Here is a 129,144-nt window from a genome sequence, read left to right as displayed (position 1 = left end):
TGCATACAGGTTTCTCAAGAGGCAGGTCAGGTGGTCTGGTATTCCCATCTCTTTCAGATAATTTTCCACAGTTTATTGTGATCCACACAGTCAATGGCTTTGGCTTAGTCAATAAAGCAGATAAGTGAACAAAATGGTTTAATTTATATTAAATAGAGAAGTAGAGGCTATTATTATCTTTTGCAAGATCACTTCTCTTTTTCTTTGCCCACGCCTCATGGCTTGCAGATCTTAGTTCCCTAACCAGAAATTGAAACTGGGCGATGACAGTAAAAGCACCGAGTTCTAACCACTGGACCACCAGAGAATCCCCTGGATGATCACATTTTAATCTGAGTGAAATCTATGAAAAAACATAAACAAAACCATATATGCATCAAATGTGAAATGAATTCCTTAAACACAAAAGTTCATGGCCATAATGTAAAAGAAACAACAATAAAATAGTTATCCCAAAGCAGGCATGAGCCCCATGTCTAGTTTGATTTAGGTCGTCTTGGAGACAGTTACCACTTCTAAAATGGAGATAGTAACAAATGCTTATCCTACCTATCTTATAGGGACCCACAGAACCTAAGAATAGGAACCACTTCCACAATAACTTGTTTTCTTTTTCACAGTGACACCTCAAATATTATGCATCACACTCAGTGCCTTGTACTTTTTATTTGTTCTTCCCAACTATTCTGGAACCTGAGGGACTCTCCCTTTTTCTCTCTCTCCCTCCCCCTCTTTTTTGTCTCTCTCTCCCCCTCCTCTTTCTCTGTTTTATAGAAAAAGAAATTAAAACTCAGAGACTCTAGGGAATTTGTCCAAGGTATAAGTGAATGAGTCATGAAACAGAAGACTTTGAGAAAAATAGAAATTATTCTTCATCAGGAGTTCTAGGGCATTTGACTTTGGACTGATGCTACTTTCACATGATTGTTTTACTTGACAAAATCCAGGTGGAAAAGCTGAGTGGCTTAACCTTTCACACATTAAATAACTTTTTCTTGGGAAATGTTAAAAGAGTAATTATCAAAACTAATAACAATCCTTTACATTTATTTATTTTTGTTTTTTTTTCAGTTTCTTTAAAATTTTTTTTAAATTTTTAAATCCTTTACATTTATTTAAGTGCTTTCCCAGTTTATATACTAATTTCTCAAATATAATCTCTGCTAGAAAATTTTCTGATTTTTTTTTTACTTTTAGTTACTAAAAAATATGACTCAGTTGTCTCCTTTATAACCCCAAACAAAGCAAACTAAAATATAAAGAAGAAACATACAGAAAATAACTTTTACCACACCACTTTAAACAACTGGCCAAAGTCAACATCATCAGTAAAGGGATAAAGCAACATCATGGACCTCCTGGTATGAGGTACAGAGAAGACAGCAGCACTTGAGTGATATTACTCACAAAGACAAGTAATCCATGGTTAGACAGTCAGACAAACCCATGCTGAGGGACATTCCACAAAATAATTGGCCCGCACACTTCAAAAATGTTTATGTCCTAACACACAGGAGATCTGAGGAACCGTTTCAGATTAATGGAGACATAAATGACATATTAATTGTATGCAATGCATGATCCAAGATTTTCATTTGTTATAAAAGACATTATCAGAATAACTTGCCACATCAGAATAAGATCTGTATATTAGATAACAAAATTGTATCAGTGTTAATTTCCTGGTTTTCATTATTGTGTGATTGTACAAAAGAATGTACAAAGATATTTAATGGTAATAGGTATCATGCCTCAAATTTATTTTCAAATATTTCAGAATGGATATTAAGAGAGAAATGTGAAGCAAATGCACTAAAATATTAACATTTGGGAAATTGGGATGAAGAGCATTCAGGAATTCTTTGTAATAATCTTGCAACTTCTCTGTAAGACAGAAATTCTATCAAAATGAAAAAAAAAACAAAAAAAATTTAAAGCACCTATGCAGGTTTATCTTGGGAAGTTTCCCTGTCTTCTGCCTCTTACACCTTTCTAGGCCCAGGCATGGAATTGGTTATTTTTCCAAGATGCCCTGGTTTGTTTTGGTGGAAAGATGGTATGATAAACTATAACATGTATACTAAATGTACATAGTAGTGCAGTCCATCTGGGATGCCAGTTTTAGAAAACAATTTTAGTGGATTATCCTAGAAAAGATACATTTTGCTTCTTTTTAAGGCATGTGTTTATACTGATCTTTCAAATTCAGTTCTAACACTATTGTGTTATTTCTTAAATTATTTTCTATAATTATTTCTATTTCTTTTATGCTGAAACAAAATCTTGATTTTTAACAAAATAAATATTATTGCTAATAGTTTTTACCTAACTATAAAAAGAAAGTGATTCTGAAACAATAATACCATTAATACAAACAGTAAGATGATAGGGACTTGCCTAGTTGTACAGTGGTAAAGAATCCGCCTGCCAGTGCAGGGGACACAGGTCCAGCCTATGATCCAGGAAAATTCCACATGTCCCGTACCCCACAGGGCAACTAAGCTTGTGTGCCACAACTACTGAAGCCCAAGTGCCCTAGATCCCACGCTCCGCAACAAGAGGAACAACCGTGCTGAGAAGCCCATGAACCACAGCAAAGAGTAGCCCAGCTCTTCACAACTAGAGAAAGCCTGAGTGCAGCAACAAAAACCCAGCATAGCCGAGAATAAATAATATATATATATTTAAAAGAGATGATAGGATGAAGTTCATAATTTTCTTTCACTTGTTGTTATACATCTCACTATGAATACATTGCCAGCTTGTTTTGGCCTACAATCATTCACAATCACTCATTTCTTAACATGTTATAAAACACTTACCTAATGTGTGATTATTTGTTCCTTTTCAATTTGAGGTTGTTCATATTCCTTGGGTGACATTCTCAGGTTTTAGAAGAATTTTAGCTTTATTTCAGAGAAGAACAAAAGTCCCTAAGAGATAGGAGGGGAAAAGTCAGCTACTGAATCTGTAAAGTTCTGTGTATAAATTTCATTCAAGCCACCATCACCAGTAACTAAATGAATGATATGTTTAAGATTCAAATGCATAAGTCCCAGCAGGGCAAACCAATTCCGCCTTTAATATTCTATAATTATAAAGTATTAATATGTTATTATATCTAAGTTCCTGTGGAATTAAATCTGTAAAAACAAAAATTACTTCACATGTAAAGGCCAAGTTGCTCCCAGTTATACTTACTCAAGTCTCAGAATCATTGCAACTTGTTAGACTCAAATTATTTGATAAAGCAGTTGCTCTATCCTCTATCCTATCCTAGGCTTAGCCTGAGGATGAAGCTGCTTCATGTTGGCTATTTCTAGTTTCCAACTATGAAGATCAAATCTTCCAGGTTTTGAGTTCATTATTTCCAGAGTGGTTTTTCCAAAATGTTTTGAGACTTTAGAGATAATGCCTTGAAGGCTCAAACTTATTATGAGGCAACCTGATGTACGGGATCTTGGAGTCTCAGGGGATAGTTAACTAGAGGCTCCTAAGGGTTCAGAACATGGAGGATATAGGGGATTTGGGGAGCAGAGAAGGAAAGAAGCCTAACTGACCTGATTTATGCTCTAGTCAAGTGTAGGGTAGGGTGGAGACCAGAGGATAGTCTTGGGGGCCATTTTCCAGAATTTTAAAGGTACTTGAGGTGTCCACTTAGACTTTTTCCTTGAGTTTCTCAGTGAGGTCTTGGGTTGTAAGCTTCATCTCCCCCAACTACATACACACACACCCCATCAATCCATCTAGGCAAGAAAAGCATTTTCCATGATTTTCCTTAGATGTTTCAAGATCTGTTGAAGATTTCTGAGACTTCTGTTTATCTATTCCAAATTTTAAAATATTTCACATTTGGTGACCATTATCATCCAGCATGGATAAGCACAGGTAGGACTCCCTTTTACAATCTTTATTGCAGTATAGTTGACTTATAATGCTGTGCTAGTTTCAAGTGTACAGCAAAGTGACACATATATTCATTTTCAGCTTTTTTTCCATTACAGGTTATTACAAGATATTGAGTATAGTTCCCCGTGTAATTTGTGCACTGGGTATGTCCATAGTAAGTAGTTTGGCTTCAGTGATGCAAGCCAGAAACCATTCTTTTCACAGATTTCACAGAATATACATGAGGTGGAGTAACACAGAGGTTATCTGGGTGTGGGAAAAGGGAGAAGCCATTTTTCCCCCTCCTTTAGAGGACAAAGCTTTTTGACATGAATGTGGTGCAGGATTGTTGCTGTTGTTTAATCACTCAGTCGTGTCTGACTGTTTGCAACCCCATGGACTGTAGCCCACCAAGCTCCTCTGTCCATGGAATTCTCCAGGCAAGACTATTGGAGTGAGTTGCCATTTCCTTTTCCAGGGGATCTTCCCGACCCAGGGATCAAACCCGCGTCTCCTGCATTGCAGGCAGACTCTTTACTGCTATGCCACCAGGGAAGCTCTGGTGCAGGATTAGAGCCCAGTAAAGGCAGCCCAGAGGGTGAGACGGTTGGATGGCATCACCCGCTCAACGGACATTTGAGTTTGAGCAAGCTCCAGAGGTTGGTGATGGATAGGAAAGCCTGGCATGCTGCAGTCCATGGGATTGCAAAGAGTCAGACATGACTGAGCAACTGAACTGAACTGAACTGAAGGCAGCCCTGGAGAGTGGAAAGGAAGTGAAAAACAGAAACAAGACTTTACCTTGTCACTGTTTCTCATCTGGCAATTTCTTCAGCTAGATCTTGATAGGGGTTGCTCCAAGTCTCCCAAGACTGAAACAAATTTTAAATGTGAAAATTAAACCATCAAGCCAAAATTTCAGAAGAAGGGAGTGACTTGCTAGCCTACTTGGTATCTTCAAATGGTAACTGTTATTTTAACATTTAAGCTGGTTTTAGAAAAGGCAGAGGAACCAGAGATCAAATTGCTAACATCCGCTGGATCATCACAAAAGGAAGAGAGTTCCAGAAAAACATCTATTTCTGCTTTATTGACTATGCCAAAGCCTTTGACTGCGTGGATCATAATAAACTGTGGAAAATTATCTGAAAGAGATGGAAATACCAGACCACATGACCTGCCTCTTGAGAAACCTGTATGCAGGTCAGGAAGCAACAGTTAGAACTGGACATGGAATAACAGACTGGTTCCAAATAGGAAAAGGAGTATGCCAAGGCTGGATATTGTCACCCTACTTATTTAACTTATATGAAGAGTACATCATGAGAAATGCTGGGCTGGAAGAAGCACAGGCTGCAATCAAGATTGCTGGGAGAAATATCAATAACCTCAGATATGCAGATGACACCACCCTTATGGCAGAAAGTGAAGAAGAACTAAAGAGCCTCTTGATGAAGTGAAAGAGGAGAGTGAAAAAGTTGGCTCAACATTCAGAAAACTAAGATCATGGCATCCGGTCCCATCACTTCATGGCAAATAGAAGGGGAAACAGTGGAAACAGTGGCTGACTTTATTTTTTGGGGGTCCAAAATCACTGCAGATGGTGACTGCAGCCATGAAATTAGAAGACACTTACTCGTTGGAAGGAAAGTTATGACCAACCTAGATAGCATATTGAAAAGCAGAGACATTACTTTGCCAACAAAGGTCCGTCTAGTCAAAGCTATGGTTTTTCCAGTGGTCATGTATGGATGCAAGAGTTGGACTGTGAAGAAAGCTGAGCACTGAAGAATTGATGCTTTTGAATTGTGGTTTTAGAGAAGACTCTTGAGAGTCCCTTGGACTGCCAGGAGATCCAACTAGTCCATCCTAAAGGAGATCAGTCCTGGGTGTTCATTGGAAGGACTCATGTTGAAGCTGAAACTCCAATACTTTGGCCACCTGATGCAAAGAGCTGACTCATTTGAAAAGATCCTGATGCTGGGAAAGATTGAGGGCAGGAGGAGAAGGGGACGACAGAGGATGAAATGGTTGGATGGCATCACTGACTCAAAGGACATGAGTTTGGGTAAACGGAGTTAGTGATGGACAGGGAGGCCTGAGGTGCTGCGATCCATGGGGTCACAACTGAGCGACTGAACTGAACTGAAGCCAAGTTCCTTGAGCTGCTTGTTAAGGGACTCTTTATGGGAACTAACTTTCTGTGTGATAAGGCTTCTTTTTCCTCCCTCCACCCCCAGGAGCTTTTGTTCCTTCTCAGGGCAGAGCAGGGCCAGCACTTGCCAGCACTTTCATTGTGCAAGAAATCTTTTCTCAAGACACTTCTATCTGTGGGAAAATTGTATAATAAATAAATCCAAAATGTGTGCTCTATGACTGGCACCCCCAGGTAGACAGGACCCCAGGTGTGTCCTGGGGCTATTGTCTGCCTGTGAGGTTGATATGGGGCTAGTGTTGGCCTGGTGGTGGGCAAGGCAGGGTCCTGTCATAACTAGGGGACTGACAGGGGCCTAGGGCAACTGCAGCTTGCTGGCTGCTTGCCTAGGGGTTCCCAGGACTGGGGCAGATGGGCTGGTGGGGGGGCTGCGTCCCAGCTGCTAAAAAATTTAGAGGAAGGACTCTAAAATTGTGCCAGTCAGCACCTTTGTCCTTACGGTAGAATGAACTCCGCAAAAGGCTGCTGTCAACATCTATGTCGCCAGGAGTTTTGGTTGCTTCCAGCACCTCTCCAAGATCAGTGGGTGGGTCTGGCCCAGGCTCCCTTTAAAGGACTGATTCTGCCCTGGATCTTGGAGCGTGCAAGCTCCCTTTTAGAGCAGAGTCTGTTTTCTGTAGCACTCTGGCCTTCCTGAAAGTCAGCCCTGCTGGCCTTCAAAGCCAGGATTTCTAGGGGGTTCATCTTCTCCACGCAGGATAGGGCTAAGGAACCCAGTGCGGGGCTTGGGCCCTTCAGTCCTTCACGAGAATCCTTCCAATTGTGATTATCTTCCTGTTTGTGGGTGGCTTACCTGGAGGTGTGGGTCTTAACTACACCATGCCTTTGCTGCTCCTGGCCTCTAATTGTGGATCCTCTTTTATATCTTTAGTTGTAGACCTTTTCTGTTGGTCTTCAGGTTGTTCTCATCCACAGTTGCTCTGTAAATAGTTGTAATTTTGGTGTGCCCATGGGAGGTGAGCTCAGAGTCTTCCTGCTCCACCATCTTGGCAATTTCCCTCTTCCTATCCATCCTAGTTGCAGCTCCCAAACCAGGTCCTGGTGAAGGGGATCAAAAATGCACTTGGAAAGGCAACCTCGAGCATGTGGTCTTTCAGCCACATATGGATGGGCTTTCCTAAGAGCCCATACACCTGTGCTGCGTTTATCATCTTGCATGGGAATAGAGCTCCCTGTTTCAGACCCTCCATGTGCGCCTTTGTTTTTCTTAAGTGCCTGTGTCGGTGCCCTCAGCACACGCCCAGCTTTCTGTAAGTCAGAGCCCACCTGTGTGGGGTTAGAGTCTGGGTCCTTCTACTGCAGCACAAAATAGAGGGCGTGTAACCACGCTCCCTGAGTTGGTTGCTAAGTGGATCAGCTGGCCCTGGGGCCTGCCACATTGCTAGGAGGTGGATCTTATGCATGTTTTCTCTCCTCTTGCTATGAATAAATGCTGTGTCACTTGAGCTTGGTGTGTGCGTTGTCTGTTCTCAGTGACCTCAAATCACGCACTGGTTTCTTCTCTGGGTGACATGACTGCCCTTTAGCCTTGGCGCCACTCTAACCTGCAGCACAGCCTGAGCACCCAGTGGTCACCCAGGTGCTATGATAACCTGAATAATGGCCCCTCAAAGATGTTCACACCCTAATCCTCAGAAACTGTGAGTATCTTACTTTAAATGGTAAGAGTGACTTTGCAATGGGATTAAATTAAGGATCCTGAGTTAAGGAAATGCCTGTGGATTATCCAGGTGGGCCAATGCAATCACTGGGTTTAACAAGAGAGGCAAAAAAGGGTGAGCGTTGTGAAGATGTGATGACAGACAGAGGGAGGAAAAGAGATGTGATGAGAGGCCACAAGTCAAAAAAGGCAGATAGACTCTGGCTGCTAGAAAAAGCAACACATTCCCTCCTACAGTCTCAAGGAAGAACTGGTCCTGCCACCATCCTGATTTTAGGCCAGTGAGATTGACTTTGAACTTCTGACCTCCAGAAATGCGAGATAATAAATTTGTGCTGTTTAAAGACATGAAATGTGTGGCAGCAAGAGGATGCTAATAAAGACAGCTGACAATCAGACCCAAGAACTATCTTTCCAGCAGGCAATTCACAGGCAGGAAGAAGGGCGCTAAAATGTATTGAGTGTTCTAGTACGTGCCAAGTGAAACAGTACACATAGCACATGTGTTCCGCTTAGTATGACTGTGTAACAAGCAGGGACTTGGAGCAATCAAGTAGCCTAGGACCTGAGAGGAGTCCAGCTCCAGCCTTGCTGGGTGGATTTGTGTTTCTGAATTTCATTGTACCTCATGGCAAAATGCTGGTACTAACCTTGCAGTGTTGTTTTGAGCATAAAACTATATCTCAAGCACTTATGATAGAGTATTACTAATATTACTATTATTGTTATTATCACAACAGCAAAGCATGGTGTCCACATGGCTCCTATTAGTGTCAATAAGGCCACATCTCGGTTTTAAATAGTCCCTCTTTGTTTCCTGGTTCACTGGCTACTCCTTGTTACCATGGCCTGTCCCTGTGGCCCTGGCTCCACTATAACACAGCAAGTGGTAGTTGCTTTTTACTCTCCTCTTAAAGACAGAGGCCACAAAGATAGTCCTCGCTACCCACCCCACTGGAAATATGGAATTTCACTACTTGTTGTTTAGAGGGTGCTTGGGCAAGAGCAAATTATGCGTAGATAATGGTATTTACAAGGCCTTTACAGTTTTCTGAGCTGCTTCCCCATTTTTTTTAAATGGAATATTCTTTTCTTAATTAAAAAATATTTACTTTTATTTACTTGGCTGCACCATGTCTTAGTTGTAGCCCATGGGTCCTTTAGCTGTGGCATGTGGGATCCAGTTTCCTGACCAGGATCAAAGCTGGGCCCCCTGCATTGGGAACGTGGACCTCCAGGGAAGTCCCTTCCCCCATTCTTTGTGTGATCCTTAAGGGCTCTCAGGTGTCTGCCTCTCTAGCTATTGAGCAAGACCTCTCAGTCTTCATCTGTTCAAGAAGCAGGTTAGCCAAACAGTGGTTTTTCTGCCTGCCGTATCTATTATACTAGAGAAGCCAACTTCTAATGCAGCAAAAAATATTAGAATGCACAAAAGTTATTCCAAAGAGTTTAAAATAAGTTAGATTAGTTTTGCCTGTGAGATGTTCCTCCTGAGGTTGCGTGATGAAGTGATATTTTTTGGAATAAAACAAAATACCACTGATAAGCTGGCTTGAACTGGGGGAAATTATCTAGCCTCTTAAAAAATGTTTGTGTGTCTGTGTATACAGAAGCAATATTCCATGTAGTAAAGAACCTGTTTCCTTTCTTTTGTTAGTTTATATGTGCTTATTTTAAATTTTGACTGCTTTCCTGTTTCTGTTTTGACCATTGTTTAGGTGTATCCTCAGTTTCGCTTCCCCTATTTGTGGGTACGAGTTTAGTGAGGTCTTTCCTGACTAAATGAATAAAAAGAAACAATAAGAAGGATATAGACAATTTAGGTTTGGTATAAGGTCATCATGTAGAATACTCATTCATATAGAGCAATGAAAGCTTACTTTGTATTTTTATGGTAGATGAATCCTTATACATGCTTATTATTGCAAATACATGAAAATTACATTATAACTACATAGTCTACTCGCATGAAGGCATTTTTAAGAATTCACTCGAGTATAGAAATACAAACATGTAACAGCCTTGTTCCTCTTTGGGTTACTTCTCATAGGGAAACAACAGAGAAACAAAAGCAGTACCTTAAAAGAAAATACAAACAGAAACAGCTTATGTTTGTTCCTGAAACAGAATTCAAATTAAACTTAGGAAGGAAGCTTCCTTCATCTTGGGAATCAAACTGTTACAAATAAGTCAGAAAAAAAAAAGTCAGTTATGTAATGTTGGTTAATAAGGAACTTAACTGTTGATGAGTCAGTCATATAATTAATTTTACTTTTGCTAAAATGAAACTATTTCTTCTCAAGTGGGGCAAAAATTTTCACTTACGGGTCTACATACCTCATTAATTCAAACTCTCCTGGGTTATACAAGATTGATATTTTGACTGGGTTTCATATTCACAGAAGTATTGAGAAGAGACGATTCTTGATATCAGGTGGCCCAGGTGGTGCTAGTGGTAAGGAACCCACCTGCCAGTGCAGGAGACCTAAGAGACCCAGGTTTTAGTCCCTGGGTCTGGAAGATCCCTTGGAGAAGGGCTCAGCAACTCAGTATTCTTGCCTGGAGAATCCCAGGGACAGATGAGCCTAACGGGCTATAGTCCATAGGGTTGCAAAGAGTCAGACAGGACTGAAGTGACTTAGCACAATTCTCGATAGGTGAAAGCAAAGCATCTGGCTAAATGGTCACCTTTTTAAAAAACATACTTTATTTTTTTAAGCATTTATAGACTCCATACAAAATCTAGCAAAAAATGGAGTGAGGGATTTCCCTGGTGGTCCAATGGTTAAAACTCTGCACTTCCAATGTAGCGGACACAGGTTTGAACCCTGATTGGGGAACTAAGATCCATATGCCACATGGCAAGACCAAAAAAAAAAAAAAAAAAAGAAAGTGGAAGGAGTTCCCATATACTCCCTACTCCCATACATGCACAAATTCCACCACTATCAATATCCCACACCAAAGTAGTATACTTGCTACAACTGATTAACCTACACTGACACATCCTTATCACCCAAAGTCCATAGTTTACATTAGGGTATACATAACTCTTGATGTTGGACATCGTATGGGTTTTGACAAATACGTAATGGTGTGTGTCCACCGTTACAGCACCAAAGTACTTTCACAGCCCTAAAAATTCTCTGTGCTCTTTCTCTTCACCCCTCCCTCCTCTCCAACCTCTGGCAACCACTGAATGGACTTTTTACTGTCTCCAGAGCTCTTGTTCTTCCAGAAAGTCATGATATTTGGAATCATACATTATGTAGCCTTTTCAGATTGGCTTCTTTCACTTGGTATTATGCATTTAAGTTTCCTCTATGTCTTTTCATGGTTTGATAGTTCATTCCTTTTAGAACTGAATAATATTCCATTGTCTGAATGTACCAGTTTATTTATTCATTCACCTACTGAAGGACATCTTGGTAGCTTTCAACTTTTGGCAATTATGAATAAAGTTGCTATGAACAATCATGTAAAGGATTTTTGTGGACATACATTTTCAATTCACTTGGGTAAATAAACAAGAAGTGGGACTGCTATATCACATAGTAAGAGTATGCTTAGCTTTGTAAGGAATTGCCAAGCTGACTTTCAAAGAGGCTGTAGCATTTTGCATTCCCTCTAGCAATGAATGAGAGTTCCTCTTGCTATACATCCTCCTCAATAGGTGGTGCTTTCAGTATTTTGGGTTTTGGTCGTAGTGTGTGGTGATCTCTCTTTGTTATTTAAAATTTTCAATTTGCTAATGATGTGCTGTTAAACATCTTTTCATATGCTTATTTGCTATCTGTGTATCTTTGGTGAGTTTTCTGTTCAGATCTTTTGCCCATTTCCCAAACAGGTTGTTTGTTTTCGTATGTTGGTTTTAAGAATTCTTTGCAAAATTTGGGTAACAGTCTTTTACCAGATACACCTTTTGCAAATATTTTCTCCATGTTTTTTTTTTTTTTTAATAAAATTATAGTATACAACCTGGTACTAAGCCTTGATTTTGAGGCGAGGTGGCTTGATGGGACATCAGGATGTTAGGGTATGTTGACTACGACCTGGAAACTTAAGTAAAATCATATGAGTGAGAAGCTTCTACCAAGTGTGGCCTGTCTAAAAGGCAGAGAAGGAGGAAATACAGCTTATCTAAGAAACGTTTTCCTATGACTATAAATCCAATATGGTTGAATGACAGACTTGAGCTTTGCAGATTTAAAAAGCTGGATTCTTTGTATTAAACTAAAGTCAGAGGAAGCAAAGAAAGGGGAAAGGGGTTGGATATAAGTTTGAGACCTGGAGGAGCCTGATTCCTCAGCCACTAACACAACTTTTGGTGCTCTTTTTATTGACAGAGATGACAATTACCCCCACTGTAGAAACCATTCCATGATGCAGAACATGGTGTAAGGGGAAGAGATGAACCAGTCTTCCCCAAACCAGGCTATAGTTTTCCACTGCCAAGTTTAATGCTGAAAACTTACAGAATGGATGGAGCTCTAGAACCTGTTGCTATATGACAGAACCCCTCAGATTTAGCTTTTGACTCCAAAACCATAAGTCATCAAGATCTGTGGAACTGAACAGATGAAAATCAACAAAGGCTACCAGAAGAGAAACTGCAAGTTTATTTCCCAAGTAACCAAAGGCCTCTTTAGGTCATTTGAGGTAAGAGAAAGTAAAAGTGAAAAGCTAAACAATTCTAGGAAATCAGCTCAAAAACTGGAAAAATAAGTACACATTCAAACAGATCCCTACAGTCACTCCTCCACCCAAACACCCAGACACACGCAAGGAAAAGCCATCTCATGAAAGCACCTTATTTTATTTAAACTCAAAAGAAGTGTGAGTGAATTCATGAGATAGTGCTACAGGCATTTATTTACTTCTGGGATATGGATCTATAGTACACTGATCCTTCTCAGACTAAACTGAGAATATTTAAGGCAAATTTTGCCAGCTAACCTGGGTACACGTAGGTTCATCTCTTTCCTTATTTGTTTACTCTGGTAAAAATACATTTGTAAAGTCTCGCAGTGTGGTAAATACACACCTAATTTTTTTCCTTCTTTTCTTTTCCTGATTCTATCTTCAAAAACCAAAGAAAATTAGAGAGACTAGAGATCAGAAAAGGAGAGCAGAAAAAGGAAGAAGAGAGAAAAGAGAAAATACAGGAAAAGGATTTAGGTCTGAGCATAAGAGATATATCTCTTTAATGTGTTTACTATAAGATGAAAACATAAAGAATCAGTAGGGCCATTTTCTAAAGAAAACATTCCTCATCTTTACAAATTAAATATATAAGCATGGATATTTATTTTCTCCAATGCATTTTTTTCTTTGAAATAATGATAATTCTTTGGAAAGACCCTGGGGGTTTAAGAACATCAGCTTCTATGCAGAGTCAATTCCTTATTATTATGACTTTTTTTTCTTTCATGAAGCAGGATACAGTAAATCTCTTTTAAGTCTTTTCCTCTTTTCTTTCTTTTTTAAAACAATTTTATTTCTTTATGGACTGTGCTGAGTCTTTGACGGTGCTTGGGCTTTCCCTTAGTTGCAGTGAGCAGGGGCTATGCTCTAGCTGTGGTGTGCAGGCGTCTCATCATGGTGGCTTCTCTTGTTGCAGAGCACGGGCTCTAGGCATGTGGGCTGCAGTAGCTGCAGCACCCAGGCTCAGTAGTTGTGACACACAGGCTTAGATGCTCTGCAGCATGTGGGAGCGTCCCTGACCCGGGAACAAACCCATGTCCCCTGCATTGGCAGGCAGATTCTTAACCACTAGACCACCATGGAAGCCCCAGGATGAGCTAAATCTTGACAGGCAAAGCATTCAGTTAAAAGGATTTGGTTTTGTTTGTTTCTTTTGTTTTGCACTTGCTAGGGTAGAATGAGGGAAGAATTAGTCAATCAATTCCTTTCCTAGGTCCAGCTGCCTCTCTCTCATTCACCTTTGGTAAGGCTTCTCAGTCTCACTCATGAACTTCTTGCCACACAATAGTATGAAAGGAAAGTAAGCTTCAGTCCAAAATATCCCAGTGGATTTTTCTTTAGCACTGGAATCTCTACCGAATAACTTTTCTTAAAACTTTTGCCTTTCCTAGGTAAAGATGCCTGGTAGAAAGATGGGCAGGGGTCCAGAGGCCAGAGATAGGTTGTTTGGTTCCCTTTTCTGCCCAGCAAATCTAGGTACCATGGGAACACAGTTCTGAGCTATAAAATGTGCATATGCTGATGTGCACCGAAGCAGAGTTTCAGTCCCGAGAAAACTTTCTCCCCACGTCCCTGAGGACGTGATTGTCACGCTGATTTTGTTATAAACACAGCAGAGACCAAGAAATAATTCATTGTTTCTCCTTAAAATTCTGAAAATTCTAGAATTCAACCCAGACAAATCCACACTAAGTCACCTAAGGCAATCAACTTATGAGTCTGTGTGTTGGAAGTTTCCCCTCAAGTGTCAGTCTAACAGGCAGGTGTTCCTGTCTGTTCAAACTCAGCCAAATTCCCTGAGTGACCTTTAAGAAATCTCAGTTTTGATTTCTCCTCCCTTCTTCCCTCCCTTTGTCCTGCCTTCCCTCCCTCCCAGAGACAGTGCTGCTAAGTCACTTCAGTCGTGTCCGATTCTGTGTGACCCCACGGAAGGCAGCCCACCAGGCTCCCCCGTCCCTGGGATTCTCCAGGCAAGAACACTGGAGTGGGTTGCCACTTCCTTCTCCAATGCATGAAAATGAGAAGTGAAAGTGAAGTCGCTCAGTCGTGTCCGACTCTAGCGACCCCATAGACTGCAGCCTACCAGGCTCCCTCGTCCATGGGATTTTCCAGGCAAGAGTAGTGGAGTGGGGTGCCATTGCCTTCTCCACCAAAGACAATGCAGACAGGAAAATAAGAGCAGTAATTATACTTTGAGTTCTCCAGAGGTAAATAAATATTATTACTTTAGCAATTAGTTATCAAGATATAGATGGATATTGCATAGGGTATATATTCATGTATATAGTAAATGAATATATATATATATATATATATATATATATATATATAGTTTACATGTATGTATCCTGAAAGCTGTAGAAATAGGTTGTCTATCTTATGGTTTTTTTAGATGAGAACAGTATTTTCCCTTTACACTTTATTCCTCAGGTAAAGAGAACATGTGGGCCATAAATTCAGCTAAGCTGGTACAGTCATCTAGAAACTGCTCCCTTGGTGGCTAACACACTACTTGCCTGATTAACCACTTCCTGGTGACTCAGATGGTAATCCACCTGCAGAGCAGGAGACCCTGGTTTGATCCATGGGTTGGGAAGATCCCCTGGAAAGAGAAATGGCTACCCACACTCCAGTGTTCTTGCCTGGAGGAGTCCATGGACAGAGGAGCTTGGTGGGCTACTGATGGAAAGTTAATCTGGACTTTGCCAAGGACAGGGTGGAGTTCTTAGAGAAGTTTTGAACTGAGTCCAAGATTTTATGAGACTGCACATTTCTTTTCAACTTAAAAAAAAAATCTTTCCTTGGATGGAGAGAAAATCCTTATAAACATGACAGAGAAGAGAAAAGGAATAATAACTTTTTAAAACTAGTTTTAGAAGTAGGTGAGCTCAGAATGTGTATTTAGAATTTTCTGGTAGTTTGCTTTTACTTCAAGTTGCTGCTTCCTCTCACAGGCTGAAGTGTAAAACTGTTGGTTTGTGATTTTGCCCCGCCCTGCAATTTGGGGGCACCAAATTTGACCCTGATGCTTTTTTGTGTCACTACGAGATATAGTCAGAGGGGGGAGGAAGTGTGCACTGATCAGGCTTATTAGAATAAATCTTACAGATCTGTAGAGCCTAGAGTTCTATGAGAAATAAGGGATAAACAGGGTTTATAAATCCTGGTGTATGCTTTCCCTTGACAAGAATGGAAACTGAGAACTTAGATTAAGAAATAGAAAGTAAAACTGACAAAGCTATTTGAAATAAAACAACTCCGGGGTTGACTTTCACAGCATCTATGCCCTCTGTCGGCTTCCCAGGATAGTACACTGGGTGGGACAGGAACTTTGAGATGTCCTTTTGCTGGTTTTCTTTCTGATACAGAATTCAAATGGTAGAACCTTCTGAGCCTCGGGGTGGGGCAGGGGGAGTGGAAATGTGACCTTGATACCTCCCTCTTGCAGAGATAGTGTGCACCCTTCTAGGAGGGAGACTTCAAAAAAAATGTCACAATAGGCCATGTATTCAGTGAAGGTGTTACTTAGAGGTTCAGTTCAGTTCAGTCACTCAGTTGTGTCCGACTCTTTGCGACCCCATGAATCGCAGCACGCCAGGCCTCCCTGTCCACCACCAACTCCCGGAGTTCACTCAGACTCATGTCCATCGAGTCTGTGATGCCATCCAGCCATCTCATCCTCTGTCGTCCCCTTCTCCTCCTGCCCCCAATCCCTCCCAGCATCAGAGTCTTTTCCAATGAGTCAACTCTTTGCATGAGGTGGCCAAAGTACTGGAGCTTCAGCTTTAGCATTATTCCTTCCAAAGAAATCGCAGGGCTGATCTCCTTCAGAATGGACTGGTTGGATCTCCTTGCAGTCCAAGGGACTCTCAAGAGTCTTCTCCAACACCACACTTCAAAAGCATCAATTTTTCAGCACTCAGACTTGTTCACAGTCCAACTCTCACATCCATACATGACCACTGGCAAAACCATAGCCTTGACCAGATGGGACCTTAGTTGGCAAAGTAATGTGTCTGCTTTTGAATATACTTTCTAGGTTGGTCATAACTTTTCTTCCAAGGAGTAAGCGTCTTTTAATTTCATGGCTGCAGTCACCATCTGCAGTGATTTTGGAGCCCAGAAAAATAAAATCAGCCACTGTTTCCACTGTTTCCCCATCTATTTCCCATGAAGTGATGGGACCAGATGCCATGATCTTCGTTTTCTGAATGTTGAGCCAACTTTTTCGCTCTCCTCTTTCACTTTCATCAAGAGGCTTTTTAGCTCCTCTTCACTTTCTGCCATAAGGGTGGTGTCATCTGCATATCTGAGGTTCTTGATATTTCTCCAGCCAATCTTGATTCCAGCTTGTGTTTCTTCCAGCCCAGCGTTTCTCATGATGTACTCTGCATAGAAGTTAAATAAGCAGGGTGACAATATACAGCCTTGACGTACTCCTTTTCCTATTTGGAACCAGTCTGTTGTTCCATGTCCAGTTCTAACTGTTGCTCTTGACCTGCATACAGATTTCTCAAGAGGCAGGTTAGGTGGTCTCTTTCCCGTCTCTTTCAGAATTTTCCACAGTTTCTTGTGATCCACACAGTCAAAAGCTTTGGCATAGTCAATAAAGCAGAAATAGATGTTTTTCTGGAACTCTCTTGCTTTTTCCATGATCCAGCGGATGTTGGCAATTTGATCTCTGATTCCCCTGCCTTTTCTAAATCCAGCTTGAACATCAGGGAGTTCACAGTTCATGTATTGCTGAAGCCTGGCTTGGAGAATTTTGAGCATTACTTTACTAGCATGTGAGATGAGTGCAATTGTGCAGTAGTTTGAGCACTTTTTTGCATTGCCTTTCTTTGGAATTGGAACGAAAATTGACCTTTAACAGTCCTGTGGCCACTGCTGAGTTTTCCAAATTTGCTGGCATATTGAGTGCAGCACTTTCACAGCATCATCTTTCAGGATTTGAAACAGCTCAACTGGAATGCCATCACCTCCACTAGCTTTGTTCATAGTGATGCTTTCTAAGGCCCACTTGACTTCACTTTCCAAGATGTCTGGCTCTAGATTAGTGATCACATCATCATGATTATCTGGGTCATGAAGATCTTTTTTGTATAGTTCTTCTGTGTATTCTTGCCACCTCTTCTTAATATCTTCTGCTTCTGTTAGGTGCATACCATTTCTGTCCTTTATTGAGCCCATCTTTGCATGAAAGGTTAGACATGGTCAATAAACTTGTAACTTCCTCCACCTCTTTTCATCCTTGGAGACAGCTGTAAAGAGAAAAGGATACTGCACTTTCCTAAGTCTAAAGTTGTTCATTCCAGTTACAGCACTGTAAAGAAATTATATCTCCTCTAAACTTCTTCACAGAGACCAGAGTTACAAGAAACACTCCTCATCTAAAGATAAAAGGTAGCAGCAAAAGATCAAGCTGAGTTAATCCTCTTATAATAAGGAGCAAATTTCAAAGTATATAATAAAAATAATTACCTTAAAGTCAACAGAGTATATGAGTATTTGCAACAATGTGCTAATTGTTAGTCCAAAGAATGTTAGGGGGCTGATGTGGCTTAGAGAGAGAGGACACATTTTCTTGGACAAAACTGTAGAATGGCACAGTGCAAAATCCTTTAGTTCATGTTACCCTGTGCAACACTATCAAAGGGGATCATTATTCCAAAATAATTTAAAAATCAAGATTTTTTTTTAAACCAATGGTTTTAATCAATCTTCCAAAGAGAGTTTTAAAACTCTTTGGTATTTAAGACAGTACCTTTTGGAATCATTTATTGTGTCATCATCCTTACCCATTTTCTCTTATTTTATTCTTCAGTTTTTACCTATCAGTACACACAGCCAAAGTCGTGTTTGACTCTTTATGACCCCCTGGACTATAGCCTGCCAGGCTCTTCTGTCCCTGGGATTCTCCAGGCAAGAATACTGGAGTGGGTTGCCATTCCCTTCTTCAGAGGATCTGCCCAATCCAGGGACTGAACCCAGGTCTCCTGCATTTCAAGGCAGATTCTTTACCATCTGAGCCACTGGGAAAGCCCCATTTTTACCTAGCCTTTTAAAAATACATACTTATTTATTTTTGGCATGTTAGGTCTTTGTTGCTGCAAGGGCTTTTCTCTAGCTGCGTTGAGCAGGGGCTACTCTTTAGCTGTGGTGTGGGCTTCCCATTGAGGCGGCTTCTCTTGTTGCGGAGCATGGGTTCTAGGGTGTGGGCTTCATTAATTGCAGCTCAAAAGCTCAGTAGCTGGGGCTTCTGGGCTCTAGAGCACAGGCTCAATAGTTGTGGCTCACAGGCTTAGTTGTTCAGTGGCATGTGGAATCTTCCTGGACCAGGGGTCAAACCCATGTCTCCTGCGTTGGCAGGTGGATTCTTTACCACTGAGTCACCAGAGAAGCCCTATCTAGTCTTTTGATACATAAATATACATGAGACTGAAACAGTTCTCTAACATCACTTTTATCAAGTCATAGAATTCTGCACATTTTGCAAGAATTGCAATTTCATTTTGTCACCTACATTCTTGCACTGTGGGATATATATATATATATATAATATCCCACAATTGATAAGAGACAAACTATAAAAATTTTGATTGGTTGATCAAGTCATTTAAGCCAAGCTTGGAAGGTTGTTTGAGAGATGAGAACAATAGTTACCCTGGGTTGGGGGGCAGTATTGACAGGGAGATGACACAGTGAGCCTCCTGGAATGTTTTATATTTTGACATGGTGGTGGTTACATGGGTATATGTAACAATTAACTGAGTTGAACTCTCAAGATGTGTACACTTTGTATGTAAGTTAGACATACATCAGCAACCCACTCCAGTATTCTTTCCTGGAGAATCCCATGGACAGAGGAACCTGGCAGGTTACAGTCCATAGTATCGCAAAGAGTAGGACACAACTGAAGCGATTTAGCATGCATGTAATATATATGTTATTATACATGTTATATTTTGCATATACATATAATTATATATATTAAAGGAAAAAGCTAGCAGTGAGTGAAAATTGTGTTGCTGAGAAACCTATGCCTTCAGATGCAAACATTTTCAATTAACAAAAGAGCTATATTTCACTAGGGACAGAAAATCTAAAAATATTATCCTTAAATTAAAAAAACTGAAATGACATTTAACAAAATGTTAGGGAATTAATTCCCTGGCTGCCCAATGGTTAGGATTTTCCAATGTTTTTGCTGGGGAGAGTACAAGCTCAATCCCAGGTCAGGATACTAAAATCTCGCAAGCTGTATCACACAGCCAAAAAAAATAGAATGTTAATACTGGCATTGTATGTTATTTTTATAGTCCTCTTCATGCTTTTCAATATTCTCTCAATTTTCTATGTGAGCATCTCAATTTATAATTGGAAAAATATATGCAAATAACTTAAAGTATCTGCTAAAATGTTAACTAAAGTAGTATCTCATTTAATTTCAATTCAGTGAGTTATAATATTAACATTAAAGATGGTTCCTTTTGTGTTCTTTTTTTTTAAATAAAGGAGAGAACTGACTATTAAGTCACTTTGGGCTAATACTTTTTTGGACAACAGACACTAAAGGAATATGATTTTTCTTTAAAATCATATGCAAGCTTATGTCTTTCTTGCTTTACATGAAAGCAGTGTGGCCTGCTATGGACTCATGACTGATTGGTTGAGTTTATAAACTCAACTATGCCTTTTTATAGTCCATTTCTAGTAGGCAAGTGGTTTACTCCCTTTAATTTTCAGTTTCCTCTGAATAAGGGATGATAATAGAATGGGAAAAACTAGAGATCTCTTCAAGAAAATTGGAGATACCAAGGAAACATTTCATGCAAAGATGGGCACAATAAAGGACAGAAACAGCAAGGACCTACCAGAAGCAGAAGAGATTAAGAAGAGGTGGCAAGAATACACAGAAGAACTGTACAAAAAAGGTCTTAATGACCTGGATAACTGAAATGGTGTGGTCACTCAGCTAGAGCCAGACATCCTGGAGTGCGAAGTCAAGTGGCCTTAGGAAACATTATTACAAACAAAGTAAGTAGAGGTGATGAGCTATTTCAAATTCTAAAAGATGGTTCTATTAAAGTGCTGTACTCAACATGCCAGCAAATTGGGAAAACTCATCAGTGGCCACAGGACTGGAAAAGGTGCTTTTATTCCAATGCTAAAGAAAGGCAATGCCAAAGAATGTTCAAACTACCGCCCAATTGCACTCATCTCACACACTATCAAAGTAATGCTCAAAATTCTCCAAGAGCGTTTTCAACAGTACATGAGCCAATAACTTCCATATTTTCAAGCTGGATTTAGAAAAGGCAGAGGAGCCAGAGATCAAATTGCCAACAATGCCAACACAGAAAAAGCAAGAGAGTTTCAGGAAAATATCTACTTCTGCTTCATTGACTACACTAAAGCCTTTCATTGTGTGGATCACAACAAACTATAGAAAATTCTTAAAGAGATGGGAATACCAGACCACCTGATCTGCCTTTTGAGAAACCTGTATGCAGGTCAAGAAGCAACAGTTAGAACTGGACATAGAATGACTGACTCGTTCAAAATTGGGAAAGGAATATAAGACTATATATTGTCACTCTGCTTAATTAACTTATATGCAGAGTACATCAGGTGAAATGCCAGACTGGATGAAGCACAAACTAGAATTTAGATTGCTGGGAGAAATATCAACAACCTCATATATGCAGAGGACACCACCCTAGTGGCAGAAAGTGAAGAGAAACTAAAAAGCCTCTTGATGAAGGTGAAAGAGGAGAGTGAAAAAGTTGGCTTAAACTCAACATTCAGACAACTAAGATCATGGCATCTGGTCCCATCACTTCATGGCAAATAGATGGGGAAAAAGTGGAAACAGTGACAGATTTCATTTTCTTGGGCTCCAAATTCACTGCAGACAGTGACAGAGGCCATGAAATTAAAAGATGCTTGTTCCTTGGAAGAAAAGTTATGACAAACCTAGACAGAATATTAAAAAGCAAGTACATCACTTTGCCAACAAGAGTCTGTATAGTCAAAGCTATGGTTTTTCCAGTAGCCATGAATGGATGTGAGAGTTGGACTATAAAGAAAGCTGAGCGCTAAAGGACCGATGCTTTCGAACTATGGTGCTGGAGAAGACTCTTGAGAGTCCCTTGGAGAGCAAAGAGATCAATCCAGTCAATCTTAAAGGAAATCAACCCTCAATATTCACTGGAAGGACTGATGCTGAAGCTGAAACTCCAATACTTTGGCCATTTGATGCAGAGAGCTGACTCACTGGAAAAGACCCTGATGCTGGGAAAGAAAGAGGGCAAGAAGAGAAGGGGGTGACAGAGGATGAGATGGTCGGATGGCATTACTGACTCAATGGACTGTAGCCAGCCAGGCTCCTCTGTCCACGGAATTTTCCAGGCAAGAATATTGGAGTGGGTTGCCATTTCCTTTTCCAGGGAATCTTCCCAACCCAGGGATCAAATCCACATCTCTTGTGCCTCCTGTATTTGCAGGCAGATTCTTTGCCAACTGAGGAAGGCCCAGTGGACTTGAGTTTGAGTAAACTCAGATAGTGAAGGACAGGGAAGCCTGGTGTGCTGCAGTCCACGGGGTCACAAAGAGTCAGACTGAGCGACTGAACAGCAACAACAACAAGGGATGATAATAGCATCTATATCAAGAGGGTTATAAATAAATAAATTTTATCATCATTATTATGATATATGATTAAATTGGTTTTGCTCTACATCGAGGAGTCACTGTTTAAGGAGGGATGGTTTTACATTAAAAATGAATTAGTGTTCTAAACTCTCAAAAAATGAATAGCATGGTGCTAACCAACTGATCTTCCAATCTACACAGGACATTAGTAATTGTCTGCATTGTCTAATCCTCACAAAGGCTCTGAAGTAGGCAGAGCAGTACTCCTATGTCAGACATATTGACACTGAGACCCAAATTGGTGAAACAAGCCCCCAGAAGACAAGGAGAGACCAGAGCAGAGCTAAGGTTTTCTGACTCACAGACCTGGCAATACTTGCTCCACCATGTCACACTGGCCATGGTATGCACAGGGCAATTTCCTCCTGGTTAAGTTTAATCTTTAATTTCTATATGCTTCTCTGGTTTCTCCACTGATATGAGTTGGGTCCGTCACCCTATTCCAATCACCCATGTTCTTTTCATCAATCAAACTGTGCTGGTCAGTGAACTTTTCCACTTATACACAGGTACTCATAGGGCCCTTTCCCTGCCAACTTCAACACTAAAATCATATTCTTCATCCTTTGTAAAGTATTTTCTAATTTATTTCATGTAGTATGCTGTTTAAACTTTAGGCTGCTTTGAATCCTGATAACTGTTTGTTCTCCCTCTTACTTGTACTTATAAAGCTGTTTTGCATTTCAATTATTTGGGGGCAATCGTCTTCCCCCTATGCTTCTATTATTTATCTTGAAATCTCTTATAGTACCCAGCATAATGGTTAAAAATGAAAGATGCTTAATGGGTGTGTATTGAATAAATGAATGAGTTAATGATATAACAGCTAAACAGATACACATTTTTAATATACATTTATGAAATGAGCTTGGGGGCATATATCATAACACACAGTAATACTTTCCTTGGTTGGGATATTTGAATGCAGCCCATGACTTGCAGATTCTACTTGCATTTCATTCATGAAGAATTTTTTGAGTTTTTAAAAACAGGATTCTTGCTCAGTTGTCCTTGGGTCTGATCTCATTAATATACTGGAAACTAATTTGCTCCTCTTTGGGGGCATAATTACTCCTACAGGCCACAGAGATAAGGCAGTCACAGAAAATCCCCTGTATGTCAAAATGGGTCAGAAAGCCAAGCCAGAGCTCATTGGTGGCAAGTAGGCAGACAACCTTTCCCCAGGTGGGTCACAATGCTCCTGCCCGCAGTAGCATCCTATTCAACTGCTTTGCTTCACAGACTCCTCCATATAGTTAAGGAGACTGGTGGGAAAACCCTCTTAGGTGTGGCATAGTTGATTACACTATCTAATGCAAAATGCGGTCTTAGAAATTGGGTGAATTATCCATTTTGATTTTTATGCACTTCAATTTTTTAATGTCCCCTTTTCTGACCTAAAGATGAGTTTCATATGACTTGAGATAATTTATACAATATATTTTATCTATTAAGAGTGTTGAACTAAGTATGCAAACTACAATATAAAATCACTTTCTACTTTGAACCAAAGAACTTGACCTTTTAAAAAATAAATTTTATGTTTAAAAGTTTAAAAGATAAAAGGCTTTAGTTCTTTTTGGATGATAAGTCATTTTTATCTCCTGAAATTCTCAGTAACATCAAAGGTAAGTGGGTATGAATTTTGCCATCAGGGAAGTACAGTGGAAATTTCCAGAATGTTATCAGAGATGATTGCATCAGAGGCTTGGAGGTGAACCAGGTGAAACATAAACAACAGCTGAATACCAGATGAAATAAATAACAGATTGGCTGACCTTAGAACACCTGATGAGAAGAGTTATGTATTAGTCGGAGTCCTCCCAAGAAAGAAAAGCAATAAGAAATAGGAGATATATATTCAAACATACATATACACACACAAACAAATATATGTAGTTGACCCCTGCACAAGTGAGAGAATAAGGAATGCCAACCCTCACCCTCTGATCCCCTATAGTCAAAAATCTGTGTACTGCTATCTCTTCCTCAAAAACAAAGAATTGATTAATGACTCACCCAAGGACAGGAAGCTGAAACAGTTCAAATAAAATCAGGACTAAAACCCTAGTTCTGCTGATTCTGCATATTGTGATCTTTAATGGAACACAAACTTTTCCCCATGCTTTGTTAATATAAAGATCTGTAAAATGAAAATACAGGCACTATATTTATTGAAAAAAATCCACATATTTATAAGTGGATCTGCATAATTCAAATTGTTCAAGGGTAACTGAATATTATATATATATGTATATACTCAGATATTTATAATATGTGAGGGTAATATATGTATACACATATATGTTTATGTATATAAACAAGTATTTTCAGATATTTATAATAAGGAACTGGCTCATGACAGATGCTGAGCCTCCCGTGATCTGTAGTCTACAATCTACAAACAGGAGAGTTGGTGGTATAATTCTAGTTCAATTTCAAAGGCCTGAGAACCAGGAAAGCAAATGGAGTAAGTTCCAGTCCAAGTCTGGGTTCAAAAGCAGAGAAGACCAATGTCCCAGCTCAAAGACAGTCAGGCAGAAGGAAATCTCTTTCTAGTTACAGGCAGTCAGTCAGCCTTTTTGCTCTAGTGAAGCCTTAGTTGTTCAGATGAGGCCTACCCACACTGGGGGCTTCCCTGGTAGCTCAGCTGGTAAAGAATCCACCTGTAATGTGGGAGACCTGGGTTCTATCCCTGAGTTGGGAAGATCCTCTGGAGAAGGGAAAGGCTATCTACTCCAGTATTCTGGCCTGGAGAATTCCATGGACTGTATAGTCCATGGGGTCGCAAAGAGTCAAACACAACTAAGTGACTTTCACTTTCACTTTCACCCACGTTAGGGAAGGCAATCTACTTTACTCAGTCTACCAACTCAGATGTTAATCTCATCTCCAAACACCTTACAAACACTCAGAATAATGTTGGACCAAATATCTGGACTTCCTGGTCCAGTTAACTTGACACACAAAATTAACCATCACTAGATTTTTAATAGAATATCCTTCCACTGCCCAAAACAATCAATGCAGCTTTTAGGACTTTAAAGTCAAGATCAGAAACTTACTTTCTTTGGGTTGGAGTGATGTGATAAAAGAGCACAGAGCACAGACTTTGGAGTTAAATTGACCTGGATTCAAATCCCTTATCTCAGCCACTTTCCAGCTATGTGATCTTGGATAAGCTAATCAACCTCTCAATTCCCTCATCTCCAAAGCATAACATACTGCAGACTGTTAGGGAAAAATATTGCAATATGCTTATCACATATATAAGCATTCAGTACATCATATCTATTATTATTAGTGTTTCCCTCAGGATTTATATAGCATTGTTCCAAAAAGTAATCCCTGGGTACTTGGTACTTTAGGTAAAATAGAAAATAGTTTGTACATGGAAGATAAATCAGAGTACCTTGAATGTAGTATTTTTTAAGGTATGTTCAGTGTTCTTTTAAAATCACCAAAGTGTATCCAAAACATTTGATAAAGTCTTAAAAATCAAACCAGATCATGATGTTAATACTTATTATGCTCCATGTTCCTCCATAATGTACTTTGACTTGGTAAATCCTGAATCTTCACTGGGTGTCTAATGTACCAGATTTGGCAAGGTAAGCCAAAGAGGAAATAGGACACATCTCCACTGATGGACAACAAAGTGTTTCCCCTTGTTTACAGAACTCTTTCCCTTTTAGGTCATGACAATTTGGAAACTGGAAAAAAAAAATCATGATGGGTTGGGACTACTTACCTATTATGTAGGCAAGATACTATAGACTGTTAGGGGAAAATATTGCAATATGCTTATCACATATGTAAGCATTCAATACATCATATCTATTATTATTAGTGCTTCCCTCAGGATTTATATAGTATTGTTCCAAAAAATAATTACTGGGCACTTGGTACTTTAGCTCAAAATTTTCCAAGGCAGGCTTCAGCAATACGTGAACTGTGAACTTCCAGACATTCAAGCTGGTTTTAGAAAAGGCAGAGGAACCAGAGATCAAATTGCCAACATCTGCTGGATCATGGAAAAAGGAAGAGAATTCCAGAAAAACATCTATTTCTGCTTTATTGACTATGCCAAAGCCTTTGACTGTGTGGATCACAAGAAACTGTGGAAAATTCTGAAAGAGATGGGAATACCAGACCACCTGACCTGCCTCTTGAGAAACCTGTACGCAGGTCAGGAAGCAACAGTTAGAACTGGACATGGAACAACAGACTGGTTCCAAATTGGGAAAGGAGTATGTCAAGGCTGTATATTGTCACCCTGCTTATTTAACTTATATGAAGAGTACATGATGAGAAATGCTGGTCTGGAGGAAGAACAAACTGGAATCAAGATTGCCGGGAGAAATATCAATAACCTCAGATATGCAGATGACACCACCCTTATGGCAGAAAGTGAAGAACTAAAGAGTATCTTGATGAAAGTGAAAGAGGAGAGTGAAAAAGTTGGCTTAAAGCTCAACATTCAGAAAATGAAGATCATGGCATCTGGTCCCATCACTTCATGGGAAATGGATGGGGAAACAGTGGAAACAGTGGCAAACTTTATTTTTCTGGGCTCCAAAATCACTGCAGATGGGGACTGCAGCCATGAAATTAAAAGACGCTTACTCCTTGGAAGGAAAGTTATGACCAACCTAAACAGCATATTAAAAAGCAGAGATATTACTTTGTCAACAAAGGTCCATCTAGTCAAGGCTATGGTTTTTCCAGTAGTCATGTATGGATGTGAGAGTTGGACTATAAAGAAAGCTGAGCGCAGAAGAATTGATGCTTTTGAACTGTGGTGCTGGGGAAGACTCTTGAGAGTCCCTTGGACTGCAAGGAGATCCAACCAGTCCATCCTAAAGGATATCAGTCCTGAGTGTTCATTGGAAGGACTGATGTTGAAGCTGAAACTCCAATACTTTGGCCACCTGCTGCAAAGAGCTGACTCATTGGAAAAGACCCTGATGCTGGGAAAGATTGAGGGCATGAGGAGAAGGGGATGACAGAGGATGAGATGGTTGGATGGCATTACCGACTCAACAGACATGGGTTTGGGTGAACTCCGGGAGTTGGTGATGGACAGGGAGGCCTGGCGTGCTGTGGTTCATAGGGTTGCAAAGAGTTGGACACGACTAAGTGACTGAACTGAAACTGAACTGGTACTTCAGGCAAAACAGAAAATAGTTTGTAGATGGAAGATTAATTAGAGCAGCCTGAATGCCTACATAGAACTTTAGTTTTGGCTTCTGCATTGGCAGATGAGTTCTTTACCTACTGCTGTCTAGGTTGGTCATAACTTTCCTTCCAAGGAGTAAGCATCTTTTAATTTCATGGCTGCAATCACCATCTGCAGTTATTTTGGAGCCCCCCCAAAATAAAATCTGTCACTGTTTCCGCATCTATTTCCCATGAAGTGATGGGACTGGATGCCATGATCTTAGTTTTCTGAATGTTGAGCTTTAAGCCAACTTTTTCACTCTCCTCTTTCACTTTCATCAAGAGGCTTTTTAGTTCCTCTTCACTTTCTGCCATAAGGGTAGTATCATCTGCATATCTGAGGTTATTGATATTTCTTCCAGCAATCTTGATTCCAGTTTGTGCTTCATCCAGCCCAGCGTTTCTCATGATGTACTCTGCATATAAGTTAAATAAGCAGGGTGACAATATATATCCTTGACGTACTCCTTTCCCAATTTGGAACCAGTCTGTTGTTCCATGTCCAGTTCTAACTGTTGCTTCTTGACTTGCATACAGATTTCTCAAAAGGCAGGTCAGGTGGTCTGGTATTCTCATCTCTTTAAGAATTTTCCACAGTTTCTTGTGATCCACACAGTCAAAGGCTTTGGCATAGTCAATAAAGCAAAAGTAGATATTTTTCTGGAACTCTTGTTTTTTCGATGATCCAGTGGATGTTGGCAATTTGATCTCTGGTTCCTCTGCCTTTTCTAAATCCAGCTGGAACATCTGGAAGTTCACAGTTCACATATTGTTGAAGACTGGCTTGGAAAATTTTGAGCATTTCTTTACTAGCTTGTGAGATGAGTGCAATTTTGCGGTAGTTTGAGCATTCTTTTGCATTGCCTTTCTTTGGGATTGGAATGAAAACTGACCTTTTCCAGTCCTGTGGCCACTGCTGAGTTTTCCAAATTTGCTGGCATATTGAGTGCAGCACTTTCACAGCATCGTCTTCTAGGATTTGAAAGAGCTCGACAGACGAGCCTGGTGGGCTACAAAGAGTTGAACACAACTGAGCACAGGACAGCAAGAAAATAGACTCTTCTCTTCCCCACAACGATTCAACCAACGAAAAGCTACCAGCTCTTTGTTTACTGTATGAAAGTCAAAGTTGCTCACTTGTCTCTGACTCTTTGTGACTCCATGAACCATACAGACCATGAAATTCTTCAGGCCAGAATATTGGAGTGGATAGCCTTTCCCTTCTCCAGGGTCTTTACTGCATAGTCCTCCCAATTTCATTTTCCTCTCTGTAAAAACATTCTCCTTTCCCTGCCAGGCTGGGACTTGCATGTGGATCATCTTGGCTGCAGGCTAGGAATTGCAATTCTCTGCTGATCCCAAATAAACTCATTTTTTGCTGGAGAAATATTTGGTTGCCTACTTATTTCAGGTCAACAAACTCATAAGTTTCAAAAAAAAAATATTCTTCTTTAGCTTTGAATAGTCCTTTGAGGTGGGCAGTAGGGTAAGCACTATTACTTTGACTGAGTGAACTGAGGTTTAAAATAATGTCCTCAGTTTTCATTAAAATTGACTAAATAGTTATGTATGAGTTCCTATTGTATTTGCTTTAAAATAATTAAGGATTTTTTTCATTAAGTTGCAAGGAGGGATTTTTAAAAAAAATTCAGTTAGGGAAACACCAACCCTAAGAAACTGGAATGCCTCAGAAACACTGATAGAAACACCAAATCACTAATCATGTTTTCTACTCTTTTCCTTAACTGCCAGGGGACTCAGAGCCAAACCAGAAGTTAACCACAACTGATTTTTCTAGTTGGCATATTTTTGTTCTTTTCTTTGGCTATAAGTACCTATTTCTATATCACTATTTCATTATATTTTTACATTATCAGCTGTTTCAAGTATTTTCAGGCAGCAAGAAAGTTTAGGTAAATATAAATTTTAAATGGGGAAACCAAAGCATCAATGAAGTTACCTAAATTCACTGAGAAATTTCTAGTAGAGCTAGTACTGGAATTGTGGTTTCCTTAATTCTACCACAGGCTGTTTCTTAGGGTCTATCGTGAGCTGGGTGACAAGCTTTTTCCCTTAACCATGGAACATATTGTGTGTGTGTGTGTTTGCGCGCTCAGTTGCTCCACCGTGTCCAACTCTTTGCAGCCCGATAGACTGCAGACTGCCAGGCTCCTCTGTCCATGTGCCTTTCCAGGCAAGAATACTGGAGTAGGTTGCCATTTCCTTCTCCAAGGGATCTTCCCCACTCAGGAATGAAACTCTTGTCTCCTGCATTGGCAGACTGATTTTTTTTTTTTAACCCACTGAGCCACCAGGGAGGCCCATGGAACATATCTGTTTTTTAAAGTGTAGCAATATGAAAATGTCACTGCTGAATGTTGTTTGAATTGAAAATGTGCTTTAGCTTTTAAAGGCTACCTAGCTCTGCCTTACCTATTGTTTTCAAAGGTAGTTTCTTCCCAACTAAGGATTCATCCAGCACTGGCTGCTGGGTTTGGCCAGCAAGCACAACAAAAGATGAAGGTCCTATATTTCCTGCTATACTAAGTGGTACAAAAATGAAGAACGCTGTTTTTCTGTCAGCCTTTTCCCAAATGGATGGCAAATATCTACCTTGAATAAAAACATGTTTTTTTAAAAAAGACAAAACACTTTGGTGGGCAGAGACATGCTTTAACAAAGAATCAGTGTGAGTGCTTTTTAGTTTTGCCTTGCTTTGAAAATGCAGTCATGGGGAGGGAGGTGGGAGGGGGATTCAGGATGGGGAACACGTGTACACCTCTGGCGGATTCATGTTGATGAATGGCAAAACCAATACAATATTGTAAAGTAATTAGCCTCCAATTAAAATAAATAAATTTAAAAAAAGAGAATGTAAAAAAATAAAAGTTAACACATACACACACGAAAGAAAATGCAGTCATTTGCTCTAGGTATGTGTGGGGTGCTCAGTCGTGTCCGACTCTTTGTGACCCCGTGGACTGTAGCCCGCTAGGCAGGTGGACTTTTTGCCACTTCCCACTGAGCCTGGGAAGCCCCTCTAGGTACTTTTGAGGATTTTAAAGTCTCTCTATTTTAAAAACGCTCAGTTTACCTTATTCTGTGATTAAATACAGCATGCCCTTTTATTTACCTATTATATGTGCTTAGTCGCTCAGTCATATTCGACTCTTTGCGACACTTTGGACTGTAGCCCGCCAGGTTCCTCTGCCAATGGGCTTTTTCAGGCAAGAATACTGGAGTGGGTAGCCATTTCCAGAGGAATTTTCCACACCCAGGGATCAAACCTGCATCCTCTGTGTCTCCTGCATTGTAGGCGGATTCTTTGCCCGATAAGCCATTTGGGGCAACCCCTTACCTTTCATAGTGGAGAAAGTTCTTAGTTGCTTAGTCATGTCTCTTTGCAACCCCTTGGACTGTAGTGCTCCAGGCTCCTCTGTCTATGTAATTTTCCAGGCAAGAATACTGGAGTGGGTAGTCATTACCTTTTATCAGCTGTTAGGAAATCTCTTTTTAAATTCCAGGTGAAACAAGCTGCTGTATGGATGGCTAATGCCATCTACTTTCAAGAGCGCCCTCTGCTGGCTGTTGCATTGAATTTTAAAATATATTCTGTAGGCACCAGGATTTCATTTGTTGACCGGATGTCTTGAATGAATTAGCAGAAAGAAAAACATTTGGGGGGGGGGGGGGTGGGGGGAGGTGGGGGGGGAGGCGCGGAGAACAAAAACAAATTTTTGTCTTAAGAGTAAATAAACAAATATATATAATGGCACCAGGCATAATTTTCAGTCAGTTCAGTTCAGTTCAGTTCATTTGCTCAGTCCTGTCCAGCTCTTTGCGACCCCATGTACCGCAGCACGCCAGGCCTCCCTGTCCATCACCAACTCCTGGAGTCCACCCAAACTCATGTCCATTGAGTCGGTGATGCCATCCAGCCATCTCATCCTCTGTCATCCCCTTCTCCTCATGCCCTCAATCTTTCCCAGCATCAGGGTCTCTTCAAATGAGTCAGCTCTTTGCAGCAGGTGGCCAAAGTATTGGAGTTTCAGCTTCATCATCAGTCCTTCCAATGAACACTCAGGACTGATCTCCTTTAGGATGGACTGGTTGGATCTCCTTGCAATCCAAGGGACTCCCAAGAGTCTTCTCCAACACCACAGTTCAAAAGCATCAATTCTTCGGCACTCAGCTTTCTTTATAGTCCAACTCTCACACCCATACATGACCACTGGAAAAACCATAGCCTTGACTAGATGGACCTTTGTTGACAAAGTAATGTCTCTGCTTTTGAATATGCTGTTTAGGTTGGTCATAACTTTCCTTCCAAGGAGTAAACGTCTTTTAATTTCATGGCTTCAATTACCATCTGCAGTGATTTTGAAGCCCAGAAAAATAAAGTTTGCCACTGTTTCCACTGTTTCCCCATCTATTTCCCATGAAGTGATGGGACCAGATGCCATGATTTTAGTTTTCTAAATGTTGAGCTTTAAGCCAACTTTTTCACTCTTCTCTTTCACTTTCATCAAGAGGCTCTTTAGTTCTTCACTTTCTGCCATAAGGGTGGGTCATTGAAAATAACACTGTGTTTTAATTGTGACAAAATAAAAACATTTGTTCAGCAAAGATTTATTGAGTTATTATACCATGAGAGGCACTGTGTCAGGCACTGAAGTTATAAAATTGATGCTGACATGACGCATCAAGGATCCCACAGTCTTGTGAGGAAGTCAGACCCACTAACTGGCCAACATCTGCTATGTGTTGAGTGCAATATGGGGCCAGAGGAGAGACCTCTAAAAATCCCAAGTAGGGAGGAGTTAGGACAGGCTTCCTGGAGCAGACTGGCAAAGGAAGACAAGGAAGGGCAAGGACAAGTGTAGAGAAGAGTACTAGGTAAGAGAAACATGGTGTGCATGCAGAACTGTATGTTGGTTTTGGCTGACTGCAGCCTAGCACCATATACAGGGCTTGCCCAGGAATGATGCTATATGACAGCATTTCTCAGCTCTTTTGGTCTCATAATTTTCTTATATTTATAAAAACTACTGAGGACTCCAAATAACTATTGTTCATATGAACTTGATTGATGTTTACTGTATTAGAAATTAAAACTGAGAAGTTTTAAACATACTGGATTAGCTAAAAATTATTTGGGTTTTTCCATAACATCTCAAACAAAATTTCTGGCTAACTCAATAGTTAATAATGTACTTAGTTATTACATGTTACCTTAAGCTATATCCTATGGGGGAAAAAAATTACTAAATTTTCCAAACACAAACGAGTGAGAAGTGTGGCATTGTTTTATGTGTTTACAAAACTTTTTAATGTCTGGCCTAACAAGAGCCATCTGGATTCTCATATTTGCCTCCACAGTCCATATATTAAACCACTGCATGTCAAGTAGCAACTGGAAAACTCTACTCTTATGAAAGAAAAACAGTAACAAATAGCTAGTCTGGGTAGAAAGTCTATGTGAGAAGATGGAGCTCTCAATCTGAAATATCTGGGAGGAACATTCCAAACAAGACACAAAATGTCACCAACCTCTCTCTCTAATGACAAAATGCTGGTGCTAAGTGACAAGGCTGAGCAATACATATATGCCTACTATAAATCATATTTACATTTCTAACCTCTGAAATCATGGGAATGTCGTGCTGATATCAGTATCTTCTAGATGTTTAAATAAGGGATCTGTTGGAAAATATGAGATTTTTAAAAATGGGGGGTTAAAAAAGAAAGATCACAAGAAAAAGCAGTACTAAAACACTTACAGTGCATTTTAAATGCCCCAAAGGAACCATTAGTGGATCCTGCCAGCAAAATATAGCCACCCACCAGAGGTTTTGTTGGAGAAGATGAAAATAACTCTAATTGAATAGGAAAATCTAATTTATCCACACATATGTGACCATTTAGAACCAAATCAATTTATTTTGAAAACAAATTTTTTATTAATTCCTATGATATTGAAGTAAACTGAGCATAGCAAACTCAATCATGAAATTATTAGCTTTGCTTGTAATGTCAGGGTTAGTGTGAAAAGTTGCCTTCAGTGGTATCAATATTTCTCTGGCTGAACTTGTTCAAATACAAATTCATATGCACTGTGATACACCCTTAATGTGTATTGAAAGTCCTCAGATTGTTGCAGGGTCTGCCTTGTTTTTATGACTATTCTAGCCAGTTCAAGGCAGGTTTCCAGTATGAGCAGCACATACTGTATCCAGACACAAAATGAATGCCGTAAAGGAGGCCACTGAGCCCTTCTCAGTAATTGAAAGGGAGCTGGAGGACTCCAGGCAGCGAAGATTTGCGCACAGTTTCCCACTGTGGCTAGGGACCTGGGATATGGAGAGAAAGGGAGATGGGAACCAGAAAATGAATGAGGGGAAGTGAAAGAGGCACATTCCCAGACAGAGACAGTTTATTTACAAACATGAATCAAACAGATTTATACTTTCCTACCTCCACAGTGGATTTTCGTCTTACAAAATAGATTGGCTACCAAAATCCTTCATAAAATCTGCCTTCCCCTTTGCAGTGAGAAATAAGCAAAAAGTCAAAGGTTAAAAGATCATGCACAAAATATTATATTCCCAAATATAATTATACAAGTATTTAACTTCTTCACAAATCAATGATAAAAGATTAACTAACTTATACTTCACTATATTTTATAGTACAGATTTTTTCATCATATATTTATGTTCACATTTCACAAACAACATTATAAAAAGACTGTCCACTTCTTTTCTTAAAATGGGAAAACAAAGCCATAACACTTAAAAAAATCAATTTGCAGAGCATAAACTTTTTTTATAAGAACAAAACTTAAACTCATTTCAAACCAAAGTATCTTCAACACAAACTCTGTATGTTTCCCAAAGGAATTCTTAGCACTCAGATTCTGGTTGGTTTAGCCTCTCTTGTGGGCTTCCCTGGTGGCTCAGTGGTAAAGAATCCACCTGTTACTGCAGGAGACGTGGGTTCAATCCCTGGGTCAGGAAGATCCCCTGGAGGAAACGGTTACCCACTCCAGTATTGTTGCCCAGGAAATCCCATGGACAGCGGAGCCTGGTTGGCTACAGTCCATGGGGTCACAAAAAGAATTGGACATGACTTAGCGACTAAACAACAATAAGCCTCTCTTGCATCTAGTGGTTCTTGTGTATCATGATTCCCAATTATTATTCCAAGGAAAACTTCAAGCAAGGTGGGATACACTGTAAGTCATTATCACATACATAAAGGCTTTATTTATTTTTGACCTCGCCACATGGCTTGCAGGATCTTAGTTCCCTGACCAGAGATCAAAACCAGGCCATGGCAGTGAAAGCGCCAAATTGTAACCATTGGACCACCATGGAATTCTCAATATAAGCTTTAATGAAACTTGAGATGCTTCATCAGAAACAGTGCTTGACCCCCTTTTTCTTTCACTCCTTCTTTTCATCTGAGAGAGCCCTTTGGATATCTAGAAGGGCTAGATTTATTGTCTGTAGTTACTACAAAATTTGGCTCACAACTTTGGGGAAAAATGCCATTTTAAGGAATTTTGTGCATGTATTATATTTTCTTTGCTTCCCTAGAGATGGATAACCTCAAAATAAGATCCAAACATTGGTTTCTTCAAATAATGTAAAAAAGAATAGTATTAAATGAGGAGGTTAGCTATCATAGAATAAGAACTAAAGTCCAAGTTTTTTAGGAAAAAAAAAAAAAACTGGTCTTGCATATGTCTGTGTATATGGAATAATGACCTAGAAAACAAAACACTGTTGAAGAAGAAGCCAATACAATTCGCCAGTCTGACAAAATGGTTGGAATGTATAATTGGAAGATACCTCATAAAGTTGTTCAATTCTCTGATTTTGGAGAACAAGCCAGAAAGGCCCAGAGATGGTACGTGACTTGCCCGAGTCCATTAGCAGGTTAGTCTGTATGATTATTTTCATACACACATAGGCACACACACATATACTCACTGTTGCATTTACTTCCATACATAAAATGCTCATAACTTAAATAATAAATGAACAATAAATATGCAGATTCTCATTTGTTATTTCATCCTCATAAGTAGGAAATACCTATCTTCCAAATGAGTAAAAAGGTTCTACTTTCTTTCCTCTGGTGAATTTACTGTATCAAGGCTTGGCTGTATGTCTGCTTTCTGCAGTGCCTGAAAGAAGCACAGACTGGAGCAGTAGGAAGAGTGGCAGGAAGGAGCAAAAACATAGTCAAGTCGAATCAGAATTGGAGCTTCTTTCTGTGCCAAGGATGTCCCACTGGCAGTGAAGGCTTCACATGAAATGAAACTTGGTCTACTGTAACTTCAGACCTAGCTGGAAGGTGATAATGAAGGGTATGAAGTAGCTCCTCCAACCACAGACAGCAGAAATGACCAGTGCGTATCTCATCTAAGTTACTGAACCATGAACTTAGATGACTTTACTAGGTGTAATCATAGTGTCTAATTATTTTACCTTGTTATACATATAAACATCAAAATATCTAGGCTTTTTATTCAATATATAATAATATTAATAGCTATTTTACCTCTTTCCATAAAATTATTTGTGGATATAATTCTAAAGTCCTTTTTTAAACCTTAAGGTAGTTTTTTTTAAAAAAAAAATCATTATCTTTAATATTCTTTACTGACTTTATCCTGAAAAATCTTGTCTAGCTATATATATTAACATTAAATAACTTAAAAAAATAAATGATACATTATATATACCAAAATAGTCCCATTTTAAAGCTATGCAAGTGAAAAGGTTGAGTTTTCAAGAATAAACTAGACCCTCTAAAGGCATTTTTCATAATTTTAATATTAAATGTATCTTTTTCTCTGACTATGCCAAATATATACACACTATTCTTAGTAACTTATATCAGATGTAGCCATTATGAAAACATTGGGTTGGTTCACTTGTCTATTTTTACTTGTTTTGTAAAAGAACATTTATTCTAAATCTAAATAAATTTGCTCCCAGAAGATCTCCCCCAGGGAGATGGCATAACCAAAAAACAACGGTGTGCAGATATCCAGTGCATGCAACCTCTTATTTTCTAATAATAGTGGTAGAAAGTAACTTTCAAGTGTTATCATAATCCAGCTGGACTTACTGATAGCTATCATATAAATTAACACTGTAAAGGAAGAAAGTCATTTGAGAAACTTGTCCTTGCTAGAACAGCTTTGCCAAAATTCCCATAGGAAACAAAACCAACCATCCATAAAGAACAGAGGGCATTTGGTACCCAGCACTGACCTTGAAGTACACATATTTAACATTGCTCTGAACTCAAAGTAAACTCTAGCAAGTTGAAGAAGAGCTCACATTTTCTTTACTCATTAAAGGTCATCCGCAGTGGGTAGAATTTCTTCTAAAAAGAACTTGACGGAGGCAAGACTCAAGCCTAATTCCAGCTCCTAACCCTGCTGTCTGTAGCTGTGGGCATTAGTAGTAATTTGGTTAAAACATGAACAGAGAGACTGGCCCACTTACAGGACCAGATTCAGATGTTTCTGCACTTATGTTACTCAAAAGCATTTCTTAAAATTAAATTAACATGAAGTATGCAGGGAATAGAGATTCCATAATTCATAAGTAATGAGAGGAAATTAGTCGACTAAAGAGTCAATGTCTTTCCAAAGCAGGTGCAGGTCATCAGGAGGGTCTCAAGCTTTTCAGAAATCTCCCTCCTTCACAGGTTTTGATCCAGCCACTTGATATAACTATTCCTAGTCCGAATTCCCACCGAGAAGTTAGTTGGCCAGCTGGTGAAAATCATGCATCCGTGGAAGCCATCCTCAAAGTGATCCAGGGTCACCTCCACGCCTGCACTCTCCAAACGCTTTGCATACATGATTCCGTCATCTCTTAGGACATCGTGCTCACAGGTCAGAATATAGGTCTTTGGAAGGTGCTGCAGGACCTCCTGGTCTGCGATGAGTGGGGCCGAGCGGGCATCCAGCAGCTGAGGGATCTCCTGGACAATCCTGGAGTTGCCAGTGGTCTGCATGACAGGCTTATAGTTCTTTGTGATGGAAGTGGGCAAAAGGGATGTCCAGTTTAGACGGGCCCTGAGGGCAGAAGCCTCATCCACATCCAGTGACGTGTGATTGTTGACTATCATTGCCTGGACAAAGTCATAGTTGCCGTTGAAGTAGTCCACCCAGTACTTCACCATGACATACCGGGGCAGAATGGGGGTGTTCATATTTTGCTGATAAGAGGGTGTATTAAAATCTAAAGCTTGAAGAACTGGATAAATTAAAGCTTGCACTTTGAGCTTATTTTTTAGGTTGGTATCTTGATTAAACTGGAGAAGAAAAAGCAAACACATTATTTCATTTCACTTTGAATGGCCACCACCATCACCACCACCCTTCAAGCTGCTGGATCTTTACTAAGAAAGGTGTGATGTTTGCAACTCATAGTTTTGAGTGAACACTTCGAAAGTACACGATCTCTTAGGTCTTTAAATGCCCATCAACACTCTTTGTTTCTATCCTTCGGCATAATACTCATCATGCTGGGAGTTATGGATGGATAGTTTTGTATTCCCAAGAAAGGCCCCAAAAGGCAGTGCCTTACTGGGGAGAAAAAACTAGGCTGACTCTTCCAGAGGACATGGGTATGAAAAGCTAAATGAACAGATGATGGGACTCCAAAGTCTTTTGACAGGACCTCATGGTCTCTCCTCTGAAGAGCCTCGAGTCCTCACGGTTGGTGAGAGGGAGGGAATTTCAATCATGCTGGCAGTGCACCTTCCATTGTACTTCAGGAGTGTGTGTCTGAGAGTGCAACTGAGATGGGAATGTGACTGAGCCCCTACCACTGCAGAACTCCATTCCCCCAGGTCTCCCTGAAATGCAAATATATTGCCTCATTTTGTAATTCTAGTGTCTAAAATGATATATTTTTTACATCTAAAAGGCAGCTAACTAGGTCACTGTGTTTCACAGGCTACTAAACAATCTTCAAGATAACTTCAGCCAAACAATTTTGTTTCGCAACAGACTTTAGAACCCTATCCTGAGGGAAGATGTAATTGCTCTGTAAAAGCACTTCTTAATACATGCCAAGAACTGTACATACATCATCTCACTAAGTCCTGGCAACAGCTCTTCATTCAGATGGCACGATCCTCATTTTCCTGAGACTTGCCCAAAGCCGTACAACTTCCCTAGGGGGGCCTGGATTCCACCCAGTTCTGTCTGGTTCTAAAGCCCATGATTCTCTCCCCAGTGCACCAGGACATGTGGATAGCAAACCCACCATTGCCAAGTGGAGAACTAAGTTCTTTAATTACAGCAAAAGAGAAGAAATCAGGACATTCCACAAATGAAAAGGCAGATGCTATTTGAGAATGCCAAAAGAAATTTGGAGGTAAGAAGACAGAAATGCTATTCTTAAATTATTTAACCTATATGAGAGGAAAAAAATGTACTCATCTTTGAATTTACACAGCTGCCCAAAATCTGGGATGTGATTAGAGCTAGACAAAATTTAACCAAGTAAAACTCAGTGAGTGAGTAAAGTCACTCAGTCGTGTCCAACTCTTTGTGACTCCATGGACTGTAGCCTACCAGGCTCCTCCCTCCATGGGATTTTCCAGGCAAGAATACTGGAGTGGGTTGCCAATTCCTTCTCCAGGAGATCTTCCCGACCCAGGGACTGAACTCAGGTCTCCCGCATTGTAGGTAGACGCTTTACCGTCTGAGCCACCAGAGAAGTCCCTGAAGTCAAGCTCAGATTAACATATATTTTAACATTCAAAGTGGCTGAACCATTTAACTTAAAAGTTAACATTTAACTTTTTCTTTTATATTAACAAACACTTTTAAATTTTTTAATTTGGCTCAAAGTTTAAGGAAACAATCTTAGCAACTGAAACATAGCAAAAATACTGTTTTTCAAGTCCAACATGGAAAAGGAGCAGAGAAGACTTATAATTTCCACACATATCCCCAAGGGCAAGGGTAGGATGCTAAAATGCTAGCTCTCCTCTCTCATTAATTGTAATCAGGGCCTTTCCAAGGACTCAGAGATGACACTTCTTTCAATGACCCATTTTCCTACTTCAGAAAGATCTTTGAGAAGTTTCCAAGTGCAGTCGTCTCAGTAACTTGGCCCCTGAGTAACCAGCCTACTCGGCTAGGCCTTCGCCATGCCTAGAGGACATGTGCTGTCTGCAGAACATTAACATGCACCCTCCTTTCACCAGCACCTCAGGGATCTCTGTTACCTGTTGGCCCAGGGCAGCTGCCAAATTCCCACCAGCACTGTCACCAGAAATGCCGACTCTGCCTGGGTCAACTGAATACTTGCGTAAGACTTCTGGCTGCAGGAAGTACTTCGTGGCACGTACAACATCATGAATTTGCTCAGGAAAATAAACCTTTGGAACTAGCCTGTATCTGTGAAGAAAACACAAAGTCTTTACAGGCCTTTTAAAGGTTAAAGGGAAACTGGTTCTTTTGAATCCATGAACAAACAAGTAAGGAATTATAATAAATATAAAAATAAACCATTTGCATACAATTCAAATGCTTAGTTTAAAAAATATAATAATTTTGTCATATATGTATGGCTGAGTTCCTTCACTGTTCACCTGAAACCATCACAACATTGTTAATCAGCTAAACCCCAATACAAAATAAACAGTTTACCAAAAATGCAATGATTTTGTAATAGTATTTTTTTCTATTAGTCACCAAACCAAACAAGCAAAACAAAAATCTACAGCTATCACCAAGGAAGATAACAAAACTTTGAAGTAAAATGCAGATGCGGATTATTAAAATACAGAGAGAACCACAGCAGATTCTGGAATACTACTTCTGGAAATCAGTGTTCCATTCACTACACTTCTGGGTTAGAAGGTGACTTGGAAGCACTAACCACTTCATTGGTCTCATGTTTATTAAGCCCACATGGTATTTTTCATGATTTATTTGATAAATAAAATCATACTCCAATAAAGAGGTCAGGTCTTCCTGACATTAAGCCCAAGAAATGTGTTTGCTCCTTGGAAGGTTGAAACTAAAATGTCAGCTGTCAACTAATAAAAGGGAAACCAAGTTTCCAGAAGGCCCATGGCAGGCCCTCTGGGACACTTCTGAGGCTTATTTTACCACCTTACTTTTCAAGATTAGAGTCTCTTTGGGATTCTATTCTATACACTTAGTTTAGACTGATATTCCCTAAGAGCCCCAAGAACCTTGGTTTTGTCAAATGCCCCTCTTGCAATGTCATCTTATGAATCCATTAGTAGTTTCAGCTTGGAGCATCCCAAGGTCTCCACCCTCCTTTCCTTGTTTATTATTTCTCACTCATCCTTTAAGTTTTACTTGAGAGTTTGCTTCCTCCAAGAAGCCTTCCTTGAGAATAACTCCACTTGCCTCTGGGGCTGAGCTGGCAACCATTCCTTGATAATTCTACGTGCTGGGGTATATTGCTGTTTATATTGCCTCATATTAGCATGACTTCTTTCTGTATTTCCTCTTAAGAGTGTGTTCTCTGATATCAGGGACTGTGTGTTTCCAGTGTATATTCATCAATGTGCTGAGCACACAATCATCCATCTAGTAAACCATTTTTGAGTATTAATATATCTTCATTTTGCAAATGAAACTGAGGCATAGAAAGCTATTTAACTTGTAAAATAAATCAAATGCCAATCAAATAAGGTAGGATAGAAAACAATTAATTAAAATCTAGAGTCGTGGAGCAGGTCCTCATCCCGCTGTCCGGGAGCTTTTTCGGACACGCCGGCTAGCGAACCGTCCCCGCAGCCGTCTTTCATCCTCAGCAGCTCTTTCCTCGCCGAGTTTTCTGGGAACGTAAAAGGAGAAGTCCCGGGGACGCCCCAAACCCCTTTTGCTCCTGCCCATTGCAAGTGCCACTACCGCCATGGGCCTCACCATCTCCTCCCTCTTCTCCCGGCTCTTCGGCAAGAAGCAGATGCGCATTTTGATGGTTGGATTGGATGCTGCTGGCAAGACGACCATTCTGTATAAACTGAAGTTAGGGGAGATAGTCACCACCATTCCTACCATTGGTTTTAATGTGGAAACAGTAGAATATAAGAACATTTGTTTCACAGTATGGGATGTTGGTGGTCAAGATAAAATTAGGCCTCTCTGGAGGCATTACTTTCAAAATACCCAGGGTCTTATTTTTGTGGTAGATAGCAATGATCGTGAAAGAATTCAGGAAGGAGCAGAAGAGCTGCAGAAAATGCTTCAGGAAGATGAGTTGCGAGATGCAGTGTTGCTGCTTTTTGCAAACAAACAGGACTTGCCGAATGCTATGGCCATTAGCGAAATGACAGATAAATTAGGTCTTCAGTCCCTTCGTAACAGAACATGGTATGTTCAAGCCACTTGTGCTACACAAGGAACCGGTCTGTATGAGGGACTTGACTGGCTGTCAAATGAGCTTTCAAAACGTTAAATGAAGCTGGATATCTAACCAAGGACATGTTTGATAGAATTGGTCTAGGCTTGTTACAACAAAATTAGTTTGCATCTTGGTTATTAAACAGTATCTGGGACTGGTTTGGGCAGAATATTACTGCGTTTAAACTTATTTTGTTGCCAATTATTATTTACCAAGTATAATGTTGCCATTTAGCAATATGCTTGGTTTTAAACAGAGTCTCCTTAACTTGGGAAAAAAAAAGTGTCCTCTTTTACTTTCCTTAAGCCTAAATGCCTGGACTTAGCTAATGTGACACCTTTTAAATAAATCCATTTTGAATGTTTTTTTTTTTTTTTTTTGAGCCCAAAACGAATGATGTTTTAAAGTTACCCCTTGCTACTTTAAATGATACCTTTATCATTCCTGGGACAGTCTGCTGATTTAAAAAAATGTAGCATTCCATTTGTATTTATTTTCCCCCCTTGCCAAAAAGATTTTTTAATACTGCTTGTACCAGCCAGGGAAATGCTCCAAAACACTATTCAGATCTTGCACTGAGGAACTTCTATTTCTCCCCCCATTGTTATTGACTCCTGGCTTCCATCAGCCAAGCTTACCTTGGTGTGGTTTGGATTTGATAATTAGTTCTGTGCTAGATGTAAAGAGTGCATATGGAGATGATTTTTAATCCTCAGCAGATTGTCTTCCTTTATATTATATCTTTTTTATGTTGCATGTTGCTTTTGGTATCAGCCTGACTCTTTGCCCAGTATATGATAGTTCTGCTGATGTTTTATTGTTTATTGGTGAACATATCTTCATTAAGAGTTTTTGGAAAACTCATCAAACTCAATGAATAAGTTTTCTTCATAACCCATTTGGAATTATTCCTAATAAAATGATAAAAACATTTAAAAAAATAAATAAAATCTAATAATAGTCAGTTAATACTCAAGTCCTTTGATTTCAAATTTATAATTAGCATATTTATTCTCAGAAATTAGTTTTTCTATACTACTCTACACAGGCCATTCATTTCCTCCATCTAAATTCCAGATATATAGTTGATTAAATATCTTGACATTCTGGGAATTCCCTGGTAGTCTTCTGCTTAGGATGCCATGCTTCCATTTCAGGGGGCACAGGTTCAATCCTTGGTCAGGGAACTAAAATCCCCAAAGCTACACAGTGCAGCCACCAAAAAAATCTTGACATTCTGTGCAGACACAATCAGATCAACAAATATTTGTGAAATGCTTTGATAAACAGTGAATGTATATCTTGGTCTTTCAGGAATGACTACATTTTAAACATAGAATGCAATAAGAAATTTCCTTAGTGGTTGTCCTGTAACAGATAAAATAAGTTTTCTAATTTCTTTTCTACTTTTCCATTTGTGATGACCAAGTAATCATCTGAAATTATTTTTCTCCAGTTGATTTTCACAGTGCCTTAGTGAAGCTCCCACATCATGGTTCATTTATTAGTAATGGGTGATAGGAGTAGGAGTACACCACTTTGTCCAATAGGTGGAGTCATCTCATATGAGTCTATTTACCATCAATTCTGGGATGAGGTTTCAATTTTTAAATTTCATTATTACCAAATTGAATTCTTAATTCTTTCAATGAAATAAGAATAACTGCATTTTATGACTCAAGGTGTGAAAATACAGGCTGTTTTGTCTCAGAAAGATGCCAGACAGCATGAGAGGCTGTCTTCTTGGTGGCCCAGGGGGTGAGAACATATTTTGCTATGTTATGAACATACATGTGAATCAAATGTTCAGATGTTGTTTCACAAAAGATCTTAGTGACTTTTGAACCAAGAGGAACTGATAATCTAAAAAACATTCTATTGCCTCAAATCTTATGAGTTGATTAATGGTGCTAAGTTGCTTTAGTCGCATCCAACTCTTTGTGACTCCACAGACTGTACCCTGCCAGGCTCCTCTGTACATGGGATTCTCTCGGCAGTACTTGAGGGGGTTGCCATTTCCTCCTCCAGAGTTGATTAATAACCGGCTCAAGTAACAGAGTAAACAACCTAGTCCTCCTGGTTTCCTTGAAGGTCAGTCTCCTAAACTGCTCCTCCCCTTATCTTTCTTCACTCTGGAAACATTCTCTGGTTTTAGTCACTAAGAATGGATACTATTTTCACAGACTGAAGAATGCAGTGAAACTAGATATTTCTGAGGTCACCTAGTGTAAGATGAGCCTTCAAAGTAGCTCAGAATTGACCTGAGAAGCATCACAATAGTTCTGTAATAGCATTGCAGACACAGAAAACTGAGAGTCAGGAGGAAATTTATGAGTGGTATAGTCAAAGAAAGCATGCATAGATACATGCATCTGCTGCTTTTGTTCAAGTCTGTGTCCCTGCAAAGTACTCAAAGAGGATTCCGCCTTTTCCCTCCCCAGTTGTATTGAGTTGAAGCACCTGATGAATTTGTGGCAAATACAGTCTCAATTTGCCTAACTCAGTGAAGAATAGATGACTCTGCAGTGTTTAGCTTCTGCCTACCTATTACAACACGTGCCTCCTACCAGAAGAACAAAATTTGGTGTAAACTCGAGAATGAGGCTTACTCAATTTAATGTATATGTACACTCTACAAAAATTAACTTTTTCCTGCTAGGTGAGGCACTTCACCAGGTGCTCTACAGAGGTTACACTCAAATCTCAGAGTAAATCTGTGGGTTTAAGGGTGTGAACAAGCAGCTCAAAGGGGATGCATAACCAACCTACAACAGCTAGTAAATGGCAAAGCTACAATCCAAATTTATACCCCACATGCCTCATCCTTTTAAAATATTCTCATTCTTCAAAACCCACAGACTTCAAATGTACATGTGTGTCCTTATTACCTTGTCAAAGCAGTAAATTCTCAAAACTGTAGATTTCTCACAGCCCAGAACTTCTCTCATGATTTCAATGTTTTTGCAATACTCTCAAAACAAATCAGCTGAGACAGCATCTGGCCCATGGTACATCTTTAATTATCCGTACATGATAAATCTTTAAATAAATTTAATAATTTAATAATGATATTTTTATTCATCCCAAATAAAATTTTAACTTTTATACCTTTAATATATTTAGTGTATACCTTTTACTATAAAAGGTATTTAGTGTATACCTTTTATATGTAAAATCTGTCATTATAGCAGCACTGTTATAGTAGGGAAAATATTAAGCCATATACCTTTAAAGACATTGAAAAAAGAAATTGTTCCCTAATCACCTACTCTTCAGGCACGTCTCCAAGGGCTGTCTGTAGGCCCTGCATAGCTCAGAGTTTCTCAACTCTGTATGCACCTTAGGATAATCTTGGGAGATTTATTAAAAAAAAAAAAACACTGAGGTTTGAGCTCCTCCACAAAACATTCCCATTTATTTGATCTGAAGTGGAGCCCAGCATATCTGTATTTGAAGAAAAAGTCTTCCAAGTGATGCCAGGGTTCCGAAATATCACTGAATCCAGCTGTACCATCAGTATCCTCTGAACATATCTTCCTGTTCCTGTTCCCAAAGCATTGATCCCTCTCTCCATCCCATGTGCCCTTCACCCAGCAATTCCATATCAAACGTTCCCATTCTTTAAGTCTCATCTCAAATGCAGCTTCCTCCATGAAAACTTCTAAGAGCCCAGCCAAATGCAGCTCTCCTTTTTTGGAGCCCTCAAAGTCTCTCTTACAGTAAGTCATAACAGACATGCCAGCTTCTAGGAATAGACAGAAAGTCATAATTATGTACTAAAGTGGTCCAGGTATAAGCAGTGCCATTTCCACAATCTATTAATTCATTACCTACTTTATTAGTGAGCAGAGAGATGGAGCAATGCTCAGAACGACTGACAAATTCCTCCTTAAGTCAAAGGTAGATACATGAGTCCAGAGTTCAAGGAGGATGACTCTGGAAATGGAATCCCTGAGTGACACTAGTGTTCTGAGAGTGTTATAAAGTACATTCTTCCTCAAAATAACCTGGCCTGGAAACACTAGGACAGCCTTCTGCAGTCTCGAAGGACACTGAGTTCTATTCATGTAGTGCCAGGTGGGTGAAAGGTACATGTGATATTCTGGAACGAAATTCTACTCCTACTTGATTCAAGAGGGAGACAAAATCACATTCCTTCTTTGCCCCCTGCCCCCATCTTTTTTTCCCCCTTTTTACTGTCTCCCAAGAAGAGCTCAATAGATTCATCTTGAGAACATAAAAAAATGTTAATATTTTGCTCAGTCTTAAGGAACCTGTATGTTCAGCGGGGTTATCTGAAACAAATCAACATTACACTTTTACTGTGCTGTTTGAGGGAGACAACTCCAGAGGAAGAATCTGTTTATTCTTCTAATAGGTAAAGCTTCCTTTCCTTTAGAAGAATATAATAAAATTTATAATAAAATTATGAAACACTGTGAATAGATATAATTGTTTCTCTTTTCATTTGTGCAATAATGTTTGCGCATAAAGGTTGAGGAAGGGTTTTCCTTTCTGTTTCTTCTCTCAAAATTGCCTCCAGAGATACCTTTGACTATCAGTCATTCAGCAAGGGAGAGCTGAGCTTAACAAAAACTTGGTTGATTGGACAATAAGTACATTCAAAAGAACTGACAGATGTCAGGATGTATCATCAAAATCCTAGGAGTGACTGATCCTAGAATTATGATCCATTCAAACAATGTGATTCCCTGATGCTGTTTGCAAGTTAAGGCTTCTCCATGGACACAGCTGGGAGCTCCCCAGCCTCCCTTCCCCCATTCAGATACAAACCTTGCCTTTAACTTCAAGGGGTGCTAAAGAGCCAAGCAGTCCCTCAGGGGGCCACTGGAGCCCAAGTAGGCTTGGTGCAAAGTCCCTCTGACCTACTTTCTCTGTGATTTCAGAAGCTAAACTGAGCTCTGGGCTCAGGTGTGGGTGGAACTAAGCTTCCCCAGCTCACTGCTTGTTAACAGCACAGGCTTTCTGTACAGCTTCACCCTCCTCCCCACAAATTCTAAAAGGCCTAAACCACAAGAGAGAAACCAGTGAATTTTTATTTTTTTAGTCAAAAACAGAGTCAAGAAGACTTTACCTTAATATGTCTAAAAAGGAGACATTCATTAGTTAATGATTGTTAAGGATCTAAAACAACCTACATTTTAAAAAGAAGCCACAATATTATCTTTCTGTAGCATTAAACTGTTTCTAACACTGGCCTTTAGGTTTGCTAATACAGTGGCCTGGACTGAGTAAAAAGAAAGTTTGGGACAAATCTTCCCTTTCTTGGAGGGAACCCTCAAGAAATTCAGTCTGCCCACCTCCCAGGGCTGCCTGAGTCAGGGTGATACGTGAGGATTTCTCCACTCAGGACAGGGAGGAAGAGCAGGAAAAGGAGCAGAGGGCAAGTCACAGTGAGGTGACTGTCACGTCCTGTCTTTCACAGTATCTTGTTTGAACAACTATCAACATGTTTGTCTCACTGTGCCTCCTAGAAGCTTTGTGATTTTGTCAGCTTGCACTCATCTAATCTTATGGATGAGGAAGACAGAGTCATAAAAGTCCCATTGCTTATAACTGTTAGCAGCAGACCAAGATACACACTCCAGCTTCCTTTCTGTCTACTGAGCAACGTTCTTCTTTACAGCTCTGTCAAGTTTTAAGTTCTCTGTGCATAGTGCTACCTGATATTTGGTGGATGGGAAAAGGTCTCCATCAACACAAAATAGAAGGTTTGAGTGTAGCAAAGACTTAAGCAAAACACAACTTGAAACCATTTTTCGCAACCAAAAAAGCTAGAATTTAATAATATCCAGCATAATAATACTTTGTTATTATCTTACATCTTTTTGTAATTGAAGTACAATGACCATACATGTACAACATACTGATTCGACATTTATATATATTATGACATGATGACTACAATAAGTCTAGTTACCATTTGTCACCATACACAGTTAATATAATATTGCTGATTATATTCCCCATGCTGTACATTAGCATCTTATCTTTCAAAAAAGTTTAATATTCCTTCTCCCTGATGTTCTGTGGTTTTAGTATTGTGTTTCATTATATAAACTATAGTTAAACTGCACTGAAGTTTATGAAAATAAGCTTATAAACATAAACTTCCCTCCCAGGTTATGTAAATGAGGATATATCCATGTATTTTTGATATTATAAGGTAAACTCTTTCATTTACTTCACAAATACTTATTGTGTAATTATGTGTAAAAATAGCATAGTGTTGTTGAAGCTACTGAATAGAAGTCAGGGCCTATTTGTATGCCTTGAGATCTTTATCTACCTTAGTTGTTATATCTGTCCCCAGAATCTTGAGCCAATACCAATGATGTTAACTCAGGAGTTCCAGCTCATGGTTGTGCTTCATGTGAAGTGATTTCATCCTCAACCCTTGCCTATCAGCTTCCTCAGATTATATATAACCTTCCAGAAGGCCATCCCCACACTGAAACAAAGCCATGACAACACTGCCCACTCCTGTTAGCCTCAAGGATAAGGAGCAGTTGTGTCCAGACAGCCTCCCTGCTAGAAGAAGGAATTCCAAGAGAATCAACAGTCCACCATATTTCTGAAGGCTTTCCAGGTATACACCATATTTCTTATTTTCCTTAGTTATCTCCAGAAGCATGAGTCCCTCCATTACTCACCTCTCATATTTCATTTCCTTAATGTTCTCATCCTCCTCCTTTCCTCCCAATTCCTCTCATTTCCCAACTTTGTACTTCCATGACCAACTCACTCTTTTAACTAGGTTCTCCTCATCCTTAGGAGTACAATTCAAACCTTCGAACTAGGTAACATCTTATCTATTAGATGCCTCCATTACTACTTCCCTTTCTATTTCAAACCACTTATCACATTATTAACATTACTTGTTCAAGATTTGCTTTCCCATCTAGACTGTAAACTCTTAGAGGGCAGAGTTTATGTTTGTCTCACTGTTATGCATCAGAATTTAACACAATAGCTGGCACATTACAGGAAGTCAATAGATATTTATGGAATAGAAGAAGGAAGAAAGAGGTGAACAGTGAGAAGAAATATGGTCCCACGTCAGACCTCTGAACATACTTTCCAAGAGAAACATCACAGTCTTATGGTGTTGGCCATACCTCAACTAGAACATACAGGTTATGTGGCTCTTCACGGGTGGCTGGCCTGGATGGATCCTAATCACCTTAGGTCAATATTGCTGCAAAGAAAAGTTCCTTGAGTTCCAACCATGTTGATGAATAAAGCTGGACCTTTCTGTACACGGGCTAGGGCACTGAGCCTCCAGACTTGCCTAGTGCCTTAGAGCATCCAAGGCCCTTTCATCTCAGATGTCCAAACTGATTCTTGTAACAACTCTCTGAAGTCATTAACCCAACTCAAAGTGTATTTATTCATTCAGTTCAGTCGCTCCATCAGTCTGACTTTTTGTGACACCATGAACTGCAGCAGGACAGGCCTCCTTGTCCATCCCCAACTCCCGGAGTTTACTGAAACTCATGCCCCTTGAGTCAGTGATGCCATCCAACCATCTCATCCTCTGTTGTCCCTTTCTCCTCCCGCCTTCAACCTTTCCCAGCATCAGAGTCTTTTCAAATGAGACAGCGCTTCACATCAGGTGGCCAAAGTATTGGCGGTTCAGCTTCAACATCAGTCCTTCGAATGAATATTCAAGACTAATTTCCTTTAGAATGGACTGGTTGGATCCCCTTGCAGTCCAAGGGATTCTCAAGAGTCTTCTCCAATGCTACAGTTCAAAAGCATCAATTCTTTGGCACTCAGCTTTTTTTACAGTTCAACTCTCACATCCATACATGACTACTGGAAAAACCATAGCCTTAACTAGACACACCCTTGTTGACAAAGTAATGTCTCTGCTTTTTAATATGCTGTCTAGGTTGGTCAAAGAGTCGGACACGACTGAGTGGCTGAACTGAACTGAACTGAACTGAGGTTGGTCATAACATTTCTTCCAAGGAGTAAGCGTCTTCTAATTTCATGGCTGCAGTCACCATCTGCAGTGATTTTGGAGCCCAAAAAGTAAAGTCTGACACTGTTTCCACTGTTTCCCCATCTATATCCCATGAAGTGATGGGACCAGATGCCATTATCTTCGTTTTCTGAATGTTGAGCTTTAAGCCAACTTTTTCACTCTCCTCTTTCACTTTCATCAAGAGGCTTTTTAGTTCTTCTTCACTTTCTGCCATAAGGGTGGTGTCATCTGAAGTTATTGATATTTCTTCCAGTAATCTTGATTCCAGTTTGTGCTTCATCCAGCCCAGCATTTCTCATGATGTACTCTGCATATAAGTTAAATAAGCAGGGTGACAATATATAGCCTTGACATACTCCTTTTCCTATTTGGAACCAATGTGTTCCATGTCCAGTTCTAACTGTTGCTTCCTGACCTGCATACAGATTTCTCAGGAGGCAGGTCAGGTGGTCTGGTATTCCCATCTCTTTCAGAATTTTTCACAGTTTATTGTGATCCACACAGTCAAAGGCTTTGGCATAGTCAATAAAGCAGAAATAGATGTTTTTCTGGAACTCTCTTGCTTTTTCCATGATCCAGTAGATGTTGGCAATTTGATCTTGGGTTCCTCTGCCTTTTCTAAATCCAGCTTGAACATCTGGAAGTTCACAGTTCATGTACTGTTGAAGCCTGGCTTGGAGAATTTTGAGCATTACTTTACTAGCATGTGAGATGAATGCAACTGTGCAGTAGTTTGATCATTCTTTAGCATTGCCTTTCTTTGGGATTGGAATGGAAACTGACCTTTAACAGTCCTGTGGCCACTGCTGAGTTTTCCAAATTTGCTGGCATACTGAGTGCAGCACTTTCACAGCATCATCTTTTAGGATTTGAAATAGATCAACTGGAATTCCATCACCTCCACTAGCTTTGTTCGTAGTGATGCTTCCTAAGGCCCACTTGACTTCGCATTCCAGGATGTCTAGCTCTAGGTGAGTGATCACACCATAGTGATTATCTTGGTCATGAAGATCTTTTTTGTATAGTTCTTCTGTCTATTCTTGCCACCTCTTCTTAATATCTTCTGCTTCTTTTAGGTCCATACCATTTTTGTCCTTTATTGTGCCCATATCTGCATGAAACGTCCCCTTGGTGTCTCTAATTTTCTTGAAGAGCTCTCTAGTCTTTTGAATAAGTGTCTCAGGTCTTTCACTGGCTCACAGGTGTATTGTTCTTCTGCTGTGACCTGCTGCTGCTGCTACTGCTAAGGGTTTCTATAAAAGAAACCCTGCAGAAACCCTGTTTCTGTCAGACCCAACTGAACAAGTCAGACCCATTCTGTTGCTCTATATTTAACTTCTTTTAAAAAAATCTTAAAACATCATATCTATCCTTCTTTGTTTTATGATAAACCTAGGCTTAAAAGAACACTTGGAAGATAAAGCTCATGTGAAGAATCCTCATGGTGCCAAGTAAAACAAGACCACCTTCTGTCCTTTGCTCTGGCTTTTGAGGAACTGGAGCTACACAGGAAACCACTGAAGAGGCCCTGAGGCCAGCTCACTAGCACTGAGCTTCAGGGCCTTGATCTATAATGGGGTTTCATCTGCTTAAACAGCTGCAGTCTTCCTCTGACCAGCTGCCCAGGCCATATGATATAAAAATTTACTTGACACTTCTCGCAATATAAAATTGCACGAGGGGCCCCTTGAGTGATCTGGGAGGCCCTGATGAGTATCCAGGATGGCCTGGAAGTTGTCTAGGGCTGTCTAGTGTCAAATTTGCTGAGGAGGCTGCCACAGCACCACTCTGGTTCTAAGATTCTTGTTCATAGGGTCAGAGCTGCTTCAATGACTTTGGAGACTAGCCCTTCTAAGGGACTGGAGAGGCAAGGATTCCCTTAGGTTCCTGATCTAGGGGCAAAGAAGAGATAAGCTGTGAATAGGATCTCAGTTGGCAGAGAGAGGCAGAGGGAAGATAAGGCAAGGTCAGGGCATGGAACGTGGCAAATGTTGCCATAAACCTGTCACTTGTTGTCATTAGCTTCCTTCAATGTTATATTTCTTTTTTCAATTATTTTTTGAGATTATTTTCCATTATAGGTTATTATAAGATATTGACTATAGTTCCCTGTGCTCTACAGTAAACCTCTGTTGCTTGTTGCATATCTACTTTTTAAAAATAAGAAATGTAGCATTCTATTCATACCAAGTCAAAGAAGTGGAATCAAAATGTCATAAATTTTTTCGTTAGGCGAAAATTCATAAGTTTTCTAAAATATATATATTATACATACTATTTATGTATATGTATGTGTTTGTGTGCTTAGTTGTTCAGTTGGGTCTGACTGTTTTGCAGAAACCCTGCAGGTCACAGCAGAGGAATATACCTGTGAGTCAGGGAAAGACCTGAGACACTTATTCAAAAGATAAGTAATCTGATCAATAGATAAGTAAAATGATGTAGTAGGTTGACTCCTATGTAAAGTCTTAATGGGACTTGGGGCCTCTCTTGTTTCCTTGGTTCTTGACAATTGTCTGGCCCTTGGTTGCCTTCTGGCAGAACAAGGCAGACTTTGTACAATAACTAATACTTCCTGCTGCACTTAGATCAATGTGACAGGACAATCACACACTAACTAACTAAAAGTCACTCAGTCATGTCTGATTCTTTGAGACCTGAAAGAGCCCACCAAACTCCTCTGTTCATGGAATTTTCAAGGCAAGAATACTAGAGTGGGTAGCCATTGCCTTCTCCAGGGGCTCTTCTCGACCCAGGGATTGAACCCACGTCTCTTGTGTCTCCTGCATTGCAGGCTGATTTTTTTTACCACTGAGCTACCAGGTAATTCCCATATATATGTGTACAAAAGTTTTTCTATTACTCTTGATAAAGGCATGAAAAAGAACATTAAAAAAAAAGAAGAGCTGGAAAAATTGGAAAACATAAACTATATGAAATGGGAGCACTGAATATAAAATATAAAAAGTGAAACAAACTAGATGAAAGTATAAAATCATCAAACAGTCCAGTTGTTTTTAAACATGACTGTTTATTAGAAACATATCTGGAGCTTTGGAGAAATAAAAACAATACCTGGGCATTTGTATTTTTCAAAAAATTCCAAGGTAATTCTGATATGCATCTGGATTTTAAAAAGTGATTACAAGTTTTTCTATTAAATGGTAGCTTTGATGATATAGAATTCTTTTTAGAATTATTTTTCTGTTGATCAATCATGATACAATGGTATTAAGTGGGTAATAGTTACATAATCACAATAATAAAAGAAGTTTATCAGTTTTCACAATCAATAGCCTGACAAAAAATAAAAGATAATTATAATTGTAAGCCATAGTGGGAATATGATTAACTTAACAATATAAAATAATTACAAACAACTTGAGGGGTCAAGCAGAGTGATGTGGTAAGTGGAAGTGCATCCATGCACATGTTTTTATCCACCCATCCAGCTATGTCTTTTGGTTGGTGCTTTTAATCCATTTACATTTAAGGTAATTATCAATATGTATGATCCTATCACCATTTTCTTAATAGTTTTGAGTTTATTTTCTGTAGGTCTTTTCCTTCTCTTGTGTTTCCTGCCTAGAGGAGTTTCTTTAACATTTGTCGTAAAGCTGGTTTGGTGGTGTTGAATTCTCTTAATTTTTGCTTGTCTGGAAAGCTTTTGATTTCTCCATCAAATCTGAATGAGAATCTTCTTGCTGGGCAGAGTATTCTTGGTTATAGGTTCTTCCCCTTCATCACATTAAATATATTGTGCCATTCCCTTCTGGCTTGTAAAATTTCTATTGAGAAATCAGCTGATAACCTGATGGGAGTTCCCTTATATGATATTTGTCATTTTTCCCTTGATGTTTTTAGAAGTTTATCTTTGTCTTTAATTTTTTTGAGTTTGATTACTATGCGTACTGGGGTGTTTCTCCTTGGGTTTATCCTACCTGGGATTCTCTGTGCTTCCTGGACTTGGTTGACTATTTCTTTCCCATGTTAGGGAAGTTTTCAGCTATTACGTCTTCAAATATTTTCTCAGATTCTCTCTCTCTCTCTTCTCCTTTTGGGACCCCTATAATGAAAATACTGGTGTGTTTAATGTTGTCCCAGAGGTCTTGTAGGCTGTCTTTTTTTTTTTTTTTTTTCATTCTTTTTTCTATATTCTGTTCTGCAGCAGTGATTTCTACCATTCTGTCCTCCAAGTCACTTATCCATTCTTCTGCCTTAGTTATTCTGCTATTGATCCTTTTTAGGCTATTTTTTGTTAAGGGACCAGACCTGAGCCATGACAGGCTCAACAAGCTATACTAGGCCTAAGATTCAGATTCTTGTAAAACCTGAGTCATGATTCCGGGAAACCACACCCTGGGAAAGTCCCCGCTGGCGCGAAACCGCATTAAAACCTGAGTCATGATTCCGGGGAACCACACCCTGGGAAAGTCCCCGATGGCGCCAAACCTGAGCCAATCCAGATAGGGATGCGGGATTTGAAAATCACGCGCGTGAGTAAGGCTCAACCAATCATTACCCACCAGCTGTACTAAGAACCGCCTGTATAAAAGCAGCTGTGATTCAGAACTCGGGGCTCTCATTGAGACTCCGCTGCACTGGATGAGATGGGAGCCCTAGCTCGAGCTAGCAATAAAACCCCTTTATGTTTTTGCATTGCTGTGGACATATTCTCTCAGTTCTGGGGACTCGGACTTCGGGCATAACATTTTTCATCTCTGTTTGTTTGTTCTTTAGTTCTTCTAGGTCTTTGGTAAACATTTCTTGCATCTTCTCTATTCTGTTTCTGAGATCCTGGATCATCTTTACTATCATTATTCTGAAGCTTATCTCCACTTCATTTAGTTGTTTTTCTGGGGTTTTATATTATTGTTCTTTCATCTGGGATGTAACTCTGCTTTTCCATCCTGATTAACTTTCTGTAATGTAGTTTTCTTTCTAGCTGCTGTGGGATTGTAGTTCTTCTTGCTTCTTCTATCTGCCCTCTGGTGGATGAGGCTAAGAGATTTCTGTAAGCTTCTTGATGGGAGCGACAGGGTGGGAAAAGCTAGGTCTTGCTCTGGTGGGCAGGACCTTGTTCAGTAAAGCTTTAGTCCAACTATATGCTGATGGCTGGGATTACACTCCCTCCCTGGTAGTTGTGCCTGAGGCAACCCAGTCCTGGGGTCTACAGGCTCTATGGTAGGGTTAATAGTGACCGCCAAGAGGGCTTATGCCAAGAGGGACCTTCCAGGACTGCCGCTGCCAGCGCCCCATCCCTGTGGTAAGCCCCTGCTGATCCAACCTCCCCAGGAGGCCCTCCAACACTAGAAGGTGTTTTGGTTCAGTTTCCTGTGGGGTCATTGCTCCTTTCCTCTGGGTCTTGGTGCACACAAAATTTTTTTTGTACCCTCCAAGACTGGAGTTTTTGTTTCCCCCAGTCCTCTGAAAGTCCTATAATCAAATCCCACTGACCCTCAGGATCAGATTCTCAGGGGACTTTCAGTCCCTTTGTCAGATCCCCAGTCTGGGAAGCCTGATATGGGGCTCAGAACCTTCACAACAATGGGAGGACTTTTTTGGTATTATTATTCTCCAGTTTGTATGCCACACACCTGGTGGTTATGGGATTTGATCTTATTCTGATTGTACCCCTCCTACTATCTCACTGCGGCTTCTTCTTTGTCTTTGGATGTGGCGTATCTCTTTTTGGTGAGTTCCAGCAACCTCCTATCTATGGTTGTTTAACAGTTATTTGCGATTTTGGTGCTCTCACATGAGGAGATGAGCACACGTCCATCTACTCCACCATCTTGAACCAGAAGTCCTTTAATGTTAGTTTGATTCTGGCTCAAAGAAACACAGGAACCTGGGGTGTGATTCCACCTTACTTATTCAATTCTTCACTCCACCTTTGTGACTTCATGCAGATTACTTAACTTTATAGATCTCAAATTCCTCATCTATGAGGAAAATTATCAAAATACTTATTTTGGATGACTTTTTCGAGAACTAAGCAAAACTCTTTATTCATTCATTCCATAAATAGGTGTTAAGTGTTTTTCTGGTGTTTTGTGACTAATTTTCAATGTGTGTTTGTTTGTTGGGGGGGTGCTGGGGTAGGGGAGGGTCTTGTCCCATACCTCCATCAAGCAATGCACCAGACATCAGTTGGGTGTCTTTCAGTTCAACTCAATTCTGCGAGTATCTACCTGGAGATAGCATCAGATTCCATAGATTAAAGGATCAACATTTGTTCTCTGTGGTTCAGTCAGTAAAGAATCTGCCTGCAATGCAGGAGACCACGTGAAATGCAGACCTGGGTTCAATGCCTGGGTCAGGTTGGGAAGATCCCCTGGAGAAGGAAATGGCAACCTACTCCAGTATTATTTCCTGGAAAATGTTATGGACAGGGAAGCCTGGTGAGCTACAGTCCATGGGGTCACAAAGAGTTGGACACAACTTAGTGACTAAACCACCACTTACAAAACTGTAGATACCTGCCCTACTTCAGACACTGGACACAAGCCCAAGTAATCACCTATGTTTTTCAGCAAGCTATAGATGGGAGGTTCCAATAATCCCCTCCAACTCAGGCTGGCAATCCCAAGTCCAAGTTATTACTTATACTTCTTTCCACCTGGCTATAAATCAGAGGGTTCCACGACTTCCTCCTTAGGCTCAATTAATTTGCTAGAGCAGCTCACAGAACTCAGAGAAACGTTTTGCTCTCCAGGTTACTGATTTATTATAAAAGGATACAACTCAGGAACAGCCAGACAGAAGAGATATGAAGGGCAAGGTACATAGGAAGGGTTCAGAGCTTTCATGTCCTCTCAAAGGTGTACCACTCTCCCATTTACATATGTTCACCAAGTGGAAGCTTTCTGAACCCTGTCCTTTGGGTTTTCATGGACGATTCATTACATAGGTATGACTGATTAAATCACTGACCACTGGCAATTGATTCAGCCTCCAGCCCCTCTCCCCTCCTCAGAGACCAGGGTATAGGAAAGTTCCAGCCCTCTAATCACATGGTTGGTTCTCCTGGCAACCAGTATCCCCATCCTTAGGTGCTTCCAAAGGTCATCTCATTCACAAAGCAAAGACATCTTTCTACTCTGAATACAGGAAATTTCAAGGATCTGGGAACTTTGGATGAAGAATAAATAAATATGAAAAATATATATTTGGTCATCTGTATGACCAAACATATATTTCTTACAAATCACAATATCACAAATGTCTTCTATCTGCCAGGGACAATTCCAGACACTAATGATCAGCTATGAGCAAAACAGACAACCATCCCTAAAATCTCTGCCTTCACAAAATTTACATCTTCTATTTCTACCTGATACAATAAACACATAATAAGTTATATATATGATCTGTCAGTCCACTGATAATTGGAGATAGTTTTGAAAATTTGGAGAATTATAATTGATAATTTTGGAGAAAAATAAAACAGAAGAAAAGTGGACTGAAATTTTAGGGGTATGAAGGAAGGCCTTGTTGAAAGGATAATATTTGGACAAAGATCTGAAGGAGGAGAAACAGTGTACACATAGCACCTGCACCACCTGCCATGGAACACCATGATTTTTTGTGTGACTACAATCATTGCAGTTGTTAAAACTATTTTTCACATTCTTCAGTTCAGTTCAGTTCAGTCACTCAGTTGTGTCCAACTTTTTGTGACCCCATGAAATGCAGCACACTAGGTTTCCCTGTCCATCACCAACTCTTGAAGTATACTCAAACTCATGTCCATTGGGTCGGTGACGTCATCCAATCATCTCATCCTCTGTCATCCCCTTCTCCTCCTGCCTTCAATCTTTCCCAGCATGAGGGTTTTTTCCAATGAATAAGTTCTTCCCATCAAGTGGCCAAAGTATTGGAGCATCAGTCCTTCCAATGAATATTCAAGACTGATTTCCTTTAGGATGGACTGGTTGGATCTCTTTGCAGTTCAAGGGACTCTCAAGAGTCTTCTCCAACACCACAGTTCAAAAGCATCAGTTCTTCAGCACTCCACGATCTTTACAGTCCAACTCTCACATCCATACATGACTACTGGAAAAACCAAAGCTTTGACTAGACTGACCTTTTTAGCAAAGTAATGTCTCTGCTTTTTAATATGCTGTCTAGGTTGATCATGGCTTTTCTTCCAAGGAACAAGAGTCTTTTAATTTCATGGCTGCAGTCACCATCTGCAGTGATTTTGGGGCCCCCCAAAATAAAGTCTGTCACTGTTTCCACTCTTTCCCCATCTATTTCCCATGAAGTGATGGGGCCAGATGCCATGATCTTCGTTTTCTGAATGTTGAGCTTTAAGCCAACTTTTTCACTCTCGTTTTTCACTTTCATCAAGAGGCTCTTTAGTTCTTCTTCACTTTCTGCCATAAGGGTGATGTCATATCTGAGGTTACTGATATTTCTCCCAACAGTCTTGATTCTAGCTTGTGCTTCAGTCCAGCATTTCTCATGATGTACTCTGCATATAAGTTAAATAAGCAGGGTGACAATATACAGCCTTGACATGCTCCTTTCCCGATTTGGAACCAAACTGTTGTTCCATGTCCAGTTCTAACTGCTGCTTCCCGACCTGCATACAGATTTCTCAAGAGGCAGGTCAGGTGGCCTGGTATTCCCCATCTCTTTCAGAATTTTCCACAGTTTGTTGTGATCCACACAGTCAAAAGCTTTGGCATCATCAGTAAAGCAGAAGTAGATGTTTTTCTGGAACTCTCTTGCTTTTTCGATGATCCAGTGGATGTTGGCAATTTGATCTCGGGTTTCTCTGCCTTTTCTAAATCCAGCTTGAACATCTGGAAGTTCACGGTTCATGTACTGTTGAGAAGTACTGTTGGAGAAGTTTCAGCATTACTTTGCTAGCACGTGAGATGAGTCCAATTGTGGGGTAGTTTGATCATTCTTTGGCATTGCTTTTCTTTGGGCACATTCTTCTTAGTTTCCCAGAAAAACAGCTAATATAGAATTGTTAGAAGCGACTCAAAATACTGATATTAATTCTAACAATGATAATAATAGGCTATACTAAGAATAGTGAACACATCACTGTTTACAAGGTCTGAATTATAGAACCTGACTCCAGGAGAATACCTTTTCCAACTCTTGGATGTAGGACAGATTCTCTTAAAGCGCTTATTGGTTTTTAGATATAAAAGGTGGTAATCATACTGATTGCATAGATAACTGATTGCATATTTCTCTCAAAATCTCAGTTAATTCCTTTTCCAGAAGTTTCTAAAACTAAAGTAAAAAAAGATAATTTGAGGCATTATAAAGCTAGTTGAAGAAATTCTAAGTTACATCAGAAATCATTTTTTTTAACCTTGGGAAGATCAGTTCACCTCTCTGGACTTTAATTTTACATTTTATCACTTATAAAGTAACTAGATAGTTACTAAGGATCATTTGTTAAATTTTCTTGTATGACAATTATTAATTACTTACTCAATGGAGACAATGACAGCATTCAATTCCTCAGCCATGGCTGTGCACAGTTCATCATAATACCTGATTTCTAAAAGAGACAAGAGAGCAATCACTCACTATAATGCAGTCTATTTAATACTGACCATTCTTAAATTCTGCTAACTAACTCAGACTTAAGTTATTAATAGTAAGAACAATAAAAAGTAAATATGAACATACATCTCATTAACAGAGTTACAAGTACAAATACAGAAGAATTAACCTGGTTTCTGATAAAACGCAACTGCTATAAATAACAGGAAATCCATACAAGATTACCTTCGAATGCGTTGTTAACTGAAAATTTATTTCATAATTGTCTATATAAAGTACATTAGATTCATTCTGATTTTGTAATTCTTCAAAGAGGTATGCCTTTCCCAAAATCGTAGTGAATAAGCAGTCCCTCCTTAGAACCCCCAAATTTTTCTTTTAATACCCTCATTTGCTGTGATTCAGAAAAGTCACCAATTTGAAGACTATGGTATTCCATTTAAACCAACATATAACAAATAGAGTTTTAGGAAGTCTTAGCACTTCTTAGAAAGAGAATCTAAAGGTTTTACATATTTTAATATGTAACACTTTAATCCCTTAGCTGTTCTTTGGATATTCTTACATTAAGTGCTAGATTGTCTCAACAGAAAGCCACAAAATACCTTATTTATAGACTTTCCAAGGCAGTATTAGAACCAGAAGTTCAATAACTACATAAACACTTGATATCTCCTCCAGACTAAGCCTTTTTTCTCTGATGGGACTGATGAGTCAAAATTGTGTGGAAAAGGCTAAGCTGACTCACAATCCATACCATTCCTGGCACTTCCACATCCTGGCCTCTGGTGTACTGTCTCTCCTGGCAAGCATCCAACGCTACAGATGCTATCCTTTCTAGGGCAGAGACTCTGTTTTACTCATTTTTGTATTCCCATCATCTAGCACACATTAGAGTGACCAAAGGTCCAGGTTTGCACACAACTGTTTGAGGTTTTAATACCCAAAGTCCTATACCCCAGGGAACCTCTTGGCTCTGGGCAGACCTACATATTCAGTAATCATTTGTTGGAAATATGAACAAATCAATGAATAAAAGAATAAATGATGAATATGGACTTAAATGAAATGAGATTACTAGAGAAAGTTACACTTTTTGGCCATTGCCTTTTTTTTTTTTTTTTTTTTTACTGTTATTTATTTATTTCGTTTCCTTGGTGGCTCAGCCAGTAAAGAATCTGCCTGCAAAGGAGGCGACCCAGGCTCAATCCTTGGATCAGGAACACCCCCTGGAGAAGGGTATGACAACCCACTCCAGTATTCTGGCCTGGAATTCCATGGACACAGAAGCCTGGTGGGCCACAGCTCATGGGGTTGCAAAGAGTTGGACATGACTGAGTGACTAAAAGCAACATTTATTTATTTGGCTGCACTGGATTTTAACTGTGGCATGTTGCAGCATGTGGAATGTAGTTCCCTAAAGCTAGGCGACCTGTATTGGCAGTGTGGAGTCTTAGCTACTAGACCACCAAGGAAGTCCCATGAAGTCCCACGGAAGTCCCATTGCCTTTAAATTTAATGGATGAAAATAATCTCTGGGCTGAAGATAAGAAAGTAGCTCCATAATAATTATGAGCAGAGGTAAGGCCCTTATCCCTCCTCCTTAGTATGCTTTTCACTGGCTGCTCCACTTGGCTGCCTGCCATTTTTAATGTGTATTCTGCTTATGAAAGTTATCCAATGCTAAAAAGAATGTTCTTGAAATTTTCAAGGTCATTTCCCTTTAACTGGGGCATACATTTTATATTTTCATCTTTGGTTTCATAAGCAGATGAAATGTTAACGAATTAACCTGTATACACAGACATCCTTGTTCTATTTCATAGAAAGATGTCTTCAAAACACAAGTTAGTCTAGAGCTACAGATACCTGCCTCATATTCTGGCCCAACTTTACCTTGTTTGGGTATAGAAAGCAACTTCACTACTTCACAATAAGTTAGTGTATTATTTAGATTACAGGAAATATTTTCAAAACAGTCTGCCTGAATTAACAAACAGGCAAAACTCTTGGTGTAGGGTAGCTATACAATTAATCATCCAAACCAGGATCCTTTCAAGAATGACAAGTGGGGAGGAAGGGGTGCTATGAATAACTTTGCTGGGATGGTAGGGTAACTGGGACTGCCAAGGGACCAAGTCCAGTGGTCCCTTTCTCCTCACCCAGTAAGAAAGTCAACCCAGTCATATATCTCTGCCAGGGCCGGCCACAACCCCAAACAACCTAAAGGTGAGGACATACTTGCGCTTGCCAAGGCCCAGCCTCCTCCATGGATGTAAACAACGCTGCGTTTCAGAGGCTCTTCTGGCTTTGGAGGGCCTTCAAACACTCTGACTTCCACACCATCAAAGTCAGTGTCAGTCACCTTCACCCGAGCAGACGACCATGCACTTTTCTTGCCAAAAGAAACAATGATGAAGTTCAGTGCAAGCAGATGATGGCTGAGGCCCAGGTAGTGTATCAGGTTGCTCTGGAGGATGAGGGGAAGATGAAGGAGAGTGTGCGTCAGCTTTGCTGTCACCTGAGCCACACTCACCAACCCTCAGCATTTGAATTCTTACATGCAGTTGCCACTACCCTTGAGGACTCACTGGCCACTTTCAATAAGATAACACAATGTATCTATCTTTCATTCCTTGAGCTTCCAGAGTGTTTTGTTATATGAGATCTTCTTTGATCTTCAGATAATCTCTGAGCAGGAAATGTGTCACTAGTCTTGTTTTATCAAGCAGGCTTAGGAATTAGCTGAATGTGCCTATCTTGCTGGTTAACTGGAAGTTCTTCAACTCAAACCTGGGAACTGTAAATTCCAGTTTTTAGTCCCTTTCCTCACCCTAAATTAGCACATCACATTTCCAATAACATACTAGGAGGGAAGGAAGAGTACTTTATTTGAATACACATAAAAGACTCTTTGTGACCCCATGGACTATAGCCTACCAGGCTCCTCTGTCCATGGGATTTCCCAGGTAAGAGTACTGGAGTGGTTTGCCGTTTCCTTCTCCAGGGGATCTTCCTGGCCCAGGGATTGAACCTTGGTCTCCCGCATTGTAGGAAGACGCTTTACCATCTGAGCTACCAGGGAAGATCTCAACTGTATCTCCTAGTGGCTCTCAAACCTTGAAGGGGAGCAGCTGAAGATTTAACAGTGTGCTTCTGTAGAATATTAAACACAACACTGATGATTAGTGAAATACTTAATGCCATCATAAGATCAAGAAGACAATGTCATGAGTAGAATTAAGAGCTATATGTAGTCTGCAATACACCATAATACAGCTTCCCAGCACATGCATGGAGCATACTGTTATGTCTTGAAGAGGACACAGATGTGCTATGACACTGATCCTCTCTGTTCCTGAGCAGCCAAGTTCCTGAGCCGTTTACCCCACTGTCTCATATAAAATATTATTACTGTACACATATGCCCTGCCGTGAAAAGAGCTGGAAAGACTGCATTATAGAACAATTAGCCAGTGTTCATGAAAAGCAAGAACCAGAAGCAGTTTATCTAACCACAAACAGTTTTTCCAGCAATTCCATTAATATCTATTAGCTGCCAATATATGCAACAGCAAAGCAAATGAATATTAATAAAATAACTCAATTTCAGTGTGTATCAATTGACCAATTTATTGAAAAAGTTAAAACAACTTTTACTGTTTTTGATATGAAACAAACAAATGTGTTTGTGCACACACACATATACAGAGGTATCTAATCGTAAGATTAAAGGTTTAAAGCCTTTGGCAAATTAGGAAGAGGTACAGGGTCGCACAGAGTCGGACACAACTGAAGCGACTTAGCAGCAGCAGCAGCAGCAATCATCATTTGAGTTTTGTGGTAACACACCGGTCTAATGGGGGAATACAGAGATTCACTGGGGCCTAGCTGAGAATCTCTGTATTCACTAAGATTTCTAGACTTAACACGACAAACCCTTGTGAATTAACAGAGAACCCACAAGATCAATTCTATTTCTCACAGCCAAAGTAGCTCAATAGGCATGAAATAATAAAATATGAATAAAGAAATGGCAGGCTTGACTCAGTTACTTTATGGACTACATTTTTTGCTTTTAGCTGAATGAAGACTTTATTAAATATTTAAAGCAAATTATATGAGTTTCTTCAATTAAAGGAAAGCTGTAAAACAAGTGAACTGTCTTTACAAAACAGATTACAGTAGATTATTCAGTTTACATAGCATCCACCCCTGGTTTCCTTTCTGCATTGCACGCTCTGATTGCACGCAGACTTTCCTCAATCTGCCCATACCTTTCCTAAAGCACTTCTACTGTATTAGCTTACGATCACTGACTTTAACGGGGTTTCTGAACAACTATCTGCATTGTTTACAACATTGACAAGGGACAAAAATGCTCACTGGAGAAGGGACAGTTTGCTTATGAAGGAGAAAAAGGTAAGTAGATGCATGTAAGAAAGGCTAGATGGGTGTAAAAACTGTGCTAATATTTGGAATTCATTGATAAATTTCAGAATGAAAAATCATTATCCTACAGATAATAGTTTGTTTCAAAATTTGAAAATAGAGATAAGCAAACAGTAATCTGTCATTAACCAATTTATTATTACTATTATTAATAATAGTTATTACTGCCTGAGTGCCTACAGTGTGAGGAGAGGTTGTTGAATTCTGGCTACAGTTCTATTATTTTCCTCCTTCTGAGGAAGAGAGAAAAGAAGCTTAGAGATTAACCAGCATAGAAGCTGGATTCCAGGAACTATGAGAGGGCTGCAGGACATACAGAATTACCCTAGAGATGCTTGTTGAGAACAGTGTGAGCCCAGGAAGCTGCTCTGAAAACTATCCAGGAGAGGATGACATTCACATGTGTATGTGATATTGTGTGGCATGCTAAAACTGTGAATGGTATCCAACTTTTCCCTCTAATATCTATTGCTTTCCTTAGCTCTTCTCACTACTGGCCTCCTATCCCTGCTGCTGCTGCTGCTGCTGCTGCTGCTAAGTCGCTTCAGTTGTGTCCGACTCTGTGCAACCCCAGAGACGGCAGTCCACCAGGCTTCCCTGTCCCTGGGATTCTCCAGGCAAGAACACTGGAGTGGGTTGCCATTTCCTTCTCCAATGCATGAAACTGAAAAGTGAAAGCGAATTCGCTCAGTTGTGTCCGACTCTTCGCGACCCCATGGACTGCAGCCCACCAGGCTCTTCCATCCATGGGATTTTCCAGGCAAGAATACTGGAGTGGGGTGCCATTGCCTTCTCCGCTCCTATCCCTACTGTCCGGCAAATAAAATCAGTAGCCAAGCCTTTCTGTAGTTGTTACCTCAAGGAAGGGATATGAAAACAAATAGCAAAGAAACAGGAGTGTTTTCCTGCTTTTAATTTTCAAAAGCCTACATCCTTTGGAAAATTAAAACAAAAAACAGACACTGATTTGGAAGATTGCATGATGAATAAGAAGTTGCCTGAATAGAGAGTGAATCTCCAAACTAGGTGGTGGGAGATGGAAGGAGAAAGTATTGGAGATGAAATGAGGAATGTAAGGATTGATATCTGAGATTCAATGAAAAAAGAATCTTGGGACACAGCAACCCTTGGATATATCTATGGAATCTGAGAGCAATAGACATATGTCTCATGCCCAAAACAGAACCCTGGAAAAAGACAAGACTCTTGGGAAGACTGACTTCAGGATATGTCTAGGAAGGTGGTGCCTCAAATGAGCTCAGAGAGCTCCTTGGGCTCCAGCTGGTGCAGGAGCAGCAGAAGAATTCCATGTGCCCAAAAGGCACAAAAATAGCAAGGTTGCATGAATGTCTTGTAGACGTTTCTGAGAAAACTCCATTATCCATGGCCCATGACACATTCTCAAGGGTCCAACAGGAATAGAAGAGAGCACTAATAGATCTAAAAGGCTCTCATAGGTAAGAACAAAGGATATCCCAGGGCAACTTGTAGGAACCAAACACCAAGGACCAGGTGGAACAGGAATGTGGGCTGAGGATGTGTACCCAGATGCTTCCCCCCCACCACCCAAAGTATTATGTCTCAATGTATAAAACACCCCAAAACCTGAAAGAAAACAGTGATGGAGGAATACCTAAATTCATTGGAATTAAGTTCTACCTAAAGAGTAAAGGCTTGAAATATAGATCAAGTTATACTTCTTGCATTCTTGAGTTCATGAAATGAGATTCAGATCCACCCAAGAGACATTCTCAAGCTGTTGTTTCCTGAAACCTTTTTAGAAGTAGCTAGAAAACTCCAGTAGCACAAAGAAGCATTCCAAGTGTTAAGAGTTTCATGGGTTGTGAATTGACCCAGTCTCGGCTAGCTTAAGTACCCTAAGGCAATGTTAGAGGTCTTAAAACTTGCCCCATAACTATTCCAGGATCTAGAAGGGAATTCTGCCTGAGGATACTCATTACACCTTAGCAGAACCAGATATACAAAATAGGTTGGCCACTGGTTCCCCACCTGGGTCTGATGACCAAAGGTCAGAGGACAAGCAAAAATGAAAGGAAGTCAAGCAAAAACTATACTCTGCTTAAATTATACTCTGTTCATTTTTGTGTTTATGAATGGGATTGTTCTCTGTTAATTCATTCATCATTTGAATAAGAAAATATATTCAATGGACAGGGAAACTTAAGGGGGAGAAAAAGACAATCTTCTGGAGCTTAGAGAAATAGAAGAGAACCAAGAACTCTAAATGAATAGCTGATGTTAGTTAGTTAAGTAATACAAGTTTAGTAAGAGAAACCTAGATAAAGGGTTGCACAAGCCCAGAGAAGGAAGGAATTACTTGTGCCTCTTCTTGTTGAGATGAAATTCAGTAAGGCATCTATTTTGAAATGTGCCTTAATAGAAGATGAAGGGGCTTCCCAGGCGGCTCAGTGGTAAAGAATCCACCTGCCAATGCAGGAGATTTGGGTTTAATCCTTGGGTTGGGAAGATCCCCTGGAGAATGAAATGGCAACCCACTAAAGCATTCTTGCCTGAGACAATCCCATGGACAGAGGAGCCTGGCAGGCCCCAGTCCGTAGGGAGCAAAGAGTCAGTCATGATTGAGTGTACACACACACAGAAGATGAAGTGTGAATAGTAAGGAAAAGGATAGGAAACCAAGATGCCAAAGTGCTGGACAAATGCCTATGGGAAGAAAATGTAATCAAGGGAAGTGGAGGTATGCAGAGCATGGCAATTGAGGCTCAATGTAAGAGACATGTCAATGTCAGGTTTTACTTTCTTGGGGTCCAAAATCAGCGCTGACAGTGACTTCAGCCATGAAATTAAAAGACGCTTGCTCCTTGGAAGAAAAACTATGACAAACTTAGACAGTATATTAAAAAGCAAAGACATCACTTTGCTGACAAAGGTCCATATAGTCTGAGCTTTGGCTTTTGCAGTAGTCAAGTACAGATGTGAAAGCTGGACCATAAAGAAGGCTGAATGACGCTTTTGAATTGTGGTGTTGGAGAAGACTGTTGAGATCCTTGGACTGCAAGGAAAACCAACCAGTCAATCCTAAAGGAAATCAACCCTGAATATTCATTGGAAGGACTGATGCTGAAGCTCCAATACTTTGGCCACCTAATGCAAACAGTCAACTCACTAGAAAAGACCCTGATACTGGGAAAGACTGAGGGCAAAAGAAGAAGGCAGCAGGTGAAATGGTTGGATGGCATCACTCAATGGACATGAATTTGAAAAAACTTCAGGAGATAGTAAAGGACAGGGAAGCCTGGCATGTTGCAGTCCATGGAGTCACAGAGTCAGACATGACTTAGAGACTGAACAATAACAACAAGAGTCATGTCAAACACCAAAGTCAGTAGCATAGACTCCACAGTGATGCTTGGGTTAAAAGCCCAGCTTCCCCAACTGCCAGCAAGTTACTAATCTCTGTGCTTCAATTTCTCATATATAAAACAGAAATAATAATGCTAATTGGTTAAAAAGATTGTTGTGATGCTTACAAAAGTGAAAACAGGTACTAGAATAGTACCTGGTTTATACTAAGCCTTCTATTGTTACTGTCACATCACTGATCTGGAAAATCCTGCATGATGAAATGTGAGCCCAGGGATAGACAGTCCCATGTTTCCAGGGAAACTGAGATGATCGTTTTTTTCCCCATTACGTAATTTGTTATTAGGACCACAATGATTACCAAGTTCTGAAATTATTACAGGTTAAAAAGATGTAAAATTGTTATCTCTAAAAAGTTCACTTGTATGCTCATGTCAAAGTGGGAGGGAGAGGTGGGGAAAAGTCCTAGTACACTCCACACACATCAATAACTCAGTGTGTAATCAAATTTCAACACAAACCAACCACATTAGATACTTGGAGCATCTATTATAACTCACCACCTGCTTCATTTCTCACATTCAAAAGTTTGTATTCCATACAAGTGGTTCTCCACCTTTTCCAGTGATGGCCATTTCATCCTGTCAAGCAGTTTTGTAATTCTCCTCTCCAGATTCTGCTTTTATCCTGCCTCTTATAGGACAACAATTTCATAGAACAAAATATCTGCATGACCATAAAGTCACATTTAAAAGAAAATGTATTTATTTTTGACTGCTTCAGGTCAGATGCAGCACTTGGGGATCTTCAGTTGTGGCACATGGGTTCTTCACTGGGACACCTGGGCTTCTCTCTAGTTGTGGCCCACAGGCTCAGTAGTTATGGTGCATGGGTTTAGTTGTCTCATGGTATGTGGGAGCTTAGTTACCCCATCAAGGATAGAACCCATGTCCCCTGCACTGAAGGTGGATTCTTAACCACTGGACCACCAGGGAAGTCCCGGTCGTATTTTTTTTTTTTTTAATTTTTTGATTGAAGGATAATTGCTTTACAGAATTTTGTGGTTTTCTGTCATACATCAACAAGAATCAGCCATAGTCTGGTCACATTTTTTAAACATTGTAAAGTCTGAGTATACATTAAAATGCATATTTATTTATTTCTATTGGTGTGCAAATTACATGACCTTCACTTTTTAACACTGTACAGATCACCTGTGACTCACTAATGCAGTACTTTTTTTCTACAAACAACTTCAATGTTTGTGTCAAGAAACTATCAAAAGTCAGGTAACAATAATTCAACAAGTATTAATGAGGCCCTGACTAGTATGTGTAAGGACTTCCTAGGTGGTGCAGTGATAAAGAATCTGCTTGCCAATCTGCTTCCCTGGATCAGAAACATTCCCTGGAGTAAAAAATGGCAACCCACTCCAGTATTCTTGCCTGGAAAATTCCATGGACCAAGGAGACTAGTGGGCTACAGTCCATGAGGTCGCAAAGAGTTGGACACTACTGAGGACTAAGCATGCACGCACAGATTATATGTAAAGATTCTGCTATATGTGACAGCAATACAAAGATAGGTGAAAGATGGTCTCAGAACTTGAGCAGTTAAGAATTCAAATCTTGACTGACTGCTGCAAATTTCCATCTGTCTTTAAGCTTTCAAAGTTAACTAAACTTTCTCTGCCTTTAGCTTTTAAGGGAAATCCTCTGATTTTAAATCATTGATTCAGATCAATTTTTTTTAAGTTGCAGACCAAATAAAACTTGCCTGCAGGCCAAATCTGGACTAAACCACCAGCTGCAACTTCTGATGTAGAAGATGATGCAGTCTGACTAAAGGTGCAGCTGGAAAGATGGTGGCAGATGAAATGCTCTTAGTTGTTAATGGTTAAACAGCAAAGATTTTGGACATTCTTTTTAATGAGACTATATTTTGGGCAAAATGCAGCTGAGGTGTACACAGTAGATTGGTGAGAGACTAGAGGACCACAGCCGTAGCATTTGGCAACTGTCTACAGGAAGAAAATGAAGGTCTGCCCCAGGAGACAATAGGGGAGGGAATATATTCAAGAGGTATCACTGAGGCAGAGTTGATGCACCTCGGTAACTGCACACAGAGTAAGATATGGTATCAGGAAGCAGGCTGGTAGGACACAGGCAAAGGACTGAAAGACCCTGGAAGTCTTCACTTAGGGTATGAGAAACACAGAATACAGGCAGAAGAACAATCAGGAAAGGCAAGAAAATTCCATTTTAAAATTATTCCATTTAAAGTCAATGGAACATCTAGATAGACAGGTATAAAAGACAGGGTCAGAGAGTCAGGGAGGCAAGGCCTGGAGGAAGAGCTCAGAGGTATCTGTTAATAACGCAGACAATAGTAAGACTCAAGACATCTAGCAAAGAAATAAAACACAGTGACAAGGAAATAGACCAAGGAGGGAAATATTCTTTCTCCTAGCCAGAAGTTTTGGGCACACTGTGGAGGCATAATCCAATTATTTCAATAGTCTCATCACTGCCAGCTCTGCCCTCTGACTACTGCTCCCTTAAGAGATCTAATGATTGCCAACCTCCTGGGTATTTCAAGATCTTCTCATGCCTTCTGTTCCAACCTGCAGAGAATTCCCATGATCATGACTGTTCAAACCAAGCAGCAAAAGTGTCAGTCCAGGCTAAGTGATACTAAGAATTACAGCACCATTATCAGCTTATGATATGATGCAGAAACTTAAAAAGTAGAGATACATGACTTAAAGGACACAGGTATGTATAACTCAGTTCAGTTCAGTTCAGTTCAGGTGCTCAGTGGTGTCCGACTCTGCGACCGTATAACTAGCCTTCGAGAAAAGAGAATCTGTCTCATCTGGTTGCCTGGAGGCAGTATCAGCTGATTAAACAGAGTTTAATAGAGACATTACTTTGCCAACAAAGATCCATCTAGTCAAGGCTATGGTTTTTCCAGTGGTCACGTATGGATGTGAGAGTTGGACTGTGAAGAAAGCTGAGCACTGAAGAATTGATGCTTTTGAAGTGTGGTGTTGGAGAAGACTCTTGAGAGTCCCTTGGACTGCAAGGAGATCCGACCAGTCCATTCTGAAGGAGATCAGCCCTGGGATTTCTTTGGAGGGAATGATGGTGAAGCTGAAACTTCAGTACTTTGGCCACCTCATTTGAAGAGTTGACTCACTGGAAAAGACTCTGATGCTGGGAGGGATTGGGGGCAGGAGGAGAAGGGGATGACAGAGGATGAGATGGCTGGATGGCATCACCAACTTGATGGACATGAGTTTGGTTAAACTCCAGGAGTTGGTGGACAGGGAGGCCTGGTATGCTGTGATTCATGGGGTCGCAAAGAGTGGGACACGACTGAGTGACTGAACTTAACTGAACTGAGTGAGTGATCAGTAGGCTGGATAAGGAGAGAAGGGTGGGGAAAGGCACACAGATGTTTGTGGTTGTGGAGCACGTGTTCTACACTGGCGCCTTCTGCCCACCACCTTTACTTTGCTTTACAAATGTTCAGCATCCTCCTCCTCCAGTAAGGAAAATATATTGAAGTCCTCTCCTACTGCCGCCTAGATTACAAGGGTAAAAACATCCTTTTATTTACTGAGGGTTGGAGATCTCTAATCCAATACAACTCTGATGAAAGGACGGGCTCTGTTGGGAGGCTCTAGGCCATATGGTGCATGCATGCACAGTTGTTCAGTTGTGTCTGACTCTTTGGAACCCCAGGGACTATAGCCTGCCAGGCTCCTCTGTCTTTGGGATTTTCCAGGCAAAAATATTAGAGCGGGTTGCCATTTCCTCCTCCAGGGGATCTTCCTGAACCAGGGATGGAACCCAATAGGTTCACCAATGATATCGTGACCCTGCTGCCCACACCAATGACATATTTGGCTTCTGCAGGTATTTAACAACGTGTTCTTTCTTGAAGCTTTCTTCCTTCTATGTCTCACTGGTTTCTCGCCACATTAATAATTAATTCTTCCTTTTTCTCTTTTGGATATTTTATTGATTTTTTTTCTTCCTTTCCTGTCCACTGACCCTGTAAATGATGGCGTTCCCCAAGATTACATATTTTATTCATCTACATAATTCCTGCTTTCCCTGAGCAAGGCAATGCACTACCATGCCAAAATGCCCAGAAAATAGGAAGTGCTAACTAGCAGCTTAATAAATTAAATGGCTATGATCTCTATCCATGTGCTGATGACTTCCACGTCTCCTACCCATGGTCTATCTTTCTTAAGCTCCAGGTCCACATTTCCAACCATCTCCAGGATTATAGCCTATAAACTCTTCAAAATGAATATGTTCTATACTTTTTTCTCCAGTCCTGACTCAACAACTCACTCCATTAAATTCTCCATTAATGATCTGTCCATAAATCTAGCTTCCAAGCTAGAAATCTTGGTATTTTCTTCAGCTCCTTCCTTCTCGCATATGATATCCAAGCAATCAATTCATGTCAATTACACCAGCCAGCATTTACTGAATCTAGTTCTACCCATAGCCTCCACCCCGACTCCCACTGCTGCCTTGATTAGATGCTCATTGTTTTCATTATATGCCAACTAACTTGAATCTAGAAGCACTTTCGTTCTCTATAACCAGAGTTCTCATCCAAAAAGACTGATCACAACACCTGGCTGCTTAAAAACTTCCACTGACTTCTAGTTTCTTACTGGGAAAACAAAAACAAAAACAAATACCAAACTTGACATTCCAATCTTGTCCCTCTCTTCATTATCTCCATTTCTTACTGCCCCACCCTTTGTACTTTTTGGGCATAATTCGCATAACTTACTTTTTTTCTGTACCTAGCTATTCTCTTTGGCAGTATCCTTCAGTTTTCTGCTGGAGCCAGCTCTTGCCATGTCACAAAGACCAGTGTAAATGTACAAGTCACTTGACATCAATTCAGTAGCTTGAAAGCACCCATGGTGGGGGTATTTATATTATGGAAATCAGTAAAAGCTCCAAATCAGTGTTTCCACCCCACCCACAACCCCAGAGAGCACTCCACTGCCTCTGCTTGACCCTTCCTGATCCCCAGTCATCCAGAGCATAGCACAGTATTTGGGAGTGTGGATGGTAAAGTCAGTCAGCCAAGGTTCCATCGTGGCTCTAATACTTGCTAGTTGGGTAATTCTGGGCAAGTCACAAAATTCTCTTTGTCTCAGTTTCTTTACCTGTAAAATTGGAGTGATCATAAGATATCTGACATTGAACTTAGTACATAAGTGCTCATAATATTACCTCTTTTTATTTGCTTACATCAGGCCTTCACAGCACTTCAGTTTGTCCTATAGGGAAATCTCACTACCTTAGGTCAGCTCTGGTAATTCACAAAGTAAATTTCACATTAACTTGAAGCCAGGCTGAATCACCAGCTGGGAGTGTGCTAAGTCGCTTCAGTTGTCGGAGGAACCTGGTAGGCTGTAGTCCATAGGGTCGCTAAGAGTCGGACATGACTGAGTGACTTCCCTTTCACTTTTCACTTTCATGCATTGAAGGAAATGGCAACCCACTCCAGTGTTCTTGCCTGGAGAATCCCAGGGACAGGGGAGCCCGGTGGGCTTCCATCTATGGGGTCACACAGAGTTGGACATGACTGAAGCGACTTGGCAGTAGCAGTCCAACTCTTTGTGATCCTATGTACTGTAGAATCCTGCCAGGAGCCTGTGAGGCTCCTCTGTCCATGGGATTCTCCAGGCAAAAAAACTGGACAGGGTTGCCATGCCCTCCTCCAGAGGTTCTTCCCAAACCAGGGATCCAATCCAAGTCTCTTATGTCTCTGGCATTGGCAGGAAAGTTCCTTACCACTAGCGCCACCTGGAAAGCTCGAATCACCAGCTGCACATTCCTAAACTGAGAGCTATAGACTTTAGGGTAGAAGAGCCCTCTAAGTGACATAAACTTCATCCTCAAGGTTTCCTCAGAAGAAAATTTGTGAAGAATCACTTCTCATTATCCTGCCTTGAGATTCTCTGAGCAAGAACAGAAAGGCTTAAGGAAATATGATAGTGAGACAAGAACACACAACTTGGACAGAGCCCAAGGCAAGTCCTGGCTCAATCATTTATTAGCTACATGACCTAGGCAAACTTCCCAAGTTGTCTGGGCCCAAGTTTCTCAGAAAAAAAAAAAGGTATTAAAAGAGTGCATGCGAGGAGTAAACCCACATTATCTCTTGTTGTCCCTTCTCTCTGGAAACCAGCATTGGCAGGATTCTTGCTCAGGCCTTTAGTAGGCACCCCACTCCAGTACTCTTGACTGGAACATCCCATGGACGGAGGAGCCTGGTATGCTGCAGTCTATGGGGTTGCTAAGATTTGGACATGACTGAGCAACTTCACTTTCACCTTTCATTTTCATGCTTTGGAGAAGGAAATGGCAACCCACTCCAGTGTTCTTGCCTGGAGAATCCCAGGGGCAGGGGAGCCTGGTGGGCTGCCGTCTATGGGGTCTCACAGAGTCGGACATGAATGAAGCGACTTAGCAGCAGCAGCAGCATCTGGTTAAGGAGGGCTTCCCCAATAGCTCAGTTGGTAAAGAATCCACCTGCAATTCAGGAGACCCTGGTTCGATTCCTGGGTCAAGAAGATACCCTGGAGAAGGCATAGGCTACCCACTCCAGAATACTCCAGTATTCTGGCCTAGAGCATTCCATGGAGTGTACAGTCTATGGGATCGCAAAGAGTTGGACATGACTGAGCGACTTTCACTTTCATCTGGGTAAGGAACCTTCCTGTAGTTGTCTTTTCTCCCTTTTTTCCTTTTCAGTTCAGTTCAGTCGCTCAATCGTGTCCAACTCTTTGTGACCCCATGAATCGCAGCACGCCAGGCCTCCCTGTCCATCACCAACTCCTGGAGTTCACTCAGATTCATGTCCACGGGGTCAGTGATGCCATCCAGCCATCTCATCCTTGGTCGTCCCCTTCTCCTCCTCCCCTAATCCCTCCCAGCATCAAAGTCTTTTCCAATGAGTCAACCCTTCGCATGAGGTGGCCAAAGTACTGGAGTTTCAGCTTTAGCATCATTCCTTCCAAAGAAATCCCAGGGCTGATCTCCTTCAGAATGGACTGGTCAGATCTCCTTGCAGTCCAAGGGACTCTCAAGATTCTTCTCCAACACCACAGTTCAAAAGCATCAATTCTTCGGCGCTCAGCCTTCTTCACAGTCCAACTCTCACATCCATACATGACTACTGGAAAAACCATTTTCCTTTAGTTAGCATTTATAAACTAACCCTTCTGGACCACACTCTGAGAGTAGACATGGACCAGAAGAGTTCTAGCAAAGCACTGGAGGGAATTATTAAGCCAACCTGTGAAGCACAACCATAGTTATGTATTAATAACAGTAGAGTTCTCTGATGAGATTGCTCTATTACATTTTGTATTTGTTCATTCCTCCATCTAAGATTTTCTTATAGAGCTACAAAACAAACCTGATGAAAACCTCACCACCACTCACTGATAAGGTAACCCAGAAGAGAGAAAGGCAAGAACTCTCAGAAGGATCTGACATCCTAACCCCTTCTCCCTAAAGCCTTCAGTTTGTTCTCTCACTGCAGTTCAAGCTGGGAGAGCACAAAAAGGAGAAGATGGTCTCTTTTCAGTCCCTAAACTTTTTTGTTTATTTTTCACTATTGCATAGAGGACAATTTCTGTATTGCCAAAGTACTTGCTTAGCTCCAAAAGTCCTCTAAGTTTGAGGGGGATAATAGCTCATACATATTGACATTTGCACACAGGCAAAAGTGAAGTCACTCAGTCGTGTCTGACTCTTTGCGACCCCATAGACTGTAGCCTACCAGGTTCCTCTGTCCATGGGATTTTCCAGGCAATAGTACTGGAGAGGATTGCCATTTCCTTCTCCACGGGATCTTCCCAAACCAGGGCTCGAACCTGGGTCTCCCGCATTGTAGACAGACGCTTTACTGTCTGAGCCACCAGGGAAATCAAATGGAGTCACAAAGAGTCGGACACGACTTAGCAACTAAACAACAACAAATCACTGTTCTTCATGTGAAGTCTCAGGCCAAGAGTGGTCCATGAAAAGTGTTACATAGGCATGAAGTGGTGGCCTGGACTGGAACCTACTCTGGCTCTGGAAACCTCAGCCATCATCCTTTACTGTCACTCACTAGTCAATTGATTCTCAAACCTACTTCATGAAACTGGATGATTTTTACATCTGGAATGACCCTTTTGTTTCCCATATTACACAAAGGGAAACTGAGGCCTGGAATGGATATGTGACTCTCCCAAGATCAGCAGCTCTAGCCATGAACCCTCTGGGCTGAGAAGCCCTCTCCATCTGCCCCTTTTTTCTGAGCTCTTCCTCACCAGCATGTTTCTTTCTCAAGACTTTTAGCAACTTGAAACAAGATCTGAGACTTGGAGATCAAATTTTTTTTCCAGTGTCCCATGTCCATGGTCATAAACAAATGTCCTTCATGAGGCTACACAAGCTGCAAAAAGCCTCCCTTATTGTCAGGACAAGTAGTATCTGTTTTCATCTGAGTGTTCCAAATAGCAGCTGACTCAATGCAGCACAAAAGAATTAAACCTCTCAACAAAACCTCCTAAACTTCCTTCTGCTATAGGCAGTACAGAGCTTGCCCACTCATGCCCTCTGCCTGACTTCACAAATGTGTTACACAGGATACTGCAGGAGTTGAGTTAATTTTTTGCTTTATGTAAAGTGCAGAGAAGAAAATTTGATATTTCTTTGAAAAACTATTTATTAAATGGCATATAAACCCAAAAAATAAAAGGCAAATGATTTTTATAGATATTACACGTCAGAAGAGCCAGATTCAGATGAAGCTAAGATTTCTTTGTGTATATTGAGCATGTGATTATAATAATTTAATAGACACTATATAAAATATAAAATACATAATAAAGTAGAATATTTATACTAATTATTCTGTATATTGCTTTACAGTTTATAATCGTTTGAACTTTCAGTTGTCTGATTTCATAAGAACCTGTGAAACAAGAAGAGCAGTTATTACATTTTTTTTGTTTGTTTCAGGCTTAGAAACATTAAATGCCTTGCCCAAGATCATAAAACTCCAAGTGACAAAGTACTAGAACCCAAAAGCCCAACTGACTGCCCTATCCCTCTGAATGTTATTACTTAGAGCTCAGAATAAAATCAACAACTAAACCACTGTTTAATGCTGAGTTTCTCCTATCACACAGGTTTTGAACACTTAAACAAATAAAAAAAGCCTAAAATCAGGCTGGAGAGTGCAAAAAGGTCATGAAATGTATCCCACCCTACCAGCTACAAGTTCTCTTTGCCTGCAGATCTGCTGGGCTGGGTAGCAGGACCAGTTTGCCTAGGTAAACAGTGCCTAAGAAAACTGGCATCAGTGCAAAAGCCAATGGCTTTACAAGCAATTGGAATTTCTACAGCCAGCAGTTTCAAGTTAATACAGCTCAGTCACTAGTTGGCCTGAGGCATTAGGAGACAGGCTGGACCACCAGGCTCAGAAAGGACAGCAGAAGGCAGGGCTGTTGTGAAAGAATCTGGGTTCCCTAGTGATGGAGGTTTTACTTTTACCCCAGGAGAGGCTTCTCAATTTAACAGATTCAGGAAATTGAAACAATTTACTCCTTATAAACATTTATTCATGATTCATAGCTACAACAATCTAATGTGGTTAATGTATAACCTATTAAGTCTAAGTCAAAATATCTGTACAACAGTGGTCCTCAGTACCCACAGGGGATTGATTCCAGCACCACCACCCCCAGCACATACCAAAGACTGTGGCTGTTCAAGCCCATTATATGCATAGTGCAGTAGGCCCTCCACAACCAGAGCTTCAAGCATAGAAAACTGATCCAGGTGAGGAACAGCAGAAACTAAGGACTGACTGTACTTCTGTCCTAACACAAATTTATAAGTTACATATCCCATCATAAGGAAAATGGTCCATATCTATGATATGACTTTGAATCTCTCTTTACAATATTTTTAAAGAACATCTATTCCTCCTCTCTTGCTTGAGCCTCCTCCTCCACCCCCATTTCAATCTTAGGGAAGTGAAAGTCTGGTTCCAACAAAAGATATAGAGCCCAAATGAAGAGACAAAAGGAGTTTGGCACACCAATAGGTTAGTAAATTGTTTGGTTTAAAAATACACTTAAAAAAAAAAAAGATCCAAAATCCAAACTATAATATAAAAACAGTAGAAGTTATAAGACATATCCTGTTTGCTATATAGTCTCATTTAACACACTGCATTTTAAATTTACATATCTTGTCCATGAACATAACAAAATCTTTGAGTCCAACAGTGATATTTAGGGAGCTCTGTAGTTCTACCAATATCTTGGATGGCACTGCAATTTCCCTGAAAAGGAGTGTTACTTCTCTATGGTTTAAATTATGTTTTCCCCAAGGAAATGTGCTTCTTTGTGAACTGCATTTGAAGGAATCGCTGTCTAGAGCAGAGAACTGTTATACAATATAGCAATTTATACTTATTCTTTGATGGCTAATTCTAAAAGAAGATCCCTTACATTATTTACTATAAATACACTGGTATCTATTATTTATAATAGAGTGGGGCAAAGCTGGAATACATAAAAAAGTTTAATAATCAATAGAATGTCTTAAGGCAACTTTGTTCCTTAGAGGTAGCAAGGTCACAATATATTTAATTTATATTTTATAGTATGTCCTTCTATATTTTGTGTCTAAAAGAGAATTCTTTTTGTAAACAAAAATAATTTAAAGAAGTTTTTCTTAGCTGGAAAGCTGATGGTCCTCCCTATCAGCTGCTTTGGAATGCTTTGAGAATAAATGACATTTTAATCAGCTCACACTTCAATAGCTTTAACAATAATACAAAAGTATATATATAACTGATTCATTTTGCTTTACACCTGTAACTAACACAACATTGTAAATCAACTATACTATAATAAAAAATTTTTTTTTGAATACACTTATTTTTAAGAGAAGGACATTGAGAACTAGTTCTTTTGTCCCTTATCTCTATTACCCTCATTACAGAATCAGGCAAGCTGTCTAGTCTGAGATTATACAAAAGGTGTTCCCTAAACTGGCAGCATCTGAGCACAAATTCTTGCGGCCTACCTCTGGGAGTAGGACCCAGGAACGTCTCCAAGTAGTTCTTTTGCACATTAGAATTGCCTATAGAGCCAGACATTCTGGAATGTGAAGTCAAGTGCGCCTTAAAAAGCATCACTATGAACAAAGTTAGTGGAGGTGATGGAATTCCACTGGAGCTATTTCAAATCCTGAAAGATGATGCTGTGACAGTGCTGCACTCAATATGCCAGCAAAGTTGGAAAACTCAGCAGTGGCCACAGGACTGGAAAAGGTCAGTTTTCATTCCAATCCCAAAGAAAGGCAATGCCAAAGAATGCTCAAACTACCGCACAATTGCACTCATCTCACATGCTAGTAAAGTAATGCTCAAAATTCTCCAAGCCAGGCTTCAGCAATACGTGAACCGTGAACTTCCAGATGTTCAAGCTGGTTTTAGAAAAGGCAGAGGAACCAGAGATCAAACTGCCAACATCTGCTGGATCATCGAAAAAGCAAGAGAGTTCCAGAAAAACATCTATTTCTGCTTTATTGACTATGCCAAAGCCTTTGACTGTGTGGATCACAACAAACTGTGGAAAATTCTGAAAGAGATGGAAATACCAGACCACCTGACCTGCCTCTTGAGAAACCTATATGCAGGTCAGGAAGCAAGAGAACTGGACATGGAACAACAGACTGGTTCCAAATCGGAAAAGGAGTAGATCAAGGCTGTATATTGTCCCCCTGCTTATTTAACTTACATGCAGAGTACATCATGAGAAACGCTGGACTGGAAGAAGCACAAGCTGGAATCAAGATTGCCGGGAGAAATATCTATAACCTCAGATATGCAGACGCCACCACCCTTATGGCAGAAAGTGAAGAGGAACTCAAAAGCCTCTTGATGAAAGTAAAAGAGGAGAGTGAAGAAGTTGGCTTAAAGCTCAAACATTCAGAAAACTAAGATCATGACATCTGGTCCTATTACTTCATGGGAAATAGATGGGAAAACAGTGGAGACAGTGTCAGAGTTTATTTTTGGGGGCTCCAAAATCACTGCAGATGGTGACTGCAGCCATGAAATTAAAAGACACTTACTCCTTGGAAGGAAAGTTATGACCAACCTAGATAGCATATTCAAAAGCAGAGACATTACTTTGCCAACAGAGGTCTGTCTTGTCAAGGCTGTTTTTTCCAATGGTCATGTATGGATGTGAGAGTTGGATTGTGATGAAAACTGAGCACTGAAAAATTGATGCTTTTGAATTGTGGTGTTGGAGAAGACATGAGAGTCCCTTGGACTGCAAGGAGATCCAACCAGTCCATCCTAAAGGAGATCAGTCCTGGATGTTCATTGGTAGGACTGATGAAACTCCAATATTTTGGCCACCTCATGTGAAGAGTTGACTCACTGGAAAAGACCCTGATTCTGGGAGGGATTGGGGGCAGGAGGAGAAGGGGACGACAGAGGATGAGATGGCTGGATGGCATCACTGACTCAATGGACATGAGTTTGGGTAAACTCCAGGAGTTGGTGATGGACAGGGAGGCCCAGCGTGTTGCGATTCATGGTATCACAAAGAGTCGGACACGACTGAGCAACTGAACTGAACTGATACTGTGTATTTGAGGGCTTCCCAGGTGGTGCTAGTGGTAAAGAACCCGCCTGCAAATGCAGGAGACTTAAGAGATGTGGGTTTGATCCCTGGGTTGGGAAGACCCCCTGGAGAAGAAAATGGCAACCCACTCCGGTATTCTCGCCTGGAGAATCCCATGGACAGAAGAGCCCAGCAGGCCGCAGTCCATAAGGTCGCAGAGTTGGACATAACTGAAGTGATTTAACATGCACGCATACTACATTCAAAGTGTGCAACAGTTTCTCATCAGGCCATTTTTGTTGTGACTGATTTTCTTTGCAATGTGTGAAAGTCCTGGGACAGAGCTGCTTGCAAATGACAAGCCATAGAGGAACATCTGGCCCACACTGGCCTCCCTCAGGCTTGAATGATTCCTTCCCCTGAACCCTTCCTTATCCTTCAAGACACTTCCTCTCTAAAGTCCGCTCCCCTTCCGCCCTTGGCACAGAACTGATTTCTTTGCACTCTGTGTGTCACAGTGCGTGTCAAGATGTATCTCCATTTCTGCACCTCTCCTCTCTCAGTGTGAGGTTTGATTTCTATCCTGCTCCCCCATCAACTTTTTGAGAGTAGAAACTCATTTGAAGACATCTGCATATTCGAGCAGCTGGTGCGCAGAGATGAATGGATGCAGAGCAGGCCTGAGGGCTGCTTCAAAGTTGCTGAACAGGAGAGACTTCTATTTCCCTGCCTCCTTTGTGCAGGAGATCCAATCACAAGCTTGCCTTCTTCCAGTCCTCCAGCCCCTCCCAGGCTTGGACCAGATTCTTGCCCTGCAGCTGAGCCCCCACAGGAGCCACCCTCCCCTTGGCCACTTCTCTAACATCACAGATTCAGGGAACAAGGGGCCCTCGGAGCCGGGCCAGACCGTGAAGGAGGTAGTGACGTGATGCCCAGTGCATCATGGAAGATGAGGCTGTGCTGGTCACTTGGTAGAGGAGCCTCAGGCCCTGGAAGAGATACGAAAGCCTAAAAATGACTTCAGTGAGAGCTTGACTCACTCTGTGAAAAGCCGAGTCATTCCCTTCAAAAGCTGCAGAAGCAATAAGATCAGATAGAAGCTAAATTTGAAAGAATTTCAATCTCTGGCAACAAGCATAATGACATCTATAAATTCTTACTTGTCAAGATCCACGAGAATACCGGCAAAATGCAGGGACAGGCATGGACCTTAGAGGCTAAGGACTCAGGGACAAAGAGGTGGGAGAAGGAAGAGGAAGACAAACACAGTGAGCCCAGGATCTCCACTCCGAAGTGTCTGATGACTCAGAGAAGCAAGAAGGGACAGAGGTTGAAGAGAAAGAAAACCAAAGGAAAAAACAAAACCCAACTGAAGCATTTAGACACATGGCTGGACTTAAGAAAGCCTCAGGTTTTTCATTAAAATACAATGTGAACTCGTTATGACATTGCTGTGCTGTGTTGCATGCTGTGCTCAGTCGTGTCCAACTTTTTGCAACCCCATGGACTGTGGCCTGCCAGGATCCTCTGTCCATGGAATTCTCCAGGCAAGAATACCAGAGTTGGGTGCCGTTTCTTACTTCAAAGCATCTTCGCAATCCAGCGATTGAACCCACCTCTTGCGTCTCCTGCATGGGCAGGCGGATTCCTTACCACTAACGCCACCTTCATTTTTTCGTATCTATTAAATTTCCTTAAAAACTGATTTGGGAAGAATTGCCTAGTTCAACCCCTTTGTTTTACAAGCAAAGCTGAACTGATATCTAACCCAGGCCCTCCGCACTGGGAATGTGGAGTCTTAACCACTGGACCAACAGCAAAGTCCCATATTATTTCATTTTAATCCTACATCCATTCAATATAGGACTGTGCTGGGTTTCCTCAGTTAAACAACTTTATGCAACACTGAACACTGGAACAGAGGCCTGCAGAGCCATCCTAAGGATCCTTCCCAGAGGTTACAGGGAATTAGAGGAACAAGTGCAGAACATAATGTCCTGCGTTTGACGATTTGAGGCGATTTGAGGGTGACTCTCCAGATAGGGGCTTTAGTCTCTAGGTGAAAGAGTTAGGTAAACCTGGGTCTCTCCTAAAACTTGCTGGTGCTTGCCAAACTACCCGCCCTTCCTATCCACACTTCCTTTTCATTTTCTCCAAGTTTTCCTAGTTGATTCTAGAGACCTTACTAGGCTAAAAATCAAGGTCTCCTGTCCATTTTTTCTTGAGGGAAGGAGAGCTAAGAAGCAATAACACAAAAAAGGAGTTTTAAAAAAGTAGAAAATGTGCTTTGCATAAAGAGAGATGGGCCAAGTGTTTGCACAAGCTGCTTGCTACTTTTGGTATGGGCATTTCCAGAACAATAGACAATGATGGGAAGAATTAAAGAATGGATGTCAGATAGTATTCACTGATGAGGGGCAGCCCAAAGTCTGCTAAACAGCTCCTTTCTCCAACCAAACTCTCAAGCCTACTCACAGTCCATCCTACTAACTGTTCATTCTTACCAACTTGCTGTTGTTCATGTTTTATATTCTTTTCTTCCTCTTTCCCCTTCCACTCGGCTGCTGCAATGTTATTCTGACCCTTTCTTCAAGACACATCTTTGATCTTAACCCTCTCAAGGTCGATCCAGTCCTTTTCTGAGCTTACAGCCCTTGTTAACTCCACTGCCCATTTGAAAATTACCCATGTATACTTATTGCCTCCTGACACCTCTAGGTTTATGCATCTGTATGATTTTACTGGCTGTGTAAATTATGTCTTGTTTCCCCAAGACATAGATTCTGAACCATTCAAGCATGGGAACCTTTTGGAACACTTGTGCAAAATGAAAAATATTTGTTAACTACATGAAACATTAAATGAGTGTTAACTGTAGAAAATAGGGCATGAACTCATGTCTTCAGGGGTCAAGATAGTGCACACAAATAAGTAAAACAGATGTAATACATCAGGGAGTGGGGAGTTTTGTGGTAAACTGGAAAAAAAATGCCCTGAATAAGGAAGAAGCTGTGGGCCTCCCCAGGTGAATGTGTGATGTGGCAATTCTGGCCCAGTGTTATCAGATGATCTGAGTTTTCAAGAAAGTAGGAAGTCCAGATTATTGTGTGAGATATTTTTAATTTTAGGTGTTGGCAATGAAATTTTAAATGTTTAATAAGCAGTATGGGCCAAAAATAACATATCTGCATGTCAATCTGTAGTTCTTAAGCTTGCTGTTTCAAAGTCAGATCACTTTTTTTTTTCATACAGACAATGTGCATAATTGACAATGTCCTATTCCAAAACTTGGATAATAATAACAAAATTAAGGCATAAAAATAGATATCTTCGACTTTTTTTGGTTTTATTTCACATTTTAAATTGCAGTGACACATAGTTTAACTAGAAAGTAGTGACAATGGACATGGGGATTATGGAGAATATCAATAACCTCAGATATGCAGATGACACCACCCTTATGGCAGAAAGTGAAGAGGAACTCAAAAGCCTCTTGATGAAAGTGAAAAAGGAGAGTGAAAACGTTGGCTTAAAGCTCAACATTCAGAAAACTAAGATCATGGCATCCGGTCCCATCACTTCATGGGAAATAGATGGGGAAACAGTGAAAGAGTGTCAGACTTTATTTTTGGGGGCTCCAAAATCACTGCAGATGGTGACTGCAGCCATGAAATTAAAAGACGCTTACTCCTTGGAAGAAAAGTTATGACCAACCTAGATAGCATATTCAAAAGCACAGACATTACTTTGCTGACTAAGGTCCATCTAGTCAAGGCTAGGGTTTTTCCAGTAGTCATGTATCGATGTGAGAGTTGGACTGTGAAGAAGGCTGAATGCCGAAGAATTGATGCTTTTGAACTGCGGTGTTGGAGAAGACTCTTGAGAGTCCCTTGCACTGCAAGGAGATCCAACCAGTCCATTCTGAAGGAGATCAACCCTGGGATTTCTTTGGAAGGAATGATGCTAAAGCTGAAACTCCAGTACTTTGGCCACCTCATGCCAAGAGTTGACTCATTGAAAAAGACTTTGATGCTGGGAGGGATTAGGGGCAGGAGGAGAAGGGGACGACCAAAGATGAGATGGCTGGATGGCATCACTGACTCGATGGACATGAATCTGAGTGAACTCCGGGAGTTGGTGATGGACAGGGAGGCCTGGCGTGCTGCGATTCATGGGGTCGCAAAGAGTCGGACGTGACTGAGTGATTGAACTGAACTGAACTGAATGAGAGCTATGGACCCTCCCAAGGACTGTACAGGCTGATGCATCTGTCTCTTTTTAAAAATTATTTTCCCTTAAAGAAGATGTGGTACATATATACAGTGGAATATTACTCAACAATAAAAATAAAGAAATATTGCCATCTCTGGCAATATGGATGGACCTAGAAAATATCACACTAAGTAAGTCAGACAAAGACAAATATATGATATCACTTAGATTAAATCTAAAAAACAATACAAATAAATGTATACACAAAACAGAAACAGACTCACAAACACAGCAAACAAATTTATGGTTACCAAAGGAGAAAGGGAGTTGGGGAAGGATAAAAATAGGAATATGGGATTAACAGACACAAACTACTATACAAAAAATAGGTTAGCAACAAGGGTTTATTATATAACACAGGGAACTCTATTTAATTTTTTGTAATAACTTATAATCAAAAATAATCTGAAAAAATATGCATAACTGAATCACTTTGCTGTATACTTGAAACTAACACAACACTGTAAATCAACTATACTTCAAATTAAAAAATTCTTTTTCACTTAAAACCATACAGATTTCCTTGTCCTTGACTACAGTCTTGTTAGCAGTAATTATGGTCATTCTTGAGGGATCACAAAAAAAAAGAGGGATAAAGACTAATTTTTCTGAGACAATTAATTGGGTTAGAGTAAGAGGATAAAAGGAAACTATGTTTAAGAGACTCTAATATATGACATATGAGAATGAAAGGAGGTCCAAACTGCCTTAATGCTACCTCCTTCTTGGCCCTCCCATCCCAAGGATGCCAGGAAGTGACATCCAGCTGTTCATAACTGGGTGTTACAATGATCGGCGCCCAGTACTGTGCTAAGGGTCACTGGCCCTTCTCCTTGAAGTTGTGAAAGTGAAAGTCACTCAGTCATGTCTGACTCTTTGCAAACCCATGGACTATACAGTCCATGGAATTCTCCAGGCCAGAATACTGGAGTCGGTAGCCTTTCCCTTCTCCAGGGATCATCTCAACCCAGAGATCGAACCCAGGTCTCCCACACTGCAAGCAGATTCTTTACCAGCTGAGCCACAAGGAAAGTCCACCATGCAATATAACCCAAGACTTATTACTTGACAATACTCTCCATATAATTCTGTATACAAAATGAATCTAATTAGTGTAATCTCTCTCTTTGGGATGTTTCATGGACCCTCTGAAGCATCCCAAAGTTAGCTAGAAATCTTCTTCATTAGAATGATTTAGGAAGCTTTGTCAACAAACATCAAAAAGGTTTAGAACACTCAGTCAGATAGGATTATTGAAGTTGACAGATGTGTTAAGCATTTGGTGATAACCCACAGGTGCTCTGGACATGCAGATCCCGTAATTCCAACAGGAGTGGAAGCTGACAGTCCTCACACAAACTGAAAACCAAAGCAGCTTTCATAGCATGTAAATCTAACCCTTGCAAAGAAGTAAGGAGTTCACATATGTAATCTAACTGACCAAAAATACTTTTTACAACTACTTTCTTGTGAAAGTACTTTTACAAGACTTTGGTTCACTCCTTTATACCCTTAACAGGGGCAAATCCTCTTTCCTTGAAGTTGGATTTTATTCCTGGTAAAGCCAAAGTTCCTCTAGATAACAAGATGTGTGATGAAGCTGAGGATCACATTTTATTCATAAACAAGATGAGACTATAAAGTAATGAGATGGATGTTCACAAGCACCTCATGAAATGACTTGAAATGAAATTTCCTAAAAAATATTTTAGACAAGTTCTGAGTACAAGCAAGGCATCATCATTAGATTAAAGCTTAGAGGAAGATACCTGGAGGAACAGGAACTTTGTTAACAAGCTCCTATATTTCCCTTTGAAGGGCAGCATAGCAGATTGCAAAGACCAAAGGACTGAAATAAAAACAAACAAGTCTAAATTCCTTCTTAGCCGCTTACCAGCTGTATGAGTTTTGCAAAGATATTTTACTTGTCAAGTATTTTTTTTAATGAAAGTTTCTTCATGGTGTTACAGTGAGACTGTAGGTAAATTTTTCTATTTTCTAAATTTTTATAGCATAATTATGTACCTCATGCTATATAAAATAATTCAGTCTTCCTATTTACTAAAGGAAATATACTTTTAGGGAGAAAAAAAATTCAGTGGCTGTGATAGTCAGAGATTACATTCTCCACCCTCTGACATCTACCTACTGCTCAAACAACCTTTTACCTACTCATATTCCTACACACCACTGACCAGTACACACCTCTGCCTGTAAAACTTGCCTGTCTTGCCCACGTAGTATCTACTTTCCTCAAAGGTACAGAAAGCTGAACTGCAGAGCTCCATCTTCTAACGGAATTTCTCCTGCTTTACCAAATTCCAGTTCCTCCTTCAGTGACCATCTCAAATGTCCCCTCCTCTGCGACACCTTGTCCAGCTCACTTCTCAGACAGTTGCTCCTGCCTCAATGCTCTCTAGGACCTGGTTCAAGTTTCTATTTTTGCCACTTGCTGTATTGTCATTATGAGTTTCAAGGTCTCCATCTTTGTCCCCCTTGGTCTATTATTATGCCTGGTACATGATTAGTGCTCAGTATAGCTGCTGATGATACCACTCTAACGGCAGAAAGTGAAGAGTAACTAAAGAGCCTCTTGATGACAGTGAAAGAGGAGAGTGAGAAAACTACTTTAAACTCAACATTGAAAAAACTAAGATCATGGCATCCAGAAGACTCTTGAGAGTCCCCTGGACTGCTAGGAGATCAAATCAGTCAATCCTAAAGGAAATCAACCCTGAATATTCACTGGAAGGACTCATGCTGAAGCTCCAGTTGTTTGACCACCTGATGCAAAGACCCTGATACCCGGAAAGACTGAAGGCAAAAGGGAAAGAGGGTGATAGAGGATAAGATGGCTAGGTAGCATCACCTATTCAATGGATATAAATTTGAGCAAACTCTGGGAGATAGTGAAGGACAGGGAAGCCTGGCATGCTGCAGTTCGGGGTCATAAAAAGTCAGACACCACTTAGCAACTGAACAACATAACTGCTGAATGAATGGCTTATATTGCTGACTATACTTTCTTTCACTGTTGCTTCAAATTCCTGCTTTCTCAGAAACTTTACTCCTTATCATTTTCTATTTGGGCTCTTCATGGACAGGAAATAGGAATCCTGGGCAAAAGCAAGCACATTTTGCTGGTTGGTCCTATTGATGATGATGCCTTATTTGAGAAGTAGGATGTACGGGGAAAATTCCCTGTCTGGTTTTTATCACCAATCCTCTTTATTGTGGAAGCTGTCCAGGGGCTTTGAATTACTCATCATCAATTCACTTAGCAATTATGAGAGTGTTTATTTTCTGCCAGGTACTTTTAGGAGCTGGGTACACAGCAGGGAAGCCCACAGACTTCCTTCCTTCCCTCACAGAGCTTCCAACCTAGCAGGGGAGACCATTACTTAGAGAGAGAAATTACTTAGAAGGAATAAAAGAAACAATCACCAATAGCAATATGTTCTATGGAGGGAAAAATCAGGGTAGAATGAGAGAGGAAAATAGGGGTGAGATAGAAATTAGACTGGGTGGTTAAAACAAGAGATTTCTAATCACAGACACCTAACCCGTTTGATGAACGTACAAGAAGTTCTCGTCTCATGAGGCACCAACAACTGCCAACAAATGCAGTGTTTCTTTCAAACTTTAAGCAAAGAAATACTTTCTGAAGCAGCACTTTAGGAACACAACAAGAAAAACAAAAATTTCTTTAAGTTGGTCTAAGGCAAAAAGGGTCTAAAACCAAACAACAGTAGAAAGACAAATTGTTTTTCAATCAAATTATATATTTGGCCACTAGAATCTAAATGTTATTCTACTAGTCTGTAACACAGAATATTTTTAATAAGTAGTTTAAGGCTTATTTCACCAAGTAGTACATATTCCTGAAAAATCATATACTGGTTGTATGTTTTCATTATCATATTGGCTTACTTAAAGTTACCATAATTAAAACAGTGAAATAAATCTTAATGACACAAGACTGAGACTAGTTCCACCTATGTCCTAGTTATGCAAAGATCTCCTTTACATGTTTCATAGCTCTCTGAAATACAAAAGAAATAACTCCTGGGTATGTGTCCATGTTGTCCCATCTCAGGGATTTGTACCTGCTGTTTTCTTTTCCTGGAATGCCCTTCTTTCCACATCTGTGTGATGTGCTTCTTTTCATCCTTCCAGACTCAGCTGATCTTGCACTCTCTCTGGGATACTCTGCCTGAGTTCCCCCCTGGCACACACACAGAGGCTTCTCTGCTGGGCTCCCACAGCACCCACTATGAACCATAGCACTTAGTAGGCCTTGTTGGAAGTGTTTCCTTGGTTTTTCCAAACTAGAAATGTGAGCACTTCAAGGTCTCTACAATATGTGACACCTCCTGGGTGATCAATAAATTGCTGAAAGCATACTGGCACTTTAGAGAAAGCACAATGCACCATTTTCCTCCATAAACAGAAAGAGAAAGAAGTGTAACAGAGCATAACACTATACATTAAGCATCATTTCAGTGGTTACAAAAGACCTTAAGGAAACCTAGGTCTCCCACATGCACTAAAAACCACAGGAACCAATCTTTAATGAGACACCTTTAAGGATCACAAGTATACGGAACTTAAAACATGCTACCCAGGACTGTTTCAGGTTCTCTGAAATCTGAAAATGGAAATAAAATTAAACAAAAACAAAAAATGGGGATGGGGAAGATAATGGCAGAAAATATTTAATCACTGACAACAATCAAATGAAAATCCAACTTTTTAAGCAAATTCTAAGGTTTTCCCAAAAACATGCTTTTAGGGAGCCAGGAAATCATATTACTGTTTTAGAGTAATTGAAAATCATTTCTAAACAGGTTCCTTCTGTAGACATGACCAATAACAATGTTCTTTTCATCCAAGATACATCTTCATTTAAGTTGCAAGATGGTGCCATTTGGATTGGCTATGTGAGGCAATCAGAGAGAAGGTATTGGTTTTGGTCAGTAGGCGCTTCTGTGGCCACTAAGCCCTGAATCTGGCACACTCTGTGTCTGGTAAAATTCTGGCCCACTCTCCTTGATGAACATACAGTACATGCATTTAAACTGTACACTGCTAAACAAACAAACAAACAAAAAATACAAAAAAAAATAAATTGTACACTGCTAATTACAGAATTAATGGGCATCAATCTGTAGGCAGCAAGTTTAATATTCATCTGGTGTGACCCTCATTGGGAAGCAGACAGGAAAAGCTACTTAGTCTGTAAGAGTTCAGATTTTAAAATATGTTTCCACACAGTTGAGTCACCCAATCAAAATTTAAAGATAGTCATTTGAGGAAGAGGAGCTTCTTGACTTTTTATTTCCTCTTGTTTCTTAGTTTTATAAATATATTTTTTATTTTCAAATATACATTTACTTCTTTAATGTAATACTAGTAGTTATATATTGATAATTTTTATATATTTATATATAAACCTGCTTAGTACCTCAGTAATATACATTGGTAAACTCCATGTCAGGTTCTTTTAATTACAAGCTATGAAGGAGTTTTTGGCTATTTTCTGTCATAAGTGATAGCTCAGTAATAACACAGCCAAAGTCAAAACATTATTTTTGGCAGACATCCTTGAAATCATTCCAACAAAGAGGCAAAAGGTTGAGACGCTAAAATGTAAAAGCCACTGTTAACTGAAAGTACGTTTTGTGGCTGATCCACTAAAAGGTCCACCAGGATGCCTAATGAAAGGGCTTGATTCCATCCTCAGATTTCTCATTTCTCAGAAAACTCTGACACAGTTGACCACCTCCTCCTGGTGGAGCCTTTGTGGGTTTTGGTTTCTTTGACACTCTGTTTCCCCAGTTTTCCTTTGTTCCATGACTGCTCTGTCTCCTTTGTTGGCTCCACCTCTTCTCGCCAACTCTAAAACCACTCTCCTATTCAACCCTGTTTCCTTAGGGAATTCCAGGTCTTTAGGGAATTTCAACTACATTGACCTGCCAACAAGTTTCTCCATATTTCCTATATTTCCTTTATATTGGTGTTGTTTTAGTCGCTAAGTGATGTTTGACTCTTTTGCAACCCAATGGACTGGTTCTTCTGTCCATGAGATTTCCCAGGCAAGTATATTGGAGTTGGTTGTCATTTCCTTCTCCATTCCTTTATATTACTTGCCACATATTTTTGGCTTAGGGTTTTAACTCTAGGAAGGCCAAGTGCTGTTTGTTTTGTGAATTGCTATAACCCCAGAGCCTGACATTTACTGATTACTCAATTAAACCAATGATAGAGGCCATGGTGAATTTCTTTTATTATGGTGGTCAAACTGAAGACATCTGCCTTTAGTAACTTTAAAGGTCAAAGTCATATTTTCCAACTTTATAGGTCAGATTTCTGAGCCCAAAAGATAGCAATCATTTGAGCAAATTCAAAGCCCTTTGTTTAGGAAAGTATCAACCCTGCTTGCAAGTGCTTCTTCACTATCTTCACAAGTGGCAGATGGCTCACCATCAGGGCAGAATTTAAGTAAAGCACTTTCATTTATGTAACAAAATGTCGTGTCACCAACTGTACCTTAGATTCTTAAAGTCTAAGGAACTCTTTTCAGGTGACACATATTATGCTAAAACAAACAAATATCTTGGCAGAGTCTGATAAAGATCTTTGACATAAGACTTAATGTCATAAGACGGTAATGGTCTAAAAGACTGCAATTTCTTCAGCTTTTAGAGTACTAACTTCAAAGCCAGACTGCTTGAATTAGCGTTCTGGCTCTAGGAGTATAATCTGGGCAAGTTACTTAACCTCTCTGTGCCTCAATCTTTACATTTTTAATATAGGAATAATATTAATCACAGGGTTGTTATAAAGATTGAGTTATTATATATGTGAAATGGTTAGATGGTATATGTTACCTCTATGATGATGACTCACATATCCAGGAAGAACATCAGCAAACTAAACCCATAGATGCCAAAGTTTTAACTACAGGAAGAGGTTTTTCCTTCTTGCTATATACCAATTGCTATGCTAAGAATGTTACATACACAATCACATTTATCATAGACAAAGCAGGGAAATCCAAAAAGCATCTACTTCTGCTTCATTGACTACACTAAAGCCTTTGAGAGTGTGGATCACAACAAACTGTGGAAAATTCTTAAAGAGAATACCAGACCACCTTACTTGCCTGCCGGGGTCCAGCCCTGGTGGATCCAGGGTAATTCGAAGGGGAGACGGTGTGGTGTCTTAGAAATAATTATTTAATTAGAAATATAAGAGAGATTAGGAAAAAATAGTACAGTAGGAAAATTTAGTGGAGAAAAGAGGCTGAATAACTTGGTTTATGTGGAGAACTAATAAAACCTCAGGACAAGAGGTTTGCACCATCTACATTAGGCCACCGGCACCCTTTTGAATAGTGGAGGGTGCCCCGCCTTGGGCTCCCTCTCTTGTGGGTCTTAGAAGCCAGGGCAAGTAAGTAAACATGGCAAGCCTCCATGCCCCAGATGGGAATTCAGCCTGAAAAGGAGAGGGAGGGAAAGGGAGAAAGAGAGAGAGACAAGGGGGAAACCAGTCTTTCCAGTGACTTGTCCATCCTCTATTGTCCGGAAAGGCCTTTTATACTTTTGATTGTACATAAAGATCAATGGATTAAACAAAATAATGCAGCATCAGCAGCCCTGACTCTTATTGAGACCAGGCTTTCTCTCTGTATACCTAGTTGTATACACAAGTCTTAGGTGATTTACATCATCTTCTGGCCAGAAGGCCAATTAACATTTTACAGCCCTTTTCTGAAAAGGGTTTGTCAACCAGAGAACTTATTTGTGTTGTTCTTCCCAAAGTCTGGTGCCACTCTCAGAAAGCACTAAATAAAGTTACATTCTTACATAGCAAGGACACAACAATTTATAACAATGAAAGAAGTACAGCGATTTATAACAAATGAGAAAAGTAATTAACTCAAAAGTTTAGTGTTGCTAACATCAAAACTACTATATTCCTTTTTCTATATCCCAATTACATTGATTAATATCCTTCAGGTGTCTAAAAGATAAAGAATATGGAGGCCTGGCAGAAGTCATTGACTCAACAGTGAAACCTGTCACCAATATAATTTTTAGCTCTTTAAAAAAGGCTTTGTATCTTTAAGATGCTTTAAGCTTCGTGCCTCTCGCGGTTGGGGGGCCGTAAACAATCACAAGTTGTAAAAGTCCGGACAGACCAGTCAGGTAAGTTAGAAAGCTATCAGAGGGGTTTAAGCCAAGACATTCTTTTTATATGCAGGAGACTGTTAACTGGAGCCCTAAGTTAATTCCTTTTAGAGGAAGGTGATTGGGGATGGCCCCCTGTTATGTCAGAAGAGTGGAAAGCACAGTACAATAAGGCAGGCAGACTCTGGTTTTGCGGGGTAGATATTCAGGAAAACCCAGGGGGAACCCCTGAAGCCAGATCACGCCTTTGTGTATGTCTGGCTTCCTTCCTCATGACCTTTGCCATGCGAGATTCCTCACGCTGGCTCCCAGCACTTGCCTCCTGAGAAACCTGTATGCAGGTCAAGAAGCAACAGTTAGAACCAGACATGGAACAACGAACTGGTTCAAAATTGGCAAAGAAGTATGTGAAGGCTGTATATTGTCACCCTGCTTATTTAACTTATATGCAGAGTACATCATGTGAAATGCTGGGCTGGATAAATCACAAGTTGGAATCAAGATTGCCAGGAGAAATATCAACATCCTCAGATATGCAGATGATATCACTCTAATGGCAGAAAACAAAGAAGAACTAAAGAGCCTCTTGATGACAGTGAAAGAGAAGAGTCAAAAACCTAGCTTAAAACTCAACATTCAAAAAACTAAGATCATGGCGTCCGGTCCCATTACTTCATGCCAAATAGATGGGGAAAAAATGAAAACAGTGGCAGATTTTATTTTCTTGGGCTCCAAAATCACTGCAGATGGTGACTGCAGCCACAAAATTAAAAGACGCTTGCTCCTTAGAAGCAAAGCTATGACAAACCTAGATAGCATATTAAGAAGCAGAGACATCACTTTACTGACAAAGGTCCATATAGTCAAAGCTATGGTTTTTCCAGTAGTCATGAATGGATGTGAGAGTTGGACCATTAAGAAGAGTGAGCACTGAAGAATTGATGCTTTTGAATGGTGGTATGGAGAAGACTTCTGAGAGTCCCTTGGACAGCAAGGAGATCAAACCAGTCAATCCTAAAGGATATCAACCTTGAATATTCATTGGAAGGACTGATGCTGAAGCTGAAGCTCTAATACTTTGGCTACCTGATGCAAAGAGCTGACTCATTGGAAAAGACCCTGATGCTGCAAAAGACTGAGGGCACAAGGAGAAAAAGAGGATGAAATGACTGGATGGCATCACCAACTCAATGGACATAGTTTGAGCAAACTCTGGGAGAGAGTGAAGGACTGAGAAGCCTGGCATGCTACAGTTGATGGGGTTGCAAAGAATTGGACACAACTTAGCAATTGAACAATTAAAAACAACAAGCCTTGAGGGAAGCACTGTCATTATTCCACTTTTATAGATAAGGAAACTAAACCTTTTAAGTTTTAAGTTACTTAAGAGTTTAAGGAACTTGCCCAGTTAGTCTCATGACTAGTAAATGGTAAAGTTATGATTTAAGCCCAGCAGCAGGAGCCAACAGCAGGCCAGGTAAAAATGATCTACAGTTGTATAGAAATCCACGAATTTAAGAGCAGAAGCAGATTGACAAGAATAAAGGTGAAAATTAAAAAATAAAAAAATGCACACTACTATTGGAGTATACTGCAGACGACTGCCAAAAGTCAGATTAGGACCAAACATATTTATTTTGTGACAGGTTATTATTCCAAGTGTTTTACATATTAACTACTGTGGGATGATGACAAACAATAAAGCTTTGTATACGTTATCATTTGCAACCTTCAAAATAACTTCAGGAGCTAAGTATCATGACCAGTTACTAGATTAGGAAACACTCATAGGTTAAATACAAGGTCATAGTCACACAGCTAGTATAGCTCAAGTTGGGATTTGAGCGTAAGTCTCCCTGACCCCCAAATCCATGCTCTAGAACACTATGAAAATGGAACCCCAAATTCTGTAAATATACCACCAGTACCATGAAGTTCAAATAAGGATTGATAAGTCAATTAAATATGGGACTCAATTAAATATTCTTTCTTTAAAATTCAAAATACATGTCAGTATGATAGGGATTCTGAAATGTTTCACCGTTAAAAAAGAAATCCTGATTAACTCTGTTTAACTCGGCATTTCCTAGTCTTACTTACCATGGAACACTTTTCAATGGGTAACATATACTAAAACCCTCTAGGACTAAAATTTGTAAACAGTAGATAGCAGGCTCCTTGCCCATGAGATGCTTTTTCAATGTGGATTTACACGAAAGATTTGTGGGTGGAATAAGAAGGGGAAGAAGGGAGACTGAACAATCTAACGGGAAGCTGTGGAAGACAGCGGAAAGGGTTATGGAATCCAGCAGACCAGGTTCACAGCCCGACTCCCAGTCAGTCCCATGTCTGTGAACCACTCAACCTCACTGAGTTTCTATCTCCCTTAACTGAGGACATTAACTACTATTTCACAAAATGACTGTGTTTATTATTCAATAAATGTATCTATTATTATGCAGACACCTACCAGTAATCTTATTCTATTAAAAGTCAATCATCTTTTAAAAGCAAAATTGATTTGTCTTGCAAAGAAAATCAAGGAAGCAGGGATTATGGCTCCTCTAGACTTGCTTCTCTCCAACAGCCATGAAATGGAAGTGACTGAAACCTTGGGATAGAGTGACTATTTTAGAACTGATGCATAAAGTAGCAACAGTGAAATAAACACCTTGTGTTTTAGGAAAGTAGACTTCAGAATGGTCAAGAAAAAGGTAATTTGTGTCCCAGGGCAGGGACAATATTATAGGACAGGTGGCACAGAAGAGTGTCAGCCAAATTAATTTCTCATGGGGCATTCATCAATTATCCATTCTGGAGAAAAGAGAAAAAGAGAATGATAACAAATGAATGTGGGAATTTGCCAGTTATCTTTTAATGAGGTGGCCTGTAGTATAACTAACATTTAGCTAGAAACACATGATTCATTACAAATTCAAAAACAGCCATAAATCTACAAAAACATTCTGAGGAAATAAAAAACCCAGAAAACAGCAAGGCTTGCAAAAAACAAACAAAAAAAAATTGCAAAGGACAACAAAAAGCCATTTTTGGATAAGTTCAGAGTCAGAAGCACAAGAAAGCACCAGTTTTGGTGTTTGGGGCAAATGAAGCAACAGGGAGGACTGAAAGAAAGCAGAACTATGAATTCTTACTTCCTCTAACATGCATTATCTTCAAAGCCCTCTCCCCACTCAAAAACCCAAAAACCAAAAATACTAAAATAGTAAGAGAAAAATTATGTCTATGATAGGTGAGGAAGCTTATGATTTGGTGGGGAGTTTGTATGTAAAGAAATATCAACATTAGGAAACATACAAGGGCCATAAAAGAAAAACAAAATGCTAGCAGAGTATGAAGGAGAGAGAGATGAAGGTTGACTGGGGAAAGAGGGGAAGTTTCCAAAAGAAATTATCTTTGAGTGGGTGTTGAAAGATGTGTGGGATGTTGGCTAAAGTAAGAGGGTGGGAGGGCATGTGAGGCAGAGGTGACGACAGGAGGAGAGGTGTCACGATGGTCATGGGGACACTGTGAGGCTAGATTCAGCAGAGTGGTACCAGTTTGGAGCAGGCCCTAAGTGCCAAAGAACTCAGTGCTTTCATTCTGCCACTATCCTAGAGAACAGGAATTCCACCAGTGTGAGGGGTGGGAGCTGGTTCCCTGGAGGATTAACAGTAAAATCTGAGCACAGCAGGGAGCACAGCAATCATTCCACAACTTTGAGTTGATTATGCTGATGAATGCATGTCACATAAATGCAGGCTGAGCATATGTCCAAATTCGTCTGGGAATAGTTCTGGTTTCAAATGGTTGTCCTTCCATGATTATTAATAGCAACCCCTATTACTGTCAGACATGGCATGGTTTGAATAACAAATTTTGAGGCTACTCTAGGTACATGGAACTTGGGGACAATCTCTCTGTGTTTAGTAGCAATATACATGTATTTAAATAGTCACAAACTATAAAGACTCTGCCTGCCAATGCAGGAAACACAAAAGATGTGAGTTCAGTCCCTGGGGTTGGGAAGATCCCCTGGAGGAGAGCATGGCAACCCACTCCAGTATTCTTGCCCGGAAAATTCAATGGACAGAGGAGCCTGGCAGACTACAGTCCATGTAATAGCAAAGAATGACTGAGTGACTGAGAATACAAACTATAGGAAAGAGCTTCCTTACAGTTTGCATGCTGTACCATTAGCAGCCAATAGATAGGCTGCTAACGGGTTGCAGATGAGCTATAAGACACTGAAAGTTAGGTGTTTTATAGAGGTAAAAACTTAAAAGCATTTTTTATAACTATTCAAAATCTATCAGAGCTGGCATTCTCTTTGAGAACCCTTTGTATAATTTTCTTTATGAATCCTGTGAATTCTGTCATTCAAGTCCTTACAGATTCCCCTAGTATTTCCTCTATGTTCCCCTGGCGTGTTTTACAAATCTCTTACAGGAAAAAAGACTGGAAAACACCAGTGTAGATTTATTTAATAGCAGGAGATTAAAAAAGTCAGGATACAATGTACCTGTAAAAAGTTATCATGCGCATACCCACATGCATACCTGCAGCTATGAGTACCCGTCAGGGAGACAGCACCAGAGACAAAAACGGGCAAGTCCATCATGCAGGACTTTGTTTTCAGGTCACTTGGCCCAGCAGTGAAAACACGAAATTAAGAGTCTAGTGATTTTCATTCCAGTCCTGTTTTGCCACTATTACTCATGTGAACTTGGGAGTATCATTGACCCTTTCAGAACCTGTTTCCTCACTCGACAAATGGAAATAACTAACGTCAGGTGGTTATTTATTGTAAAAATAAAATGAGATCATGTAAGTGAAACCCTTTGTAAAACCTGCAGTGCTATAAAAATGTAAGGTGTAACCAAAGAATTATGTTCTTCAGGGTCTCATTCTCTTAGGGCTGGCCTTCTCTTCCTCTCACTGGTGAGCTCCTGGGTTTTCTTGGTAGGATCCCCCAGTCCTCCTCTCACTCTAAACACATTCATTCCCACTGCTCCCACCATTACCCATTCACTGACCTCTGCCAAGCCCATATCTTAAGCTCAGCTCTCTCTCTCTCCCCCAAATTCTGGTCTTATATATGCAAACTATTTATGAACAGCTACCCTTAAATCGGTCCCATGGACTTCAAAGCAAGGTACCAAACTCTATGACCTTCACCCTCAGACCTGCTCCTTTTCCTAATCAGGCGCATCATCACCATTCACCCAGTTACTGCAGAGTCTGTCCCAGAAGTCATCTTTGACTCCTTTCTCTCCTTCACTCTTGCAGTCAGCAACTCTGGCCAGCCTCACTCCAAACCCATCCCATTTTATTAGCTCATGCTCTCCCCTCTCATCTGGATAATTGCTTCTCAAGCGGTCTTTTCCCTCATTTATTTTCTTAAACTTAGTCTCTATACTGCCACTGAGAAAACTGTTCCCAAATATAGATCTGACCATGTGATTTCCCTGCTAAAATCCTTTCAGCGGCTCCTTTCCTGGCCCATAGCACACTTCATTACCTGGCCTGTGCTTCCTTTCTACCTCACCTCTCTGGCTTCTGAGCTTTACACTCCAGCCACTCGGAATTACTTTCAGGGCCTTAAAGCTTGTACCATCTTCTCCCACTGGAACATTCCCTTTGTCTGGGGTGCCCTTTTGCCCCTCCTTTCTCTCCTTCTTTTCTTCCTCACCTCTTTCACTCGGCTGGCTCTTATGGAAAGTCAACCTAGCATAACGGTTGAGCTCTTAAACTCACAGTAACACAGGCTCCACCTCTTACAAGCTTTGTTATCAAAAGCAAGTCACTTTTCTTTATAGTTCAGTTTCCTCCTTTATAAAATAAGGAAAATAAGAACACCTATCTCATAGAATTATAGCACAAACTAAATGAACTGTATGTAAAGCACACAGCACAGTATCTGGCACAGAGTAAATGCTCAGGACATGCTTAATAGATGTTATTTTTACTGTAAATGAGCTTTCCTGGTGGCTCAGATGGTAAAGAGTCTGCCTGCAGTATGGGAGACCCAGGTTTGATCCCTGGGTCAGGAAGATACCCTGGAGAAGGAAATGACAACCCACTCCAGTATTCTTGCCTGGAAAATCCCATGATCAGAGGAGCCTGGCAGGCTACAGTCCATGAGGTTGCAAAGAGTTGGACATGACTGAGCGACTTTCTGTCTTTACTGTAAATGCTCACTCAGCCTTGATAATTCAGAGCTGATATCAGTGTGAAAGGGAAACATCTGCTCCTGATGCTAAGGTCAACACTGTAGTTGTTGTTTAGTTGCTCAGTCATGTCCGACTCTTTCAGACCCCATGGACTGTAGCCCACCAGGCTCCTCTGTCCATGGGATTTCCCAGGCAAGAATACTGGAGTGGGTTGCCATTTCCTTCTCCACAGGTTAACATTAGATGTCCTTTTTAAGGCAGCAATCCATAAATGCCTCTATCATAATTCTTCTATCATTCAAGTCACATTCTGTAACTGTCAGTAGATTTATCTCCCTTCACTGGACTGTAAACTCGTAAAGATTAGACATGTGTTTTATTGTTTCATCAACTCCTAGCATTGTTGTTCATTGAATTAATGATAACTTCAGAATTTTAACTTTATTAAGGATAGGATATTAGGCTAGGATATCGATTTTATTTTGGAAACACTAAAAGACTGTTAAAATTTCATACTATGACACATCTTAGACTAGGTAGGGAAGATAGTTAGGCCTGTCACCATGAAATTTAATTACACGTCTTCCTTTATAAACATAAATGAAGGAGAAAATAAATGGTAGACAGTTACCGTATAGTTTCATTTGTCAGTAAAAGTAAACATATGCTCACTAATTTAAAAGAAGTAATTGTGCATTAATAGGACGGTTAAGAACGATTATTACACTTTCACACCTCAGAAATATTTTCATATCAAGCTCAAGCCACATGTTAGCAATAGGATATCACACTAAAATAAAGTAATAAGGTTGGCATTTCTGTGCTCAGAGCCATATTTGTAGAGTTTTAGGAAAAGTAAAAAGGAAACTGGCTAAACCTCAATACAAAATAAAAAGTTAAAAGAATAAAGAATTAAAAGGAGAACTACAAATTAGGCATTATCTTACACACTTGTATTTGAATCAACCTGACTTTAATATTTGATTGGATCCACCAACAGGTTCTGTCTACCGAGACCAACTCATTTTGCTCACTTGTCAGAACTAATACTAATCAAACTATTCTTAAAGCCATTCTGCTGCCAGGTGTGTTTAAAGAAAATTTCACTAAATCAGCTAAAAATTACTGTGCTTAGTGAGTGAAATCTCTAATTTACATGAAGAAATATGTGTCAAGGCAAGTCGAGAAGGCAATAAGCAAAGCTTATTATATACTAACGTTTTAAAGTTAAATTTAGGAGTAAACATTCCAGTTCATGAATGCTTATGAAGAAGGTCACCAAGTTGGAGTTCTGCATGACATCCAGCTGAGCTGTCATTCAAAGCATACCCATACAGCCCAAAGACACATCATGCACAGAGAATTCAGGTGTGGTCACATTCGATTTCAACAAGTTTGAGGACATTTTACAGGATGAAAAATCTTGCTCAACTAGTCCAAAATCACTGTCATTTATAAGAAACAGGGGAAGCATTCAGCAGAAATATCAGCTTCAATAATCTTTCTTTTACATTATGTCACTGAAAGGATACATAGGATAAGAACTAGAAAGTTAAGAGGTGATTGAGGTTAGAAGTCACACTCTGGCCCTTTATTACCTTCAGTCATCATCTTTACCACCCCCTCTAAACTGTACAAAACCACTCCCTCCTATGAGCTCCTGTAACTGTACCTCTTCTGTGATACTTGTCAGCTCTTGCCTTTTTAATAGCTATACATGAGCATAGCTTCTTCATCATACTAAGCTGCAATTTCTGTGGGTCAGACTCACACACTAAGCTTTCAATCTGTGTTACATTTAAGTGACTGTACATGAAACCTGCTATCATGATAGCGGTCAAAGGATCCAAGATGCCTTTTTTAAAGAAATCTATTTTAGGGAATTCTCTAGTGGTCCAGTGGTTAGGGCTCAGAGCTTTCAGTACCTCAGTGCCATGGCTGGAGTTTCATCTTTGGTCAGATCCCACAAGCCACACGGCACAGCCAAAATAGAAAATAAAATAAAATTATTTTCTTCATAGAACAATTACTGAAATACTAATCACATTGATATGTATGTGCATTTCAATTCCACTTTAGAAGTAGAAAACCTACTACAAAAAAAGTTTTTAATTAATTTCTTATTTCATGATCATTGCAGAAAAACTAGACTATATAGATGGGAAACCTGAAGATAGAATCTTATGGACCAGAAAAAAAATCAGTATATTTTAAATTATGTCCTGCTTTTTCTATAAATCTATATATAGATTTATAAAGCTATCTGTTTTGATGTATAGATATTTCAAATGGTATAATGGCATATATGCTTTTTGTAGCATTTTCTCACTTAAAGCCCAGTATAAATCACTTGTACATAATTAAACTTTATTTTTACAACTTAATTGTTTGACTGCATAGTTTCCAAAATATGGGTTTACCATATTTACATAGTCTCTTATAGTTCTTAAATTTTTTTAAATAACACTGAAAATAAAAAAAAGAAAAGAAAGGTTGCTGAATGTTCTCTCACATATTTCTTAAATGGCAGTGATTTTGGACTAGTTTAAAAAGATTATTGTACCTATGAAATATTTCTATCTTTATAGCTATAGCTTTGACTATATGCATAATTACGTGAATTCATCCAGAGGGATTGTTGGGTCAAAGAATAAATACTTCCACAGCTTCCCATGGACACTGCCAAACTGCCATCAAAAAAGTTGTTAAAATTTACATTTTTTCCAGAAGCGTATACTTCTCAGTATCTCTACCTGTACCAGGATTTCCATTTTATAAAAATTTTTGCTTGCACAGCATTTTTAAATGTCTTCAGAATGTCCACCAAACTCCTTCCTTTTGTTCCCCTAATCTTCATCTACATCTCTCTCCATTGCCCTTCCCAGACTATTTTTGTCTGTGTTTTTCCACTGTTCAAGTCTTATGATGGCTTTGCTATCACACTGAAAGATGCCTAGCTATTTTATCACCTTAGAGCCAAAGTATCAGATTACTAATCTGATAAACATGCTAATGTAAAGGGGTCCTTTCCAGCAACATGTATGCAATATAACTTGAACAGTTTAAGAAAAATATAATCTACATCAGCAGTGTATTTAACTTACAGAGTAGTGGTTCTCAGTTTTTGCTGCACACTGAAATCACCTTGGGAACTGTTTAAAATACTGCTTCCTGGGACTCCTCTCCCAGAGATTCTGCACAAATTTGGTATACATTGTGAATCGGCCATTAGGATTCTTGAAGCCTTCCTAGCGGACTCTAATGTAGCATCTGTGTTTGAAATGACTTGAGAAAGATCCTAAGTAGCTTCTTCTTAGGTGATATTGAAGGACCCCAAGGAAGAAAAGCACAATGAACATAATCTCCATACTCTGACTCATCTGCAGAAGATAAAGGAGATGAGAAGGGACAGGGAGTGGTGAAGCATTTGCCAATGACAACAGAATAAAAGTAGCATTCACTTTTTTTTCTTTTTGGCCACATCACATGGCATCTTAGTTCCCCAACCAGGAATCAAACCCATGCCCCCTTCAGTGAAAGGCGCAGAGTCTTACCACTGGACTGCTAGGGAAGTCCCAAGCCTTCACATTTCCTGATATTAGGCAGGTGCCTGCTGTATTAGGAAATTGACCAAGCCTTACCACTGAAGTAGCTTTTCTAATGGAGCCAATCAATTCAAACTAAAATGATGTGGACAATAAACTTTATGCCAGGCAATTTAGTGGCAGCAGTCCAGGTTTCAATGAGGTAGTCTACTTCCAGTTTACATTTACTGTTTCAACAAAGTTGAGCAGTACTACAGATTTTCCCCACAACCCACAGTGGCCCTTTGGGACAATACTTAGAAGAATATTGGAGTGGGTTGCCATTCCCTTCTCCAGGGGATCTTCCCAACCCAGGGATTGAACCCGGGTCTCCCACATTGTAGGCAGACGCTTTTACTGTCTGAGCCACCAGGGAAGTTCACTTAGAAGAATAACTACAATCAATTCCAGCCATTAAAATACATTACAGCACTCTTACAAAGCATCAATAGCTATCAGCCCTATTATACAAGGAAAGCTGAGGGTCAGAGAAGGTTGGTTAATGGGCTGGCCTTGCAGCCAGCAAGTGGCCTGGCTGAGGAGGGATTCCGGGAGGCATGAGTAACAGTCATGCTCTGTTTACTACCAAGTGTCAAGTGCATTGCCTTTTCCCCAGGACAATTTGAAGTGACACTGGTAAACTGCTTTCCTGGGTAGAATATGCTTTCTTGTGGGCTGAATGATCTTTCTGATGTTTTACAGTTCTGAAGACAAATGATAAGAGCCACTTGTGTGCTAACCCAACTCCAACCAGTGTCCAGTGAGGATACTCTGCTACCTTATCTGTCTCTGTGACCTGGCACTATAAACATTATCATTCCCAAACACCAGCTAAGGGCACACTCTGCAGATGACCGTAAGGTCTAAAGGCCTTACTGGACTGGTTGCTTTGTTGGGGAAGAAAGACATTTTTCCAATCATGGCTTTTTTTCAAATTAGTTATGATAGGGAAGATTTCCTTGGATCAGAAAGGCAAGAATAATCTCTGTGGCCAACACAGTAGTTTGACTTATTTTTTCTTTCTTTCTGTTTTTCTTATCATTAGGCATTATTCTTTTTACTGTAGAAGGCCATTTAAGCCACCCAGGTAAATATCATTGTATCCCAGAATCTTTAAAGGGTGCTACTCCCCAGTAACAAAATTTCTGGAGGAACAGAGTGATTGTAGAGCATCCTGCACAAGACTGCCTTTCTTGGAGCCCATGCTAGAGAAGGGGATGGTCATTCTTTCCTCTGGTCAACATTGTAGTAAGCAGGAGGGAAGGAAGAGGCTATTGCCTCATAGACTCTTCCTAAGAGAAAATGGGGGACTTGAGGGTGGAAACGTGGCTGGATTCAAGAATAGCAAAATCTTCCTATAAATGTGCTATAATACCCTAGTTAAGGGATTTGTGATAGGACAACACCTCAGAGACTAGGTAATCCTACACACAGCTGGAATGCACAGGGAAAAGGAATATCAATCCTCTAGGAAAATCCTGTTTGTTTGTTTGTTTTTTCTCTCTCTCCTTAGTTGTCATTCTTTAAAGGAATTTACAAAAATAACCTGAGGTTAAAGCTCAAGGTTGGAGAAGGGGAGGAGTCTCGGTTTGGGAGGAGGGTCAGGAGTTTAGATAGAGCAGGATGCTCAGAAAACCCTGTTTAGTCTTGCACAATCAGACTTGACAGCTGATTGTAGTCTAGATTTTAGATGGTCTGGCACTAAAAATAATGCCTCTTACATAGAATAAACCAGAAAGTTACATTTTTCTGTCTACGGGGTTAAAAAAAATATACACTCAAGGTACAGTAAAGAGAACTGTCACCCTGCCAGGCTAAGCCTGGATATCCTGACTCAGGCAAAGGTTAGCTCTTCTACAGTTAAGGACATAAACGGAATGCTGCAGGGCGCAAAACAAGAGCATCATGCAAACACCTGCTGTCACTACCGCCACAGCCTCTCCCGCAGCCAGCCAGGCCTCTCCGCCTCCTTTGTTGGGCTGAGCTGAGGCGCGCCGGCCATGACGAGCAGATCTGTGCCATTCCCTAAGTACTGTGGGAGCCCAGGCTGCTGCCCGCGGCAATGGAGGGCTCCACTGTCGGACACAGTGCGAGATCACCGTGCCAAGTCTGCTCTTAACGTGGCTGCATTCCCAGGAACCAGAGCCTTGCTACAACACTTAACTCGCTCTCTGCCGCCCTCTATGAGAGAACAAAATGGGGGTTGGGGTGGGTTATAAAACGCTGGAACATTGATTTCTGACGTTGCAAACCAAGATAGAAGGTGACATTTAGGAAAGACGAAGGATTTAAACAGTCGTCAAATTCTGCTCAAGAACTTCACCTTCTCCGGTATCAACACAGACGAAGACACAGACCCAACCCGCTGCTAGCCAAGAAGCGAATGCGACATCCTGAAAATGTCAGCCTGAAACACTTTAAAAAGCAATAGCTTTATTGCGCCACAAAAATACGCATCTCACGGGACAAAGGCCGGAAATTCTCTTTCCCCCTAAAATATTGCTTAAGAGAAGGGACAGAGAATCAGCCCTGGGCTGCGTCTCACCACTTGCTGTGCGCTCCGGAAAGTGGCGTCCAGCAGCATCAGCTTCCAGGGATCGGAGACGGAGCTGGGCAGAGGGATGTAGATGTAATAGGCAGCCAGTGCCACTAGGGCGGTAAGCAGGACACAGGACGACCTCATCCTCCTCCGGCTCGGCTGGCCTGCCGGACGGACGAGGAGGAAAGGGCAATACCACCCAAAGACCTCAAGCAAGTTTCTGCGAGGGCCAGCCGCTCATTCACCCGTTTCTTGTGTGCCCAGAGCCAATCAGAGGCGGCGTCGGGAGGAAGTCGGAGCGCTGACTTACCCCCTCCACTGTGTCCTTGCAGAGTGTTGCAGACACTCCAGGTCTGAGAAAGCTGTGGGGCTGTGCTGGGCGAAGAACAGCGGACTCCGGAGGACACAGGTGTGTATTGCACACCAGTGACCAAGGGCTTCCCTTCTGCAGGTTTCCAAACGGAAACAGTCCCGGAATAGTTTAAGTGCATTAAGTTTCCCTCTGTCTAAAGCACATCTGACTCAAAATGGAGTCAGATGTGAGAAAGATAATAAAACGATAGTAAAAATTCACTGACTTCTACAGCCAGATTTGCAAAGGAATGTAAAGCCTATCTGATATGTAGTGAGAGAAGATAACAAATTCTTATAGCTCAAGCAAACGATCAGCCAGTAGTACAATACATCAAGCACACAAATCTTGGTTTCCAGATCTCATTCTCCAATCAAAAGAACCATGACTCTGCCATGGCTCCTTGGAGAAAAGACTGATTGTAGGGCTGAGGCAGGTAAAGTACAGGATGGACCTGATCTAGAAGATGAGGAAGTGCTAAAAAATGATGAGAACTTGGTCAAAAGGACACAGTTGGCAGCTTTAAGGGTCTTCCGATGTCAAAAACGGGGATAATTTTAGCATCAAAATAAATAATAATAATGGATTATAAACCATTAAATAAAATAAATATCTAGGAGTCTATACTAATATAAATAAATGGGAAAAACTATGTGAAAAAATTTCTTTCAGTGGGTCAGTGGTAACAGAAAAAATATTTGAATCCAGATTTCCTATTAAAGATAGGGGGAGGGGAGTGGATATAGAATGAGAGAGAGACAGAGAGAGAACTTCAGCAGAATTACAACCAGAGATTCAGAAGGAAAAATTGGGAAGAAATGTTTTAAGGAGGTGGTTAGAGAATAACTCCAAAGCTATTGATCAAGGCCTTAAAACACCTGGCACATATAATTTTGCAACTTAATATAGTAATTTAAATTTAACCTAATCCAAAGTAATAAAATAATCATAAATTGGGGGCTGAAAATGAGATTATTGGGAGAAAGTTGGCCTCCTATTCAAAGTTTGGAAGAAAATACTTATGTGAAAGGTACACTTCAATGATGTTTCAAGCATTCAAGTTTGAGATAATCATTTTATATCTTTTTGTAGTTACTCGTTAAACATATAACTCTGAACAGAAAGAGATATATTAATTTGTGGGTGTGTGTATGTACATAAAGTTAGAAGCTAGTCTCTGTGGGTGATTACAGATAATCCCAGAGCTATCAATAGAGTTGACAACTGCATTGATTAACATTTTAATTAATGTTAACATTAAGGATGACATTAATTTGCTTTCAGATAATCTGTAAAATAATTCAGAGTTTTACCTTATAGACTTTAATATTTTTCTCCTGAATTTTGATTGTATTCATAAAATCATAGATCTTAGAGCTGATGGCTAAACAAATAACAACAAACCACCCACAGCTGACCCATTGTTCTATCTTCAGCCAGTAGTAATAAGCTTGATATACAGATGAGCCTTCTGAGACCCAGAGTAGCCTCAAGAAGCCTCTTCTAGTTTGTAAGTGATAGGACCAATATTTATTTTTTCTGGACTTCCCTAGTGGTTCAGTGGTTAAGAATCCTCCTGCCAGGATTCTTGTGCAGGGGATATGGGTTTGACCCTGACTCAGGAAGAGTCCACATACTGAAGGGCAACTCGAGCCCTAGAATCTGTGGTCTGCAACAAGAGCACTGAAGGCAGGTTCTTTACTGTCTGGGCTGCCAGGGAAGCCAGAAGTCACCACAATGAGAAGCCTGAGCACTGCAACTAGAGAAAGCCCATGCATGCAATGAAGACCCAATGCAGCCAAAAATAAATGAGGTAATAAATTTTTAAAATACTGTTGGTTGGAACTGAGAATATAAAAACAGAAACATTTTTTAAAAAATATTTATTTCTCCTGCCTCCCAATGCTGTGTAACTTCTCTTCGGCAGTACACTAAGAGATAGAAACTAAGAAGAAAAAAAAAAAAGAAACCACTGTCTTAATAATCTTCAGTGCTTCTTCTGTAGATCTGAGATTCCTTAAAAAAAAATGAAACCAATCTGAGATAAATTTAAACACCTTTATCATTTGTTTCTAATACTTCATTCATTCAACAAATATGAATGAACAAATAGTGGTCCACACTGGGAAATAAAGGAGTTGGGGGCAAGGCAGTAAGATCTCGGCTCTTTCTGATTTTTACATGTTTGGTGGTGATGGTGGTTGTGAAATGAGAGTAAGGAAGGTACAGAAAGGAAAGGCAAACAACAGATAAACAATATAACTACAAACCAGGTTCTGTGGTTAACATTCTGAATGTATAAACTCATTTAGTCTTTACAACAGTTCTCATGAAGTATGTACTTTTATTATTCCGAAAACAGAGGCACTGAAAGATGAAGTGCTTGTCCCCAAGTCACCCAAGTGGTAGAGGTGTACTGGGGAGTTGAGCCCATTGAGTCTGGCCCCTGTGCTCACGCACTTTACCACTCAACTCTGCTGCCAAGAGGTTAGGACTGGGAAGAAAACAGAACAGTGTGGTGTGACACCTTGTGGCTGGTTGCTGCTTTAAACTGGCTGATGAAGGGGACTTAAGGATTGTGTGTGCTTCTTTAAGTCACTTCAGTTCTTAAGTTGCTTCAGTACTTTAAGTCGCTTCAGTCGTGTCTGACTCTGTAACTCTTCGGACTGTAGCCCACCAGGCTCCTCTGCCCATGGGATTCTCCAGGCAAGAATACTGGAGTGAGTTGCCATGCCTTCCTCCAGGGGATCTTCCAGCCCCACATCTCCTGGGTCTCCTGCATTGCAGGAGGATTCTTTACTGCTGAGCCATCAGGGAAGCCCTCTTTAAGGAGATGTCATTTGAACTGAGAACTGAGTGACTATAAAGAGTTAGCCATGCAGGAATCTAGAGGGTAGGGAACAAGAGCAGTGGCCTTGAAATGTCACCAGGTCAAGGAACAGACAGATGGCGAGACAGCTTTCTCTGCAAAGGGTGTGGTGGAGCAGGCCCAGTCAAGAGGTAGCAGGGGTGCAGAAGGGTGGGTTATCTAGGACTGTGTAGGACATGATATTGAGGTGCCGTGGAGAGCCACTGGAGACCTTGCAGCAGGGGAGCAACAGAATCGGATCTATATTTGAGAAGAACCACTCCAGCTGCAGTGTAGAGAATAGTTATCCAGATCAGAGAGGATGGTGACTTGGAGGGGCCACTGCGGTGGGACAGAAGAAAGGGGCAGATTGAGAACACATTTTAGCGATGGGAGAGATATGACATACTCATAGATTGTGAAGGGTGACTGAAAAATCTCCTAACTCAAAACTGTACTCTTCACATTTCAGGCTGATTGGAGAAGAGTATATGTGGGAGGGATTATGGCCGGTATCAGTGGCTGTTTACTTTGCAGAAAAATGACCATGGCACTGCTCAAAGAATCTATTGTGTGCACACGCCTGTGCATCCACACACGTGCGTGCACGCACGTGCACACACACCTACCTTCTAAAATAATACAGAAATTTTAAAATCTGAAGGTAAATCAGATCAGTAGAAAACATGAGAGACCATTTTTTTTAAACCAGCATGTGGTCAGCATTAGCTCAGGTACTGCCAAAGGAGAAAGATACTCTTCAGTAAGACACAAGCTGATATCTTTGACCAAAGGTGTGTGTGCATGCTCCGTCGTGTCTGACTCTGAGACACCAAGGACTGTAGCCCACCAGGCTCCTCTGTCTATGGAATTTTCCAGGCAAGAATACTGGAATGAGTTGCCATTACCTCCTCCAGGGTATCTTCCCCACCCAGAGATATATCCCGCATCTTTTTTGTCTCCTCCATTGGCAGGCAGATTCTTTACCACTAGCACCACCTGGGAAGCCCAAAGTTATTACTCATTTAAAGGTTAGGTACCTTTACATTTCATGCAAAGATGGACTCAATAAAGGACAGAAATAGTATGGACTTAACAGAAGCAGAAGATATTAAGAAGAGGTGGCAAGAATACACACGAGAACTGTACAAAAAAGCTCTTCATGACCCAGACAATCACGATGGTGTGATCACTCACCTAGAGCCAGACATCTTGGAATGTGAAGTCAAGTGGGCCTTAGGAAGCATCACTACGAACAAAGCTAGTGGAGGTGATGCAACTACTGAGCTCGCGTGCCCTGGAGCCCATGGTCTACAACAGGAGGACCCACCACAATGAGAAGCCTGAGCACTGCAATTACAGAAAGCCTGTGAGCAGCAATGAAGACCCATCACACCCAAAATTTAAATAAGTAAAGTTAAAATAATAAATAAAAATAATATAATAATAAATAAATAATAAAAAGTAATAAACAGGAAAATGAATGGAAGAAAACTTGCTAAGTTTTATAGTAGAGGTGCAGAAAGAATGTCTGCATAGAAGTACACAGACAAGGGAAGAGAGGCATATGCAAGCATATTGTGTCTAAGGTTTGGTGGAAGAGCATGACACTTTCCAGGACCAATTTCTGTTGATTTGTGAATGGTGTAAACAAATCTGTTCTTAACTGAACTACTGGTAGAACCAGAGTCAGTGATTTACAATCAGAATTCATTTCACTGATTTAGTTGCATTGATGTAAATCAATGGCAGGATAATCAGTGTATACTTCTCAAGAATAAGTGATTCAGGGACTTCCTGGTGGTCCAATGGTTAAGAATAAGCCTGCCAATGCAGATGACATGCATTCAATCTCTGGTTCAGGAACTAAGATCTTACATGTTGTAGGGCAGCTAAGCCCATGGCCTAGAGCCCGTGCTCCACAACGAGAGAAGCCACAGCAAGGAGAAACCTGTAGGGAACAAGGTATAAAGAAGGTTGAAAAGTGCTTGCAAACGAGACTCTCAACCAGGGCTGAACATTCTTGCAAACGAGATGTTCTGCCCAGTGTAGGGAACTAGGTTTAAGGAAGGTTGAGAAGTGCTTGCAAATGAGACTTTCAACCAGGGCTGAACATTCTTGCAAACGAGATGTTCAGCTAAGAATCCTGTTTGTTCCCGTGGGAAAAGAACATTTCTTGCACACAAGGATGTTTCTCTGATTCCTCAAAAGGAACAGACCCTGGGACAAAACGGATTCTAAGTTGATAAAAAAGTTCCCCAAAACAAAGTCTTAGCTGCAGTAAATAAGTCAAGGTAAAGGGTATCTCGCCCTGTGCCTGCGCACTGTATAGTCTCTGAATCCTAGTGCTTGGCAGCTTGCCCTGTAGGTTGTTGTGCAAGGGATATAAAATAAAGTAGCTGTAAAAAGCAAGTGTTAAAAGATAAAGATTCAAACCACTCTGCAGTGTTGGTGTTTCATTCCGTCGCCGGCAGAAACCCGCTCACTGCAACTAGAGAAAACCCATGTGACACAAGGAAGTCCCAGTTCAGCCATAAATAAATTTAAATAAATAAAGAATATGGAGATGGAAATGGCAACCCACTCCAGTATTCTTGCCCAGAAAGTCCCATGGACAGAGGAGTCTGGCAGGCTACAGTCTATGGGGTCTGAAAGAGTTGGACACAGCTGAGTGATTAACACTTCCACTCTTTTCTTCACTTGCAAAAATGTCTACTGGGCTAAGTTCTTGGGTAAAACACTCAAGATGACATTTTAATTTTAGCAACTAAATATGTTAAAAATAGATCAAGTGAGTTATATATTCAGTTAGGTTTCTCTACTGCCTCTTAGTTTTAAAATACTTGTCTTAGAAAAATAAACCATTGGTTAATTTTATTGGCATTTACTTTAGTTAGGTCACTAGCATATTCCGAGAAAGTATTCTCTTTAAAAATTTGAACCACAAATTAAAGTTATTAGCTACTCCAGTGCTTGCTCTAAGCCCTATGTCCAGGTCTCTTCTCAGTTCTAAGCACATAGCTGAAGTTCAATAGATGTTTATAGCTGGTAAAGTCTAATATTTATATCTGAGGGACTTCCCTGGCAGTCCAGCAGGGGTTCGATAAGATCCCACATACAGCACCGCACAGCCCAAAATAAGTATAATAATAACAATAAAATAGTAATAATATTTAGATCTGAAAGGCTGACAGTGTGAAAAAGAGATCATTAATATGCAAGAACTTATATATGCCATCTTATCAATTGTTTCCTGGTTGTTTTGTAGTTGCTATGTTCCTTTCTTCTGCTCTTGCTGCCTTCCTTTGTAAATGGTTTTCTGTATTGGAATGCGTTGATTGTCTTCTTCTTATCTTTTGTGAATCCACTTTAGGTTTCTGCTGCATGGTTACCATGAAGCTTACATAAAATATAAATGTTACAGTCTATCTTGTGCTGGTAACAGCTTAACTTTGATTGCATACAAAACTCTATCCTTTACTCCCCTTTTATGTTTTTGATGTTACAGTTTATCTTTTTTAATATTGTGTATTTATTTAAGAATTGTCTTTTACACTTTATATAGGGTTAAGCATTTAACACTCTACCATGTTACAATATTAGAGTATTCTGAATTTGACTACATATTTACTTTAGCAATGTGTTGAAAATATATGGTCATATGTTTTCATGTTACTAATTATCATCCTTTCAGCATGAAGACCTCCTTTCAGCATTTCTTGTAGGAAGGTCTAGTAGTGATACATTCCCTCAGCTTTTGTTTGTCTAGGAAAGTATTCATCTCTCCTCACTTTCTTAAGGACAGCTTTGCCAGGTAAAGTACTCTTGGCTGCAGTTTTTTTTTTCTTTCTGCACTTTGAATATAGCATTTCACTCTCTTCTGGCTAATAAGTTTTCTGCTGAAAAGTCTTCTAATAGCCTTTTGAGAGTTCCCTTTTTTCCTCTCTGCTTTTAAGATTTTCTTTGTCTTTGATTTTTGACATTTTTATTCTGATGTGTCTTGGAGAGGGTTTCTTTTTTTTTTTTTTCCAACTTTTTATTTTGTATTGAGGTATAGCCAGTTAACAATGTTGTGATATTTTCAGGTGAACAGTGAAGGAATTCAGCCATACATATACATGTATCCAGGCTGCCCTCCCATCCAGGCTGCCACGTAACATTGAGCAGAGTTCCACATGCTATACAAGAGGTCCTTGTTAGTTACCCATTTTAAATATAGCAGTGTGTACATGTCCAACTCAAAAGTCCCTAACTATCCCTTCCCCTAGCCTTCCCCCTGGCAACCATAAGTTCCTTTTTTAAGTCTGTGAGTCTCTTTCTGTTTTTTAAGTAAGTTCATTTGTTTCATTACCCTTTAGATCCTACATATAAGGGATATCATACGATATTTGGAGAGGGTTTCTTTGACTTTGTGTAGTGACCTATGAGCTTCATGAACTTGGATATTCAAGAAAAAAGTGAAAATGTTAGTCTCTCAGTCATGTCTGACTCTTTGTGACTTGATGGACTGTAGCCTGCCAGGCTCCTCTGCCTAAGGAATTCTTCAGGCAAGAATACTGGAGTGGGTAGCCATTCCCTTCTCCAGGGGATTCTCCCGACCCAGAGATCAAAACCAGATCTCCTGCACTGCAGGCAGTTTTTTTTACCATCTGAGACACCAAGGAAGCCCCATAACATTGTTTCCATGCGTGCATCCTTAGTCATGTTTCCATGTGTGCATACTCAGTTGTGCCCTACTTCTGGCGATCCCGTGGACTGTAGCCTACCAGGCTCACCACTGAGCTACCAGGGAAGTGGTTGGATGTCCAATTCTCTCCTCAAATTTGGGAAGTTCTCAGGCATTACTTCTCTAAATAAGTTTTCTACCCCTTTCTCCTTCTCTTCTCCTGATCACAAATCGATGCTTTTGATAGTGTCCTATAACTCACATAGGCTTTCTTTCTTCTTTCTTTTATCTGTCCTGACTGGATAACTTCAGAGTTCTTGTCTTCAATATCATTGATTTTTCTGTTTGGTCAAGTCTGCTCTTATGTTCTCTATTGCATGTTTAATTTCATCCATTTTATTCTTCAGCTCTAGAATTTCTCTTGGTTCTTTCTTACAATTTCTGTCTTTTTGTTAAGTTCATTTTGTTCATGTTTCTGGATTTTGCTGAATTGTCTTTGTGTTTTCTTGTAGCTCACTGAGTTTTCTTAAAACAGTTATTTGGCATTCTTTATTCGTTAAGCCAGAGATCGCCATGTCTTTGTGTTCAGTACCAGATCATCATTGGTGGTGTTATGTGTCCTAGATTCATCATGTTCTTTTGAGTTTTTGTGTTGCTGTCTTCACACCTGAAGTAGCAATCATTTCCTCTGCTGCTGCTGCTGCTAAGTCGCTTCAGTCGTGTCCGACTCTGTGCGACCCCATAGACGGTAGCCCACCAGGCTCCCCCATCCCTGGGATTCTCTAGGCAAGAACACTGAAGTGGGTTGCCATTTCCTTCTCCAATGCATGAAAGTGAGAAGTGAAAGTGAATTCGCTCAGTCATGTCCGACTCTTAGTAACCCATGGACTGCAGCCTACCAGGCTCCTCCGCCCATGGGATTTTCCAGGCAAGAGTACTGGAGTGGGGTGCCACTGCCTTCTCCCAATCATTTCCTCTAGTCTTTATTAAATGCTCTGTTCAATGCATCTTTTTTTTTTTTTTGCTCCAACGGAGTATGGGCATTTCTCCTCCACAAACATGGACTTCCACAAAAGCTCTTTGTTTTGTGAGTGACTGTCTAAGTCAGTGTTCTCTAAGGACTACCAGATCTTGATCGAGAAAGGCTGAAAATAGTTTATGGATCACTGCAAGGGCCACAGTTAGAATCAAGGTTTGTCTGCCTGTCACCTGACACGGGATAAGACTCCTCCTGGGTCCCTTGACATATGATGCTAGAATCCACAGCTCCCTCAAAGGCACTTCTGTCCATGGATGTATGCTGACTTTTTTGTTGTTGAGGTGGGAAGGAAGACAAAAATGAGGGATGTCTATGGCACTATCATATTAACATCACTGCCTCCGCCCTTAAACAAACACAACTCTTGAAACCAAGAATTAAAAGGTAAGGAGAAAGGTTGTTTAAAAGTGTCAGATTTTAATTTTTGTTTGTGCATGTGTGTTATTAAAAGGGGAGTTTTACAATTAATTCAGCAAGTTATAATTTCAAGACTCCTGAAAAGTGATTCAACTGTTGCAGCATTATATCATGTCAATAGTGTTTTAGGATTTTTTTCTTCTAGAGTTTGTAACTCAGTAATAATTTGTTACACATGGGAAAAATACGGTAGGCTTCTGATGCATTTGTTTAAACACTTAAAATTTGTTATTTTTAAATTGTTATCAATATAAAACTCCACTGATAAAGATAAATTCATTTGAACAATGTTTATATTCATGTAATAGAAAAACACAGCTAGTAAAGAAACATAAGAGATATAAAAAAATGTTTAACCTTCCAAGAGTCAGAGAATGTAAAATAATTATCAGGGTTCTATTTTTCCTCCAAAAAATTATAAAGTTAGAATAGATCATACAAATGTTAAGAAAGGTAGATAAATAAACAGTATCCAATTTTATTTTATAAATGATGCTACAATATGAATCTTTAGGAAACATTCTTTGGTAAAGATTAGTTATTTAATTTTTTTTAAACACCTTGGAAACAATGTAAATGGTTTGTTATAGAAAAATATTTGTATATAAATAAGTTTATTCTACATATTAAAATAAGTAAATATTATATTTAAATGTAAATAGAATACCTTGTTCTTAAAATAATTTTAAAAACAGGGAACCGGGATTTCCCAGGTAGACCAGTGGTTAAGAATCTGCCTGCAAATGCAGGGGACATGGGTTTGATCCCAGGTCCAAGAAGATCCCACCTGCCATGGAGTAACTAAACCTGTGGGCCACAACTACCAAGTGGGTGCTCTAGAGCCCACAAGCCATAACAAGAGAAGTTACTGCAGAGAAGCCTACATACGATAACCAGATAGTATCCCCTACTCTTGACAACTAGAGAAAGCTTGCAAGCAGCAACAAAGACCCAATACCACCAAAATAAATAAATAAATAAAAATAAAAACAGGGTACCACCACAAAAAGAAAAAAAAGAACTCCTTAGTCCTTAGTTGTAAGCGAATGAATATATATTAATATTGTGGCAACAATTATGTTTGAAACAACACAAATACAATAATTGGAGAGAAATATACTCATACCTCAAATACATTTGTGTTTATATAACAGAAGTTTGAATAATTTTACTTTCTTTTTAACTTTGAAATTTTTTATTTTCTTCATTCATTATAATGTGTTAAAAAATAACTTAGAAACAAAAAGTCACTAAAAATTCTTAAAAAAGTGCCATCTTATACCACATAAACCTGGACTTTCATTCAAAGTTGCATCTATTTACATCTGTTTATCCAATTTTAAAATGATAAAACAATCCTTCATAATTTATTTCCTCAAATAGCCTATCCTAATAGAAAGAACGCTCGCTGGGAGTTAGTAAGTTGGCTCTATCACAGGCTATCTATATGAACTAGGGAAAATGACTTATCATTCTTGAGTCTTAGCTTCTTCATCCATAAAATAATAGTCTGGATCTAGTATCTCTAAGATTTCTTCTAGCTCCTAGAGCTACAAGTCATATGAGATGCAAATACAGGTTAATTATATGCCAAAAGGTACTTTATGGTTCTAAAATGTACTTTTTAAAGAAAAATACAATAATTATCACACAGAAAAAGTAATCTATGAGGGAAAAAATAAGGACTCATTAAAATACAGTGTCAGTTCAATAGGTGATCATAAATTACAGAAATGTTTATTTGGCAAGAAATTCTATCATTGGAAGAAAACATGAGCCATAATAAAGCTCTTCTAGACTTATTGGCCTAAAGTTATTTTTCCTTTCCTTAGGTAAAAATGAATCATTCAGCTTTTAGAATACTTATAACTAATTTATTACATGTTACTTTATAGAGCTTTAATGAATATAGAATTGCAAGATCAAGTCTATAATCAGTAGTAGAGATCTCAGCATCCAACAAAGGAAGTTGTGTTCTTTCTACTCCTAGTAAAGAAGAAGAGACTTACTTCCCTAGCTATTCTGAAAAACATACATATAATGAGCTTTTTATTGTATAATTGGCTTATTTCTAGTAAATGAAGGTCTCATTAATTTTAGAAATTCTTTGATCACCTACTTAATAACTGCATCTCTCTAGTTTTTAAATTATCTTTTATGCTAACTCTTTTACTTTTGTTGTTTTGAAATGTTATTCTTTCCAGTCTTTCCAAGTCCATGTAGACTTTCTAAGTTCACCCAGCCCAGGCCTTTTCCACGGCTGACAAGTCAGGGTAGCAGATTTTTAACTAGACACATTTATCATTAGTAAGGATAGGAATGGAGAAGGAAATGGCAACCTACTCCAGTGTTCTTGCCTGGAGAATCCCAAGGACGGGGGATCCTGGTGGGCTGCCATCTATGGCGTCGCACAGAGTCGGACACGACTGAAGCGACTTAGCAGTAGCAGTAGCAGGGATAGGAAGGAGTCCAAACTCCGCCTCTTTGGGGTTAGAGACCAAATGTGCCTCTCCTTCCTGCAGATTTGCTGGGCCCCTGAACTTGTCTAGGCTGGGCCTCAGGGAGGGGAGGAAGGTGGGCACTGCAAGCACCTACCTCTATTACCACCCCTTTCACTGACACTGCAGCGGTGGACTATGGGAAATGGAAGGAGAATCTGTACAAATGGGCGCCTTCCCCTTCTGAAGTAAGTGGGGCCTGTGCCCTGTGGGAGTGCAGGAAGATATGAATGACTCTTGTCTCTTCAACCAGAGACCAGAGGAGGCATACAAGCTCTGTCAAACTGTTCAAAGACAGTCAGATACTCTGGCGTCATTTTATTCTGAAAGGAACGGAGGTACTGCGCACAAGCCTAGAGTCAGAAGACAGGAAGCTCCCTGCTGACTTGTGACCTTGACTGAAAAGGTAATGCCAAAGAATGCTCAAACTATCGCACAATTGCGCTCATCTCACACACTAGCAAAGAAGTGCTCAAAATTCTCCAAGCCAGGCTTCAGCAGTACATGAACTGTGAACTTCCAGATGTTCAAGCTGGATTTAGAAAAGGCAGAGGACCCAGAGATCAAATTGCCAACATCCACTGGATCATCGAAAAAAGCAAGAAAGTTCCAGAAAAAATCTACTTTTGCTTTATTGACTATGCCAAAGCCTTTGACTGTGTGGATCACAACAAACTATGGAAAATTCTGAAAGAGATGGGAATACCAGACCACCTGACCTGCCTCCTGAGAAATCTGTATGCAGGTCAGGAAACAACAGTTAGAACTGGACATGGAACAACAGATTGGTTCCAAATCAGGAAAGAAGTATGTCAAGGCTGTATATTGTCACCCTGCTTATTAAACTTATATGCAGAGTACATCATGAGAAATGCTGGGCTGGATGAAGCACAAGCTGGAATCAAGATTGCCGGGAGAAATATCAGTAAGCTCAGATATGCAGATGACACCACCCTTATGGCAGAAAGTGAAGAAGAACTAAAGAGCCTCTTGATGAAACTGAAAAAGGAGAGTGAAGAAGTTGTCTTAAAGCTCAACATTCAGAAAACTAAGATCATGGCATCTAGTCCCATTACTTCAGGCTAATAGATGGGGAAACAATGGAAACAGTGACAGACTTTATTTTGGGGGGCTCCAAAATCACTGCAGATGTTGACTGCAGCCATGAAATTAGAAGACGCTTGCTCCTTGGAAGAAAAGTTACGACCAACCTAGATAGCATATTCAAAAGTAGAGACAGTCCTTTGTCAACAAAGGTCTGTCTAGTCAAAGCTTTGGTTTTTCCAGCAGTCATGTATGGATGTGAGAGTTGAACTATAAAAAAAGCTGAGCGCCAAAGAATTGATGCTTTTGAACTGTGGTGTTGGAGAAGACTCTTGAGAGTCCCTTGGACTGCAATGAGATCCAACCAGTCCATCCTAAAGGAAATCAGTCCTGAATATTCATTGGAAGGACTAATGCTGAAGCTGAAACTCCAATACTTTGGCCACCTGATACAAAGAACTGACCCCTTGGAAAAGACCCTGTGCTGGGAAAGATTGAAGGCAGGAGGAGAAGGGGATGACAGAGGATGAGATGGTTGGATGGCATCATCAACTCGATGGACATGAAGTTTGAGTAAACTCCGGGAGTTGGTGATGGTGGACAGGGAAGCCTGGCATTCTGCAGTCCATGGGGTCACAAAGAGTCGGACACGACTGAGCGACTGAACTGAACTGAATGGAAGGTAACTGACATTATCAGATCAACATTAAAAAAATATCATTCTGATAATATATGCCTGTAGTGGGTAGGGTAAGATGAAAGTAAGGATGTTAGCCTGGAAGTATTACTTCCAAGGTCTGTGTGAAAAGAGCTGAAACCTGAATAAGATAGTAGCAGGAGGGGTGGGAATAACTGGATGGATTTTAGAGGGGCATAATACACAGGACTGCTGGACTTTTCCGACTTCGCAAAAGGGAGGAGTTAAAGATGACTCCAGAGTTTTTAAAGTCATGGGCAATTGGGTAGGTGGCACATTCACTTAGAACATATAGCAGAAGGAGGTTTGTATAATATTGAGTTCAGTTTGGGGATTACTAAAGATTGAGTAATTGTGAGACTTCCAAAGTGAGATTCTGGTAGGCAGTTCAACATATAGTTGTGGATCTCAGAAGAGGGATTTTAGTGAAATGTATATATGAATACCTAAAACATTAACAGTATGAAAAAGCTTGGTAATTCACTCAATACTTTCTTAAAATTTAATGCAGTTGTCACTTATACAGATTATTGAAAAATATTTAGAGAAATCATGTATGTGTGCACTCATGCTCAGTTGCTCAGTCATGTCTGATTCTTTGCAACCCCATAGACTGTAGCCCACCAGGCTCTTCTGTCCATGGAATTCTCCAGGCAAGAATACTGGAGCAGGTTGCCACTTCTTACTCCAGGGGATCTTCCTGACCCAGAGATTGAACCCATGTCTCCTGCATCTCCTACATTGTCAGGCAGATTCTTTACCACTGAGTCACCTAGGAAACCCCTGTAGAGAAATCGTAGATACAAAAAAAAAAAAAAAAAAAAGGATGAGGGAAAAGGAAGAAGAGTAGGATGGAAACTAAGGGATAAACAGGAAGTGTTGGAGGGAAAGAGAACAAAAAGAAAAAGTTTTACTTATCTCCTTGAAAATACTCATTTTATTCCATGTTAAAGAGTGAATCATCTGATCCTTCATATACCTTATATTGAATATGTTTGGGAGTATGTGAATGGGACATTATTCCAAAGAAAACTTGCATGAGAACCATAGTGGGCACCTTGTAAGTCTGTGGCCTCTCGGAATCTTTTGAGCATTCTAAATGTTCACAATTTCCCACACTGTGAATCCCAGGTCTGCAAGCTAGAAACTATGCTTGTTACCTCTCCAATCTCTCTCTCATCTCAGACACCCAGCGTATGTTCTAGGTTCTGCCATCAGTGGCACTCATGGAATGCCTTTGACTCATAAGAGCATTATGAACAGTCTGGCTGAGGCACAGAGCTCTCAGTGGCATCAGAGGTGAAGGCTGGTGATACTATCTGTGCTCATTGTTCCCAGAGGCACTGTGGACAGTCTCATGGCTTTGGTTACAGCTCCAAGAAGCTTTGGGCTTCTCTGGTGGTTCAGTAGTAAAGAATCCACCTGCAATGCAGGAAGTGCAGGAGCTGTGGGTTCCATCCCTGGGTTGGGAAGATCCCCTGGAGGAGGAAATGGCAACCCACTCCAGTATTCTTGCTTGGGAAATCCCATGGCTAGAGGAGCCTGGTGGGCTACAGTCCCTGGGGTCGCAAAGAGTAGACACAACTGAAGGGACTTAGCATGTATGCACCAAGAAGCTTAGCATGTATGCACCTCTGAGAATGATTGGCCCTTCTCTGTTAAAACTAGCTAGACTGAGTTGGTTCTGTTGTTTAGAAGAGAAAGAAAGCCCAGATATAACCATTTATAGAATAAATTCACAATGATGATGATTTTTATTATTTTCTAAACACTGCTCATTTATACATGAGAATTCCTGAAGGCAGACACTAGCCAGTGGTGGCACATACATAGGAAATACAACTTAGTTGCATTTATTCTTTTTCCTCTTTTCTATCCTTCTACAGGTCTGTGCTATGTGCATGCTAAGTCGCTTCAGTCCTGTTCGACTCTTTGCAACCCTATGGACTGTAGCCCACCAGGCTCCTCTGTCCATGGTTTTTTCCAGGCAAAAATACTGGAGTGGGTTGCCATGTCCTCCTCTAGAGGATCTTCCCCACCCAGGGATTGAATCTGTGTCTCCTGTGACTCCTGCATTGCAGGCAGATTCTTTACTGCTGAGCCACCAGGGAAGCCCATTTACAGGTCTATACCACTACATTTCCGGAATTAAATTAATGAATGCACAGGATAAAAACATATGCTGAACCTGATATACACATATATTTGCCTATTTTTTCCAAGACACAAATAAATGCAATGCTGAGGCATCTCTAAGAATTTATAGAATTTCAGAATTGAGTTATAAAAGGCAGTGAGGGGTATGAGGAAGAGCACTGACATCTAGTTCTAGTTAATTATTAACCAAGCATGTGATCTTGGGCTTCTTTGATCTAGTTTCCCCCCTCTGTAAATGTAGGGTTGTATTAATAACAATAGCTATTATTTCTTGACCACATAACTTTTGCTAGTCACTGCTGAAGGGGTGATAAGCAAAATTACTACCTCAGGGTAAGAGAGAAGATAAGAAAGGTTAAGAAAATTGCTCAGAGTTCCATGTATTATGGACTTTGATACATAGTTACCAAAGTTTTACTCCTTAACCTTCATTAGGTGATCTCTTACTTTCTTTCAGCTATACCCCTCTAAATAAATGTGTTCTTTTTTAAATCAAGAACTGCAAGGAAGATGTAAGTTGACTTTCACAAGCAACACTATGCATTTTGATTTTTAAATAGCCTAAGGTATTTTTAGGTTCTTGTTAGGCTTAACATCCTGTTAACACCTGTTGAAACTGACTAAGAAAACGAGTCAAGAGACTTAGCTGCTAAGGGAAAAAACTGTGATTAACAGTAAACATGTTTAGAACAGCGTAGCGATAAGGCAGAGACCCTGGGGTAGGGTCTGCGCCAGCAGTGAGGAAACACTAAGCACAAGGTGGCGGTAGCAGAGCTATGGAATAGAATTAAAATCCCTATGGTTATAGAACAGCAGGAACAGGACTGGCGACTGCAGAGAGGTCCCAGCAGCATCACCAGCAGCATCAGAAACAACTGTGGAGTATTTTTATGTACCAGGCCATGTTCTAACTATTTTATGTACACTATTGTATTTAATCTTTTTTGGTTAATATAGTTCTAATTTTACTATGGATAAATGAATATATTTATAAAAATAGTCTCATACAATATTAAATTTTGTCACCTGCTTTTGTAATTTCATATACTTGAATACCTTCCCCTGTCTTTGAAAACAGAGTTTTTCAAATTGTCTGTGAAGGACCAGGGTCCTTCCCAATCCTTTCAGACCAATATGTTGTTAAGTGACTCTGCTCATGCTCTTGAATGTCACAGCAATGTTAAACTGGTATTAAAGTTTATAAATGCTTACTCACAATTTCTGTATTTATCTCACTGTGAATTGATAACAGTGTATTGACTGGTTCTAATATACAGATCACACTTTAGGTAGCACTGTTTTGAAGCCCCTAAAATTACTGCATAGTATGAAGGAAACCCAATTTGATAACCAGTCCTGTTGGGGATATAAGAAAGCACTGTTCCACAGCAATCACTCCATTGAGTGGCTCTAATAATTTTATTGCTTTGAGAAACAAGGCCTTTGTTGTGAATATGCTACACCTTTGTAATAAAATCGACTCCCCATAGCATGATACCAATACATTTCAACTTAATCAGTTAGCAGTTAAGTCTTCAGTTTTGTTTACCCTACCTCTGACATTTGCCTTCTTGTTTACTGCCATCATCCTGTTGGAGACCATAGAATCACAATTCCTGGACTATTTTAAAGGCTGTCTTAATTGTCTCTTTGCCATCAGCATCTTTTCTCTTTTTCTTCATTTGAAAAATGAAGTGAGCAGAGACTGATTTTAAGGTGTTCTCTAGCTTTAATAGCCATCATTTATCCCCTGCAGTTCTTATCAACACTGGCTTTGTTTCTGCCCAAAATAGCATATCCTAAATTTTCCATTAGAATCTTTGCTCCAAACATAATTTTGAAAGGAAGTACAACCTGGAGATCAGCAACTGAGATTTGAAACCAGGCTGAATATACTGACAATTGAGAAACTGTACCTTGGCTACTCTGCATTTATGTTTTCTGCTGTTTAATTTGGCACTACAGTACTCAAGGTAATTAATATTTCTGTAGTTCTAGGAAGGTAACCTCTAAGGGCAATGAGAAATAATAGGAATCATATAGAAATAATGAAAAACAAATTTAAATCCACAGTATTAGTACTTTTTAATTGCTTGAAATATAAAAGTAGTAATAAGTTTTATAATCAATACAATCTGCTTTTTAGTTTGATAAATGTGTATATAATATTTAAGAAGATCTGATATCTAGAATGTGAGGTCAAGTGGGCCTTAGGAAGCATCACTACGAACAAAGCTAATGGAGGTGATGGAATTCCAGTTGAGCTATTTCAAATCCTAAAAGATAATGCTGTGAAAGTGCTGCACACAATATGTCAGCAAATTTGGAAAATTCAGCAGCGGTCACAGGACTGGAAAAGATCAGTTTTCATTCCAATCCCAAAGAAAGGCAATGCCAAAGAATGCTCAAACTACTGCACAATTGCACTCATCTCACATGCTAGATAAGTAAAGCTCAAAATTCTCCAAGCCAGGCTTCAGCAATACGTGAACCGTGAACTTCCAGATGTTCAAGCTGGTTTCAGAAAAGGCAGAGGAAGCAGAGATCAAATTGCCAACATCTACTGGATCATGGAAAAAGCAAGAGAGTTCCAGAAAAACATCTATTTCTGCTTTATTGACTATACCAAAGCCTTTGACTGTGTGGATCACAATACACTGTGGAAAATTCTGAAAGAGATGGGAATACCAGACCACCTGACCTGCCTCTTGAGAAACCTGTATGCAGGTCAGGAAGCAACAGTTAGAACTGGATATGGAACAACAGACTGGTTTCAAATAGGAAAAGGAGTACATCAAGGCTATATATTGTCACCCTGCTTATTTAACTTCTATGCAGGCTACATCATGAGAAACACTGGGCTGGACGAAGCACAAGCTGGAATCAAGATTGCCAGGAGAAATATCAGTAACCTCAGTTATGGAGATGACACCACCCTTATGGCAGAAAGTGAAGAAGAACTAAAGAGCCTCTTGATGAAAGTGAAAGAGAAGAGTGAAGAAGTTGGCTTAAAGCTCAACATTCAGAAAATTAAGATCATGGCATCTGGTCCCATTACTTCATGGAAAATAGATGGGGAAACAGTGCAAACAATGTCAGACTTTATTTTTGGGGGGCTCCAAAACCACTGCAGATGGTGACTGGAGCCATGAAATTAAAAGACATTTACTCCTCTCAAGGAAAGTTATGACCAACCTAGACAGCATATAGAGACATTCCTTTGTCAACAAAAGTCCATCTAGTCAAAGCTATGGTTTTTCCAGTGGTCATGTATGGATGTGAGAGTTGGACTGTGAAGAAAGCTGAGCGCTGAAGAACTGATGCTTTTGAACTGTGGTGTTGGAGAAGACTCTTGAGAGTCCCTTGCACTGCAAGGAGATCCAACCAGTCCATTCTGAAGGAGATCAACCCTGGGATTTCTTTGGAAGGAATGATGCTAAAGCTGAAACTCCAGTACTTTGGCCACTTCATGTGAAGAATTGACTCATTGGAAAAGACTTTGACGCTGGAAGGGATTGGGGGCAGGAGAAGAAGGGGACGACAGAGGATGAGATGGCTGGATGGCATCACTGACTCGATGGACACGAGTCTGAGTGAACTCCGGGAGTTGATGATGGACAGGGAGGCCTGGCATGCTGTGATTCATGGGGTCGGAAAGAGTCGGACACGACTGAGTGACTGAACTGAACTGAACTGAATGTTTAAGTAATAATCAATGTTTAAATATAATTTATTTGGATTTAGTATCTCATAATAATTCATGCTTAAATAATTAGTGCAGTAAGTTAGCACTGAACAAAGCACCTATAGGAGTGAGAGTTCCTTTTTGTAAAAAGCTCCATGATGTTGAAGATCCATCAGCACTCCCACCGTTGCCCTTAAGGAAGTAGGCCATTTTGTGAGATTGGAAGGAAGAAGGAGAAGATAGAGATCAGTTCCCTGAGGTGAAGATGGATTCAAGTCTGGCTTTGGCGGCATTTTTCCTGAAATAGGATGGAGGCAGTCCTGAGAGTGAGGAAGATCTCAGACCCATGCAGCTCCCCAGGAGACCAAAGAAATGGGGGCAGCTGCTGAATAGGAGCAGTTTGGAGAGGACTGGGGATTGAAACAAAGTCTCTTGATTGGTAGAATAGATGATACTCTTTTTCAAGCATGGTATTAAAAGAGTAGGTGTACTTCCCTGGTGGCTCAGTGGTAAAGAATCCGCCTGCCAATGCAGGAGACTCAAGAGATGCTGGATATATCCCTCAGTGGGGAAGATCCCCTACATCAAGGAAATGGCAACCCACTCCAGTATTCTTGCCTGGAAAATCCTATGGACAGGGGAGCCTGGCAGGCTAAAATCCATTGCATTGCAAAGAGTCGGACATGTTTTAGCAATTAAACAACAACATGAAAAGAGTAGAGGTGACTGCCTGTAAATAATTTGTGCAGGCGTCAATAATTAACATCTCAGAGGTGATCAGAGGGTTTGGACTGAAGACCCAAATCCTTTCCTCCAAATTTTCTGATGTTGTATATGATGACCCAGATTGTTTATGATCCTAGAGAGAGGTGGAGCCTGTCTGCCTTACATGAATTCTCCTATATAATCAGCTAAACTTCCCACCAATTCTTTTGAGTAGAAAGCTTAGGCAGGCATCCCTAATTAAGAACAATAAAGAAGATGAGTTTTTTTTTGAACCCAGGATTGTGAAGCAGATTCACGTCCTTTACAAATATAGTGGAGCCCAGTGTACTCTGACTCAGACTGAACTATTAATATTTAGGACCTACTGAAAAGGAAGGCCACTATGGGATTACTGGTTCCTGACAGAGTATGTCCACATTTTGAGAGGAGACACAGAAAAGGACCACCAAGTGAAACAGGTAGAGGTAAAGTCCAATAATGTGATGTAAGCCAAAGATGATAAGGTAGAACCTAGTCCTTTATTCCTATGGTCTAGGAAACAAAGCCTATCCTTAAATCAACTTCTCGGGTTCAAGAAAAGGAACTGTGCCACAGTAAGAAAACTTTTTTCTGTTTTGAGGCCTAAAGTACATTCTGGAAATCAAGTCAGACCTTGCTTAAGACAGTAACAAAGTCTGCTTTACTAGAAATTCTTTTCCCTATAATAATCTTTTGATAATCAAACATATATTTGGTTTTTCTTTAGAAAACTAAGTAAGATAGTAAATATATTCATTACAGTTCTAACAAGATAATGTAGTAGACTAATAGACTGAAAACTTGTCTATTTTTGTTTTGATTTATACTATTACTTGTAAAGTTTATGGATAAATGAGTTAATATCTAATTAAATATTATTAAAACTTAAATTCATAAATATATAAATTGTGATTTCTACCTTAAGGTATTTCAAGAGTCTCCAGGAAATGGGTCTTTTAACTTATGTTCCTTATTTTTAAAGCATGAGAAAATATTTGTACTTGTTACTTGGGAGAGAGTTGGTAAAAACCTTGGATGTTCATGGGAAAGTGCCAGGATGTATACTATTGGTAGCAGGAAGTCAAAGGTTTGGTAAGGAAAATGGCACAATTAGGGCTGTTTTGTTTTCCCAAGTTTTAAATTATAAAAGTAATCCAGGTTTACAATTTTAAAAAATCAAACAGTACAGGAGTGCTGTCTAAAAATGTTTACTATATGATAAGATATTGACTTTTAATTTCACATTGGTGTTCCCAAGAGTAGTGATTTAATATATACCAATTCTGTCATCAGTCATATTCATGCAAAAAAAGAAAACAAAGAAAGGATTCTAATTAGGAAATGAAACAATGTAATTTGAAAATATTGATAAACATTTCAAGTCTATGATATTATACATAATAGCTCCATTTAATCTTCAAAAAGAAAAGCATGCAAAATGTTAATGAAAAATTAAAGGAATTATGCTTAATGAAGGAGAAAATAGCCTAATATTTTAATAGGCTCTATAAAATAAGTTCAACTGTGTGTGAAAGAGTAGGTAAAAATAATGAGAGACAAAGCATTAGTGTTTGATTTTTTTTCACGTCTGTGACTATATCAAGCATCACAACTTTCATGCTAGTATGCATTAGGAAAACATTTTTTATTTTATATATATTAATGTAAAATTACCTATTATGGATGGTGAGCACGCAATTTTGCCTGGTGAACTCCAGCTGTAAGAAAAGGAAAGCACTGTGATGAAATGGAGGTTGTCAAAACAGAGCTCACTAAACTCTGAGGTCAGTGGTAGCAAAGGCCACACCATCAAGTTGACAGTTTTATCCTCAGTGCCTAGCACAGTGTCCAGTGTATAATAAGTATCTAAAAAAATTGTCAAATACTTAGTAATGGTAGTGTCTAACATTGATTGCTTTCTATGTGTTATTACTTTAAGCACTGACATCATTTTATACAAATCTTGAAAAAAAAACTCACAGACTACTTCATGAATTAGTTTATTCACTATAGGGCAAAAGTTAAGCATTTCCAGAATTACCCAAATACCTGAATTTTAGGTTTCCTGTGATTCACCTTTGTTGTCCAAAATATGGAATTTCTTTTCCTGTGAGTGGCTCTGTGGTCTTTAGCATCTTACACACTACTTAATCCCTAATGCTTGCTAGAATTTCAGGAGCTCAGTCATTGTTTAAAACTTCTTGAGTCCCAGCGCCTTTGAGTTCATATCCCATAAATTGTGAATTTTTCACTGGGTCATTCTTTTGTTCTGTTTCTGCTCCGGAACTTATATATCACAACCATAGGAAAAAAGGGAAAGGGAGGGAAGTTGCTCAGTTGTGTCCAACTCTTTGCAACCCCATGGTAAATTCATAAGGGCAATTTATATGGATAAAAAAATATAAATTTGGGGAACAAACAAAGAAAAACTTGCAAGGATCTCAAAAATCTGATTTTCTTATTTTGGAATGTGTCTTTAAAAGATAAGATATTTTAAAAGACTATCACCATAATACCATTATCACACACAGGAAAATAATTCCTTAATATTATCAAATATCTAATCCGCATTCATATTTCATTGCTATCCCCTTATTTTTAATACATTTTTATTAAATCTTTTCCTCAAAATTTTATTGTGAAAATTTTTATACCGCAAAGTCGAAATAACTTTACAGTGAACATCTATTTTCAGACCATCTAGATGATACCATTAACGTTTTACTATTTCTGGTTTTATCATATATCTATATATATCTGTGTATATACATTAGTTCATCTGTTTTTTTTGTTTACACATTTTAACGTAAATTACAGGACTACTCTGGTGGTGCAGAGGTTAAGAATCTACCTTCCAATGCAAGGGACATGAGTCTGATCCCTGGTCAGGGAACTAGGATCCAACATGCCTCTGGGCAACTGGGCCCTCACAGTCACTTGAGAGCCCAAGCTACAATAAAGATCCCATGTGCCACAAGTAAAACAAGCTGCAGTCAAATAAATAAGTTCAGTTCAGTTCAGTCGCTCAGTTGTGTCCGACTCTTTGTGACCCCATGAACCACAGCACGCCAGGTTTCCCTGTCCATCACCAACTCCCAGAGTTCACCCAAACCCATGTCCATTGAGTCAGTGATGCCATCCAGCCATCTCACCCTCTGTCGTCCCTTTCTCCTCCTGCCCTCAATCTTTCCCAGCATCAGGGTCTTTTCCAATGAGTTAGCTCTTTGCATCAGGTGGCCAAAGTATTAGAGTTTCAGCTTCAACATCAGTCCTTCCAATGAACACCCAGGACTGATCTCCTTTAGGATGGACTAGTTGGACCTCCTGGCAGTCCAAGGGACTCTCAAGAGTCTTCTCTAACACCACAGTTCAAAAGCATCAGTTCTTCGGCGCTCAGCCTTCTTCACAGTCCAACTCTCACATCCACACATGACTACTGGAAAAACCATAGCCTTGACTAGACGGACCTTTGCTGGCAAAGTGATGTCTCTGCTTTTGAATATGCTGTCTAGGTTGGTCATAACTTTTCTTCCAAGGAGTAAGCGTCTTTTAATTTCGTGGCTGCAGTCACCATCTACAGTGACTTTGGAGCCCCCAAAATAAAGTCTGACACTGTTTCCACTGTTTCCCCATCTATTTCCCATGAAGTGATGGGACCAGATGCCATGATCTTAGTTTTCTGAATGTTGAGGTTTAAGCCAACTTTTTCACTATAAATAAGTCAATTAAAAAAAAAGTGAATTACAGACATCAGTACAAATGAACAAATCTCAAGTATATATTGAGTTTAACAAACATATCTGAAACTCAAACTGCTATCAAGATATAGAATATTGTCACTGCCATCATGCCCCTCCCCAATTATTCCCTATTTTCATTCCCTAATGGAGAAGGCAATGGGATCCCACTCCAGTACTCTTGACTGGAAAATCCCATGGATGGAGGAGCCTGGTGGGCTGCAGTCCATGGGGTCGTGAAGAGTTGGACATGACTGAGCGACTTCACTTTCACTTTTCACTTTCATGCATTGGAGAAGGAAATGGCAACCCACTCCAGTGTTCTTGCCTGGAGAATCCCAGGGATGGGGGAGCCTGGTGGGCTGCCATCTATGGGGTCACACAGAGTCGGACACAACTGAAGTGACTTAGCAGCAGCAGCCATTCCCTAAGAGATAACCACTGTTCTGATTTTTTTCCCCAGAATAGATTAGATTTGACTGTTCTTAAACCTTATATAAACAGCCTTCCTCTTTTGTGTGAGGCTTTTTTACACTCATCATAATGTTTTTGAGTGTCAGACATCCATATTGTTGTGGGATTCAGCAATTCATTCCTTTTTACCTACTGAATAATATTACCTTGTACAAATATA

General features: G+C 40.0%; 2 protein-coding genes across 2 annotated transcripts; one reads left to right on the top strand and one right to left on the bottom strand.

Annotated features, from left to right (window-relative positions):
• Positions 1-37,124: 37,124 nt before the first annotated feature.
• Positions 37,125-104,770, bottom strand: NCEH1 (neutral cholesterol ester hydrolase 1). The gene is made up of 5 exons (XM_068987858.1): positions 104,633-104,770; positions 61,617-61,845; positions 59,301-59,370; positions 39,672-39,843; positions 37,125-37,742 (listed from the first exon to the last, which is right to left on the bottom strand). The coding sequence occupies exons 1-5, from the start codon at positions 104,768-104,770 to the stop codon at positions 37,125-37,127; spliced, it is 1,227 nt and encodes a 408-aa protein (XP_068843959.1).
• LOC138081899 (ADP-ribosylation factor 4) lies at positions 41,205-42,047 on the top strand. The gene has a single exon (XM_068975006.1). It carries the CDS (start codon positions 41,339-41,341, stop codon positions 41,879-41,881), a length of 543 nt encoding a protein of 180 aa, XP_068831107.1. The 5' UTR covers positions 41,205-41,338; the 3' UTR covers positions 41,882-42,047.
• Positions 104,771-129,144: the final 24,374 nt, after the last annotated feature.

Source organism: Capricornis sumatraensis, chromosome 1, assembly GCF_032405125.1.
Source record: "Capricornis sumatraensis isolate serow.1 chromosome 1, serow.2, whole genome shotgun sequence".
Lineage (NCBI taxonomy): Eukaryota > Metazoa > Chordata > Mammalia > Artiodactyla > Bovidae > Capricornis > Capricornis sumatraensis.
Note: the sequence above shows the minus strand (reverse complement) of the source record. Positions and strands in the feature narration are given on the sequence as shown.

Excerpts from the sequence above, each read along its gene's own strand:
- NCEH1 (XM_068987858.1), bottom strand. The coding sequence starts at position 104,770 with ATGAGGTCGTCCTGTGTCCTGCTTACCGCCCTAGTGGCACTGGCTGCC. Across the intron at positions 61,846-104,632 it reads TCCGGAGCGCACAGCAAGTG|AGCAACCTGATACACTACCT; the intron begins GTGAGACGCAGC and ends CTCATCCTCCAG. Across the intron at positions 39,844-59,300 it reads GCTGTCATTGTCTCCATTGA|ATACAGGCTAGTTCCAAAGG; the intron begins GTAAGTAATTAA and ends TTTTCTTCACAG.
- LOC138081899 (XM_068975006.1), top strand. The coding sequence starts at position 41,339 with ATGGGCCTCACCATCTCCTCCCTCTTCTCCCGGCTCTTCGGCAAGAAG.